The sequence below is a fragment of the Heliconius melpomene genome, chromosome 6, assembly GCF_056956725.1.
Source record: "Heliconius melpomene rosina isolate 202511_hmr_F chromosome 6, ASM5695672v1, whole genome shotgun sequence".
NCBI classification, from domain to species: Eukaryota; Metazoa; Arthropoda; class Insecta; order Lepidoptera; family Nymphalidae; genus Heliconius; species Heliconius melpomene.
This window is the reverse complement of record NC_140394.1, coordinates 5,845,841-5,977,285: the sequence shown is the minus strand read 5'-3', so window position 1 is coordinate 5,977,285 and position 131,445 is coordinate 5,845,841. Positions and strand designations below refer to the sequence as shown.

The following is a 131,445-nucleotide window of genomic DNA, read 5'->3' as shown; positions in this document are numbered from 1 at the left end:
CCCCTTGAGCTTGGGCGGTATTCTGCGGTCGCAGACCACACCAGTGACCTCCCGCCATTTGGCCCAGGCAGCGCTTATCCGGCCATGGACATCGTGGTCGATGCCTCCAGACTCGTGCATAACGGATCCAAGGTACCTGAACTTCTCCGACTTAACGGCTGGCTCAGGACCTATAAGGATGGTGCTCGAGTCCCGGCTCCCGCAGGCCATGTACTCTGTCTTCGACACATTTAGTTTAAGACCGCCGTTCTCAAGCGTACCCTTCCAGAGGTTCACTTTACGCTCCAGCGTCAGTCGGTTCTCGGCAATGAGTGCTATGTCGTCGGCATACATCATCAGCCATGGAGGCTGGTCCTGGATGTGAGCCGAGACAGTATCGAGCACTACATTGAATAAGAACGGACTAAGAGCCGAGCCCTGGTGAACCCCCACTGTAATCGGGAAGGGTCTAGTGTCGCCAACAGCAGTCCTAACCATAGAAGCGGAATCGTGGTACATGCCCCTGATAATCTCAATATAGGCCTCAGGGATCCCTTTGGATCGCAATGCCCACCAGATACACTGACGAGGCACACAGTCAAAGGCCTTCTGCAGATCTAAAAAGGCCACGTGCAGAGCTCTCCTTTTTTCCCTGTATGCCTCCATCAAAGTTCTGAGGGCGAAAATGGCGTCCATGGTGCCCGTTCCTGGCTGAAATCCATATTGAGACTCAGAGACAGTACACTCTCGGCGGAGCCTGAGGTCGATCATGCGCTCGAAGAGCTTCATGGTATGACTCATAAGCTTAATGCCCCTATAACTACCACAATCTTGAACACTGCCCCTTCCCTTGTAAATAGGGGTAATAAAGCTAAGCCGCCACTGATGCGGCATCTTACCAGTGTTCAAGATATGGTTAAAAAGGTCAGTAAGCATGAGCACACCAAGAGAGCCCAACGATTTCCACGCTTCGATCGGAATGTCGTCAGGTCCCACCGCTTTTCCATTCTTCATGCGTCGAAGGCAATTACGTGTTTCGTCTAGGGTTATTAAACATATGTTTACATATATACATATTTTAACTAAAGTATCATTTATTCATCAACAATATGGACCATCCATTAATTAAAACGCAGCCATTAGTCATACATACATGGCATGTTAAAATTACATGAAAATACATTATACGAGCTTTTAACCATAGCTTTGAGATTTTGATGGTAAAATTAACTGGAAACTTTATTCTCATACGAAAATACATCATGTTTATAAAAATTGACATTAGTTACGTTGCATTTGGTCGGTAATTAATATTTATAAATCATAATATAATATTTAAGAGGCTATTGTAATGCAATATGTTATATATGTTGGTTGTAGGTTCAATGTCTACTTGGGGAGAGAATTATTCTCATTTCTCCGGTCGGATATTAGATAGTAGAGCGTAGAGATCCGCTATACACATTGGTTATAATTCGGATGAAAAGTGGACAGCGGAGTGTTTTGGCACTAAGTTTTTTCTTCCTGGCCTGAAGTTGAAAAATAAATAAATTATGTAATAATTGATTTTATATGTGTATTCTTTTTATTGCATAAAATTTCTTGCGAAAATATACAATAGGGGGGCTTATCGTTAAAAAACATTACGTTAACATACAATTATGCTACGAAAATGTTTATTAAACCTATTAAACACAACGTTTCTATACAAATATGTCATAAGCATATAAATGATTTATGACTCGCTGTGAATACATGGCTTATAGTCGGAAACAAAAGGAATATGAGATTATTTAAATATACATAATTGTAGTTATACACGTATCTTTTTGATATTTGTGGGTTCGACATTCAATCGGAAAGTATCTTTTTTAGGGTTCCATATCTCAAAAGAAAAAAAAGAACCCCTATAGTTCTCACTTTGTTGACCGTCTGTCGGTCTGTCAATACCATTTATCTCAAGACAAGATCGTGTGGAGGTATCAAGCTTAAATTAATTATAAATAACTAAGTTTTGTTTGAAATACACCAGATAATCAAAATCTACAATATCATGAACTTACAATTATGAAATTTAGCACGAAATGAGAACTCACAATAAAAAAACATGTATATTACATAATATTTATATATTTGAACGTAGATTTAAACCTACGCTACTTAGAAACCGCTCAAGCGTTCTTTCTAATAAGCCATACGTTCTCATTAAGCTATGTCCAAATTCTTATACGTTTATATCAACTTTTTTTGCTGGTGCAAACCCCACTACGTTCATATTTTTATACATTTTCTAAATAAGTATTAATAACGTTAAAGCCAGTGCACTTTTAATAAGAACAGTGTACTTTGAAGAATAATTAACTTACTGCATCATCCTTTTAGCAGTAGCACATAGTGTACACTAAAAGGACGATGATGGTATATCTTAAAACATCATACACGTTCTAACACTGAAAACGTGTAAATTATGCACTTCCAAACACGTCACGGTGGATAGACTAACATGTTTTAGAGAGGCGGAGAGGCGGCAGTGTACTCGTAGCTTGATTTTAGGGGAGAGCACTCGACGCCATTACGATTCATTAGGACGCGCCCAGGCGGGTACAATTCCAGTGCGATACTCCATTCTAGCTCCCTTTAGTCCCTTAACGATGAAAGTTCTTTCATAATTTTGGTTTATAAGTCCCTTTTCGTTACTTAAATGTAAATTGTGTTATCTTTCTTATTTTAAATTTGTAATTAAGATGTATTAAAGTATATAAAGAATATGTACTTTAATATATCTTCGTTAAAAAATTTAAATAAGAAAGATGGGTTAAGCTAAATGAGCACGTCAGCAAAGTTTTTATCACCATTTTAATAAGTAATATATATATGAAAATATATGAAATATATATTTTATTATATCTATATAATATTACTTATTAAAATGGTGATAAAAACTTTGCTGACGTGCTCATTTAGCCTAACGCTGTTGTGTAAAGTTTTAACGCCTTTTGCACATTATGCTTTTAGGTTCATATTTTATATGTTCCTCCTCATGATTTTCACAACTTTATAACGAATTAAAACACATTTCCGTCATAATTTTCTCCTTAGTAATATATTATCAGGATAGCTTATTGGTTACATGCGTATATACAGGGTGGAATTGTCAGCGCCACTTTAAATGAAACCACAGTTTTAACTACTCTATAAAAGCCTAATATAATTCGGAAAAAAAATAATTCTCAAAAATGAAAAAGTTTTTTTTTCAAACAAAATAAATAATAAAATTATCGTTTTAAAATAAAACGCCATTTGTAAAGTATAACATAGGCACGCACACACTTACCTGTCAAAGCGGCAACGTCGCATACATATGTGTGCGTGACACGAAATACAGGTATGGATAAAAATCGTCCAAACCGTTGAGGTACCTTGATTATTTTTTTTAATTCTGGGTTTGAAATATTTTACCCTATATGCAGTTTCAGTAAAAGAAGCGCTGCCTCTTCCACCCTGTAAATGAAATAGATTTTAAGTTTTTTACTATACATTTTTCAGACATCTAATAATAAATATTAACGAAAATCTACAAAAAAAGATACTTTTTATTACTTTTGATAAATTGTATCAGGTTAGAGTATACCATTCTTAAGTGCCAAAAACTCCTGTCTCCACATCTTTTGTGGCTGGCTGTCAAATCCAATAGTTTGCTCCTAACTTTAGGTACTTCCGATGTGAAGGTAAATCTGGAAAGGTAATGCTATGGTGATGACACTAGCATCTCATGTGTGACAAAGTTTATTCATATTCAATCCATCGTATAATATGTATCTAGATCGGTTTTGGGAAATTAATTTAGTCTTAAATTTTATAAAAAATGTTAATGATAATTTCGCTTTCTTATTATTATAACTTCATACACTAATGACAAATGGACCTTATGCATAGGAACAAGTTGTGTCACTGCATTTTCGACAGGTTGTGAGTTCGATTTTGTTTATTTTCCTCGTTCTGATAACGAGGTAAAGGGCGCTGTTAATTACTCAACACGCGATGCTTCCAATTCGGCGGAAAGTAGGGAACGGAGTGTCTTAACAATTTTCCTACCTAGAGTCTGCGGTATACAGCGTGAACCTAAGACATTACTTAAAAGTAGACTTAAATGGCTATATAGACACAATTCGTATCGTATTTGTTTTAAGTGTTTATGATTTTCACTTTAATAAAAAAATATTAAAAAAAGAAACTAGTGACGATTCACTAAGTTAATGATTAATCCTATTACGTAAAAAACTATAAAACTCGAATATTCTGGTATTTTTATAGAACCATTATTCATATTAAATCGACTTTTGAAGTTCTAATTTCTGGCTAATTATTCACAGCAACGGCGGTTTTGTTTGGGTATTAAAATAACGCATCGGTTGCACATACAATAAATATTCACTAGCTCATAAATATCAATTCTCAAATTTAATAATTTATCAATATCTGGTGCTTGCGTTATTAAATTTATTTGATGGTTTATATTGGAATTAGTTTGAATTAAAAAATATATTTGTTGTTGTGGACTATTAAAAGGAAACTTTTGTTTTTTCTGGTTCTTCTAGGAAATTCTGAAAATTAAAATTTTAAACAAAAAACAACTACTTAGATGCGAGGTGGATATTTCCATCGAGGGTTTCGTACCAACTTCAGGAAGTACAACTAATAAAAGTTGACACGCTTAACTTTTCAGCCATATTTCAGTCATTTTGTATGAAAGGATCTACAAATAGAAGTTTGTAATTATTTTTTTCTATTAAATATCTATAAAATTTCAAATTTTTCCTATTACAGTAAAATCAATGCATAAATACTTGTATCTTTTGATTACGTTGACTTAGATATTTGATTTTTTCTCTGTTTCTAGGAACCTTAAACCTGAATATTTAATATAAATTTCAGCTTGATACCTCTACGCGGTCTTGACATACATGGCCTTGACAGACGGAGAGATAGACAACATAGTGATAAAGGTTCTGTTTTACTCCTTTTGCGGTACCCTAAAAATAAAATAAACCTAACAACAAACAAAAAATATAATATTTTTAAAAAATATTATGATTCATATCGTTAAGCAAAGTCAACTGAGCGGTTTAACCGTAACTGGCTTTTTGCTGCTCCCCATACAGGGTACGGTTAGGTCAGGAAATAAAAACTGAATGTAGTACGCTACAACGCGCACATGTGACGTGTTTCACATTCAAATAACTTTAGTAATATACGGCCGCTAGTATATTTTCCTTGCATTATTCGGCAGAGTTTTGTACTTGTTCAAAAGATTTTGTAATGTATGTAGATGACGGATTTTACTAAAACATATGTATTTACGTTTTATTTATGAGAATTTAAATTTGTTTAAAAAATGCCTCTTTATTATGAACATTTTTTTCAGCTTCACACTGTATTCCGCTTGTATCGCATCTGTAGACATTGTGTGTTGAGTGACGGAACTCTACGCCACGTTTAGCCTTGATGTGTGATTCGTGTGTTGTCCTGTCTTATAGGTATAGAAAATTTGTTGTAAGTAAAATGTGTGTACCAAGAGTAAATAAGATAATTAGAAAAACCGTATTTAAAATTAAAATTCTTTATATAATATTACTATCAATTTATGATATAAAAGCGAAGAAAAGGATTTATTACAATATATTGCTGCCATTATTGACAAAACTCGTACGATTCTACCAATTTTATATGAAATGGTATCAATTGTATATATATGGCAATGAAAATAACATTCTGCTATAAATTGTTAAAAATGTGAGCTGCTTGAGGGCTCCCTTAGGACATATAACGTTAACAAATTGCCGCAATTTCCAATGTGTAACGTATTTCGATGGCAATTTTCTCGGTGATATGATGCTTCAGTGCCTTTAGCGAGACGCTTGCTTTACATTACTTTTCCATACCTCACGGCTGTTATTGTCGGTTATCCTTTTATGAGTTAAGACTGCCAAAATACATGTATACATAGTAAAATATATAATATTATTTATTTTAATAATATCATATGTTTAATTATTAATTAAAATAGAAAACGAGGATTTGATATTATTTTCGTGGTGTCGTCGTCGTTGTCGTCGGGGCGCAGTGGCAAGCGTGTGAGTGGATTCGATTCGCACTCGGTAAAATGAAAAGAAGCTAAAAGTTTTAAATGATAGCACTTCAAGTTAACTTTCAAGATAATATTTCTATAAAGATATTTAAAAAAGGAAAAGTACAACGGAATGTTTTTAGAACGAATACAAATGCGCTCTTCAAAGATTTTTTATCTCCAACGGAGGTTAAATAAAAGGAAAATGGGGTGAACATTTCATTTTCATTACAGTGAAACACAATTCGCGGTCATTATTCACTTTGAGACCTGCCCCGCCCAGGCTTGCTCCCGTCACTGACGGACGCGGGTTTACTTACCTCTTATTATGAAACTTATGGGTTTGTAATATAAATTAACATATATACTTAAAATTAAGTATGGGTGGAGTAATACATATAATAAGAGTATTTTACATGTTAGTTTCATAAAATTAAAAAAAAATAGGGTTCCGTATCTCAAAAGGGAAAAACGAAACCCTTATAGGACAGTCCGTGTGCCAAAATCATTTATCTCAAGATCGCGTGGAGATATCGAGCTGAAAGAATATGAAATATTTAAATTTACGGCACTGAAGTTAAATTATGAAATTAAGCAAGCAAGTAAAAACGTACGGAACAAATTAGGGAAAATATCTGAAAAAATGGAAATTTCTATTGTAGATAAAAACAATTATAATTGTATTTTATTTTATGCAAAATGACTGCATACGTCCGCGAAACTAAGTTTGCCAACTTTCATCAATAATTGCGTACCGAAATTCTGAAATTGGTGCGGAAACCTCGACCGGCGAGACTGACTCGCACTTGACTGGTTTTTTTTCATTAATAAATACGTACAATAATATAAGCTAATAAAATAATTAATTATTAAAGTAATAAGGCTAACATAGATCATTAGTATAAAAATATATACGAAACAATGACCTCCATGACGACTCGTTTAGAATACTATCGGTATCTAATACTAACATAGAAAATAGTACAAGAACAATTACAGCGGTGTAAACGATTATTGTCCGTTTGTTCAAGTAATAAAAACACTAGTTACAGTTCTTAACGATCTATTTACTTTTACATCTCAAGCTGTTGGGAATAGTAAGTGCGTATATTAAATAAGTATTTGGTGAAGTCGATTGTGGAATTAGGTAAATTAGTATTCTGAGATTTTGAATCTGTGTTTTTCATTTCTGGCGTTCGTTGAGGCAAAGCAAGGCGTTGAGTCCCGCCACTCAACATGCAATACCTTCAGAATTCGGCAGAAATTGGGGTCTAGTAAATATTTAGTTTAGTACTAAAATAACGTTATAATATGACATAATATTTCGACAATACGTAGAAAGAAGACTATTAACAAAATTAATAACCTAAAACAACTGATTCACAAACAGACATCAAAGTTTAACGAAGAAGATGTAGAGGTAAAACTTTACCTGCCTTTGATTACTCATCGTCGTGTCAAAAAATAAATTATCACGCTAAACTTATTAAAGGCACTTCAACTTGACTGAAAGAAATCATCGAGGCACCATAAAAAGTTAAATTGCCTAAGTTCGAATTCAGGTAGCTCGGTAACTCCATTTTCTTTTTTTTTATTAGAACGCACTTTATAGCATATTAATGTAAAGGGATTTTTTTATATAAAATACTAGTGGACCCGAACGCGGCTACGCCCGCTTTAACTATAAGAATATTTATTAAATATATGAAATTATTTACAGTTTTCAATAGAGAGATGCGTTAAGCAAGCTTATTTTGGGTGACGTTTTCAACAACAAATTTTGCAAATGGTTGCTTAGCAACGACGGTTCTTATTAACATGGCGGAATAAATTGTATGTCAAATTAATAAATATTTTAATATATTGGTATATATCGAAAATATTACAAATATGAGAAAAAAAAGTATCCTATGTTCATCCCGGGACCCTCAAGTATCTCTATATGAGTATTTTATCACAATTAAATTAGCGGTTTGGCCCTGATTGCGTAAAAGACAGACAGACAGTTACTTTAGAATTTATAATATAGGTATGGATATGTTATTTGTATTATAGTAATTATTAATCAAATATTTTTTAGTTTTAAAACCTATTTTAGAGACATTGTGTATTGCTCAGGGGCTTCATTGCATGCAAATAATTCCGTCACACAATTATATTTAAATAACAATAAAGACAAAATAATAATGTAATAATTACCAAAAAAGTTATAGAACAATATTCTTTGACCTATAAGAATATTCTTCACAGCGAGGTTATTGATTGATGCCACAGCTACAAATAGCAATGGGGCAACATTCGTTGCGCATTGATGAGAATTTAGCGAGTTGGCGAAAAACAGAATGTAAGGGAAGTTGCTAATCAATCTTAGCGAATAATTGGTATTAATCCTCGATGAAAGCTTATAATGTTTGTACTTTATTATAATAGTATATATCGGATTTATTTTTACGCATTACTTATATAAGAAAAGGATATCATAGAATTATGTATTCTATCGATGTAGAATGGGGCTCACTCTAGGGACCGATGTCCCTCGAGTGAGCCCTCTGGATACTTAAGTAATAGTTGGATGTCGTGTAGGCTACACAGGCTATGAGACCCAATGGACTGACAACCGAGGATGTTAAAGATCGTGCAAAGTGAAGTTGTAGTCAGACCCTGGCAAAAATATTGGGAATAATGCTAGAAAGAAGAAATTATTAGAAAATATTTTCTGCTAATATCTCATTCCAATAAGGTATCAAATTATGAATGCTTTGAAAACGGAGTGAAGACTGAATATTTAACGTGAATATCTGTCTGCTAGTTCAGCCGAGAGAGAAATGAAAATCGACTATTGCATTTGCTCGACGTATACCTAATCACAATTTTTGTAATAAAATTGAGTATTTTTCATAGGACTAGATTTTCTGTGTGTATCATGAAAAACAATATCTAAAAGATTTTAATTCGAAATACAAAATAATAATTTAATTTATCTTCATTTATATTTATATTCAATTCTATAGAATCAAGTGATATACGTAAAATCTAAACATATTTTTTAAAAAGTTTTAAGTTGAAATTATATGTATATTTAGACAAAAAACACATTGATTTTCTGATACCAGCTTAAAGAAATCTTTTGTTTTTGCTTCAAACTCCATTGGAAAATGATTTATTTTGTACACCGAGTAAATGTCAGTTAAAATTCAATACGTTAGGATGGACGACCAATTTCCATGTGCCGAGCGCCGGGAAATGAAAAGCCAGTCGATAAATTATCAGATGCACGCATTTTAGATACTTGATTCTCAGAGGCTTACTGCAACTCCTTTGACTGTTTTTACCTACTCATATTATGAATGTGAAAGATGTGAGGGTGGTTTTTGGTTTTGTTCCAAAAACGACTGAACGGTTTTAGGTAAAACTTTTCAGTAATATAGCTTATAGCTTAAAATAACAAATAGACTACAATTTATGTAAATGTTTTGTGCAATTTTTAAATAATTAGTTTAAGCGGGCAATGCCGTGTTTGGACTGCTAGTATATTAAATAATATATAAGTAAATATTTTAAATGAAAATTTCAATGATTTTCAATAAATAAAGTAATATTAATTGACACACATGATAAATATATGAAGGGTATTCACACGATCAATTTTATTATAAAGTTGTCGCTATATTTCATTTTAACGTATAACCATACACCGATAAATCTGTCTACTGACATCAGTTATACGATATTGGTAGGAGGCTGTATAATACGAGTATATACATTGCACACTGCATTCTATTATACACCTAGAGATGTATAATATATACTGTAATAGTGATGAAGCTATGCTAATTTTGATTGATTTGTATAATATTACGTGGGATATTAAGATGACTTAATTATTACTTAAGTTATTATATCGATATATTACATAGGTATTTATTGTGTACATTCTTAAATAAGTATTAAAAGAGCTGAGTATATTTAAGGACGTAGTATCGATTTTATTAAATTAATTTTATTACAATTTAAAGTTTTTTTTTGGTTTATAAAATTAAGGCAAATAATCATTATTTATTAAATAAACACAATATTTTACCAGAATCTTTTAAAAGATTCCTATATAAATTACATAAATTTTTGTCTGTTTAAATACCTCCATTATTATGCAGATGGCATCACGCTGAACCCTTTTATCCGTAACGACTATGTCCCTAAACTCTGTGGATCCAAAAAGTTATAATTCATTCATATTTCATTTCACTTAGAATCTTAAGATTTTATTTTATTTTTACTTTATTTAAAAGGAAATAATGTCCTATGTTTGTAAAACTATGAATTGTTTTATATCTAAAAACTATGCTGAGGAAGTCATTTTTATAATTTTATAGAAATTAAATGGCAAATGAATATAGATGGAAAGACAAAATTTTATCAAGACTTTTGAAATGCTTACATACATACATAAAATCAGCTCTGATATTCACGTCATACAACTGAAACCCTTTTACTACATTAATTGGGTTAACTACTCAAAGTTCATACCGATCTCGAACAGATTGGTTATGATATCTCAATTTAGCGACTGAAAGGATGTCGACATCGTGCACTGAATATGTGCCTTAATGGAAAGTGTTTTCTAATAACAAAAGTTTAGTCTTTACTTAATAAAAAAAACCATGTATTAAGAATTAGTTAAAAATTAATTAAAATATTTTCATCTAGCTAAAATATTTTTTACTAAAATTTTCAAATGAAGTAAGTAAAGTAAAGCTTAAGCTATGAATTCGTTCGTTCATTCTTATAACAACGTTAACGTCAACGTAAGAGATTTTTTCAAATGACCTAGTTAAGCTTTGGCATACGTTAATAAATTGCTTTGCGTATAATATACCTATAATAAGTATATTCATTTTTTTTCTTTAAGTTGTATCCCCCATGCAGCATGGTATAAATTCGTTCGTTAGGAACAGAGAAGCATTGTTTTAAGACACTCCGCTCTCCACTTTTCACCTAATTCTGGAGGCTTTGCGTGTTGAATGGCGGAACTATTCCGCGAACTAAGTAAGCGAAGAAATTGAAGAAAACATTTAAAAAAAAGATTTAATCGAGTGGGAGTCAAACCCACAACCTGTCGCGTTTACAGCCACACCCTTAAGCCCCTGAGCCATGACTGGCCTCTTTCTCACATACAATAATCTTACTAAATTTATTAAATTAGCTTATGCTCACAAAGCGCTTTAACGAAACAAACTTTTCGTTAACGTATAGTTCTTTGAAGCGAGTGAAATTTTCAGCTTGAATGGTCACGAAAATAAAAAGACCAAAAGGTTCCCGCGTTGCACAGGCTAACCACATGCGCTGTACAAATTTAAAATATACACCTAATTTAAAAAAGCTTTAAATAGCTAAGTAACGCAATCTAAAAATAAAGGCCTTAAAAATTGCCTCGCTATGCTTTTAATATTACATTTAAAATTATACGTAACTACGACAGGATATGTTTTTTTAATTGCTTATATTTTGTTTTAGGCTGTTAATTAAAAAAATAGTGGAAAATAAGCTCAGCATTTGAAATGCCTTACCATGTATTCCAATTAGCATCTAATGTGAATTCACAGCATTTAATTTTACATATAACCAGCCCCAGTCTTCTTCTTCTTCTTCTTCCTTGAATTCCGGTTATTACCAGGGTCTGCCTTCCTACTCAACCTACTCCACTTTGTACGGTATCATATTTAACCAAAACACCTAATACTGATGAAAAACAAGCTGATGAAATATGTTTTGTTCTATTCCAACAATATGTTTGGACAAATTTGCTATAGTTCATTGATGGATACACTGTCACAAATAACAAAGAACAAAGGTTCTATTATAATTGATGAGCATTTGGTGAGTTTGCGCAAAACCGAATGGTAAGGCGGCCAGGGATCTTATAATTAGCAGTGATCAATCGTTTTGAACGAGTTGATGACAAATTGACGCAATTTTTGTTACAAGGTGGTATATATACGAGTATTTATTTTTTCAGAAAATTATAGGGCCCGTAGATATGAGTATATAGTTTAAATTTCCATTCGATATCTCTAAGCGTTCCTGAGAGAAAGGAGAAAGGTGCGGAACCCTAAAAAGATACTATATTAGAAAATATGTTATGTTAAGTATCACGGCATTGGTTTTAAATTAACTAATTATGGTAAATGAATGTCTTAGCATTGGATTGACAGCAAAAACAATGGCGTTTTTTTTTTTTAAATCAAATTTAAAAAATATGAATCTCTTTGTCCCACACTCGATGAATATTAAACGACACAATTATGCAAGACCGAATACGTGCTAGGAGTTCGATGAGATTCACATGCTTTACTTGTGCTCTATTAATTTCATTTTAAGAGAATAATCGAGTCTATAATATGAGGTCGTTGTGCCCCAGTGGCACAAACATGTGACTGTAAGCACATGAGTAGGTAGTGGGTACATTCTCGGGATGTAATATTTAATATATTCAATTCCTCGCACTGGTAACGAGGCAAAATATACTATTTAAGTGAGAATAGCAATTGTAGAGGCAAATGACGTAAGCAGAATTAATATGTAACGGGAGTTAGACCTAATGAATTAGCTTTTTATTTGCAAGTTTTATATTTATAATTCAATTTAAAAATATAAACCATAACATTAATATTAAATACTTTTACTTATGAATATCACTGTTTGGTGGTAAAACTTTAAAAGCCGGAGTCATTTAATTATTATTCCTATTAAGCAACATGCAACATAATTGAGTTAATTAATAATGACAATATATTGTTATAAGGTGTGCAACACATACATATATTTATACATAATAACTAAAGAGTAACTTAATGATATATGTGAAGAAAATTCAGATATTACAATCTTAAAAAGAGCTTTAAAAAAACTATATTTAAGCTTAATAAAAAAAAGTGAACTAATTCTCGAGATCGATGATAAAAAATAATCTTTTGCAGTGTGTAGGCATATACATACAAATTAGATTGTTATTGTATGATAAGCCTATTCACCCATTAGCTAAACAAAGAGAAGCATAATTGGAAGGTGAAGGAACATAACTGCGGTGTCAAGAATTGATATGCACCGAGGTCAGCCGTGCGTGAGCATAGAGCGAATAAACTCAACCATTATATCAAGCTGATAGCATATCCTCGGTAGGAAGAACAGATATACTCCTAAAATTACCTCACCACACCAGAGGGCAAGATCAGTCAGCCAGCTCATTTTATAAGTATTCAGGCCAATTTTGGCTGTAGTTTGTTATAATAATTATATCCAGTTGATGTACAAACGTAACCTAGTCTAACCGGGATCCGTGATGGACTACTGCAAAGTATATGAAACGTCGTCCAAAACGTATAATACTAAATGTACGCGATTATTCCAGTTAAAGGGCTTAATTTAAAACGTAAAAGTTTTAATAATCCATATGAAATTATTAGTAACTAACTACATTATGTTGTATAATCTAGAACCGACTACAGTCAGCTAAGTGATTATTCAAATCTCATTAACATTAACTTATATAATCAATCATGAGTGAGCTGGTTAGAGATAGGATTGATATACTTCTAATTTTCGTAAAACCTTTATATAAACTATCTGTATGTTTACAATAATTTTGCTTATGAAAATGTTATATCTGTATGTATGTTAGTGCTCGTCACACACTTTTATGTCTCTTTATAGATGGGGTAATGGCACCAGTAAACGACACTCTAAAGAAATAGTCACATGTATTAAAAAAATATATAAAGTTTTATAACAATATTAATGAGAAAAATAATGAAATACATTTTAAGTTATGAATATGTAATTTTTAGCGATACCTAATAACAATAATACCGAGAATGAATTAAAAATATGCTTAATAAATGCAGATATTTTTTATTAAAGCAACCCGGCTCTAGTGTTTATTACTATTTTTCAATTCACAATTTTGAAGAAAAATATATATATATATATATTACAATCAATATATATATATATTACAATCAATATATATATATATTACATTGGTAATGAGGCAAAGCGCGGCGTTGAATTCCGTCACTCAACATGCAATGCCTCCAAAATTCAGCTGTAACATGCTTAAATCGCTTTCCTATGATATAAGCATTTGCACGTTACTGCAACCATTTACCAGGTGTAAATCACCTGGTTAGTGCCAGTTAAAATATAAAATTGCCAGTTCGCAGGTCTTGCACAAAATCGCTGTTCTGGTTAAGATAAGGTGGCATTGGGAAATGAGGTACATCATTCAATGTGGCCTCACGTCTTCACTTGTAGCCTCGGAAACCAGTGCACAATTGGCACCAGCTGAAAGCTATTAAATATAGAAATGAAATTTATAATTTCAAATGGTATGAAGAAAAATTTTGTTATTAATAAAATTATTTAAATTTACACATTTAAATACGAAAATTTATTCAAGATAATGGAATATAATAGAAGAAAATACAGAAAAACCTAGCATATTTTTCCAATGGTATTGTGTAGAAATAGTCCGCTTTAAAGAAAGGTTGACGTGGTAGATAGCGGCCACTACTGTAGCAGTTTGAAGCACAGTACCGGATGCAGGAAGTGGATGTGACGTTTGCTGCACAATAGCTCTAGAAACAACTACAAGCAACACAAAGGCTTTGTATCTTTGTACCTTACGTAGCTTAATTAAAATATTCATGTATTTAAGGTTCCATCTGGCTTGAGGATGTCGAGTTTATTTGTTTTGGGTAAATATTTTTGGTAGAAACTTAAAATAAATATATTTTTATACTAAAATATTTAACTCATGCAATGTTATATCACATCCAATCAGGGAATACATGGAAGTTATATAAGGAAATAAATATTGATCGCCTTAATAACATAATAGAACCAAAAATAATATTTTGTAAAATATTGTCTGTTTGTCTGTGTGTTTGTTCAGAAACGACTTAACCGATTTATTTGCAATTTTCACTATTGTACTATGGCAAGCTATTCTTAACATTGAGTAATTGCTTTATTATTATTGAATAGAAAACGAAAGTTTTGCAGATTAGTAAATTTATAATTATGTAATTCAGGCAAGCGAAGCCGCGAGTACATGCTATATCTAATTACGAAAACCAATTTACGTAATTAGACATTGGCGAATATTTCACAGAACACTTGAACATACGAATCCGCGAATTTGTTTTTCGTATACAAAGATATACTCGGGAAAAAGTATTGTGTTATATAAAGTATTTGTTTGTAGACTGAATATTTTTTGCCATTCTATACACTTCGCGTACAACGGAGTAGAATTTGTTTGTAAGCTGAATGGCGCAGGAAATAAAAACTGTATGTTGAACGTTGCACCGCGCCCATGGCACGTGTCGCGCATACGAATAGCTCTGAAAATACACAACAATATTGCTACATTTGCCTCGCATTAGATATAGCCGAGTTCTATATTTATTTATTGAGACGATCGCACTTGTGTACTACCACAAGCATAGCAAGTATACTATATTTTTCAAAACAACCTTAGGTTTAGAACGACTCGTGTATTTATTGTCTCCATTATTTCTTCCATTGATTGAATATTTATCAGAATTCTGTATATGAAAAAGATTTTTCAAATAATTTAATATCTTTTGCAGTTCAAATTTATTATTTATTTATTTTAAGTAAGCTTTCTATTGATTAAACAGAAACAAGCACATATATATGTCTCGTTTATATCTATTTGAAATAGGAGTATGAATATATATTCATGTGATATTTGAATTCGCAAAATAAAGTAAATATACAGTTAGATGTGGACAAACCAGCTGTGCCACTAAAAAGTTGCATTGCCAAAACGATGTCACTGCTTACTGCGTCATCATAGCGCCAGTCGCCACTGTATCATATTTGTAGGCAACAATATTATACAAAAAATCTCTCCTAAAATACTTGATATTGTTCTATAGAATACATATAAACAATTCTTTTTTAGCTTGACCATATATTAAGCATGATAGAACCTAGTAACAGTCCATTTGCATCATTCTAATTACCGGATATCGTGATATTGCGTATTGAGTTACGGAACTCAACGCCGCAATCAGGAAACAGATATTTTTCCCCCTAGTGGTAACCGAAATACACGACCCTTCAATTACAGACAAATACTGTCCCACCTCTTCGCGATGTACTCAAATAACCTCATTTTATTTATCATCTTTACCAACTTACTATGTAATAATTACAAGTCGTGTCAATAACAACATTTTTTTAATTGGACTGAGCTGCAGAGAAGCCTCCAATATTGTTTGAATAACTTGGTCGTTATGCGAGTAACTGGACATTTATAAATATTTGGACATCGTCCAATTTATACTCTATAATGTCTTTGACGGATGAAACGTATATGCGCACGGCCAAGGGATATCACTTGAGGAAGTGAAATATTTTTTTACGTTTATTCCTCCATTTCTTCGCTTTGGTGTCGAGGCAAACCGCGGCGTTGAGTTTTGCCCCTCAACACGCAATACCTCCAGAATTCAGCAGGAAGTGGGGAACGGAGTGTCTTAACACAAGGTTTCCTCTGCCTACCCTGATGTGTGCGTGAAGCGTGAAGCTGATAAAAAAATAGATGAATGTTTTATTATATATCAATAAATGCAATATTTTATTTTTATTAGTTTAGAAAATGTTAAAAAAACAGTGCCTAGTCGCATACTAGAGGACTCAAAAATAAAAGCAGTTTATACAAAAACCCGTTTAAAGCGTGAGTGAACGAAAAGCTTCTATGGGATAAATGGTTTTAGTAAATTGCTGTATTTTTGAATGTTTTCAGTCTTTGCACTTCACTATCCTTTACGCTTAAAATTTACTATAAGACTTACCTAAACAAAGTTCTTTTATTTTAGCCATTTTGAATAGAATAAAAAGAAGTTTAAAAGGGTGTTAGAAAAAAATACACAAGTGTGTGACTGCAAGCGCGACTGGTTGTGGGTTCGATCCCACCTGAGAAAATTAAATATTTAATTGAAAAATTTTCATTTCTACACTCTGGTGTTGAAACAATTCAAGTCAAGTCTGCTGAATTAGACGGAAAATGGGGAACGGAGTGTCTTAACTAGTTTAACTAACCATTTATAAGGATATTTAATTTTTAATTCATTTAATTATAAAGATTGTCTAAACCAGCAAGGGCTATAATTTTCGTCCATATCTACATAATATATTGGCATGAAATAATCTATTATCACCTATAAAATATACACCATCGTAGCTGCTTCATACATTTTACAATTTACATAAAGAAAAATTGATCACGAACGGTGACAGAAAGATTATACGATATACCTAGACACATAAAGCAATGGCTGTAAAGGATCAAAAGATTGACCCAATTTGGTTGGACGCATTGTATCCATCAATACGGGTGAATTGTAAGCATGGCACGATAACTTTAAAAAATACATTTATTATCGTCCCATGAAAGTCAAATGTAAATCTATACTAATATAATAAAGCGGAAGAGTTTGTTTGTTTGTTTGTTTGTTTGTTTGTTTGTTTGTTTGTTTGTTTGTTTGAACGCTAAGATCTCTGGATCTACTGGACCGATTTACTTTGTTTTTTTTTTGTATGAAAGCTGCATTCTTCAGAAGTGCTATAGGCTATATAATATTACATTACGCATATATAGTAATAAATTAAAATACTTTCTAATTTGACATGCAATTTATTCTGCCATGTTAATAACAACCGTCGTCGCTACGCGACCGCGTTCGTTACCGCGTCATTTTGATATTCATCCTTATGAAAATAAATATAATAGTCACTTTTAGCATTTCATCTAGATTGAAATTGTATTTCTATAGAAATTATATTCTTATATTTCAAGCAGGCGTAGCCGCGTCCGGTTCCGCTAGTAATACATATTTTCAACTTTAAAAAAATATGGAGAGAATTCCAGAATGGTTTTGTGGATTTATTCTAGCAGCGTTGAGATCTGGTTATCAACACACAATATTTCTGACAATACAACTGAAAATAGACAACAAAATGTCTCAATGTTAAATTCTTTCTGTCTAAGGCAGACATTAGTAAGGTTATGCGTATAAAGTTGAGGGTAGACAGGTGTAGGGTTTTGCGGTATAGAGCTGTTGAAAAACAAATGATGAACAGCATCATGTATCAAATTATTCCATTCTAATCAGGTATTCGAAAAATAATAAATTCATAAATTCTGTATTAGTTAAGTATTATGTTAGCAATATAAAAACAATATATAATTAATTCAAATAAATATGTTTCATAATTAAATCTAAGAGTCTCAGATCGCGCGTGATTGTCACACTAATAAGATTTAATTTGATGATAATATAATTAATCAAATAATTATATATAATTGGAATTCAATGCTCGAAAGGTCACATTTACTAGTCTGAAAGGCTTACGTATGGATACTTATATATGGATATATAGTATTTATCTATATTATCTATATTTGTTAAAATTGAATCAATTTCAAACAAATATCAAACGTAACATAAAAGTAATTTACATTTTAAGGGCTTCGACTCTAAGAATAAGAAAAAATAACAAATGAATTTATTGCTCATTAAAGAACGAAATATCTAGATTTTTCTTTTGTTTTAAATTTTATGATATTTATTAAAATTACTAGGAGACTTCTATTTCATACAAAATGGATCAAAATTATGGTTTACTCGTCCCTTTGTTTTGTTCTGTTCTAAAACTCTTAAAAAAGATCGTTTAAAAAATACTGTTATGTTTTAACACATTTGATGACATAGACATTTCTTATATATGTCGTTTAATTTATTTTTGCTATTAGGGATAAGTACTTTTAAGGAGCTTAAGCTTACCTTCATATTTCTCTTTAAAAATAAATAGTATTATTTCTTCGTACATAATGCCAATATAACATAAGAGTATATCGCTGAAAAAAATCAGAATTCCATTTATTTGAATATACAGAATTTCTTGGTCGGTATATTTTGGAGAAACTGTGCTTTATCCGATTACGTATATTGGATGCTATATTGAACTACAGATTTACTTTTGATTCTAAAAAGGTTTTTAGAGGCCGCAAGATGTATATCATATTTTTATATATTTATAAAAAAATATAAGTCACTTAAGTATTTCTTATGAAAATATTATTAATAATGGCTTTATTCTGACTAAAATCTTAGGCAGTGTTAGCAGCTTTTAAATCAGAATAGAAATTAAATATATTTAATATTAATATCATACAAACACCTAATTAATGTAATATGTACGGAAACATTTGTATCTACATTATTTAAAAACTTAAAAATCTTATTTTAGATCGGTATAATAACAATATAATAATTAATACCAATGATTAAATAGATTAAAGTATTAAGATATTAGATAAAATTTACCAAAATATAAGATTTAAAATATATACAGTTAATAGACAATTCTAAAATAACAAAAAGATGAAGAAAGATGTTTGCGCTACAATTTTATTATGCAAACCATCTTTTTGTCTCAAGTTAATGACTTTGTTCGAAGTCCTGAAGCGTATCGTATTATTAATCCTTTTACTTTCTACTAAAATAAACACTTTTGTAAAGAAATACTTATTTTAATATTTATTAAATAAATTTAAAATATTTATTTTATATGAAACCAACGCAAGCTTAACACCGTCGGGGTTTGTTTACTTGAATGTTGTTGCCGTTTTAATTACTTTTATGTTTTACGTTATAACGTCCTGGAAGCTTACATTACTCCTTATTGTGGATATTTAACGTTCTAAGCTTTAGTAGCGCCTGATAGCTAATTCACGCAATTCTCCTAAGATGAAACTTTTATTAAGGTCAGATTATGCGAATGTTATTATATTAAATGATAAAACTTTTTTTTCCTAGTCCTATTATCATAAAAAAATACCTGGTAGACGAGACTTGACCGCCCTTAAATTAGCTGTAGATATAAGTATGGGTTCTATCCCCATTCTAGGCAATTAAATAATTATTTAAATTTATACTATCATTTCTTTGCTCTGGTGTCGAGGTAAAACGCGGTGTTGAGTTTCGCCACTCAACTCGCAACGCCTCTAGAATTTGGTGGAAAATAGAGAATGGATTGCCTTAATAGTAGGTTCCCTCTGCTTTTCTCGAAGCTGATTTTATTTATTTTATATAGTTTAAGAATAATATTTTTATACAGGCAAAACAAATTGAAAATTTTTATTATATTTTTTAAGTGCTTAGACGGTTTCGTTAGAGGGTGCTTAAGAGTCGGTTTCTTCGTAGTCACAGCATAGTTGAAGAAAATAATTCTCAAGGAAGACAGGAGTTGCGGTGAATTCAATTGCGACAGAAAAAAGTGGTATATTTTTTTTCTGAAAAACTAGTTCATGCAACTTACTTCTAACTTTCACATTTCTAATATATACATACAGCTTCGAATATTGTTATCTGTGGCAGACCTACATATATTTTTATGAGCAAGATGGATTTTTCCCTCTTTTCTTCTCTTTTTCCGGTTATTTCCGGAAATAAAAAAAAACTACTAAAACAACACACAACACTACGTGTTTAAATTATAAGATAAAAAAATTATTATATAAATTTCGATAACATAAATAATAACCTAAATCTTCAAATCTATACTATAAACATGTAAAGTAAATATTGATATAAAAATCTTATTACAGGTGTTATATCGCCAGCTAATATTGAACTTAAATATTGATTGCTAAAACAATCAAGATTCCTGCACCAGCTTCCGAGGTCGACCAGTCACGAGCCAATAATCCATTTTACAATAATTACGGCTTATTTAACAGCAGGTAAAGCATGTTTTTTGCTATTTAATTTATATGCCCTTATGGATTCGCATTGAAAACTCAAATACAAATCAATCAGCCTATATATGCCTTGCTATACGAGGTTAAATATAACAATTTCTTGTTTTAATGTTAGTATAGTAAGTAAAAAGAAATAAATATGTATTATATTTGTCTGAAAATATTTTTTTTTAATATTAACAAGTAAATTTCTTAAATAATTAGCACTAAACTATATTATTACTAGCGACCCTCTTGCGGGTTGTTTAGAAGAAGAAGAGTTGGGTGGTTTAGAAGAAGAAGAGTTAGAAAGTTCAGACAGACACGAAAAGCGACTTTTTTTTTCTTTTTTTTATTTTATTATTGATAGGCAAGCATTTGTCCTTGCAAGATATAGGATTATAATCAGCCTATAGCCGTTTATTTAGCACAATATATTTTTATTCCAAGATAGCGGATTTAAACATAAATAGAGTGAAAATATCTGCATTTCCTAAGCAAATTGTACCGAATTTAAGCTCATGGTATTGCTTATTAATTATTTTATGAAATGCTAAAGATATCTTTTATCAGATTTTGTTAAGAAACTTTTCGAAGCTTATTTCGTATGCTTAGTTTTAAGTAGTGTTGCCCAAATTCAGTCTTGGTCTTGCAGTCTTGGTCTTGTTCTTGCGTTTTTGCAAGACCAAGACCAAGAACAAGACCGCGTATTTTTAGCAAGACCAAGACCAAGACTGACCGTGCAAGATTTGAGCAAGAACAAGACATAGCCTGCAAGGCTCTTGCGTCTTGCAGCTAGGACTTAGCGCTATTTCACTGAGTAGTTAGGTGTAACAGTTCGGTGTATAGGTAAGTACGCTTAGGAATTCTATGAGACGCAAAAAACTGTAGCAAAGAATATGAAAAACTGGACCTATCTATTAAAATCAAACTGAGTGCATGCATAGTTATGTTTTAACCATCGGCACTTTGATAACGCGGCATCAAAGGTTTTGTACTTACTTCTCAAAGAAATTTGCCGCTTTTCGGAAGTACATGGTTATGATACACGCGCCGGCGGCTTCTTTTGAAATCTAAAACAATCGTTGCCGCCACGCCGAAATCATAACATTTGACACTATTTGATTGCCGCCATAGGGCGTAGGCGTAGGTATACTCATGCAAAATAATTTCGAATTTTAAGAGTACCTACAGGCGCGGTAGAAAGCAAGGAAACGTACTAATAAATAAAGGAATTATTTTAATTCCAGTCATTTCCAATTGAGCTGTGCTTCGAGTCTAACTTAATAATTGTTTTTACTAATTCTCGTTGTTTTCTAAAAACGTATCACGTGTACAATTTAATATGAGTGACGAAGATTCAAATTATTCTAGTCCGAGTAACGAGAGTTTGAGTCACAGATCTAAAAGACCCAAAAGCAAATTTGAGGAGTTTTTCGAAATAATTCATGCATCCCAAACTGCCTTCTGTAAATTGTGCCAACATAAAAAGATTGAAATAAAAATGAAAAACAGAAACACTTCAGGCTTAAGGAAACATCTAATATCTTTCCACAAAAAGGAATCAGAAATATTTCTTCCTGTTAAACCAAAATTAAGTGGAGATATCACAAGCTTTTTAGTAACCGCTGGAAGAAGTGGACAGGTAAGAATATTTTTTTAACAGTTAAAAGAATTATAACTCTGCGTAGCTATTCATGCGATACTTTCAAAAACGCCATTAACTTACGTAAGTATTTTTGAGTTAGTGGTGTTTTCATCTAGGGGTGCTATCTATTAAGTATGTAATTATCGTCTTAAATATTTTTTATAAACACCCATATTTTCATTTAATCGGCCAGTAACAACTAAGTACTTTATTTTGGTAAATTACAGTACAGTGCAACCTTAATATAACAAATATCGATTTAACGATTTTCTCGATTTAACAACAACAAACCTCCTCCTCTTATACGCTCAAACCTAGTATGTTTTAAATAATAACACAAGATTTATTGTTTTGGTTCAGTCGGAAAACAGCAGTGACAACATCACGACAGCTACAGTTGATTGGGTGGTGAAAAAATATCTTCCCTTCTCATTTTTCGATGACGAAGCTACACAAGTATATTTTCGACGTATTTGCCCTAATATGGTGTTTCCTAAAAGGTCTACACTTAGAAGGAAAGTCAAAGAGCGATTTGAAGAGCTCCAATTGAATTTCAAGGAACGACTTCAACAATTATCATCTAAAATGTCTTTTACCATTGATGGGTGGACGTCAATTGCTGGTAGGAGTTACTACGGGGTTACTATTCATTATATAGACAACGAATGGAAGTATCAATCTGTAGTTCTTGATTTTATACCATCACGCGGTCGACATACTGGGGAAGATATTGCAACGATTTTCCATGAATGTTTATTGGAATATGGCATAATTGATAAAATACAAGGTATCACGGTCGACAACGCAACTGCAAATACCAAATTTATGTATGAACTGGGCAAACAGCTGCCGCCACACTTTGATTCAGACAATCAACATTTCCGGTGCTTTGCTCACATTTTAAACCTTGGTGTACAAGATTTATTAAAGACCTTAGCATTACACTATGAGTCTGACACTAACCAAATATTGCTGACTCGCGTACATCTGTAACAAAGTTACGCAGTATTTCCAGTAAAATAAAAAGAAGTGAGATAGTGAAGAAGAAGTTTCAGTCTGCTTGTGAAGCAGCTGGCGTGCCATCAAATCTAAATGCCATTCTTGACTGTCCAACGAGATGGAATTCCACACATGATATGATTGGATTTGGTTTAAAAGTGAGAGCGGGCATTGAAATATTGTGCAGTTCTGTCACCGAATTAAATGATTTTCAAATCACAGCTAATGAATGGCAGGTACTCGAAAAATTACATAAATTTCTAATAAACTTTAAACTTTTAAGTACAAAACTTGGTGGAGACAAATATGTTACATTACCGCTAGCCATTGTATCATTCAATCTCTTGCTAGATAAAATTGAATCTATGGTAAAACAGTTAGATGAGAAACCTAATCGATCTGAAGTGGATGAAAGGCTCATTCTAGCTTTCCAAGCAGCTCGAGACAAAATGCTTAAACATTACAAGAAGAGCAACTGGATTTATTGTACTTCTTTAATTTTAGACCCAAGGCATAAGGCTCAGACTTTTGACCTGACAATGTGGGGGAATTCAATGAACTTTATGAAGAATATAAAAGTCTACACTCACTGAACAAATCTCTGGAATTACCAGAAAAAGAAAATAAAGTATGTGATGAAGATGAAGACGTAATAGACTTTGATAAACTCTATGAATGTCCCTCGACGTCATCTGGATCTTGTCTTCAAGGCTTAGTGATAGACGAGTTGGAGGAGTACCTGAGAAAACCAAGAACTGCCAGCTCGGAAGACATTTTAGATTGGTGGAGGACGCATGAGACAGAGTATCCGATTTTATCGAAAATGGCCCGTGATTTTCTCTCAATACCTGCAACTTCAGTACCTGCTGAGAGGTTATTTTCTAAAGCATCATTAGTAATTAGAAAACATAGAAATAGGTTAAATGATGAGTCAGCCAGATGGTTACTTTGTATTAATAGTTGGTCAAAAAAATTGATATAAAGTATCATAACCTAATGATAAAGCTGTTGATTAGTGTTGTATTTTATTTTTTGTTCAAATAAATGATAAATCGTACAAATCTTTTATTAAATTTCTTATAAGTTGAGGGTTCAATCTCTTTCTAGACAGATAAGTATTGTTCTTTAAAATACAGTCAAGTTATTGTAATTAATTTGTTTTTTTACATGTTTTAGCAAATGTAAGCTTATAAATCATAAATGTTTATTAAGAAACAGTTACTTCCATGGAAAACGACATATAGGTCAGTTGATTTTTCGAATTTCTTATCAAATCTTAAGTTATTTATTAATCTGCTTGATCTTTACTATGGCTATGTTAATTAAAGCTCACAATGTTCCAATTCTAATACGTTTTTTAAGATTTAAAGTAAACTTTAATAAATAGTAATAGACTAATAGGTAATTGCAAGACTTGCAAGACTCTTGCTGCAACACCAAGACCAAGACCAAGACTGGGAGCGCAAGACCAAGACCAAGACCAAGACCAGGTGTATTGGCGCAAGACCAAGACCAAGACTGGCTAAGTCTCGTCTTGTTCTTGCATTTGGGTAACACTAGTTTTAAGCTGTTACTCTCAAACTGCGTTTGTCATTTTATCGAAATACGTCGATAGTTTTATATACATAAATGTAATTTGTACATATCTGATAATAATTGAGTAAATTAGTAAAAATATTTTGCCTTGAAAGGTAAAAGTAAAATGAATATGTTAACAGACTCTGACCACATTCTATTCGTTTCCTTGTTTTCTAGACTTATACTACAATGTTATAATTTATTAAATTCTTTAGAGCTTTTTATTTTTATTTGCAATGTACTTAGCAAACATCTCTTGATTGCTAAAATGTATTACTTTGCATTGTTAACATTAATTTAAAAGTCATGGATTCACATTCGTTTGAAATTCTTACACTGTCAAGAAGTAAAAATATGATATTTGGAGCGGCCCACTGTTTCATATATGAGACTAAGATGATTTTTACACTACTTAACTAGAAAGCGTCTATAAAGAATTAAGTTTCTTAATAAAGTGTAAACCTGTCACTTTTCTCAAAATCACTAGGAAGAGGCGAACGAACGTTTAAATAAACACCAGCTATTAAAAATGTCTACATAATAGACATAATCATATTATTAAATATAAAAATCTTATATTTTAATAGTAAAAAAAATATTTAAAAAATAAACAAAAAAGCAGAAATAGAATGCAAAAAAAAGCAATACTTAAGAATAAATTCTTCTATACAAATCTTTAAGAAAAAATCTAAAAAGCTGAAAGCCTAAAGCCTCAGCTTGTACAAAACCTCAACCTTGCCTCATCGCGGTACATTCAACTATTCGCCCACTCAAAATATTTGTATACGTACCGGGAAACTTACTAATTGCTGTCACATTCATCTTGGTTTCAAGTTGTTGTGTTTAAATTAGTTGTTTTGGTGTTATTCAACACCGTCAGTGTTCACAACCAGCACAATTGGAACTCACTTGGAAGCGAACCCGCACTACTGACGCATATTATTTATACTGTCTCACAATAATCTATTGTCAAGTACCGTCGGAACTACCCACCAAATTGAATGAAAAACGATATCATACAAGTAATTTCAGTCATTATTGTCTAACATATATTTATTTTTTACATTTTTTTGTTATACAAGACAAATTAGGGGTCGAAAATTTATCAAATTATTTATTTTGTTAAATAAATGTTTCCCTGGTTTAGTTATAAAGTTAAAAGATATCACATGTCTCAAAAGATCATATTTAATTTTCATTTATTAAGACTTAAATTATCTAAATTATATTTTATTAGTCTCTCCAAATATGTTTTTAATAATTTAGAAAGATTAATATAAAAATTATAAGAACTATGGATAAAAAATAAAAGAACATTAAAACAGAAACAAATTTAATAAATTAAATCTACTATTTATAATTAAACAATAAATTACTTAGTAGTATTGGTTTAAATTAGATCTATTATTGGGCAGAAGTCGTTATAAATCATTATATTTATAAGAAGGCAGTTTTATATAATTGAAATTAACTCGATTCGTTCTTACAATTTCGGCGTAATTGATAGCTGATAATTTAGGTTTTCTTGTTTTTTCTGGACTTTTAAAGTCAACGTGGAAAAGTCCAAATTTGACACTGTGAAAGAGAAATTAACAAAATTAATTACAACATACCTTTATTGATAATAATATTGATATTATTTATTATTATTGGTATGTTACTCCAAAAGCAAGCAGGCAAAACCGGGACAAGACATTATAGCACTTTACGTGTTTCAAGGTTTCATGCACATTTGGTGACTTCGGCAGTCTTCTCTTATTATAATTAGTATTAAGAAGAAGAAGAAGAAGAGAAATAGTTCATGATGGTTGTTTTTTTTATACATTTATGGGAATACACGAAACCAGTAAATACGAACATACAATATTTTGAACATACGAATATTGTACTGATTGGAGAACCGAAAAAATGTAAGGCTTTTATATTTTTCATTGTTAAGATACAACTTCGATATAAGATTTGAGTGTATCCGTTAAAAGCAATATCATGTGCCTTTGTTGCAGGACTGCATGAGGCAAAATAGCAAATTGTTTTTTATCTATAGTTTTATATTATTCTATAACATAGTCAAATCTTTAATTACGAAAAAAAATTGAGAAAAAAAATAAATTGGGGGTCATATTCTATAAAACATATTTTCCATTCTTTCGTAAGTAAGGTAATGTGGGGTACATTACCTTACTTACGTTTTTATATAAGAATCAAATAATTCAAGTATTTACCTATATCCATCATTCCATTCGAAATCATCCATAAGTGTCCAAGCAAAATAGCCCTCTATATTACATTTGTCTTCATGTATCGCTAACAGAAGTTGGTAGAGATATTTATTATAATAGGACACTCGAACGTAATCGTTTAATCCCCCAAAATCTGAGACTCCGTTTTCGGTTACGATTATTGGTATTTTGGTTCCGTAGTTCTTAGTAATCCAATTAAGAAGTCTTCTGAAGCCCGGCGGGTATACCTAAAAATTTAATAAATGTAAATTTAAAAATTAAGCTTAGTAAAATAACACTAGAAGATGAACACAAAATATTAATCAAAACTCAAAGCATTGTATGTTATGTATTATATATTATAATTTATTAACAAACTAACAAAATCAATATGAAAATGTAGTATTTCTATAACTAATTGTGTTTATGGTTTAAAAAACCATACCACAAATTAATGAAAAAAATATAAGACACGAGTTACCATTAAAGTACTAAATTATTTATGTTTTTTTAATTATAACAGGCACGTTATGTTATACAGTAAATTATCTATAATCCATGGAAAATAAATATGCGGATGTATAAACTAATGACTAATAATTGCGATTAAAATCATTGAAAACAATACACTGATTGAACCATAAAACTCGTTTAAGACAAGTTCAATATCAATGACATTGGCGAACACTTTATAATATCGGTATTTCTTACGCATAATAATGTAACGTATAAAAAACCTCTAGATACCGCCGTTAAGGAATTTTTTATAACTATTTACTCCAGTCGTAGCGCAATGGTTGTGGGTTCGAAATCTTTATTGAAATTTATATTTCCATTTCTTCGCTTTGGTATAGAGGCAAAAAGCGGCGTTGAGTTCCGCCAATCAACCCGCAATGCCTCCAGAATTCAGTGGAAATTGGGAACGAAGTGTCTTTCCACTAGGTTCCCTCTGCCTACCCTTTTGTGTGGCGGGTTACAGCGTTAAGCTGATTTGATTTAATTTAATTCCATAAGTACTTATAAAGCTAAAAAAATACTAAATATAAAAACATAATTATTATAATATTTATTTATTTGTATTTTGAACGTCATATGTACGTACATTGGTAAAAAGTTAAATATTTACGATAAAAAATATCATACAAGTATGTGAGCTCAAAATTGGCTAATTGATAAGGGTCAATCAAGCAGGCAATTATCGGACGATAATAAATTAATTTTTAACAAAAACAAAAACCGACTTCTAACAACGAACTAAAAAGTGAAAAATAATTATATAAAGATTTTATAATTTTGAAGTCGGTGCCAAGTAAAACAAACAGGCTTAGTAATTAGATATTGTAGTAAGGTCGTTGTAGCATTAGTTTGACACCGACTTCAAAATTATAAAATCTTTATATAATTATTTTTCACTTTTTAGTTCGTTGTTAGAAGTCGGTTTTTGTTTTTGTTAAAAAATAATTTATTTTACGATTTTTAGTGATGGGTAGATCTTAAAATGATGCTTCTTGAACGAGTGGTGATGGTGGTGGTAGTGGTTGTCAACGAGTGGTTGTGATTGTTCTATGTAAAACTTCATTTAATTAGCTATTATTTTTGTGCAAAGTTACATTTTGGTATATTGACAAGAACAAACATAAAAAGTATTCGGGTGAATTCGGAATCTCCCTTTTTTGAAGTTGGTTGAAAATGAGAACATCCTCTTTTTTGAGATTGGTTGAAAAGAAATGCAACGATCAGGAATCTCACTTCTGACATCAATTTAACAAGTTTTTGCTTGTAACTATTACAGTATAATTAATTTTTGACCAAAAAAAACGAACTTTCTCAATTTTCTCCGGATTCCATAATCGAAACCTAACCAAACTTTCACCAAATTATCCTTGAAGTGTATCCTTTCAAATAAAAAAAGAATCATCAAAATCGGTTGGCGCGACATTGAGTTATTCGGCTATTAGTCGCGCACATGCAAATTGCAAATTTAAGACTTATGTGATTTTCTCATGGATACCATTGTCAGACATGGACCAAAAAAAAATGGGACCATTCGGGAAGCTATACCTTTCAAATAAAAAAAAAATTATCAAAATCGGTCCACCCAGTTAAAAGTTATGAGGTAACAAACATAAAAAAAAAAAAAATAATAATAATAAAAAAAAAAAAAAAAAAAAAACAGTCGAATTGATAACCTCCTTTTCTTACAGAAGTCGGTTGAAAATAAAATATCTTCTGACAATTAATTGCCATTTTGATATATATTCTTCTATCTTTGATATATTATAAGCATATACGTACGTACATACGTATAAGCATATATATAGTACCTAACGCTTATTAAATAGTACGGTCAACAAATCGTGGCCGTCCTAAAGTTAGCTATAGATAACTGCGTAGATATGGTTTTAGGATTTTGTCTTACTTTTGATTATTTTCTTGCCGAGTGAACGTTGCGCAAAAATTCAGAAACCTAACATAACTTCACAGCGGCCAAGACTTGTTGATCGTACTGTATATTAAAATGGCCCAATGAAGCGTACTCTATACACGTCTATGCACATCGGAAATATATAGTTTTAATTTTCATTCTAGCAGGTGGTTTATAATGATCATGTATTATATAAAAGCTATTTATTTATACAGTTCAATTAATTGCAATAAGAAAAAAAACCGTAGCGTTTGGCCCTCTGTTTTCTCTGATTACCCCGCTAGGGATAAAGCGTGAAGTTACGAGTAAGTTAAGTTTAAGTTAAAAAATTAAAACAATTAATATTCAGTTCCAATTACATTATGTTTAAAGCTATGTTAGTTTTTTGTTGAAATTCTACTCAATAAAATTCAAGGCTAGCCAAGAGATTTGATGATATATTTTAAAAAAATTTTTTAACGTAAATGAAATATACGATTCCAAATTCCATATTAACTTCCGATACGCGTGCGTATTTTAATGATTTCCTTGAATTTTTGATATTTCTGTAGAGGTCTTATTTTTATCTCGTTTACCAATTAATCCAGATTGCATAAAAATATTAAATTTAATATAAAATATAATTAGCATATATTTTAAAATATCTTATTTTATATGTTCCGGTAAGATAAGCTTTGTGACATTAAATTTCGCTATTCCACACGCAAAAAACGTTATATCTTTATTATATCTCTATAGTGCGTAAATGAAAAAAATGTGAAACTAAAGATTTTTTTGGTTTATTCAACTTTACACGTACTAGATTTGAAAAAATATGAAATATATTCATAATTTTCTAACTGTAATATAATGTTGTTGACTTTATACATACCGATAGCCATTCAGCTCCAGGAATCGGCCATTTCGGATGCTGTTCAATTTTCACGCCTGCGTCGTGCTCCAACGAGGGCACGTGCCAGCCAGGTTCCATCGATGACGGAGACATCAAATATGTTGTGTAATGGTTTAGTCCAAAGAAATCTGAACTACCACGAACCATTTCAATCTAAAAAATATATAAATAACATAAAAAAATATATAAATAATATAAATAACATTACAATAAAAAGAATTGAATTGAAATTGATAAATGAGATAATATTATCATCTTCATTATTAAACGTAAAAAAATATTCTGTACAATAAATACTTATTTATAAAATATTATAGCAGAACAAAGTTTAAAATGGCAGAATACTAATTCCAAACTATGAAAATCAAAATTATTTGTATGCAGTGAACACGTTTTCTGGTTTCAGTACACCCGCCCGTCCCTATTTCAGTTTAAATATTCATGAAACGACTAGCGCATTCATATTTTCAATGTTGATAGAGTTGTCGTATTTTGAAATTTTGTAGTTTATATTGTTAATGTTATACTATAATCTTTTTTGAAATTATTTGCTCATTTATTGATAATGTTTATGCTTCAATTACTTTTAACTTATATTTATACTTACTTCCTCGGGAGTGAAAACTGGTAAACGTGACCTCGGGTATCCTTGATGTAAGCTAAGATTATCTATTCTTTCTCTAACCAGATCGGGATAGTTTCCTTTTTTCGAATATATCGGATGGGCGTATAACGCTAGCTGTATTAAGAAACACAAAAAATCATATAAATATTATTCCCTATTATTTAAAAGTGAGACTAATTTGAAAGTTTTGTTAAATAACATATAAATAAACTTACATGCATTTGTAAATATCGCTCTGCAGCTTCATGGTCTTCTTTTTTTTTATCATCTTTCGGCTCCGCCCAAAAAGCGTCTAAAGTTATTCCAACTCTACCTGAAATATATTTTTTTTTTAATAAAATTTACATATATGTTGGAGAATTCAAATAAATTTTGACAATAAAATCTTTACACTTATCGGCAAATTTAAACTCGAAAAAAATATAATTCTGTAAAAAAAATTAAAAACCTTTTTGTTTCTCTCTAAATTCTTTATTGTATAAATGATAAGCTCGGGCGTGACCCAAGAGCATGTAATGCGAACATAAATATTCTGCAATACCATGTGCGTTCACTGCAGGAACAAACAGGTCACTGCCATAACCCTGTAACATACATAGAATGATTTTAAAATAAGAAAAAATATATATATTTTTATCTCTATACTGACTAATTATCTTTGCTTTACTATTTACAAGATTATAAACCGCAAACTAGGTTTCAAGACTAGTTAATAATTTACTCGACTTTATCAGCAGACGTCCCCGGAGTTCAATTAGAAATTATTGCAACGTTGCAAGATATTATTTTAGTGACTCAAAGGATTAATCTTCCAAAGCTTACAAACTTGATAGCACGATATTGGATTGGGAATTTACCGCATACTGCGGCTAATATATTGTAATAACAGTTTAAATTTAAGCTTATACAACTTAAATGTGTGTATTTATTAATATTATTGAAATAATATGATAAGTTTTGATTTTATACAGTAACTTTGGGCATTTTAATTGTGTAAAATTTTCTAGTAGTTTATACTTAAATATTTAGATTTATTAATTGATTTACAAGTGAAGATGTACCAGATAAGCCTTGTTATATATTTTTGAATGAAATACTTGATTTCTATCAAAACTTATACAGTACCTTTATACAGTATACCTTTTCTTTTCTTTTTCTATCATTTTAAAATTTTCAAGTTTATGCAAAAATATATATGAAGAAACTCACGTTAGTACAATGTTGATGTAGCTCATTCATAGTTGTCCAAATCTTTATTATGTCACCATACAACTTGAAGACTACTCTCGCGTAATCTTCAAAGTAATCTACCATTTTTGGATTACTCCACCCGCCTAGGTCCATTAGGGGTGTCGGCAAGTCCCAGTGGTAGAGCGTGACTACTGGCGTAATGTTTACTCTCAACAGCTCTTCGAAAAGCTTTCGATAGTATTTGACACCTTCCTTATTTATATAATTGTCTGTTCCGTAAGGCAATATCCTGTTAAAACAAAAATTAATTACTGTTTATGTAACAACTGCAAGAACAACTAAAATGTATTTCTAAATGGCTAAATTAAAATTTATTATAGATTGCATTTTTTTACAGATTAATATGATACCACCACGCTCACTCTGTCTTAATACTAGGTTCCCTCCGCCTACCCCGCAGTGTGCGGGATAACTAATTATAAATTTAATAAAGTGAGTAAAATTTCACAAATAGAGTATCATTATAATTTTATATTCATATAATTCTTTACAATAACCATAAAAGGTAGCAGTTATGCTATAGCATTTATGTAAGTAAATGCAATTATTTTAGTATTCTGGGAAAACCAGTTTTTATATGCATAGTTAATTATTAATAACAATACGTGGAAATTAAACTCTACTTTGTAAATTGTTTCTTATTGTAACAGCTGGTTAAATAATGCTATAAATATGTGATATGGAAAAAAAATGTAAGGAATGTCGATAATATTAAAATTGTTATTCATATAATATTAATATCTCCAACAGAATGAGTTCTCTCAACACGCAATGCCTCCAGAATTCGGCAAAAAGTGGGGAACGGAGTGTCCTAACACTAGGTTCCCTCTGCCTACCCTGCAGTGTGTGGGATACGAAAACCTGATTTAATTTATAGAATGAGCTAAATTATTATTATTACAATACTATTGCAGGACCGGACGAAGTGGCGAGCATTGGGGGAGGCTTATGTCCAGCAGTGGACCTTAAAAGGCTGATGGATGGATGGATGGACCATACTATTTACGTAAGATCGACAAAATTTATATTATTAAATTCTTATAATTGAATTAAACATTCTAAATGCAAATCATACTCAAAATATTCTAGATATAAAGCAAAGCTACAGTTGAACAAGAAATTTAATTTTGTTAAATCACTGAAATAAACATAGAAATCGGACGAGGTTATTAGGCGATATTGTTATGCGGGCCGAGTAGCCAGGAAACTCGAGTAACATTTACAAATCCAAGAAGTCCTGTTTTGTAAATAGGAAAAAGGCTTTTACTTGGTATTGTGTAGCGTAAACGATAGAGGCTATTGTATTCTTTGTTGCATATAGGTACTCGTATTGGAGTGACCGAGTTTTAAAACGTTTTTAGTATTGCCAATAATATTTTCTATTTATTTTAGAGAGATTTTTTTAGAGACAAACATGTATATATGGTTGTAATATAAATTTTAAATTTAACTTTTCATATATGGTGAATATATGATAATAAAGCTTATTAATAACTAGCAGACCCGCGAACTTCGTATCGCCTAACAGTCGATTCTTTTTTTTTTAATATGTATTCTGCTATTTGCGACACCGAGTCAGCTAGTAAGATAAAAAAAATAAAGAATGTTGATAAGTTAACAGTTATATAATGTCAAAAAAAAACTTAAATCACTTTAAATTCTAATAATAATATCCATTAAAAATGACAATAAAAATAACAATTTCCGATATCTTATTATGATACCTACTTATTATATTTTATTTTTACTTATAAACAAAAATATTTCGAATATTTGTACACATTTGTTACCTATAATTCTAAACAAAAACAATATTTAACATAATTAAACTCACCTCGGCCACGACAATGACAGACGGTAGTATTTAACTCCGAGAGACTGTACCATAATGACATCCTCCTTATATCGATGGTAGGAATCAGCGGCAACGTCTCCGTTAGAGCCATCTACGGTGAATTTTGGATGTTTATGTAAATAAGTGTCCCACATACTTTCTCCTTTTCCTGTGAATTAATTAAAAGAGTGTAATTTGTATATTATTCAAGAATTTCAATGTCAATTTAAAAACCTGATGCAATATTATAATAATATTGTATAATAGTAAACTGTATTGAAGTGTTTATATTAAAATTTTCTTAGTTATATTAGTTTTTGTTTTTGCAATTATTGTTTAATTACTGCAAACATAAAAACTTAAAACACTAAGTACAATAAATAAATTGGCGTTTCGTGTTTTACATTTAAAATATATTATTATATGTTTAGAATACATATCTAAAGTTTCATTTGTACGGAAAGTGCAAGACAGTGATCATTAACAATATAAATTTGTATAAATATTTCATTTCCTCGAGTGGAAATCGAACCTACAACCAGTCGCGGTTACAGTTTCACACTTGAGCCCCTGCGCCACGACTGGCCTCATAATATTAGATGCGTCTAAGTACATTACACTAAATCTACAAGTGAGGATTATCAATTAGATTAACGTAAAGCGATCTTCATAATTATAAATATTAAGTACATATAATACAATCATATAATAAACAATATTTACTGCGTGCTATTTTCAATATTTGACGTGCTAACATTGAATTTGGGGCCAGTCGTGGCGCAGAGGCACAAGTGTGCGACTATAAAGGCAACAGGTTGTGGATTCGATTTTGCATTCGAAGAAATGAAATATTTAATTTTTTTTTTAATTTCACGAGAATTTGGCAAAAAGTGTGAAACAATATCTTAACACTACGTTTCCAGGTTCCCTCTGCTTACTCTGATCTGTGTGGAATTTGTTTGGAATTGAATTTTGTAATTTAATTATATTACACAAGTCTTAGTAAGTTAAAATGACCTCAAAGTTGGACTGCTGTGAAGATCTTAATATGCAAAGTTAAAACTTCGCGCTCCTAATAGTTTTGAACATTAGTTAAAGCCCGATGTAAAGCAGGAACTAATTTGAATACTTTTAATTGCTTGTTCTTTCGCGAATAAAATAAAACCTCGTTAGACGACGACAATGAAAATAAAAGTATTCGATTCGGATGTGTCCTAGATTCTGAATAAACTGAAATCCTAAATTTAAATGGTAACCAGAAGTAGTAGTTTTTTCTTTTAAAAATATCTCATTATATAACTGACTAGTGGACCCGGACGCGGCTACGCCTGCTTTAATTATAAGAATATTTATTAAATATTATATAATATATTTATTTTTATAAGGATGAATATCAAAATATAAGTTCATTTTGGGTGACGTTTTCTTAAAACAACAAAGACACTTTGCAAACCGGTGCTTAGCAACGACGGTTGTTATTAACATGGCAGAATAAATTGCATGTCAAATTAGAAAGTATTTTAATTTATTAGTGTATGTGTAATGTAATATTATATAACCTATAGCACTTCTGAAGAATGCAGCTTTCATACAAAACAAAAACAAAGTAAATCGATCCAGTAGATCCAGAGATCTTAGCGTTCAAACAAACAAACAAACAAACTCTTCCGCTTTATTATATTAGTATAGATTAAAAAATTACATAAGAGTATGACTGTATCGCGACGGTTGTGGGTTCGATCCCCACTAGAGGAAATGGAATATTTATTTACATTTATATTTTCATTTCTTCGTTCTGGTGTTGAGGCAGAGCGGCGTTAAATTCCGCCACTCAACGTCTCACTGCGCCACGACTGCCTTAATAAATATATTTTTATCATACAATCGGTCATTCACCCTAAGAAAGTACACAATACAGCGCTCGCTATCGCTTTTTTTTTGTTTCGGTCGTTCTTTATCCAAAAAAAAAAAAAACAAATTATTCGTAACACTTGAATTTTCAAAACAAGTTTAACTTTCTTGTTTTTTTCCACATTCTTATATATTTTATATATATATAAGATCTATTTTATATAATAACAGTATGTATATTTATGACTCAAGTTCAGAAATTAATTAGGTATTTTTTATTGCAGATAAATAACCAACTACTTCGACTAATATCATTTAGTAACTAGATAACTTCACAATAATAATTTAGTCTGACGTTATTATTGAAAAAGATATGATTATAATATATATGAGTATTATTTATACCTAAAAAAGATAATATTTTAATAGAAAACAATCGACAATTAAATTCCAAATTTGAATATAACTTCCTAGTCTAGTGTTAAGACACTCCGTTCCCATTTAGACACTTCTGTTCCCTGACCTGAAGCCACGCTCAACCTGTCACGTTTACAGTAGCTTGTGCCCTTGAGCCACACCTGGCCTCCTGTACCGTACAGAAATTGGATGTCTCGAGCTTTTTCTGAATTTCAGGCTTATCTTAGCCAGAGCCTTTTTATCTGATACCTCACTTGAACTAGCGACTTATACCAAATTTTGCCAACCTTTTAAGACTATTATTTTTGAGGATTTAATCACAACATTGGAAGTGAGATTAACTGAGTACATGGTTTGAATTTCAACTCGACATCTCCAAGTGTTACTGAGATGACTGACAACAGAGTGGTCTTATAAGGGTTCCTTTTTTCCTTAAAAAACACGGAACCCTAAAATTACGAAACTTATATAAGCCATGCTCTCTCAAATCTTATATAAACCACTTCATGTATATGTATGACAATTTTATATCAAGCTTATTAGTATTTACATTTACCTCGGCATTATATTAAAAAAAACAAGCACTAGGTACAAAGAATTTACTTGTAAATTTTCCTTCCATATATTTAAGAGGAAAAAATCATATTTACTCTGTGAGGAATAATCGATATTGCATCTGTAGCCATAAATAATAACTCATTCGATAGTAGGTACAAACATATGAAATAATAAACAAAAATCAAATTATTTCTGTCGTATTTCGCTCTGATGTCGAGGCAGTGCGACGTTCAGTTTCGCGAATCAACACGCAATTCTTCCAAAACTCATTGGAAAGTTGAAAGGGGAGCAGAGTTTCTTAACACTAGGCTCTCTCTGCCCACCCTGATATACGAGGATGCAGGGTAAAGTTTAAAAATATATGTATATATGTCCACAGATAAGCCACTTACCATCTTCATTCCAACCGCCTTCAATTTGAAATGCAGCCGTCGCCACCCCAAACATAAAATCATTTGGAAACGTGTAGTTGCTCAACCCATTACTGTTTACAAACGCGTTCACTCCTTTTGTTAAACACAAAAAGCTGAAAATAACATAAAATTTCATAAAATTTCATAAAAAAAATATGACATTTAAAAAAAATTCTATCAAAAGGTTCCATCAAAAGTCAAGGTATTTCTTACTTAAATGAAATAATCTTTAATGATATGCTAATACCCTGTATATAATGTCTTATCGTTAAATTGTGTCACGGATTAGCATCTACACATGGTTCTAAACAAATAATTTATTCTAGTTTTAATACAACTTTATTATGATTGCTTCAGATAAATACAAGAATATATAAAAATAGATATTATGATAAAGATAATATGTAAAAAAAATAAAAAATATGTAAACAAACGATAACTCTATAAAGTCGTAATAACAAACTTGGTATCACTTAAATATCTCTGACATTAACACAAAAAAATAATAACAAAAATGATAAATTATTAGTAAAAACAAGACATCACACTTATAACTTGTTATTATAAAATATATATTTACTGCAAAAAAAAAATATTAATTAGATTTTTTTGTTATTTTATTTTACCTGAAGCACGCTAAAATAACAGCACTATGGGCGACTCGACTCCGGCTCTGCATTTTGCTAACTAAAATATGGTACTGGCAATATGACAACTAAATATATAATAATAAATATAACCTTTACACGGAACAACCTTCCACTTAGGGTTTCCCATTATAATATATCACACATGATAAACGTATACTTCCTAATCAGAAAACATTTATATTAACAATTTTCATTTCCTTCCTACAGGAAATAGATTAAAGTTAGATGAAATCATAATTATCGCAAATAACTAGCTAAAATGATGGTGATTGATGAGGTTTTCGTGGTGTGGGGGCACTAGTGTGTGACTGTGAACGTGACGGTTTTGGGTTCAATTCCCACTCCGGGGAAAGAAATAATTAATATTTTAGTTTCTGAGCTCTGGTAACGAGGCAAAGTAAGGTGTTAAGTTTCCCTTCCAACATGCAATGCCTCGAGAATAAGGTGCAAAATGTTGAACGGGACTGTTTTAAGGGCAAACGGAGCTTAAGGCACTTCGATATCCCACACTAGGTATCCAGATTACCTCTGCCTAGCCTAAAGCTAAAAAAGCTGTATTATATATTTAAATTTATGAAAATATATTATTAGTTACTTGACTGTTACATTACAAAAGAAATGAAGATATTTTTAGAAGAGAAGAAATAAAGAGGTCCTAGTGTCCGATACAATATTCCAAAGAGTAGAGTCAAATCTATGCAATGTTAGCAAGGAAAAGAACCTAGCCTTGTATATTTGTGCCGCGAATGTATGAAATATTGAACAAGTAGAAAGCTTTTGATATATTAAAATATTGTCTTAACCTTTTTTATTTAATAAAGTAATATTTAATTGTAACATAAGTACAATATAATAAAAATTAAAAATCTTAAAATAAATAAAATCTTTTAAGCCCTAACATAGCCATATATAGTCTTAGATTTTATTACGCCTATCTAATAATACTGCAATTCTAATTGCAATAAAAATTAAATTCTTCTAACGTTAAAAATCATCGATTAAAAATTTAATCTCTGATTTTTCCAAAGGTGGTTTTTTTTATATTCAATATGAACTTTTCTTTTACGTTTAAAAAGTGCACTGATATATTATATACCTAAGAAGCTTGATATTTAATTTCTAGTACATCAATATGCCACTTTTCAGTATATTTAGGATCCGTCAAATAAATTTATACAAAAATTTCCATACATATATACAAAACCAAATACATATATAGATATTTTAACATATAGATATACATTATAAATATTAATTTGCTTTGCCAAATAATATTTTTTCACTTCAAGGATTTTTGTATAAATAGATATAAATTCCACATCTGTGTTTCCTAATGGGCTCAATGTACAAAATATGTAAAATATTATTAATTACTATAATCAAGCTATTGTAATTATTAATTTTAATCAAGTCTACTAATAATATAAACAGTAATAAATTCCAAAACTTTGCCACTGAGATTAGTTAAATATAGGTACTTTAAATATTGATACACTTTCATTTTCTTATTTTTTATATTAAATCAGCTTCACGCTGTATCCCGCACATAGCAAAGGGAACCTACTGTTAAGATACTCCGTTCCCCACTTTCCGCCGAATTCTGGAGGCCTCGCGTGTTTAGTGGCGGAACTCAACGCCTCGACAACAGATCGAAGAAATGGAAATATATTTCGAGCTAAGAAATGAAAATGGAAATTCGGCAGAAAATGGGGAACGGAGTGTCTTAACACTGGGTTCTCTCTGCCTACCCTGCTGTGAGACGCAAAAAAAAGACAAAGGTAGAGGTTATATGCAAATCAAAACATGTGACCATTAAAACTGAAAACGCTATCTTACAATTTCAAAATAAAGTTTAATCAAAACAATGTAAAAATGCCTCCATCTTCCGTAATAAACAATTAATTATTGATTAGAATAATTGATAATTTTTACCTATAACAATGTGCGTAATTCCTTAATAATTATAATAATATATAGGAAAAGATAGTAAATTGTGTAGGCGTGATGCAAATAACTAATAATTAGAATTAAAATTGATGTAAACAATACAACTATTACACTATAAAACCAGTTTAAGACAAGTTCAATATCAATGACGTTTAGCTTAGTTACTTAGTAAATAATGTGCGTAAAAAGATTAAATAGATATTGGTCTTGAGTAAATTACTAAATTGTAAGTAATCATTAAGTTATAAATATGTTATGGTATATATATTGTATGGGTACGTACATACAATATACTCGTACATCAATATCTATCTATCTATCTAATCTATCTATCTATCTATCTATCTATCTATCTATCTATACAACCTTGACTTGAGTGTCATATAAATTTGTACATAACCAAATAGAGAAATAATTTAAAAGATATAGGTATACCATAAAAACAAATACCATATTGGACCGGTTAATATTTCTTACATTTTGCGCAGGTGTATTAACTAGGTAAGTATGTAGACTCATACGTAGATATATGTGAACACAAAATTGGCAAAGCCATTTTTAATGCGATCCTAATAAATATAAACTATTTAATACTAATTAAATATATTAATATTTTTTTCCCTTATTAAAAAAATATATGCATAGGTTTTTACTATAAAATATAGGTACTGTGGTGGCGCAATGAGGCATGCATTCTACAGCCATTGCTTATAATACCGGAAGCTAATTTCAATTTCAGTTCATGCAGGCTGTTTATAATTGCTACATATTATGTTAAAACTATTTATTGGTGCAGTTTAATAAATAATGTTAATTAATTGAAAATTAGAGAAGAAATGAAAACATTTAATATTCAATTAATTTTTTTCATATTTAAGGCTACGCTAGTTTTTATCGAAATAGTAGTAGATAGATATCTATAGAAGGCTCAACTTTATATAAGATCTCGTTTCTTAAATCTAATAACTAGAAATTCAATAAGTTAAGTTAAGTTAATAAAATGTTAATCGAACCCACATCAGTCGCATTTACGTTAATTAGGTGTGCGCTGCACCAGGACAGCGTGAAATAAAATAAAATAATGTAATACTCCAAATTCGAACTGTACTTCCGATATACTTTAATAATTTCCTTGTATTTTTGATGTTTCGGTAGAACTTTTATTTTTATCTCATTTACTTATGAATTGCATTAAAAATAAAAAATATGATATTCAATTATTATTATATTTCCGAGACTTTAAACATTCATCCGGATATGTAAGCTCTATCGTGACACCTTGGGGAAATGTAACTATATATGAACTCAGACTAGTTGTTTAATTGTTGCATAAGTGCTCGTATTTTTCGATTGCGTTGACTTGGAAACTTAATTTATTTCTGTTTTTGACGGGATTTGAATATTTGATATTTCCAATCGATTTCGAGATAAATTGTCTTGATAGATGGACAGACAAGCTATAAAATGATCCTATAAGGGTTTCGTTTATTTTCCTTTTGGTACATAACCCTAAAAATGAACTTTCGGCACAAAACACATGTATTTATTAATTAATGTTATAGTAAATATACAGGCATAAATGCCAGGAAACTAATTTCAAACTATGACTGTCAAAATTATTTGTATACAGTCAACACGTTCACTGGTTTCAGTACAGCCGCTAAAGCTTCTCTACTTATTTTAAATATTCATGAAACGACTAGCGCATTCATATTTTCAATGTTGATAGAGTTGTCGTATTTTGAGATTTTGTAGTTTATGTTGTTAATTCTATACTTTAACCTCTTTACAAAACATTTGTTCATTTAATATGTATTATGCACACAATAGAAGTTTACAGATTGTATTATAATCCATAATATCAATATACCTTTTTATTATTAGTATACCGTATTTACTTATATTTCAAACATTAATTCGCTCTGGTGTCGAGGCAAAGAGTGGCGTTAGGTTCCGCCACTCAACATGCAATGCCTTTAGCGGAATGGGGGAAGGTTCCCTCTTCCTACCCTGCTGTGTGCGGGATACAGCGATAATATTTTCTTGGGAATAATATTAGAAATTGCTTAGATATTTAGTACCAGACGCCTAGCATGATTTTATCTCCCTGCCAGACACATCCAAACCCTAATAAATGCTAGAGCCTACGTATATAATATAACAAACTTACCACAATAACAGCTTATTAATTACGGATTAATTATTTTTAATAAACTATGTAAGAAATCTGGTATTTGCTCTTAAAATGTTCGTAGGCGCTTATAGCTTACTAGCGAACACGCGCAGCTTCCCCTGCTTATTTGGACTCTTAGGAGTGAATTCTAATAAACCATGAAACACGTAATCAATAATATATTTTTAAGAGTCTAAATTTCAAATTTTATAAAAATCAATGGCGATTTAAAGATTTTTCCATACAAACTTTCAACCCCTATTTCATCCCTTTAGGGTTACTACTATCAGTGGTTACGTTAAAAACATTATTTTGTTGCACCTTGTTTACCTAACAACTGCCAAAGTAAGCACTGAAATGTCTCGCGTATAGCCTTGGCGTATTTTTATCGTGTTTTGACCCACCATAGGGGATTTGAAGTTTCAAAGTTTTTATTAGTGGGTTTCAGGTGTTAAAATATTTCCAATCATCTTGTTTATCGGATGTAGGATATTTTCTATTTAAAAAGAGTTCCATGAAATGAAATGAAAAAAAATAAAGAAAAATTATAACAATAACATAAAAACAACATAGTAAAGCTACTAACTACATTAATAACGCTTGCTGAAAACCGCTTATTTTTATTTTTATGGAATATAACTACTAAGGAAGCAAGAAATAAAAGGCATTATTTATTTTCATTTATTTTACTCGATATTTCTTTTTACATTTGTAAGATAGTGTACTACGTAGTGTTTGTACTAGATTTATAATATTAGGTTAACATATTTGGTTTGATAGCAAAAATAGCCAAGGTAAATTCTTAGGCTTAATTAAATCTAAATTGAATACAGAACTTGGCACGCATTTGTGTAAATCTCGATTATTTGTCGGGGAAAACGAGAACGATTTACTTAATATTGAACTTGGCTCTCATTTTACATTTATATTTTGGTGGGATATTAATATTAGTGTAACTAACACTTATTCTTGAACTTCATTAGTAGTTTTTATATAATCGAAATTAATTCGTTTCGATTTTACAATTTCAGCATAGTTGATAGCTGATAATTTAGGTTTTCTTGTTTTTTCTGGACTTTCAAAGTCGACATGGAAAAGTCCAAATTTGACACTAAAAGAGAATATCATTATTAGGAAATAAGAATACACGCTTATTGACATTATTTTCGAAAATATATGTATGTATGTAACAAGCATTACCTCGGAAACGGAAGTTTTAATACTAGGTTCCCTCTGATACTACGATGTATTATATCATGATGCACTTTAGTATGTTAGTTTTCTTATTAGACGTCTATATTACTTTTGTAATTCCACCGGGCAGAATTCTTACATGACAAAATTGTTATAAACTTGTACCCTACTCAGAATACCCAGAACTTAAAGTTGTAATTTATTCATGTAATCAGAGGAACATAGGGGAATAAGTACCTTCATTTTTTTTTCAGAAACAAAATGAAAAACCCTTACCTATATCCATCCTTCCATTCAAAATCATCCATAAGTGTCCAAGCAAAATAGCCCTCTATATTACATTTGTCTTCATGTATCGCTAACAGAAGTTGGTAGAGATATTTATTGAAATAAGACACTCGAACGTAATCGTTTAATCCCCCAAAATCTGATACTCCGTTCTCAGTTACAATGATTGGTATTTTTGTTCCATAGGTTTTAGTAATCCAATTAAGAAGTTTTCTGAAACCCGGCGGATATACCTAAACATAAAAATAACAATAATTTAAATACAAACAAAGTAAGAAGATGAAAAAACTGTTGTGATGTTACATATTGTGTTCAAGGTTTTCAGTAAATACTTATACTTAAAAAAATAAAATAACTAAGAAATTTTCTATATATATATTTCCTATATATGTCCAAATTTCACGTTTCTACCATCAACAGTTACGGATGTGCGGGCGTCGAGACCTCATTCTGTGGGAACTGATTCTCAATGATTGCTAAAGCTCAATAGAGTAATTTTTTTATTTAAATTTTATATTTGTTACACATAATAGTATAAGAAAAGTATCGACTCGTATACGTTATGGTTTGCGTTAAACTGTTTTTAATTATTTAAGCCTTCTGCTAATATAGCCATATCAAGAAATATCGCTACTAATCTACTGTGTTTTTATTCGAAAAAAATATCGTATTTAAAAGAATAATATTTGTTTATTTTATATCTATCTAGGCGGCAAACGCGAGTTTTGTCCGTAAACCCTGATTTCGAGGGAAATTCTGAATAAAAAGAAATATTATATGGCTCTTCTCTTCTGTTTTTTTGAAGATAGCAAAAATTGTAGAAGACTAACCAGGACAAACAGGAAGACACAAAGAGGAAGACATATATTTCTTTAAATCGTTAACTTGTGATTGAGTATCGTGTAAATAAATTATATTCACTTCAAAACCCATAGTCAGTTTTGAAACCACAGACAGACATTTGTATACAATATTGCTAATTTTATACATACCGATATCCATTCAGCTGCTGGAATTGGCCATTGCGGGTTCTGTTCCATTTTCACGCCTGTGTCGTGCGCTAACGACGGCACGTGCCAGCCGGGTTCCATTGATGATGGAGACATCAAATATGTTGTGTAATGGTTTATTCCAAAGAAATCTGAACTACCGCGAACCATTTCAATCTAAAATAAATATAAAACGTAACTGGCTTCTCCACTAGGTATACAATGTTAAGCTAAAAATAATATAACAATATATATAAGCATTTGCATAGGCAATTAATATCAATTAACTAATATAATAAACGTAAAAAATATCTACTATCCGCGACATTAATAGAAGAAGGAGTAAATATACGACATTTTTAAAAGCTTTTTATTTAACTTGCAATGTATGTATGTGGGTTCGGGTGAAATCTTAGAGCTCAATTTTGAAGTAGATATCGTCAACCGATTGAGCTGAAATTTTGTATACACGTTTACTTTGGATGACAATGCACGATAAAATATGTGACGTCATTCTAAATGTAATATGGCGGACCATGCAAGATGGCGGAATTGTTATTTATAATGTACTTCTACAATATGGATATCAAATGAAAGGACTCGTTGAGAGCAACTCGAAAAATAATGTGATGTCACTCTAAATCCCATAAGGAGGATATTGAAGATAGCCGAGTATCTATTTGGTCTACTTCTACAATATAGATATTAAATGAAATGGGTCGTTGACCGTAACTCTAAAAATAATGTGACGTTATACTAAATCCAATATGGCGGACCATCCAGGATGGCGGAATAGTTATTTTTCATGCACTTGTATATTACGGGTATCAAATGAAAGGGCTTCTTAAGAGCAACTTGAAAAATGATGTGACGTCATTCTATATCTAATAAGGCGGACCATCCAAGATGGCGGAATAGTTATATTTAATGCACTTCTATAATATGGGTATCAAATGAAAGGGCTTCTTGAGAGCAACTTGGGAAATAATGTGACGTCATTCTAAATCCAATATGGGGGACCATCCAAGATGAACGAATAGTTATTATTTTTGCAATTCTGCAATATGGATATCAAATGAAAGGGCTCATTGAGAGCAACTCGAAAAATAATCTAACGTCATTCTAAATCCAATATGGCAGACCATCCAAGATAGCCGAATAGTTAATTTTAGTCTACTTCTACAATATGGATATCTATTGAAAGGGCTCGTTGAGAGTAACTCGAAAAATGTGACGTTTTTCTAAATTCAATATGGCGGAACGTCTAAGATGGCGGAATAGTTATTATTTATGCACATCTGCAATACGGGTATCAAATGAAAGGGCCTGCCGAGAATAATTAGAAAAATAATATGACATCTAGTGTGAGAAACTTTCTTCCTCCTGGCTTAATCCCGGCTATTGCCAGGGTCTGGCTCCCTACTCAACCTACTCCACTTTGCGCGGTCTTTTGAGTCCTCGGTGGTTAGACCATTGGCTCTCATATCCGGCATCACAACATCCAACCAGCGCTTCCTTGGGCGTCCAGGAGGTCTCACTCCAGGAACTGATATAGCAAGGCACTTGCATCCGACATAGTTCTTAGACCGGCGCGTAACGTGGCCAAACCATCTCAGGCGGCGCTCTTGGAGCCCATACGCTACGTCACGGACCCCAAGACTACCTCGAACGAATGTGTTGCGTATGCGGTCAGACCGCGTTACGCCGCACATCCACCTCAGCATCTTCATTTCCGTGACGTGAAGCTCCTGAGTGTACCGAGATAGTGCTGGCCAACATTCGCTGCCGTATAAAAGAACCGGTCGTATGATGCTCTTGTATATCAGGCCCTTGAGCTTGGCGATTTTCTTCGGTCACAGACCACACCAGTGACCTCCCACCATTTGGCCCAGGCAGCACTTATCCGGCCATGGACATCGTGATCGATGCCTCCAGAGTCGTGCATAACGGATCCAAGGTACCTGAACTTTTCTGACTTAACGGCTGGCTCAGGACCTATAGGGATCGTGCTCGAGTCCGGGCTCCCGCAGGCCATGTACTCGGTCTTCGACACATTTAGTTTAAGACCGCCGTTCTCAAGCGTACCCTTCCAGAGGTTCACTTTACGCTCCAGCGTCAGTCGGTTCTCGTCAATGAGTGCTATGTCGTCGGCATACATCATCAGCCATGGAGGCTGCATTGAATAAGAACGGACTAAGAGTCGAGCCCTGGTGAACCCCCATTGTAATCGGGAAGGGTCTAGTGTCGCCAATAGCATTCCTAACCATAGAAGAGGAATCGAGGTACATGTCTCTAGTGTGAGAAACCTAGCCAGTGGTAACTAAAAAGTAAAAAATAAATTATAAGCAAAAAATCATTTTTAGAAAAAGCTTTTATTTAAACGCTTTAAAAAGGAGAAAATAAAATTTCTCTTTTAAATTTTAACTATCAACTCATAGCCTCATTGTACACAATTTATATGATCACTTGTCGCGTTAATCAATATTTAATTAAATTGAAACTTTAAAAATTAAAACTTAGCACATTTTACATAATTAAATTAGCACTAGTTTAGTTACACAAGTAAATCGGGCGACAAGCTTTTATGATCATATAAATTGTGTACAATGAGGCTATGAGTTGATAGTTAAAATTTAAAAGAGAAATTTTATTTTCTCCTTTTTAAAGCGTTTAAATAAAAGCTTTTTCTAAAAATGATTTTTTGCTTATAATTTATTATTAATAGGTACAAGGGGTGAATTTTACCAATTTCATATCGTAACGACTTAAATCTATTTATTGGTGAAAAGAGTTGAGAGATATGAGAAGAGTATACTTACTTCCTCGGGAGTGAAAACTGGTAAACGTGATCTCGGATATCCTTGATGTAAGCTAAAATTATCTATTCTTTCTCGAACTAGATCTGGATAATTTCCTTCTGCTGAGTAAATCGGATGGGCGTATAACCCTAGCTGTATAAAGAAACATATAAACTTCCACATATAATAATTTCTTACATATATTATTTTTAAAGATAACTTTTCAAAATTTTGTAGTAATAAAGGATTGTTAATTCACATGTAAATATTATATACTTACATGCATTTGCAAATATCGCTCTGCAGCTTCTTGGTCTTGTTTCTTATTTCCATCTTTTGGCTCCGCCCAATATGAATCTAACGTTATTCCAACTCTGCCTAAAATTTTAAAATTTGTTAATCTTAATATTAATATAAATAACCTCCTACAAAATATTAAAAAAATAATTAATTAAAGACAGAGTTGGGGAATAGAAAAGCTTTTTATAAAATTTTAAAAAAACGTAAATTCTACTGAACTGAGAAAAATCAAGAACATAAACATATTAAATACCTTTTTGTTTCTCTCTAAATTCTTTATTATATAAATGATAAACTCGGGCGTGCCCCAAGAGCATGTAATGCGTACATAAGTATTCAGCAATACCATGGAAGTTTATTGCAGGGACAAAGTAATCACCGCCATAACCCTGGAAAATAATATGATTTTAATATAATGATACTCTATGTATAATGTAAATTTAAAAACAAATTGTCAGATAATTTTTAATTTTCCAATTTGTTCTTCACACGACACATAATTTCGTTACGAATATCCATTAAGCATTCTTGGGTATTGTACAACAAATACGAAAGCACATTTTTTTTTTCACGCTATATCCCGCACATTATGTGTTGAGTGGTGGCACCAATCATCAGCACACAATGCCTCTACTATTTGGAAAATGGAAAACGGAAGTGTTTAATAGGAACGGAGTATCTTAAGACGAGGCTCCCTCTGCCTACCCTGTTGTATACGAAATATAGTGTCGAGCTAAAAAAATATTTTACATATCAATTTGAGTTAATAAGTTATGAGTAGGAATTTATTTGATAAATTTATTTCATTGACCACAAGTTTCATGGTTTATTATAATTCGCCCCTTAAACGAAAAATAAGTTCATAAATATATTTCATTAATATTCGTATAGTTCAAGCGGGCGAAGCCGCCCGAATCCGCTAGTATTATATATACGAGTATGTACAGAATTGATATACATAATATGAGAATAAACTTACGCTACTACAATGTTGATGCGGTTCATTCATAGTTGTCCAAGTCTTTACAACATCACCATACAACTTAAAGACCACTCTCGCGTAGTCTTCAAAGTAATCTACCATTTTTGGATTACTCCACCCCCCCAGGTCCATTAGGGATGTCGGCAAGTCCCAGTGGTAGAGCGTGACTACGGGCGTAATGTTGACTCTTAACAGCTCTTCGAAAAGGTTACGATAGTATTTGACACCTTTTTCATTTATGTAATTGTCAGATCCGTAAGGCAATATCCTGTTAAAACAATATTTAAATTTTAGTTTTTGCTTACAAAACTGCCAACGTTGTGACGTAGCATTTACGAAGTAAGCTTTTCCAAGTAAAATACTTCATTTACATTATAATCAATATAAATAATGTAAATGAAGCAATTTGCGTCTACGCATTTGCGTACCAAGAAATATTTATAAATTTCAAAGAGCTATTTTATCACACATTAATAAATCTATAATTACGAATTTTATTAAGAATTGGTATTTTTTTGTATACAGAAACTAATTTATATATAAAAATATCATTTTGCAAGAGTGAATGCTATTTATAAAATATATTTTTTTTTTCCACACTTGGGAGATAGAAATCTAGAAACTATTTAGACTATCTAGACTTATTTAGAAATCGTATAAAAATCGATAGTAGCGAGATTTGTAATGAGTATTTTTAGTCGAAACGGCCAGAAACTTTTAACATGGTGCTCAATAGAACCAGCTAAACTGTTAAAAGTTTGAGTAGTAGCACTCTACTACTTGAGTTGAGTTGAACTTGAGTTTAACAATAAAAAATATGCGTTAAATTAAGATCCTTCTTCGTTTATTTTATTGGTTAAAAATACAACAGAAAAAAATAAAATATTGATAATCATATGAGATGAACAAAGATAAGATAAACACTATCAATAAATTATAGGTACAAGTAACGTAAAGGTTGCTTATTTTTTTTTTGGGGAATATTTATATTGTTATAGCTTTGAGATTTAGAAAAAGTCCATTTACTGAATGATTTAGTCACAGTGGGTAGTAAATAGATATTCAAAAATAATTATTAAATTGACAATTCGTCAAAAATATAATCTTTTAAACTATAATCTGTAGATGATTAAAAAGAATATGTAAAATTTTAAGTATCTTATTTATTTAGTTGTTTTTTTTAAATGAGTCATTTATTTTAAAAGACTAACTAGCCTGAACGTCATTGTAATTTAAACAGATCTAAAGGTGGGCGCTTATGTTTCATAGGTTACTTTTAAGTTTTTATGACAAGTATTAAATCATCAGTCGTGCTCGGAAAGCCATAAACTAAGAAATTCACTGAACTGAACAAAACTTACAAAAACTTATGTAGTGTTTATTTTTACTTACTAGGGTTTTAGTCTATTGCGAATAAGACGTTATTTTCAGTATATCTAATTCAAATTGATAAAGCTCACCTCGGCCACGACAGTGACAAGCGATAGTATTTAACTCCGAGAGACTTCACTATTATGACATCCTTCTTATATCGATGATAAGAATCAGCGGCAACGTCTCCGTTAGAGCCATCTACAGTGAATTCTGGATGTTTATGTAAATAAGTATCCCACATATTTTCACCTTTTCCTGTAAATTTATGAAAAATATAATATGTTTAATGTATATTATTCAGGAACTAGCAGCCGACTCGCAGCTTCACACGCTTAAACTATTATGTTATTTAACATTATTGAGGGAAAATTGATTGACTATTTTACTACGGCTTCTCTAATATTGACCAAACACACGTAACATGAGTCAAAATGACTCACTTGCAAAACGTTTACATATCTTTCTTTACAACTTTTTTGGGTCAAAATTACCCTCCCTTGTTTATTTCAATCAATTTTTGAATATAACAGTTATATTAATTTACTTTCCCAAGAAATTAAAATCACAGTTAGTGGTAAAACATATTACACTTTTTTAATTGAAAGTTAATAATCTATATATATAAAAGGACTTGTCCTCACTGACTGAGGTAAGACGCACGCACAGCCGTAACCGCTGATGATAGAAACGTGAAATTTAGACAGATATTTTCTTTCGTTATCTGGACATCCACTAAGAAGGGATTTTGAAAAATTTTAATCCTAAAGGGGTGAAATAGGGGCTTAAAGTTTGTATGGAAAAATTTTTAAATCGGCACCGATTTTTATAAAATTAGAAATTTAGATTTTTAAAAGTATTTAATTGAACACGTGTTTCATCGTTTTCTAGAATTCTCCCCCTAAGGGTGCAAATAAGGGGTTGAAAGTTTGTATGGAAAAATCTTTAAGTGGCCACCGATTTTTATAAAATTTAAAAGTTAGACTCTTAAAAGTATTTAATTGAACACATATTTCATGGTTTTCTAGAATTATCCTCCTAAGGGTGCAAATAAGGGGTTGAAAGTGTGTATGGACAAATTCTTAAATCGCCACCGATTTTTATGAAATTAGAAATTTAGACTCTTAAAAATACTTAATTGAACATGTGTTACATGGTTTTCTAGAATTCACCCCCTAAGGGTGTAAATAAGGGGTTGAAAGTTTGTATGGAAAAATTTTTAAATCGCCACCGATTTTTATAAAATTTTAAATTTAGACTCTTAAAAATATTTCTTTGAACACATGTTTCATGGGTTATTAGAATTCTAAAAAATACGCAAGCGAAGCTGCGCGCGTCCGCTAGTAATTACATAATTGTAAAGATCTTTTTATTTCAGTTACGTCTCTAAATATACTAAAATGTTGCTTCTAGTAAAAATATATCAAGTACATTTTTATCACAAAATAAAATACTTAAGAAAGAAAAACAATAGGGTGTAATCGCTATTTTTGTTTAGATGGCCGTTTCTTATCCCCAAAAAGCATAAATTATTCGTAACGCTCCAATATTAAAGACAAGTGCCACTTTCTTAATTTTTAACATTCTTATATTTCAAATTTTATTAATAGAAATAAAATACAATACCACGAAAAATTCAAAAGGTTTTATTTTTCTTTAAAAAATAAGAAAAGTGTTTCGGTATAGTTTTCAGAATCTTTCAACTAATAAGCAAATTTTACATTGAATCTCATTTAATTACGCTTGTCTTGAATAATTGAACAAGTGTTTCATCTTAGGTAGGCCTTGTTATTGGTCCAACGGCCGGATCCTTTAGAAAGAGGTCTTCGTTTGTACAGGGCTAATTTCCGATAGCATAATAATTCAATTGTGTTTGATAATTTCCCAATACCATAAGTTCCCAATACCATAAGTTCTTTAGATTCTATACAGATTCTATATTTCATATAAGCACAAGTAATTGACAATTATCGACACATTTGTTTTTTTTTTAATGTCACCCTATATCCCGCACACAACAGGGTAAGCTGAGGGAACCTAGTGTCAAGGCACTCTGTTCTAGCGAATGCCTCCAGAATTACGCGTAAAGCGGTTTTACGCGTAATTCTGGAGGCATTGCGTGTAGAGTGCTGGAACTAAACTAACTAAGCGAAGAAAATGGAAATATTGAATATTTAAGTTCCTCGAGTGAGAATCGAATCCGCAACAGTCACTTTATTTATCGATACTAAACTATACGCTAATTCTGACATATAACATAATCACTTTCATCCTCCATTTTATTTGAACACGGAAAATGAAAGTCATATTTTATCAAAGTAAGCCAATTATATAGCGTTAAAGTACATTGTATTGTTCACTATTATCTTTACAACAGCTGTTTACATTAAGTCTATGTTATGAAATGCTATTTTTTATTGTTGATTGTTTAACTAATTTTGTTATGAAAAAAAGAAATTTCTTATTTCAATAAATGGTGCCTCTAAACATTTTTTCTCCTATTTATGTACAGATATCCACAACAATTATTCTTATCTAAAATATGTTTATATTGATTTACTTTATATTTTAAGAAAAAAGCTATCCTCTGAAAAATAATTATGACAAAAACCCAGACTAATAACAACATAAGGATTTCCAAAACAACACCGAATTTTTTTTCGTATTAAATCAGCAAGAAACATCCCACCGAAAATGTTTATTCTATTTTATTACAAGATGATTGTATTCTGCCCATACAATCCGTCTCGCTCGATAATTAGGTGTCGATTACTGGGCTACGATGTTGAAAAATGGAGACTCTCCATTGACTCTATTTTTCTCTCGCCTGAATAACATAAGATAGACGCAAATTTAATCTAAGGATTTTTCTTACTATTTTTTATTTTATTCCCGAGTGACTAATACGCAAAAGTTCAGAAATCCTATGTTCAGTGAGGCCACGACTCGTCGACCATACTATATACTGTTATACGTTATATACAAAATTATTAATTTTAAGTCTTAAAAAGATTGAATAATGTATTTGTCCATTTTAGGGAAAATTCATGAATTTCGTAAAATCTATTCTTATTATTAAAATCTCTTATTCTTTCAAAATTTTAACTTTTGAATTATATTTTAGTTCATAGACTTACCATCTTCATTCCAACCGCCTTCAATTTGAAACGCAGCCGTCGCCACCCCAAACATAAAATCATTCGGAAACGTGTAGTTGCTCACCTCATTACTACTAACGAACGAGCTCACTCCTTTTGTTATACATAATAAACTGAAAAAGATATAAAATTATGTGTAACATTTTAACTCGTAATATAAAAAATGTTTATTTTGTTTAAAACGTACAAATTTCTTTAATATTTACGGGCCTTTACTTTATGGTAGTGTTAAGATATTTTAAACTTAAATAAGATCATTATAATTAATAATAGTTTTGTATGCATTATCGCTTATCGATAAATTTTGAATAAATAATTTATTTTAGATGGAGATTTAATACAACAAGAACATTTATTCATAAGTATGCCTATTAATAATTAAAGTTAAAATATAAAAAAGTAAGCATGTATAATAATTATAAAATCACAATTCACTTATTATAATTTTAACATTTCTTACATAAATAAAAAATAATAAATAAAAAATAGTTGTTTAATAATATCACACATTAATAACGTGTTATTATAAAACTTTATACTGAGAAAATAAACGTTTTTTTATTTTATTTTACCTGAAATAAGCTATAATAGCAACACTATAGACGACTCTACTCCGGCTCTGCATTTTGAAAACTAAAATACAGCACCTGTCTATGAGACAACTTAATATATAATAATAATTGTAATTTTACGCAAAACAACCTTCCACTTAGGGAATCTCATTATGATTTACTCCTAATATATTTTTGCTTCACGATGTATCGCGCATATAGGGTAGGTATATCTCTTAGAGTAGACAGAGGGAATCTAGTGCTAAGATACTCCGTTACCGTTGAGGCGCTTCTGTTTACCATTTTCACCAAATTCTGGAAAAAATTATCCTCTCATTTGAGGCTAATAACAGTTCCCCAAAACAAGAGAGGTTGGAATTTCTTTAGGCAGTTAATGCTCTATTAGATCGTGGCTAATATTTGACTTACTTAATATCTCTATCTATTGTTCTTACGGCTGGTTGATTTTTTTGAAATTAAGACATTAAAAAACGTGACAAATAAATCGAATATAAGTAAGAAATAGTGACGAATATTTCGTTATAAAATAAACTAGAAGTAAAAAACCGTAAAATTTGTGACGTCAAAACGATTATTCTCTGACAAAACAATATCTATTCTATTTATATATCATTCCTGTGCTCCCAGCTTCTTGGGCCAATTTTAAAGATTGTTGTTGTTCTTTGTTTAAGATGTTCTTATTAGTGCTGAACTAGCACGTAGGTCAGCACTAATCATTGCGTCAACATCACGTAAATTTAAAGATCCCTTCAAGTAAGGATATAATTTGCAATTCACATAGACATATGTCACGCTTCACACTTATGTCACGATGATTACAATTAAAATAAATAGCATATTTTAAGCGTAACTGTGCTAAGAAAATAACAAAAAACGTTAAATGAATAGACAGACAAATATTATGTATCTACATCGGTATACACAACGTAATATAAAATAATCATAATTTTAAAATTTCTAGGCATATTGTATAGCAACCTTGAACAAAAATAAATACTGGATGCGTGTTATCTTAAAAATTGTTGACCAAATGAGTTAATTAAAAAACGAAGGCTTATAAAATTAATATAAATTTCTTATCGTTTTAAAAATCCGGCAAACTATGCAATTAGTATTTTGATAGTTGCCGGTCTCTAGTAGAAGTCATTTGCAAAACTTGTATAGGATTGAATTTGAATAAATTTCTTGTTCACAATTATCGATTAGATATGAATAAAATTCATATACGGAAGTAATAATTATAATTATATATTTACGTAATTTTTACCCTTTATTTACATAAAAGGTATTTATAGATACAGGCCGAGGTTAGGTCGTCGTTGCGCAGAGGCACAAGGTGTGACTGTAACGCGACGGTTATGGGTTCGATTCCCCCTCAAGGGAATGAATAATAATTATTATTTTTTTTATTTCTTTGCTCTGGCAACAAAGCAAAAGCTAGGTCTTGAGTTCCTCCATTCAACGCGCATACCTTTCTTTCCCTTTGCCTACCCTGTTCTATGTGGGATACAGCGTATTAAAAATACTAAAATCTTTTCGCAGTTTTTTTGTATTTTTTTTTTATTTGGTTACAATAAAATTATATTCAATAACGGAAATTATTTTAATTATACAAACATTTTTTCTCGTAAGTAAATAAAAATAACAGAAGTTACTTGATGTAACTGAAAAAACATTAAATATTTCAATTTCTAGTGTCTCGTTTATAACAATTATGTTTCAAGGCTCAGAGTTTTAAACACAAAGACATTTTAAAACCGCACATGAATCAATAATGTCATAATGTAACAATTTATACATATAAATATAATTGAAATGTCTGTCTGTGATTAGAAATTATTGAGATTTACAAGCGAATATAGATAGCTATTTACACGATACTAAAAGTTTGTTTGTCTGTCTTTCTATTTGTTTGTGAGGGTTAATCTCTGGAACAGCTAAACATTTTTATAAAATTATTACATTTTTATCTATTTGAGATGATGATTATCTAATTATTCATGAATTATGCAGCAGTGGCGCAGAGGAACTGTAAACGTGACAGATGTGGGTTCGGTTCCCACTCTAGGAAATTAAATACACAATATTTTCATTTCCTGACTCTGGTAACAAGGCAAAGCGCGCTTCCAAAATTAAAAAAAAAATATATAAAAGAAAATAAAATATATCTGAAATTAAATCAAATCAGTTTCACGGCAGAGGGAACCGTAGTGTTATAACACTCTGTTCCGCACGTTCCACCGAATTCTGGAGGCATTGCGACACCGGAGCGAAGAAATGTAAATATAAATTTATAAAAATATTTAATTTCCTCGAGTCGGGATCGAACCCATAATCAGTCGATTTTGCAGCACACTTTGTGTCTGCACCACGATTGGGTAAAATATATAGGACTATCGTTATTGAAAGAATTATTTTTGGGTCACTTAAACCAGGTGTATAATATTAGAATAATAAAGACATAAATTACAGAATGGTAAAGGCGGGTGTTTGTGACTCGCCCCCGTGTGAAACAGGTATAAATCAAAGAGGGGGAGTTCAAATAATGATTTATATTAACTCTTCCTTTTATTTACTTGAATTGGGTTAATAATGGAGTTCCAGTTTGCGTAGAAAATTTAATAAGGTATGTCCGCTAATTGTGACATTGATAGATTCTAATCTGAAATATTTGCTGTCGTATTACATAGAGTTCATTACTTTATGCTTGACTTAGTAATGTTGTTATAATGTTTTCAAATAGAATAAGATGTAACGTCATAGGAAAGAACACATTTGGTGAAAAATTGCATACTTTTACGAATTATAAATTAATTTTTAACAAAAAGAAAAACCGACTTCTAACAACGTACTAAAAAGTGAAAAATAATTATATAAAAATTTTATAATTTTGAAGTCGGTGTCAAACTAATGCTACAACACCCTTACTACAATATTTAATTACTAAGCCTGTTTGTTTTACTTGGCACCGACTTCAAAATTATAAAATCTTTATATAATTATTTTTCACTTTTTAGTTCGTTGTTAGAAGTCGGTTTTTCTTTTTATTAAAAATTAATTTATTTTACAATTTTTAGTGATGGGTAGATCTTAAAATGATGCTTCTTGAACGAGTGGTGATGGTGGTGGTAGTGGTTGTCAACGAGAGGTTGTGATTGTTCTATGTAAAACTTCATTTGATTAGCTATTATTTTTGTGCAAAGTTACATTTTGGTATATTGACAAGAACATACATAAAAAGTATTCGGGTGAATTCGGAATCTCCCTTTTTTGAAATTGGTTGAAAATGAGAACATCCTCTTTTTTGAGATTGGTTGAAAAGAAATGCAACGGTCAGGAATCTCACTTCTGACATCAATTTAAAAAGTTTTTGCTTGTAACTAACTATTAGAGTAAAATCCAATTTTTACCAAAAAAAACAAACTTTCTCAATTTTCTCCGGATTCCATAATCGAAACCTAACTAAACTTTCACCAAATTATCCTTGAAGTGTATCCTTTCAAATAAAAAAGAATCATCAAAATCGGTTGGCGCGACATTGAGTTATTCGTCTATTTGTCGCGCACATGCCTAATGCAAATTTAAGACTTATGTGATTTTCTCATAGATATCATTGTCAGACATGGACCAAAAAAAAATGGGACTATTCGGGAAGCTTCACCTTTCAAACAAAAAAAAAATTTCAAAATCGGTTCACCCAGTCAAAAGTTATGAGGTAACAAACATAAAAAAAAAAAATACAGTCGAATTGATAACCTCCTTTTCTTACAGAAGTCGGTTAAAAATGAATTATTATCACTGAATTATCATTATTTTGCATAATACAAAGAATTTTACTTAAAATAAATAATTGAAAATTATTTTTTCCATTTAGTAACATTTATTTGTACTCGTAAATCAACACACAACTACAAAAATCGACAAATAGAGGCACACTTAAGGCAATTTGAAAAGACAATGTTCATAATATATTATATGGATTAGCTAGGAACAATAAAACAATACTAGTTCTGTTCTTTAATTATGACGTTTCGAGCGTGACAGTTGAGGACGTAATCACTTCACTAATGTCACGCTTAATGGAGAACAGCACACGAAGAAGGCTGTATTACGGGTACGGTACTAAATGATAAGAGCAAAATATAATATTTTATAAATAAAATTTAAACATTTGACATCATATTTAGATTTTAAATATTGAACATTGATAAACAACATAATTATTAAGTCGGAATTGTTTTAAAAAGAAACTAATTTTTTCTTTTTTTACATATAAATGATTACATAGAAGAATTTCGCGGAAAGTATGGAGCGGAGATTCTTAACACTGCCTACTCTGCTACGCGCAGGGTAAAGCGAGAACCTGAACAAAAAATATATAGAGACATGTGTGAAAATATGAGAATGTCATATATTTTTTTAAAAGTTTTATCCAGGAGTAAATGAGGGTAGTACAATAATTTTACCGTAAAAATAGTTCCATAATAGAAACTTAGTCTTGGCAACTATCCAAAACCATTAATTACCAACTTTTGATGACTTCGAATAACACACGCTTTATAACTTGCTGGACATTTTCAATTAAAAGTAATTGTTTTTTTTTTCAAATATATATGTATTTTCAAGATAAAATTATATAGATAACAAGTAACAATGTTTGTATGTATATCTAGTGTTAAGAAACTGGGTTTCCCACTTTCCCTCCTCTGTCTACCATACTGTGTGCGGGATACAGCGTGAAGCTGATTTTATTTGATTTTAGTTTTCCCCGACTGGGAGTTGAACCGACAACCGTCGTGAATATTTTTTTAACTAAATATCCATTGGAGATTTAGATAAAAAAATATTTTTATTTAGCTCGTAAAGGATTACTTTCTTTAAAAGCGTATTGCAGCTAAATCTAAATCGGTACAGTTTTCTTATACATTACTGATTTAAAAGAATTAAAGCTTAATCTTATTATTTTTATCCTAACTGACTGTACTATAGGAATGAACTTCACAATTTTCCTTTGAAAGCTTTCAAAACGCTTTATTTTGCTAATGAAATTTACTTGTAAGCTTCTATCTTATCTTCAAGCCACAATATTTGATTTGAAGACCTAAGATTGGACAGGCAAGGCAAACTTTGTGTTGAATATTATCTATCAAAGGCGTCGAAATTTTATACAATATCCCAAAAAATGCTAAATAATGAAATTGTATATTAGCACAAACGTGCGACTGTAAACGCGTTGGCTGTGGGTTCGATTCCCATTTTCATTTCCTTGCTCTGATAAGATAAGAGTTTAGCTACGCAATGCCTCGAGGATCCGGCGAAAAGTTTCCATTTTCACTTTCACGGAATGAGAGTGATTTAACGAGAAAGGAGAATCTTAACAATAGATTCCTAGATTCTCTCTGCCTACACTGCCATGTGCGGGATACAGCGTAAACCTAAAACAAAGAAAAAAAAAACTTTTATAAAATTAATATAATACTTCTATTTATAGATAGATATAATATTATTAAGCAAATGTTATATTTTCTTAATAATTAATAATAAAGTGTATGAAAAGTCCAAATATTTATAATTGTGTACTTTATAAAATAAAAAAAAGATAAGTTTCCTATAAAATTCAATAAGGTTTGCAGAGATTATTCCGGGATAAAAATGAGTAAATGTTGAAAAATCGGATATAAAAGTCAGTGATGTTTCAGGAAGCATTATAAATTCCAATCTTGCACTTTAGCCCGGCAGTGATGCAGATGGGTGGGAATATCGCAGAGATTTGCATCGGTTGCAAAATTGAGTTATGATAATCCAACTATTAGTCATATTTTTCTTTTAAAAAGAGTATTTTTTTTTTTTTTACAAAGATTATATAATTATTTGATAGTAATTCTAATACGAATGATTACTTTGAATCTCATATGTACTACAGCGCTACTAAAAATAAAAATCTATAAAACATACTTTATTAAGATTTATTAAGTTTAAAATATTTTTTTATAATGCTAAATGTTGTATTAAAATTCATAAATACCACCCGATCCTTTTTTTAAAATTTAAATTAACATAAGACGCCACTCCTGGCGTCTTATGGTAATTTAGGTATGTAGGTTTGTAGGTAGGTAGGTAGGTTTGGGTATAGGCGTGTGAATATAAACGTGTCAGATTGTGGATTCGACTCTCATTTGAAAAAATCAAATATTTAATATTTTGATTCTTCCGGTCTGGTATCGAGGCAGTGTGACGTTGAATTCCACCACTCAACACGCAATGCCTTCAGAGTTCGGCGAAAAGTGAGTAACAGAAGTGGGGAACAGAAGTGTCTTAATAGTAACGGAGCGTAAGACACAGGTTTCCAGCCTACCTTGCCATGTGCGGAATTCAGAGTGAAACAAAAAAAAAATACTATCTTCATATGCATATTCCAGCGTTTTATATTTCCATTACATGATTATTACGCTAAAACATGTAGTCTATCAAAGAAAAAGAAGAAACATGTAACGATAATAAAAGTGAAAAAGATAGAGTACGTACGTTCCGTATAAAAAAACAAAGAACAAATATCGCTTAGCTAAGTTGCAGATTTATATCGCAGTACTACATCACTCGTCTTCCGGAAATAAACTTGTCGGGAAACAGCGCACCGAGTTAGCAATTCACGCTATATTTATGACGGTACAACCTACATCGATTTAGCGTTTTAAAATGTGCTGACTTCTGTTCTGTTTGTGTTAATATGTTCTTAATATTTTGTTTAATAAAGTTTATGTATTATTTTATATAGATTGTAGGTGTCAAAAATCAAATTTATTTACTGTATTTTACATTTCTGTAAAATTTGATGCTTTCAAGGTTTTTTGTTGTTGGCACAATGCTTTTAATATGCAATTTGTAATATCGACTCTACATGGACGGCGAGAAGAATTTAAATTAAGTTCTAATTTATTCTCTAAACTTATAACCTAGAAACCCTAGCAAGCAAGCAGTGTTTTAAATCGTTGTTAAGATATCCATTAGGTAACAAGTATGTAAATGTCCACTTCAAGGTTGACCCAACAAATGAATCGTGCTGCGCCTTGGTATATCTTACTTTATTTGTGGAAAAAAGTGTTATCACTCAAATCAGCCTCTTTGGGTCCATTGCCGGATATAGGCCTCCCCCAGGGTGCACCAGAGCTTCCGATGTTCCGCCTTTCGCCCAACCCATTGCCATTTCAACGTACTAATTCTGCTAGCGACGTCGGTAATTCCGGTAATTTTCCGGATAACCTCATTATTATTAGAAAGTATTAAGTTTAGAGAAACATTTGAAATAACAACACATTTGAATCAAACATCATAAAGGAGTGAAGACAAACTTGCACGTTCAAATACAGTTACATTTCCGGATTCGCTGGCGAAGCTGTGCAACAATATCCTAAGTTATTTAGCAGTGCTACTAGATCACTGTCATCTGGCTAAACAGTTACAATGAATGATAGACACGAAGTGCCTTCATAGTATTAATTTGCTCTAAGATATTCATATCATACAAAATAAATTGCAATATTATATGTTTTATTCGAATAAAAAACCTGTTAAGTGCGAGTCGGTCTCGCTCATTGAGACTTCCGTAACAATTTCAAGATTGTGGGAAGTATATTTAATAGGAATTAACAAACTTAAATTTGCGGATATATACACTCATTTTGTATGAAAATAACTAAAAATATAAGTTTATAATATTTTTTAAAGTAGTCATTTTGCCCCAGCACCATGACTGGCACCATATTCTATTTCTCCATAATATAATAATTTTATTTTTATTTTTTTGATGATGATTATAAATGAAAAAGCTGTTGATATCTAAATGATTTTTTTTCACTTAATATCTTTAAAACAATGCTTAATTTTAGTCTATAATAGGGCAAGTTGGAGGGGGTTTAGTGATATTACGTTATTATTTATGAATGCATATTCCTCAATTATATTATTTAAATTAATATTATAGGATTTACATATGAATGTTATAGCAAAGTAGTAATGCTAAAAAATATTTTTATATTTTTACCAGGCTTTTGGAGGAATTTTGCACCAGGAAGCTGTGTGTGTTTTCCTGCTTCCGGCCCTATTCAATGAGATTTCCATATATACCTACATATATGTGTTCATTCATTTCATAATACCAATACAAACCATGTACGCCACGCAGCTTATTACTTTTACTTTCTTTTTTTCTCATTGCCTTATATTTATTTAAAAAAATGAATATACGAAATTTATTATTATGTACTTTTATAAAACGAACTTTCAATAGGTTAATATTATCAGCATTATTGACTCTTTCAATAACCTTGCCCTAACGATAATCACATTAACTTAGAAGAACAATTTCCCCACAGAGCCATGTGCTTTCAACGATCATAATATCATCGGAACAAAATTGCTAAGATCCTTGTGAAAGTTGGGTTAAATATCTTGGTTATCCTGTGAATTGTAAAAAGAGTGATTTTTATAAGATTTTATACATCGATTACACTTTATGGCTATAAACGTATAAAAAAAATTGGCTTCACGCTGTATCCCGCATACATGAGGGTAGGCAAAGGAAACATAGTGCTAAGACACTCTGTTCCCCATTTCTTTCACATTCATCAGAATTCTGAGGGCATTGCGTTTGTCTCGATAAAAGAGTAAAGAAATGAAAATATAAATTTAAGTAAATAATTAATTTCCTCGAGTAAGGATCGCACCTACAACCCGTCGCATACACTAGTGCCGCTAGTCCATCATTTCGTATTCAGTTTTTGTTCCATTTAAGGTAGTAAACAATAAATGATTTATTTAATAATTTAATAAATATTATGGAAATGATAGTTTTAATTTTAATTAGCTTTTAGCGAATTTAAGTCGACAAACGATATTTAACTATTATCATATAAATGGTGAATTAAACAATGCTTCCTACAATGACAAATTAATAGATTTGTACTGTTTGAACAGTTAATGAATTTGCCCGTTTGAGTAATCATACCGTTTGTTTACATTGAGTCTAAGACAATCATCAAAATTAAATATTTTGACAGCAGATTAGAGGTATATGACAAACTAATAGCCAAAACCAAAAAAACAACCACATAGGATAAAATTTATAAAGAGTAAAATAAAAAAAAACAGTTAGGTGTGAGTCGGGCGCGCCCACTGAGGGTCCCGTACCAATTTTAGGATTAATTAATAACTACTAAATTTATTTCAAGTGAACCTACAACTAAAATAAAAACTGAAGAATTTAAATTTACAGATATTAGATATTTTCTGAAGGTATTTCTTGTGATGGCTAATTATTATTCCTATTCTTGTCTATTTCAATATAAACAATTCTACATATATTCGCACAAAATGCGATTTCTTTTTCATCTCAGTATTTATTTCTGATTCTTGATTGACCTTTTTATTTAAATTAATAAAAAAAATTATAATACAGAACCAAAATAAATAATATAATTTGCATACAACAGAAGATATTTCACATAATTAAATATTCGTTTGTAACCATTGGCTTCTATATATTCCTTTTATGACGTTTGAGTTACCGTATCATAAGCTGTATGAAATGGCACGTGGCCTAAAAATGTTGCCCCATAAAACCTTTTATAGCACACAAAGTGTTGTCAAAGTGTTGTCAAGCACACTTGTGTCATTTATTGCGATGTCATGCCGGGACACTTTGAACTGACTCCATAGGATTACAATTTAATAATAACACTAATACTAGCTTTTGTAAGCTAATTATAATGGTTTATGTTTTATATAGAATAAATAAAGATAAGGTAAATAAAAAAAAGAAAACAAAATTTCAAAAGCTTTATCATCAATGAAAAATAAAATACATTTATAGCACAAAAGTCCATTATTTCGTTATTTAAAACTTATTACAAAATAAATTACTGCCACGAATCAAAACAACGGAAGGGTGGTTGAAATGGCCTAATTAAGAGATAATTAACAAAAAACCTTTTTAAAACATATAAAGTGAAAACCCGCTTCCTCTTAATTGTGTAACTGTAGGGTTTAATTATGAAACATCGGGATAAGGCACAGTGTTTCGCATGCGTGAAGCATTCTGTATTCGGAAAATTCAGTTTCATCTCAGATCGTTGGCAGGAGGGACGTCCCTCTGGCGGCGAGTGTCGCGGTCGTAAAGTACACGTAAATTTTATAGCTAGTACTAAAATAGTGTTTGAAAGTGCAGTGCTATATTATTCATAGTATAAAAGTGCGGAACGAATTGATGTAAAATTTTAAGATATTACAGTATTCGCTCTTAATTTTTTTATTATAATTTTTTAGAATATAAATTTAATTTTATGTGAAATATTCTATTTAAATATACTTCTTTCTATAAGCCAATAGCATGTTTCTAGATTAAAAATACAAGAGCAAGGTACATAAGGTACAAACATGAGTCGTAACGTTTTATTGCGATTCAAGCCTCCGTTGTAGCGTTCATTGGGCCATGTGATTCTCATAAATATTCACCATGTATGAAAGTGTTTAACTTTCATGTATAATTTTATATGATGGAAAGTACTATATAACTTTTAAAAAAGGAAATCTGGAATATATAACTATAAAAAGCTTTAATAAGTAAAAAAAGATTTTTATAACATATTATAATCAGCTTCACGCTATATCACGCATTTAACAGGGTAAGTAGAGGGAACCTAGTAAGACCTTAAGACTCTCCGTTCTCCGCTTTCCACAATTTTCTCCGAGGCATTGCGTGTTGAGTGGCGGTGAATTTATAACCGTGCTTTTGCCTTGATGTGAGAATGAAGAAATGAAAATATTAATAAATTATAATTCGTTCCCCAGAATGAGGACTGAACCCACAACCGTCATGTTCTTGTACTCCTGCGCCATAATGGTGCATATTATATATTTTTACTCGACCTATTTATTCGACTCTACGATTAGCAAATATATTTTGGTATTGCAATCATTTTCATAACAATTTAAAGGCTTTACTGTTAGATGGTAAGAGAAAAACAATACAAAACAATATGTATTACACATCCAATTCAGATAACTCGAAATGTCAGGATACTGATATTACAATAAGAATATACGGAGACTGTCCTTTGATATCTATACCTTTGATTCTCGTCTCGTTTGATTCTTGCTGTTTGACGATGCTAGATGCTCTCAATTTAATTAAATAGGCATTGATATGATTTACATACATATATATGTATGTATGTTTATATCATTGTTGTAAATATTGCATAATTATACTTACGCAGCAGGGTAGGTAGTGCTAAGACACTCTGATCTCTATTCTCCGCTGAATTCGGCATTGCGTGTTGAGTGGCGGAACTCAACACCGTGCTTTATTTCGACAACAAGGCGAAGAAATTAAAATATTAATCGGAATCTTTACACAATCTTTACAGAGCGACTTTTACAGTCACACGTACATTAAAATATTGGTATATTTTATAGGTATGTATATCTAAATACACACAAACATTTTTATTTAAATAAGACACACATTTTAAATAAGAACTCAAAGAGTAAATATTTCAGTACTTATATTTCATAAATAATTCCACATAATATTCAAGTTCAGAAGCTATCCTTTCATCTTAAATTAGTAATTTGTGTAGGCTTATTAGAATAATTTATTCCAATCAGAATAAATTAAACGCGAATTCCGAATGTTTGTAAGTTATAGAAATATTTCAGTACCTACCGTAACAAAATTACTTCATAAGTTCCCAATCCAATAAATTTTATTATGATCTCTTGGTTTTATTCTTTAACTTCATGCATGACGCATGAGGCCAGTTGTGGCATAGGGCCACAAGCGTTTGACTGGAAACGCGGCAGGTTGTAGGTTCGATTCCCACTCGAGGTTAAGCGTGCCGTTGGGATCCGCCACCCAACACGCATTGCCGCCATAAACCGGCGGAGAGTGGACAGAAGAATGTCTTATCTCTAGGCACTCTCTGCCTACCCTGCTATACTTCGGGATAAAGCGTATAAACTTCGGCATCCTACTACATTTTATTAATCTACTTGAAATTAAATTTTCACAAACATGGAAATTTTACGAAGCAGCGTGTTATTAAATTAACAATTGAAATTTAAATGATTTCGACCGGGTCATTGATTATTCCAAAGGTGTAAATCCAATAACTGCTTCTGGACCTGCTTTATTTGTATCACATTTCTCAAATGCTTTTAATTGAAAATGGTTTCCTCAGATTATGATAATTTTAATTAACCGTCATTGCGCAGAGGCACAAGCCTGTGACTGTAAATCGATAGGTTGTGAGTTCAATTTCCACTCGAAGAAATATAATATTTAATAATTTCATTTCATTCTAATGTAGATGCAAAGCGTGGCGTTGATTTCCACCACTCAACAAGCAATACCTCCAGAAATCGATGGAAAGTGGGTAGTAGAGTGTTAGAACACTAGGCTCCCTCTTCGTAATACAGTGTAAAGATGAAAAAAATGCCATACTGTCGTAAAAATAGCTGTACTAGTACCTATATAACCTTTACGTATTCAGTTGTTTTTGTTTTATTATATTAATATAATTCATTATATCATTATATTATAATAATACGAGGATGGATGGATTTATACATTTTAAACGTTGGATTTTCTTTTGAAAATAATCATCAAAGACATTTAACAGTACAAAACATTTTAAAATTAAATACTTAAATAATTATTTAGATTATAAATGAAATAAAAGTAGTATAAAAATACATATTAATTATACATTACTATCCTCTTTAAAAGTCTATAATGATAATTTATGTATATATTTTTTAGATCTCACAATTCATTGAAAAGCCCGAGCATATTAAAATACTACATCATAAAATGAATATTTAAGCATCTAAAAGCAGTTTGTTAATCTAAGCAAAGAGTAAATAACGATCTCGCTTCAATAGAATTATAAAAATTGTTATATATTCGAGAAACTGGTTTCGCTTTTCACAGCACTAATGCCTAGTTTTAATTAAAAGCTATACAAGAATCACTTATAAGTTTGGAAGTACCTCGTTAACCCGGATCAAAATTTGAACCAATTTTGTCATTAATATTTTAATTTACTAAAGTTATCTGTCTATCTCTTTACCATGTTTTAATTAAAAGTTAGTGACTCCAACACTGTGATGGGTGGATTCTATGAAGTATGAAATAGATTGGATTATTAGCTTTGGCTATCTTTTTCTTATGTTCTACAATAAATTTCAAACTTTTAAACTTCTTGATAAATGGATATATTATTATGTAAGTAAATAATACTTCTTATGTACGATTTTTGTGTAAAAACTTTTCATTACTTGAAACCAGTTAGATTAAATGATTTCTTAGGGGTGGATTATGGGTAAGATAGAGGAGGTTCCCTTTCCACTTTACGTAGGAGACATGTGAATATAACAATTTTTTTTATTATATTTGAAGTAACAGCATTATCAAGATGAAAGAGTATAAATGTATTAGGGGAAAATTTGAATTCTTAAAAAATATTGGTTAAGGGAGAAGATTAAGCTAAAAGCAATTTAATTCTTCAATTTTAGCGCGCTCTAACGTTATCCGGCCATTAAACGTTAAAGTTTGTTCGCAACTGACCAAAATCTTACCCTGCAGTTTAAATTACATGCAAACTTGCAAAGTTATCTTAAGTTTCAAGATTTTGAACGGAAAACTAACACAATATAATTGTATCCAATTCTCAATTATATTTTAAGCTTCTAATTAAGTTTTGTGTATTATAAAAGTTTTTTCATTCGTAGCCTGAAAGGTTCAACAAAAATTTTTATAGGTTTAGTGAAACTTAAATATTTTAACTAAATTATTATTAAAAACTAAATAAAGTTAAGGTTAAGTGCGAGTCGGACTCACCGAGGGTTCCGTATCAATTTCAAGTTTGTAGATCAGGAAGTAGATACAACTTATAGAAGTTGACAAACTTATGTATGCACTCATTTTGTATGAAATCAACTACAAATATAACTTTGTAATTTTTTTTTTTTAAATATATAAAAACACTTTTGGGGACCTTTATTTGTATTGTAAATTCTCACTTTGTGCCAAATTTTATTACTGTGGGTCCACGGGATGTATCCTATAGATTTTGATTACGCAGAGAATCTAATACAAAATGCACCAGAATTGATGCATAAGTGCATTAACGAGTATCTTTTGAATGCGTTGACTAAGAAGCTTGATAATTTCTTTGTTTCAAGTAACCATACACTTGAATATTTGATATTAATTTCAGGTTGATACCTCCAAGCAATCTAGAGATAAATGGTCTTGACATACAGATAGACGGACTCCAAAGTAATCCGGATAAAATCATAATAAGGGTTCTGTTTTTAGCTTTTGAGGTACGGAACCCTAAAAATACCTCATAAAAGATTGAATTATAAAATAAAGTGAATAAACTACACATACATCGATCTAAAAGTGCAGACATTTTCAAGTCAATGCGGATTTAATATTCTTTTATTACAAGCTACCTTTCCACTTTCAAAAACATAATACCTTTTGAACCAATAACTCGCAATACTGTTAGTATTAATTTATACTCCAGGGACAAATTTGAACGATCGTTTGTAACGAAATAATATTTTTTTCACGAGTTCTTTCATTTTAAGCACTGCTATCGATATGACGGGGTAACAATTTATAGGGGCCATTAATCATTTTATAGAGACGCCTGTGACATTTATACCTTCGGAACTTTACCATTCCTAAAATAAGATTTAATTTCTAGCTCTGTTTTTTGAGATATTTTCCTAGTTATTTTCATACAATTTTCGTATATTATGATCTAAATGTTATATTTATTACGGTCTAGGACTTTTATAAAAAAAAAACAATGGGGAATTAAAATCCAAATATAATGTGTACATAGAACAACTATAATGTGGAAGTGTCAGTGAAATGTGATAGTGGTGATGAACACAGTATGAGCACGTGGATGGCGCTGTTCGGGCTAGTGTGGCTGCTGCGGGTACGCGGGTCTTTATGCGGGTGCACAGCTTGCAAGCATGCTCGCCTGGAAACACAGGATGTCAGATGTAGAAGAAATTCCAGAGCTTCGAGCTCACAGTGCCTCGAGGAGCAAGCAACGAGCACGGAGTGTCCTAGCCCTGATGAACGGGCCCCGTTTGATGTCATCGCGTTACAACAGTACACCCGCGACGCCACTGTGCAAACTGACTTCGATGATGATGATTTAGAGGATTTAGACAAAATAGAATTGCAAATCAAAGAAGAATGTAAGTTATTCATTTTTACTTTTTTAATCTATTTATTTAGTGTTCGATTTGAACTGGAAGTAAAGTAACGGTGTTGCCGTAATTACCTCAATAGTTAGTTTAGTTATACATTAAGTAGTATGAGAACAGTCGCGACAGGTTGATGGATTCCCACCCAAAGAATTAAATATTCAATATATTCATTTAGTCTCTCTGGTGTCGAGGCAAAGCGCGGCGTGTAGTTCTGCTACTCAACACGCAATGCCTCAAGTATTTGGCGGAAAGAAAGAAGCAGAGGGAGTGATTTACACTAGGCTCTCTCTGCTTACGCTAATGCAGAAAAAAAAAGACTTGTATGTATTAAATAGTCGTTATAAGGTCAACTGTGAAATATAAACAAAAACAAGCGTTTTGTAAATTTATCAATGAATTAAAAAGCTTTCAATTTTCAATAGCTATATTACCTTAAGCCTTTCAATTTTAGATGAGATAAAATTGGTTGTACGCAAATATAATTTCTAATTGATTAAAAAGAGTTGGCTCCAGTTCAAAATATTTAAAATTGATATTTATATATAAGACTAAATCATTTATATATATAAGAATAAGTCCATGTATATCTGTACATAGAAAGTAGATAGGAAAATCTACTATAAGGGCTATTTATCTATGCAATAGACCCCATAACCATTTTATTTTTGTTTGTTCGTTTTATTGTGCGGTTATAAACGCTAATCTCAGTAACGACTTATTTATACCGCCGATTTAAAAACTATTTTATTGAATTGGTTGAATCTTTTGTTTACAATGTCTTGAAACTGTAATGTTATTATATTACGAAACTAATGCAGGTGAGCACATAAATAATTGTATAGGCTGTAATTGTATTCAAGCAGACGAAGCCGCGAGCGGGTCGCTAACTTTTAACGAGATAAAAATGATATTTTGATTAGTTTTGTCTTTTACCATTTTAAAGTAAATCTTTATAAATGTTTTGAACTTAATCACACTTGGGGACTTATCTTTTACAATGAACTCTACTATAAATTTTAAAAAAGCTTTTACTATTGATCAATAACATCTTTTTTGTTGGGGGGATTATGGAAAATAATTATTTTACAGCTTTTATAAAAGCTTTGTAACATTTACAAATCATTATTTACTCAGACTTAGAATCACATTCTCTTTGGACCGTTGCGTTGGTTTAATTAAACCGAATACCGAAGAAGAACAAATATAGCAAGTTTAAGTATTTAAAATATTTTAATCTTGAATCGAGGCCTACGGGAACATCAAAGTGAACTGTTGTATAATTTCTTGTTCATAATATGTAAATTTTGTACCGTGCTTTGAAAGCTTATCACCACAAACGTCGAAGCTTTCCTTTATATATTGGGTTACTTAATACAATTACAATTATGTGTTAAATATTGCATTCAATAGAATAGATGAGTCAGAGGCAATGTCATGGTAGGCTTCAGTGGTATGACTGTAAGCACGACAGGTTGTGGGTTCGATTCTCACTTGTAACGAGGCGAAGCGCGGCATTGAGTTCCACCAGAATTCGGGGGGAAGTGGGAACGAAGGTGTCTTAATGGGAACAGAGTGTCTTGTTAGTGCTAGGGGTCCTTTATTCTTAATTCTTATGCTATCCGTCCGGTCCGGTGTCCAAATTAAAATCACAATAAAATCAAGTTACAGTCAGGGCTAAAATTAATCTTTTCTATTTTTCAGATAGTTATTCTCTATAAAACAATGTAATTATATCTAAATTAAAATAAAATCTATTAATTATTCGATTGAAGATATGTATGTTTGTGTATATTAATCTTGAAACCCAATTTGGTTGAAATGACTTGCTTTTGTCTCTTGTTAACAAACTTCACAATGAAAACAATTTATAAGCTTATTTATATTTTATTGTAAACGACAACTTTAATTAAAAAACCTTCCTCAATATACGTATATCTAATATAACATATTATAGACCTATATGTAGACGAAGGGAACCTAGTGTTAACCTCTGTTTCCCATACACTATAAAGTATAATACAGTGCTTTTAAAACTAATTAGCTGATACCTAGAAATTTTAACCAGTATTCTTTAGCTATTTCATTTTTGTTATAGACATTCGTATATAGAGCATATAATAATAGTATTATCAGACCTCGCTCGTAGCTTAATGTAGCTTGTAAGTATTGAAAACAATCCGCATTTCATTTTACCTTTCCATATTTATATTTGCCTCCATATGGTACAAACAATTGAAAACAAACATGGGAAACAATCGATTCGAATTTACATACTCGAACTAACGTTTTTCATATTCAGTGAACAGTTTATCCTAAACTAGCGGTCCAATCGCGGTTTCACCCGCGTGAACTATGTTATTATTAATTTCTGTCTCCATGACTACGTCCTAGTGACGTCTATGCAAAATTTGAAACTCCTAGCATTTGTAGTAACGAAGTTTCATACAAACTTTCGACCCTAAAAACAACCCCTTAGAAGTCGAATATTGCAAATTCCCGTCTTAGCGAGCACCTACGTCCTATAACTAACTCCTATGCAAAATTTGAGATTCCTAGCACATGTAGTTTCTGAGATTTCGTGATGAGTGAGTGACCTTTCAATTTTATATATATAGATAATTCTATCGGCTTTTTATGCATACGTAAAAGAAATATTCTAGCCTAGAGTTACGGACTCAAGTTGAATTAAAATAAAATAAAAAAAGCTAGCGCTCTGAAGACAGTACTATATTTCCCTAGAGGAAGTAAGACTGACCGATAGATATTGATCTTTAGAACAGAAAGAATATATATAAGAGCTATTTGAATTTTGTTTTAACTTATACTTAGAAAGATCATTTGGGAATAATGTGATGTTTTACTTCGTTTATATATAAAGAACGTAGTGGACATGTTTTTGTCTTTCAATATCAAATACCTAGAGGTTTCTTTTCTTTGCTTTGAAATCTACAATCGAAATCTACTTTGAAAGGAAACACTAGTTACACATCAGATTAAGTATGTCTGAAAGTACGGAATTTTGTATAAATATATAACTTAACAGACTGATAACTTATCAAGAATATTGTCAATTTTTGCCAAATTCTTTCTAAGTATATATACAAAAATATGTTTTTTACCAGGAAATCATGGGGCCGTAGATCTGAGTATGTGATTTTTTTTTTCTTTTTTCCTTAAAAAGTACGGAACCCTAAAAATATATATAAAAAAACATGGCAAAATTCAATGAAAATATATTGTTTTTTGTTATATAAATCAATATTTACAAACTACCTTCTAAAACAACAAGATATTCCGTTTTGTGACATCGTTTTTTATTTGCAGCGAACGTTAGCAACTACGAGAGCGGGCGTGAACCATCGACGCTAAGTCCGGAAATAGGGCAGAAAGTCACAGGAAGCTTCCAGGTACTGTAATACTGTCACTTATTTACTGAATGTACCATTTTGGTAAAAATATACATGATAGGAAACTCGAAGCACTGTTTTAGTTCGATAATTAATGTAATAGATAATGTCAGTTGATTTAAAGTTATGTTTTTATTAAAAAAATAAATAATAAATGTTTAGACCTTAAAAAAGCTATATTGGTCGCTTTAAAATCAATTTCAATATTTTTTTCATTTTTATTTGTTATATTCACGCTGTATCCCGCATATATAGGGGTAGGCAGAGGGACCCTAATGTGAAAACATTGCAAGAAACTAAAGATATTATTCAAATATTATGATATTCTGCGTGATGATATAATGAACATGAAAATGACAAATAAATTACAATTATAAAATACAAATAAAAAGCCACTAATTAGTGACGCAACTGTATATTCATATAGGTTAGTCGAGATATAATAGTTCAAAAAATTTCAAGAACAATGACATTATTGAAAATTTCACAATTAATGATGTGTGCCATTATAATTATTTCAAAGTACGTGATTTACCTAGTTCATTCGCTAATTATGTCAACGGGTAACGTACCCAGTACGCCAGTGATGATCGATAAAAACCAATCTAGAGGAAAATAGTTGGTCTATTTTTATTAAAATAATTGAGTCAAGTATTTTATTAAATGTATAGTATTAAAAGCATAACGTAGTAAAAATGTGTAAAGGAAATGTACAATGCAGTTAACATTTTTACATTACCAGTGGTCGTGGGTTCGATTATCTCTCGAAGAAATAAAATATTTAATATCTCTCTCATTTCCTCGCTCTGGTAACGAGGCAAAACGCGGCGTTATGTTCCACCACTCAACACCTAAGGACTAAAGAACAAAAAACATTCTTATATTACTTTACCAACATGTTTAGTATTAGTTAGATTAACTTGAATAAAAAAATAAACGAATTTCCAATTTATATATTTTTCTATACTAAAAAAGCTGATTTTACTTAAAATTTTGATATACCTTAAAAAAATTACGTAAAATTGATATTCTACAAGACCGAACTGTAAACATATGAACTAATTACAATACCAATTCATTATTCCTCTAACAGTATCTAATGCAGCACAGTACATCAAATCCGGATGAGGTGTGGGAAACGACAGATGTTGCTCTTGAACGAGGAGTTAACGGCCTAGGTCTTAGTATAGCAGGTAGTGAGAGTGGTGGAGACATCAGCATAACTAGAATAGCATCTAGCGGAGCTGCCAATGCTGATGGACGCTTACAAACTGGAGATATACTTTTGCAGGTAAACATATTTCTTGTCATAAATTATTATTCAAAACTCGAAGGAAAATTAGAGAATGGAGTCATAACTCTATTTTTAACTGTCTCTCCACATATGCAGGAAATACATTAAAGACATAGTCTTGGGTGCAAGATTATGCAAGATTTAATATCACTGTTTCTATTTGAATGGAAGTAAATAGGATTTTTTTTAATTCTTGTGGAATTTAATAGTATTTTGGAATATTACGCTCTTGATATTGTGTTCAAAACGTTAGACTGTAAAATTGTATCTATATATCAAATTATAAATATGTCAATACAAAAAAAAAAGGTTTAATTAAATACGTATTTTTACCATTACCTGTATTTTTATATTTATCTGATATATATAAGTTTTATACTTTGTACCATTTAATTTCAAATAATGTAAAAATATTAAACTGAAAAGAAGAATCAATGACTTGCAATGAGCTACCGACATAAATATTAATAAGCTTTTTCTCGTAGTTTAAATGCCGCTATAAAACTCTCTTAAGTCAAATTTCAAAACTTTCTCACTGACGCGGTAAGAAATTTTGCAGGAAATTTTACGCTTTATTTTACTACTTAAACATTTTCAGACAAACTTTAAAAATTATACGCATTTATGAGTTGTTGTCTAACAATGAGGCTTATGCAAATGGTGCCAGATAATTATACCGAGCCATTAAGTACGCCTACCTTTTCGTAACTTTCAGATTTGTTCTTCTTTTTTTATAGTTTCACGCCGCGTGTAGCAGAGTAGGTAGGAGGCTAGTGTTAAGGCACTCCGCTCCCTAATTTCTTACCTTCAGAATTCGGCGGAAAGTGGAAAACGGAAGTGTCTTTATAGGGACGGAGTGTCCAAAAACTAACTTCTCTCTGTTTGCGAAATACAGCCTGAAGCTGAAAAAAAAAAACAGAATTATTTGCGCTTCTTGTTATTTAAAAAGAACCTTTAAGAAAAATGTTAAATACTACAACTGTATCTATCATCATAGACAAAGAGAATGCATTTAAACACCATTCGTAGGCAATCATTAATCAGCTTCCGTCGCAATCTGATCTGTCCTTTGTATAAAGAAGTTAAACTATTCGCTTAAACTGATTTGGCGAATATCCAAGACCTTTTTCAAAACCGTACAGCAAAATTAGCTTAATTTGTTTGCTACGGTCTGTGAAGGCGTTTCTCAAACTTAATTTGTATTAAAAAGTTTGTTTCGAACTAGTTTTGTATAAATTATAGTCACTTATGTTCGTTCTTTTAATTAACTACGCTTACGTCTTGCTCATTTCTATTATTACTTTATTAGGTCAACGATACCTCGGTGGAGGGCGCCCCACATTCAATTGCCGTTGACGCATTACAAAAGGCTGGGAACGTCGTAAGATTAGTTAGTATTAGAAACAGAATTAACTATGATACTCTTGATGTAGTAAAATAATAATTTGAAACATTTTTAAAATATGAATGTAAAAAAAAAATCAAAATCTATTTTCTTATTAGTTCTTATAATGTAAAATTTTATGTTAATATACTGATTTGTTTATAATCAAAAATATTTTAAGCTTTAAATTCTGTTTAACAGAGAGTTAGAAGAGCTCGTAGACCAATGGTTGTAACGCTATGTCGAGGGGCGCGAGGTTTAGGCTTAGGCATCGCCGGCGGAGCTGACGACGCCGCGGGAGGAGAAGGCATTTTTATATCACACATCGCCATCGGGGGAGCTGCTCATCATGATGGCAGATTAAAATTAGGGGATAAAATATTAGCTGTTAGAGATATTAATGTAAGTATCTTTAAATATCTTCTTAAGTTCGCTTAAACTTAATGCTTCTTCTTTCTCTGCTGTTTTCTGTAATTCTTGTGTAAAAATGAAACAAACATCCATCCTCATAAATTTTCACATTTAGAATATTAGTATAGAATTTCATACTTGTATATATTGGATTTTATTATTTATTATAAAACATAACAATTTTAGAGAGAATATAACTCGTTTCATTATAATTAATTGTTCTAGTTATTCACATTAATTTGAATTAGTAAAGGATATTTTGGCTGACACAAAACTTTACCCCGATTTATAGTCATGCCAAGGGATTGTTGGAATGAGAATTGGGCGTATATTCGTGCGAATCGATTAAATCAGTCGAGTGCACTCAGGAGGAAACGTTACAAGTACACGTAGCTAGCGCACACGTGTTGTTTGAACGTTAATTAACGGAAGGAATGTTATATGTGTATCGATTTTTCCTAATAAACATCGATGTTTAATTAATATATTTTAATATTGTTTTAATCTCGCTTTGGATAGTTTCACTCTTTTCTACTATTATTTTAATATACAATATTTAACGATTATTTTGTATTTTCGTTTTAATTTTATGTTTTCCTTTCTACATTATATTATAGAATGTGAATATGACAAAAAAATATATCAAAATGTCTTTTATAAAGAAATTTTGTATTCAGGGAATTGAAACCCCATTAATAGGGGTGACTCACGCAATGGCTGTAGCTGCATTGCGAAGTACAGGCGACCACGTGACCCTCGTAGTATTACCAGCTGCTGGATCTATTCCACCAGTCGCCCGCACTGCGCCATTATATTCAAGTAAGTACCCATTAATATATGCCATATTTGAATTATATTTAATCAATTATATAACTAGTACAATTTTGGACATTTCAGTTTTCATAATAAATTCGAGTTAATTCGTAAGTGACTTATAAATATTAAGAAAACTCGGCAATGGTTTACTTATAGTCAGTTTTTTAAAAGATATCATTTTGACGTTTAAAACAAATTGGTTATTCAGAAACGTATGTGAGTTTTTACAGAAAGTGGATGTGCACTTGACGGATTTGAACGTGTTAATAAAAGAGCTTTTAAAACTGTATATCGATTTTGCTCAAATAAAGCGCCCTTTCGAGTTGTAGCCATGCAAAACTGGTGAAACGAAAATGCATTGAAATATTCGTTTTCTTTATTTACCTTGTTACGGATGTTTTAGATTTGTAAATTTTAAAAAACTGCAAGTTGGTCTCTTTATCCATCTTCCAAGGGTTTTGTACCATTTTCATATTTGTAGGTCAACAGAAACGCGACATATCTATAGAAAAGTAGTCTAATGTAATGGTACGATAGACTAGGACACTATATAGGAACACTATACACTTAATGTATACATCTAAGGTTTCTGTATTATATGTTTCTGTACAAGCAAAATTTATTATGACACGAAAATTAATGTCAGCCGCTATGTGAACACTGTGTCCAAGTGTCTTGTGTAATTGAAAAGTTTTCGAACAAGTTTGACATTTTGAATACAGCGCACCGCGCACTATAAACGTATTATATTATCAACAACTTGTGAGTGAACAATTCGGACAAAATTTCCGTACACTTTCAAATAGACACTACTCAAACACAACGAAATCCGAACGTAAAGAGAAACAGTATCTACAGTAATGTCTGACATCTACGTATGTTGGAATTTCTGTCTTATTATATTATTCTTTTGCGTGTAACTTTTACTTTTACCAGTTGTAGATCTACAGGAAGTATCTTATGCGTTTTGATTGCACAGTAAATTACATATATCGTTCATATATTTCGATTGCGTTGATTTAAAAGCTAAATTGTTTTCTGTACTCCAAAGGATCGTAAAGCTAGATATTTGATATTAATTTTAGCTTTTGGTCTTTGACATACAGATAGACGAACAACAAGGTTATCCTATAATTTTCTTCCTTTTGTGGTAGCGAATTCCGAAATGCAAAAATATTATACAAAAATACAACAATGTCATATGTAAATGAGAATTATAAAATTGGCTTTCGATGTTGATCGAATACTAATTAATTTCATTCGTTTCATATCGATTTGTATCATCGTATTGTTGTGTAATATTCATGTATTTTATATGTAAACCTTTTTATTGAATGTAATTGTTTTTTATGATGATATAATTGATATTACTATTATAATAAATAGATTATTATTACTACTTCTTTTCTAATCAGAGTGTAAAAATACCATTATTATTAATATAAATATATCTTCGGGTTCAAAAGGACGAGAAAAGAAATGTCGAATGAATTTTAAAACAATATTATACATATTTCAACATAAAGCAATATTGTAATCTATATAAAAATCATCATAGAATATTATTATTTTAAAATCTTCTATTTTCACAAGGGCAACTTAAAATAATATATTTGCAGCGAGAACTCAAGCGACGTCGTGCTCGACGCTTCACGACCTTTCAGAAGAGGAGCTCAATAAAATACCAAGGTATTTTTATAATGCAACTCACGTTTTGTTGCAACGGAATGTATATTGGCACCTATTCAATATATATATGTATTCTTAGTTTAAATCCTAATTGTATACTGTTACTCATAAAATATACAAAATATACAATATGACGCTATTATCACATATTTATTACATTGTCTTGAATAAGTTGCTATTATCTATATATATAAAAGGACTTGTCCTCACTGACTGAGGTAAGACCCACGCACAGCCGTAACCGCTGATGGTAGTAACGTTAAATTTGGACAAAAGTTTACTTTCGTAATCTGGACATCCACTAAGAAGGGATTTTGAAAATTTTAAACCCTAAAGGGGTTAAATAGGGTTTCAAAGTTTGTATGGAAAAAAATTTAAATCGGCACCGATTTTTATAAAATTTGAAATTTAGATTTTTAAATGTATTTAATTGAATACGTGTTTCATCGTTTTCTAGAATTCTCTCTCTAAGGGTGCCAATAAGGGGTTGAAAGTTTGTATGGAAAAATCTTTGAATCGCCACCGATTTTCATAAAATTCGAAACTTAGACTCTTAAAAATATTTCATTGGACACATGTTTCGTGGTTTATTTTAATTCATCTCCTAGAGGTGCAAATAAGGGGCAAAAGTTCGTATCGAAAAGTCTCTAAATCGCCACTGATTTTTATAAGATTTGAAATTGAGACTCTTAAAAATATTTCATTGAACACGTGTTTCATGCTTTATTAGAATTTACCCCTAAGGGTATTATTACCTTATTACCCGCAGGCGAAGCTGCGCGCGTCCGCTAGTTAGTGATAATGATATAAATAAAATGATAAACTAATAATAGCAATATTGTATCAAGACTATTTACTTTTACCATTAGGTATAGTAGAAACTTGATTATCCGGCCCCCAGTTATACGGATTCGCGATTATCCGGACCATCAACCGCGATAATTATTTTATACAAGTTACTTACTACAATGAAACGTAAGAAAATTTATGTGTACGTAAATCTTTAATAGACATATAACAATTTTGGTTTTCTACATACATTTGGTTATCCGGATTTTCGATTATCCGAATGACTTACGACAAGAATTACTCCGGTTAATCGATTTTCTACTGTATTTAAAAATATAAACAATTAAAAATAAAACAAAATTTAAATACTACTGTAATTTTAATGGTAGCGAAATTAAATCTACATATTACATTGGAAGTAAAAATATTAATTAATTTATGTTATAAAATGAGCTAGCGTAATATTACGCAGAATGAATATGTCCATAGAATGAATAAATGGAGATGAGGACGCGATGTCTAGACTCTTTTGTAATCAACGAAACTGGAAAGTAAGTAAGAAAAACATTTATGTTAGCTGCATCATTACACACGTACCTACTCTCGTACTATGTTTTTATTGTTAGATTTAGTATTTCGAGCATTTTTATGCGGGATAGAGCTTCACGCTGTATCCCGCATATAGCAACGTAAGCAGAGGTGATCTGGTGGTTAGTTCCACTGTCCGCCAAATTTTCGTAGCATGGCCTGTTGAGTGGCAGAACTTAATTCCGCGCTTCTACTTATTACTAATGCAAAAATGAAAATATGAATAAATAATAATTCATTCCCCCGAGTGAGAATCGAACTCACAACCATCACACTTGTGCCACTGTCGCCGCGACGACCTCACTGTACTTTTGAGTTGAATGTATAAAAGTATTGCAAAAAAAAACATAATTGAACCGCAACCCATTGTTTATTTTTATTACTTGCATTTCGCATTCAATGTTAGTTTCGCTTTTGTTATATGGTTCACAATTGATCCGTTATCAGAGCATAATTGGATGCAAATGTAACAAGCGCCTACAATTAACGTAATGTGTTGTATTGAAAGTATTTAATTAATGTATTGTGTTGAGGCCTTACTGGCGCAGGAGCACAGGAGTGTGACTGTAACGCGACGGTTCTGGGTTCCACTCTAGCGCCAAGGAAAAAGCCCATATATAGTTTCGAAAAAATCGACGGAAAGTACGGAACAGAGTGTCTAAACACTAGGCTTCCTTTGCTTACTCTCATATACACGGGATACAGCTGATTGATTAATCAATGTATTATTCTTATGCAGATGTGTGCGCATGGTTCGTCTGGTACGGACGGGTTCGAGATTAGGAATGGACATTGTCGGCGGGTTGGGTGGCGAAGTAGAGGGGAGTAATGGTGGGGACGAGGATACTTGTGGAGTATTCGTGTCCGGAGTATCTTCTGAAGGGGCAGCGTATGGACTTTTACATAGGGGTGACAGAATATTAAGTGTTGATGGAAGGGATCTCACTCGAGCGACACACGAACAAGCAGCAGCGGCTTTAAAGGTATTGATAAAAGAAAAATTGTTTTATTTATTACAAATGATATAAATAGGTGATAACTTAACTTTGAGGCAAGTCGTGGCGCAGAGCAAAGTGTGACTATAAACGCGACACGTTGTGGGTTTGATTCCTACTCGAGGAAATTAAATATTTAATATTTCCATTTTCTTCGCTCTGCTGTCTTAACACTAGGTTTTCTCTGCCTACTCTGTTAAATATGGGATATAGTGTGCCACTAAAAAAAATTAAATATCTATTTTTTTTCTTTGAACATTATTTGGAATTCAAAATAGATAAATTTCAAATTCTCTTACAAACAACAATTTAGAAGTGTATAAACCACTATTTCAAATATTTTTAAAATCAAAAGTATGTTTTCCACTGAAATGAACTTAAATGCTAAACTATCTATGTTTCACGTTTCACTGCTGTTATTTTAGTTTGCTACCTTTTGATTTGATTGACATGCGTTGATTGGAACGCAAATATTAATTCTTTCAAAAAATACTCGCTACGATTCAATTTACAGAAGAACCAATTATTTCAACTGTATTAAACGTCAGTTTGTCCTATAAACTGTGGCTTGCCAATATTGAAGCAATTATTGTCAATGATTATTTATTAAATAAAACGTGCATTTCCCATATAAAATATAATGATTATTTTTATATTATACTAATATTAAGAATAAAATAAATGCTACATTCGAATATTTAACAGAGTTTAAGGACTAAAGGCCTTAATAGTTTTTACGTAAATGGAATATATTTTAGACCAACGTTATATAAAAGAAAATAAGGTTTATCTCGTAAAACCTAATAACGTGGACACAGCTGTGTAGATTGCCTGTTTTATTATATCTTCTCAGCATAATGGTGTAGTGGGCTAGTGGGCTATTTAACTTACATCGCCCACTTGATTCGATTATGGACAAAACTCGCTAAATCATTGCGATCTATATCAGGATAAAATTCATGGTTATTTATTTGAGCTTCACGCTATATCTTGCATTTAGCAGGTAGGTAGAAGAAGAATAGTAAGTAATATATTTTTGACATAGAGTTTTGTTTTGTTAGTATTCTGGAGGTGCAGTAACTATAGCTGCACAATATCAGCCAGAGCACTATGAACGTCTGCGGGCAAAGATCCGGGCGATTAACGCAGCCGCCATGTCACCTCATGCTCATGCACGTATACCCACACACATACCAGTACGTCCTGATGTCCACGCCGTATATCCGAGGTAAGGGAATATTACAAATTTCTATGTAATTGATTTGGTCATAATTTAATATTAGGTAGAGATAGTCGCCTAGGAGATAGTCGCCTGCTTGTTTTAGCCTTGGAATATTTTCTTGTACGAAATATATGTTCGACAATTCCCACATAGTATTTAATTAAATACATAATATTATTATTATTAAAATAAATATTTTAAATTTACAAGGAATATAGCGTTTATTAACAATGGTGGAATGACGAGGTGCAGGAGGTGACTCGTGAAAAGAAGGCTGCCTTTAAGAAGTGGCAGGAATCCAACTCTCCTGAAGACAGACTGGAGTACACAGTAGCTAAACGTGCCTGTAAAAGAGCTGTAGCCAGAGCCCACAGTGAAAGTTTGTCACCATTGTATGATAAACTTGAAACTGTGGAGGGGCAGAAGCTCATTTACAAACTGGCACGTTCCCGGGATAAAGTGACGCAAGATATCGCAAAATGTCTTTGCGTCAAAGATTCCCAGGGCACGCTGCTCTGTAGTCATGCCTCTGTGAAGGAGAGGTGGAGAAGCTACTTCCAGGAGTTGCTAAATACTCAGCACCCATGCAGTCTTCATCACGACCCACTGCCTAACCTCGGACTTATTGCCCCAATAACCCTTGACGAAACACGTAATTGCCTTCGACGCATGAAGAACGGAAAAGCGGTGGGACCTGACGACATTCCGATCGAAGCGTGGAAATCGTTGGGCTCTCTTGGTGTGCTCATGCTTACTGACCTTTTTAACCACATCTTGAACACTGGTAAGATGCCGCATCAGTGGCGGCTTAGCTTTATTACCCCTATTTACAAGGGAAGGGGCAGTGTTCAAGATTGTGGTAGTTATAGGGGCATTAAGCTTATGAGTCATACCATGAAGCTCTTCGAGCGCATGATCGACCTCAGGCTCCGCTGAGAGTGTACTATCTCTGAGTCTCAATATGGATTTCAGCCAGGATCGGGCACCATGGACGCCATTTTCGCCCTCAGAACTTTGATGGAGGCATACAGGGAAAAAAGGAGAGCTCTGCATGTGGCCTTTTTAGACCTGCAGAAGGCCTTTGACTATGTGCCTCGTCAGTGTATCTGGTGGGCATTGCAATCCAAAGGGATCCCTGAGGCCTATATTGAGATTATCAGAGACATGTACCACGATTCCGCTTCTATGGTTAGGACTGCTGTTGGCGACACTAGACCCTTCCCGATTACAGTGGGGGTTCACCAGGGCTCGGCTCTTAGTCCGTTCTTATTCAATGTAGTGCTCGATACTGTCTCGGCTCACATCCAGGACCAGCCTCCATGGCTGATGATGTATGCCGATGACATAGCACTCATTGCCGAGAACCGACTGACGCTGGAGCGTAAAGTGAACCTCTGGAAGGGAACGCTTGAGAACGGCGGTCTTAAACTAAATGTGTCGAAGACAGAGTACATGGCCTGCGGGAGCCGGGACTCGAGCACCATCCTTATAGGTCCTGAGCCAGCCGTTAAGTCGGAGAAGTTCAGGTACCTTGGATCCGTTATGCACGAGTCTGGAGGCATCGATCACGATGTCCAAGGGCGGATAAGCGCTGCCTGGGCCAAATGACGGGAGGTCACTGGTGTGGTCTGCGACCGCAGAATACCGCCCAAGCTCAAGGGGCTGATATACAAGAGCATCATCCGACCGGTTCTTTTATACGGCAGCGAATGTTGGCCGGCACTATCCCGGCACACTCAGGAGCTTCACGTCACGGAAATGAAGATGCTGAGGTGGATGTGCGGCGTGACGCGGTCTGACCGCATACGCAACACATTCATTCGAGGTAGTCTTGGGGTCCGTGACGTAGCGGATAAGCTCCAAGAGCGTCGTCTGAGATGGTTTGGCCACGTTACACGCCGGCCTAAGAACTATGTCGGATGCAAGTGCCTTGCTATATCAGTCCTTGGAGTCAGACCTCCTGGACGCCCAAGGAAGCGCTGGCTGGATGTCGTGATGCAGGACATGAGAGCCAATGGTCTAACCACCGAGGACGCAAAAGACCGTGCAAAGTGGAGTAGGTTGAGTAGGAGGGCAGACCCTGGCAATAGCCGGGATTAATGCCAGGAGGAAGAAGATAGCGTTTAATAACAAGCAATATAAATAAAAATATTTTTGAGCTACGAGAATTTTAATCTTCTTTAAGTTCGCGTGATAGATAAAAATACATTTCGGTTTTACTTAAGGTAAATATATATAAGAATAGACTATATTCTTATATGAGTCAAAAACAATTAAAATTGTATATGGTTTAAAAAATAAGGCTACAATGGCAAAAATAAACAAAATTCGTTATATTCTTAGCAGGAAAAAGTTTTCCTCAGTATGTTTTGAAACCCCCATGAAAAATGTACAGTCAGCACCATGTTACCTTACCCGTAAATATGAATAGTAAACAATTTTCCAGCTCTATGCCCAACTGACGGAACAATATTTATAATGGCAACACCGTATATTACATAGTGTTTTTATGTTTTTAATAATAAGGAAAAAACGTTTTTATTATAGTCTTAGTACAAATAGTGTATAAAAGCATAAATTTTAATAAAGAGAAAAATAAATCATAATAATAATTGTCAATTTTAACGCAATTTAAATTTTAAAAATATATTTTAAAAAGGAATTATTAATAATATTAATAATTATTATTGTTACAGGTAGCAGTAAAGTGGCTGTGAAATAGCATATTCTCTTTTAGTAACGTAGGTGGACGTAAAATATGGATTTATTGTATATTGTAACAGTTTCTATTTCACAGCGTTTGTACCTACTATTATAAATCAACATTTTACTACGAAACTTGTATAGATAGTAAATCTTAATCAAAAATGTGCTTTTTAAATAATATTTTTACCTAACTGTGTTTTTTTTTTGTTCTTTTTAAATTCCTCTCTTTTCATCAGTTATTGCGGTATATGTATCTAAATATATGTATATACTAAAGAGCTTTCCTCATATTTCTGGATCAATTGGGGGTCGTAATTCTTTTAGCATTTAGTATGTAGATACTACATGTTGCATTTTTGAAATAAACAAAATTCTTGAGAGAGGTGTAAATTTATCACAATGATATATTTAGATTATGCCGAGACTTCTAAGAAAACTGTAACCTAAATGTATGTTGAAATTTATTTATTAATTTATTTATTTTTGTAATTGATAAATTTTAAAATTTAGTACAAGTGAAAGCAAGAGCACCAGAGTTGTTTTCAGAAATAAACCTTTTGGGGCTTAGTAGTAATTTTAGTTAAGGGTTATTTTTTATTAACTTTATTATTAAAATATAAAAAAAACGTATTTATAAAATGGTGGACTCAGCTTATTTAAGGAAGAACAAAAAAATATTAGAAAAAAGACAATGACCTAAATAAGTATAAGCTGACCACGTTTTAAATGAAGAATTAAGTTTATTAAATGAAATACGACCACTTTAAACATAGGTATAAACTGACGAAAACAAAATAATTAACTCCAAATTTTTAAAATATCAACCGCACGAATTCTATAAGGTGTAATTTACATTAATTACACTCTTTAAAATTATTAGTTTTAAGAATACCTATGTATCATTGATTGACTCATTGTATTGATAAAGTTTTTGAACTGTGATACTAAAAATAAATGTAATAATTATTATTATTGACACTGTGAAGTTAAATATACATGAATATTAATAAATGGTATTTATTTTTCCACTTCCTTAACGTAATTTGTATAAAGTTCATATTATTAAATAAAATTACCTTTACAAATATATACATGGTGTTAAAAAAAACTAAAAACGTCATCAAAACTATATCTATAAGCACAAACTTAAGTAAAAACTAAAACGTAGAAATGTTTATATTTATTTCAAAATAAATGTAATTAAAGAAAAATTAACGTAATGATTGATATACCAATTGACAACATAAAATCCCTTATATTTGCAGATATAGTAGAATTAACAAGTCCTTCTTGCTTGATGTCAGTAGTTCAGAAATCTACAGCAGTGCTTTACAAAAATGTCGATAAAAATTATGAAAACTAGGAAAGTACTACTTTCTACCTATATGCTTAATAATGATAAAAATATAGTTTAAAATACATTTTTTTTAAATATTTATTAATTTTATATTTTTTATGTAATAAGTAAAAAAACAAGTAAATTATTTAATCTTATAAGTCCATGGTCAAAGCGAGTAATTCAATAACTTTAGTATAAAGAAACGCAACCAGCGTTGAGTGCACTTTGATTATTGGTTACTTCAAACAACATTTGAATACTTTTATATATATTTTCCTTTTGATATAAAATGTTGTATTTTAAAACCAGCAACTTAAAATTTTCAAGTAAACATTTTATTGTTTATTGGAAGTTCCATCTCAAAAATTCCATCGCTAAGTTTCTTGTGCATATTTTAGTGCAGTTTTAGATATAAAAGCAAACTTAAGAAAATTTTGATAGAACAAAGATATTTTTTTAAAACTATAACTTAAGCTTAACTCACGCTTTATTCAATAAAACTTTTAACGTTTGACGTCGTTTCACCTCATAGTCTAATATTAGTTTCGGAAAATGATTTTACCAAACATATGGCTCCCATAATACGTTTCTTATGTATAATAGGAGAAAAGTGAGAACCTTTAACCACGTCAAGGCTTAACGAATAGAAAAAATATACCACTCCACTCTACAGTTTAACGGAAAGTGAAGAACGGAAGTATCTTAATGGATGTCTTAACACTAGGTTTCCAGGTTCTCTTTGCCTACCCAGCTATGTGCACTTAAAAAAACATCAAAATCTAAATATAGAGAAATTATTGTAATTTAATATTTAAATTTTAAAAACAAAATATTATAATGAATTAATATTTTTTAAACCTACCTATGTTTGAACAATAACTGTTATAACATTCTCTATGAATATTCAAATTTTAAATATTAAAATACACGCATACAGGCGAATAATATCTCTTTTGAGATTATTTTAATCTTTTAATTCACTGCAGATGAATTATGTGAATGGAAATATAATGTTCAAAGAAAATAATATAAGTACTTTAATAAATTAAAGTTACTGCATAAGTATTTTTCTATTAATTAATATGTAGCTTTGCAGTATGCACTTATGCAGTAGATCACTGCGCAAATTTTAAAACGTTCTCTTTCATTCTACAGGGTAAATGTAATTGATTTTTAGCGTCGTTATTTTGAGGCTTATTTTCATGTTATAAAAAAAATCAATGCTTTATAATTTTTTTTACCTATATATTATTATTTTTTCAAGTATACAATTTTATTATTTTATTAATTATTTACTTGAGGCTAATCGTGGCGTAGGGTTCAAGCGTGTGACTATAAACGCGATGGATGTGGGTTCGATTCCCACTCAAGGCAATGAAATATTTAATATTTTTATTCAATCTTCGATCAACATGAAATGCATGAATTTGGCGAAAAATTATAAACTGAGTGTTATTACTAGGTTTCTCCTGTGCCTGCCCTGCTATCGTGAAAATAAAAAAAAAACATTATTTAACAGTGGTATAATATATATATTTTCTGATATAGTACCAAATGAATACATGTAAAAACAACGCAGCCTACGACAATTGTGACATCCAGATGAGAAGCATTCATCTCGCAATACGGCCGTCATTAATCTGGCTAATTGATCGTATATACAATTTATAGTTTTCATCAATAGTGCTAACAAAGTCATAAAATTCTCAGCTGGCATCCATTACAGTTACACCCTCTGTGCGTACTGGTATTCATTTCATAAATACAGGGAGTTGCAAATCAAATTTTATGAAAATGTTAGTTTCAGAATTGTTATTATTGTTCTATTGTGTTAGAAATGTAATCCGAGTACATTTAGCGTATAGAGATATTTACATATGCTAATATTACATTGTAACTGTACTACTGTTTGTTACTTCTTATTGTATAACTAACTTTGTTATGCTAAGCTTTACTTTTTCTTTTTTATTTTCTTTTTCTTTTGTTTTGCTAAGCTTTCCTTTTTTCTAAAGAATATTTTAATCAATTGCAATTATTATTGTAATATGTATTTTAGTAAAATAGAGGCCATTGTGATACAACTTTTCTTGCTTACACTCTATGAGTGTTTGTACAAAGTTACCTACAAAATTCGTCATTCGTCTTCTAGAATGTGCCTTCTTTATTAATATAAAAATACGAGGAACAATTGACATGAATTTCACTTTTAGAAAACTTCACAAATTTTATAAAAAGTTAATAATTTTTATTAAATGGTCCTTAATATTAAGATAAATCTTAAAGGAAACTTTCGCCTCATTAGTAGATATTTTATGGAAACTTTTACAAAAACTTCCTTCTCGCCGGAAGTAATTTAGTTTCTCGGAACTTAGATTATATATTAGTTTTATCTAACTTTAGTATATCTTTGATTATTGTATTAAGCTTTTTCTGTAAACACCTAGTGTACTTAAAAAATATCTACTAGGTCATTTTTTTCTACCCTCTAGACTGATCACCAGGTAAAATTTATTCAATAAATATAAACCAAAAAATTTGCACCCCTTTTACGAAAATTGTGTTAACGGAGAAGTATGAAAATTGGCACAGTTATAGTTTTTATAGAGAACAATTTTGTAGGTATAAAGTGACATATACGAACACGTTGCTATGGCAACGCGTATATGCGTCGATTGGTTTTCAAGAAGGTACTTATTTTTAAAAATATGTATACGTAAGCTTTCTAGAACATTACAAAAGACACGGATACTTTTATTGCAGTAAAATAAAACTATACTTTATTCTAACAGCGTTCATCTCAGCCTGGCTGTTAACAATATAAAATAGCTGCTTGAATTTTTCTACGTCAGGCATAACATGAAACATTTTTTTATTTTATTGTACATATTTTCTATACCTTCAGAAATGTTGTTACCTTCATTATATAGTTTCTTTTTGAATTGCTATTAAATATACATAGCTGTTATTTATATCTTGCAATGCCTCTGGAATTCAGCAGGAAGTGGGAAATGGAATGTCTTAACACTAGGATCCCTCTGCCTACCCTGCTGTGCACGGGATTCACCGTGAAGCTGAGCTAGAGTTATATCTTGTTATATTTTTTAAATTTTGTAATTTCAAATAAGAATTCAGAAACAGCAAGAGAATTGTGTCCTAATTTAATATACAATACAAAATATAAAAAATATATATATAAATAGTTAATGGAGCTTTATAGCGCCACAGTCTTACATACGAATAGAAGATAACTGTCTAATATAATTTGACAAAGGTTAGGAATACCGTTGGAAAAAAATATAAAAAGAAACGTTCATTTATATTAAGTATTTTTAGTTTGGTATTACAAGCGACCTATTTCATGTATTTCCTTTATATTATAATTTCTTCAGAATTTTTATTTTTTACAAATTGATTTGTAACGACACCCATGACTATAAAACAAACATAAATTAACTGCACCATAACAACGACCTAAATTTAACATTAACTTGCTAATTTTATGTACAACAGGTAGCTTTACGTTTATGAGACTCCATAGCATGTCCATATAATATGCATATGCATATATGCAGGTATATACCTGGTATCATATGAACGCAGTCTCAGACTTGAAACTTTATGAAGCGCTTCGAAGCGTACATTGTCCATTGTGTTAACAGCACAAGTACTAGAGAATTTTGTGCACACGTTGTGTGTTCTCTGCACTAGTGTAAAATGTTATGTTTACATTTTTTTTTCACATTCACGCTCGATCACGCATATAGCAAGGTAGGCAGAGGGAACCTCGTGTTAAGACACTCCGTTACCCACTTTCCACCAAACTTTGGAAGCATTGCGTGTTGAATGGCGGAACTGAACGCCGCGATTTTGAAATCTAACAACCCACAACTTTATCTTTATAATATATTCTTAATGTTAACAGAAAAATAAATTAACTCAAAAAGAGCATGCAAAAAATGTAACGACTTTGATAAAGCAACTCAAGTTGTCATTATTTATGTACGTAACCGTAATGTCGGTTTGTAATTTTGAGTGATGATTAATTTCTGATGTAAGTGGATTTTCATAATACAATTAGCGGTCTCAGAATGTTGTTTATAATATGAGTTTTGCGTTGCCTTTTAATAATATTAATTATCTTATATAATAAATATTGACTATTTTAATTATCTGAGTCTTGTTACTTATAGACTTTTTTTCATCTAGAAATTTTACATGTAGAATTTTTTTATTTACAATTGTAATAGTTTTCTATTGAATTCATTCAGTACAGAATGTGTTTTTGTGACTACATTATTTTATCACCATTTAAATAGAAAAAAATATGTCCAATATGGTACCAAGTATCAACTATCAATAATAGCCATAATACAAGTATAAATAAAAAAAAACAATCAAGGGCGAGTCAAACCTGCCTAAAATTCTATATTAATTTCATGATTGAAGGTCACAACGGTAACGAAACTATAAAGATAAACAAACTTACTTTTGCGGGCGGGTCTACGTAGTTTGTATGAAATTAATTATAAATATAAGTTTGTTATAGTTATTTGTTATATATCTATGAATAATACCTATAAATTTCCAGTTTACGAATTTTTAAATTCTCATTTCTTGCCAAAATTCATAATTTAGGTCAACTCTATAAGGTTTTGATAACGCGGCATTTTTTATACAAAATGTGAGTAAAATGAACAATAAACACTCGTTTCTTTTGATTGTGTTATTTTAGAATCTTATTCTTCTATGGGATTGCACACCGGAATATTTGGTATTATTTTTAGCTTGATGGCTCGACGTGATCTTAAGAACATGGTTTTGACAAACAGACAGACGCACAACATTGTGCTGCATAAGGGTTCTGTTTATTTTTCTATATATCATATAAAATTACTTTATTTTTATATTTTTACGGCAAGAATGAAAAAAAGTAAATGCAAGCATAAAACATAGCCTAAAGCTATAACCGAAAAGGTCACTGGTGCCAATTCCAGAACAAAAATAAATATATAGACAGCTCGGCTGCAATACTTACCAAAAATAACATTCCCGCTTCATTATTAGCTCTTTATGTAACAAAAGTTTCCATGTTAAAACAACCACAAAATATTATATTGTATTATTGCAAATAGCCCAAGATCCCAGGGCCCCCAGACTTGCATCATTTTAAACATGAAATTTTGAGGAATAATAGTCTAATATATAGTTAAGACAGTAAAATAAAAGTTGTAATAAAATTTCGGTATTCTGCATATATCAGAGTAGGCAGCTGGAACCTGGAAATCTAGTGTTAACACACTCCGAAAAAATGAAAATATTAAATATTTCATTTCCTCAAGTGAGAATCGAACTCACAACCTATAGTACAGTCACACCACTGTGCCACTACTCCACGATTGGCCTTAATCCTAATCCACATATATAAAATATATGATAAATAAATTAATCTCACATACATCAAGCGCTCTTCTGTATATATAGACATTGTTGATTAAAGGGAATAAAGTCGTATCTACCAAATATGTGTAGCAATGACTGGAGTTTTCCTTTATTTAATTAAGACTTTATATTTACATTAGCGAGAACACAGATTACATTAACCGAGGAGGCAGAGCTATTGTCGTAAGATAATATATTTTGAGTTAATTATGATAAAATATTGCAGGAACTTTCAGCTTGCTAAGTTATGGGAGAAATTCGGAATTTATAATTTATATTTGTATCTATTATTATAATATTTTGTTAATATTGTATAATTTTTATATTCTTAAAAACGATTTCAGAGTATAGCAAAATACTTTTAGTATTATTTCAATTTCATAAAATTTCCTTCTTATTTCACGTTAGTTTTCTTAGAAAGTAAATTTATTATAATATACTTCAAATATATAAACGGAATAATATATTAAAATTATTCCAAAACATCAAAAACACATATTATATATATTAGAAGCACATGTTACCGGAAGTATCCTCCTTGAACTAATAACGCTGCTAGAATGACGAAGTTGTATTTTGCTTAGTTTCCGTTACGTGCGAACTTCCTGTTTACTTTATGCATCATTGCTCGTAGACTATTTATGAAAAATCCGAAATCTGACTTTCTGCTCTAGTGAAGCTATTTCTTTTGTTACTTATTGTATAAACATACGTTTGAAGCACGTATAATAATTAAAATTAACAACCGGTTAAGTACGAGTCGGACTTGCCTGCCGAGGCTTCCGTATCAATTCAAGATTGTACGTCAACGGGAACTTCCACTTATAAAAATTCACAAACTTAAGTTTGCACATGCCGTATCTTTTGATTGTGTTAACTTTGAAGCTTGAGGCTTCTGTGCTTCAAGGGACCATAGACCTGAAATAAATCCAGGTTGATATTTCCATGCGCTCTCGAGATAAATGGTTTTAACGGACGGACAGAACAACCTACAAATTGTAATCCTATAACCGGGTACCTGTTTGAAGTGGGGAACCTTAAAAAACTCTTAAAGATTCTTCTTTATTAATAACATAGATGACAATTATCTTAAGAGATTGACCAAAGTACTAAGCTGAATAGAACTTACAGATAAACAAACATGAAAATTAAAATCCCCATAAACAATATTTACATTAGAAATATACTTCAAATCTAATGGTAAATATATATTTAGGTAACACAGTTTAGCGTAGTTTGAAATGAATCAAATAGTTCCAAACAAAACTCCGGAATCGTTCAAACTATACACATATATCATCCGTTTCCCATAAGTTTACAAAGTCGTAGTAAATCGGCTGAACTTAATACTTAATAAAAAGTTTGAGGAACAGACGCCACCATATCTTGTAAATATTATATAAGTGTTTGTTATAAAAAGCTATAAGTATCAAAGCATTTATCTCGAGGCTAAACCATTTATATTTATTATCTATAGTTTGTTTCTTTTAATAAAAAAAAATATATTAAAATTTTTAATCTTCATCACAGGTTCAAAACAATAAATAACACTTATATGCAACTCGATATTGCTTACCCATCTAACATTGTCGTCTACACAGATGTAATTAAATGTAAAATATTTTACTATAGCTAATATTTCAAGATTTGGAATCCATAATTTTTGTAAAAATGCTTATAAAACATATATATTTTAAATAATTTTAAATATTCGTTTCTTTTATTATTAAAGGCTTTATTCAAATTTTCATTTGATGGCACTAACAGAGATGTTTATTATGTATATATATTATGAATGTATATAGCATCAACAAGCTTACATATACTACCTAGCTAGCCATACCTTCAGTACTCGATAATATCCCTAGAGGTACTACATTACGCGAACGCACGTTCGGACCGAATCTATAGGATTAAATGCACATTTCTTTTGGTTATACAGAATCTAAGATAAATAAGAGAATTTTGCCACTAATGGAATAGGTTGTTACATATAAATTGCATTGTTCCCTCTATTTTCGACCAGTAGTTCCAGAGATCTTAGCGTTTAAACAAACAAACTCTTCCGCTTTATTATATTAGTATAGATGTAACATCTCCTTAACCAACCAACAAGATCCAATTCTAAGGTAATAAACAGATATCGGCAAAGTAATTCGAAATATGGTATGATAATGATATAAAATTAAAAAAACCTAAAAGATTCGCGTAAAGTTTTCAATAACCTGTTATTGAAGAAAAGTTTAAAATAGATTCGAAAATAAATTTACATAATACCAAAAGTTAGTTCTCCCCGAGAACTTTAAAAGTGCATGATGCGAAGTCACGAGAAACTTGCTTGAATGGAATGCAATACATCACGGTTGTTTGTCTACCATAAATTCTGAAGTGGAAAACATTTTCTTAGCATACAAATTTTTAATGAATTTACGATGTGTTTGCGAAGTAATAATATATATATTTTTTAATATACCACATATACCATATACGATGTGGAAGAATTATCCTCTTACTTCTATTTTTATATGATAGGGTAGAAACTATGAAAACAAAATAAATACTTACGCATTATAAAATAGAGTCCTGCTAAAGAGTAATTAATATCAGATTGTACCACGCGAGCTATTGGAATATCTACGCCATGAAATGTTAACCCGTTCGTTGGTTTCACATTCATGTAGAACTATCATGTTTTCAGGTCAATTGCTGGAGGTGGATTTAATGTTCTGAACATGCCAGTAAATCTAAGTATTGAATCATCAGTAAGCATACAATAGCCTGTCCGTCCACCCTTGAGGCCAGTCGTGGCGCAGAGGCACTAGTCGGTGACTGTAAATACGTCTGGTTGTGGGTTCGTTCCCCACTCGAGGAAATATTTATTTAAATTTATATTTTCATTTATTCGCTTTGGTATCCAGGCAAAGCGTGGCGTTGAGTTTCGCCACTCAAACGCATTATCTCCAGAATTCGGCAGAAAGTGAGGAACGGAGTGTTTTTACACTAGTGTAAAAGTAAACAAAATATTAAAAAAATATGTTTTTGACATAATATTATTATGTTTGTATGTATTATAAAGCTTATGATGGCATGACTCACTTATCTAAAAATAAGAAATATTTATCTACAGCGAATATTTATCTAATTAATACATTAGGTTGCTATATTAAATGTAAATAATATTACTAGGTACTCACTCGTATATGATTCGTAAACATTCTGCCATAATACATTAACCTCTTGTCAACGACAACCCAAGTGTGAAATTAAAGTTTATTTTGCGCGGAGCTGGGCTAGTTGTGGCTTCGGTTGACAGCAGATATTTAATACTATTTTATTTATATTCATTTTAACTTTATATAGTAATTTATGGGAATATCATATAAAATAAAAAATAATAATTTAATTTCAAATTAATGTATACAATACTATTATACAGTGGCTTACATGCGGCTTCGCCCGCTTAAACATATTGTTATATTATAGCCAAACTACATAAATTATAATAAATATTAACAATAAATTAATTTTTAACAAAAACAAAAACCGACTTCTAACAACGAACTTGGCACCTTTTTAGTTCGTTGTTAGAAGTCGGTTTTTGTTTTTGTTAAAAATTAATTTATTTTACGATTTTTAGTGATGGGTAGATCTTAAAATGATGCTTCTTGAACGAGTGGTGATGGTGGTGGTAGTGGTTGTCAACGAGTGGTTGTGATTGTTCTATGTAAAACTTCATTTAATTAACTATTATTTTTGTGCAAAGTTACATTTTGGTATATTGACAAGAACAAACATAAAAAGTATTCGGGTGAATTCGGAATCTCCCTTTTTTGAAGTTGGTTGAAAATGAGAACATCCTCTTTTTTGAGATTGGTTGAAAAGAAATGCAACGATCAGGAATCACAAATCACAAATCTTCTGACATCAATTTAAAAAGTTTTTGCTTGTAACTATTACAGTATAATTAATTTTTGACCAAAAAAAACAAACTTTCTCAATTTTCTCCGGATTCCATAATCGAAACCTAACCAAACTTTCACCAAATTATCCTTGAAGTGTATCCTTTCAAATAAAAAAAGAATCATCAAAATCGGTTGGCGCGACATTGAGTTATTCGGCTATTAGTCGCGCACATTCATAATGCAAATTTAAGACTTATGTGATTTTCTCATGGATACCATTGTCAGACATGGACCAAAAAAAAATGGGACCATTCGGGAAGCTATACCTTTCAAATAAAAAAAAATTATCAAAATCGGTCCACCCAGTTAAAAGTTATGAGGTAACAAACATAAAAAAAAAAAAAATTAAAAAAAAAAAATACAGTCGAATTGATAACCTCCTTTTCTTACAGAAGTCGGTTAAAAAGCAGTTAAGTATGAGTTGGTCTCATGCCCACGAAGGTTCCCGTACCAATTTTAGTTCAACGGGATGCACAACTTATTTACTTATTTTGTAATTTATATTTTTTAATATCTATAAACTTTCACTTTTCAGATTGTGTCCTTTATTTGCGTCCTATAAGTTTTAATTAGGCCGCAAATTTCATATAAAATTCTGCATATATATAACAAAAAGAAGTAATGAAAATAAGTGATGGAGAAAATTATTCATGCGAGTACATCAGTCTCCTCTTTAATTTGAGTAGACAACGAGAAGAACATAATTAATGTTCTAAATTCAAAACAATATGTACAGATTTGATAGGCGCTTACAATTGTATGATAATATGATGGTTCACGGCGTTCATCTATGTTGGACATCACGGGCAACGCTTTCAACAATTTTACAACGATAACGTTTGCTAGGCTGAACAACGGGAGCTATCGCCTATGAATAACCAAATGTGTTGAGATAAATATATCCCTGGTATTTATAGATTCTGGGTTGGATTTTTTTATACATTTGACTTTTTAAACATATTTAGTATACTAGTAATATATGTTTTTAATTCGTGCTGTATACTATCATAGCGGAAATTTAGTGTTGAGACATTGTGTGTGTAGTGTTGAGACACTGTGTTCCCAACTTTCCGCCGAAATTTGTAGACATTCTCTGAAATTCAGGCCGAATAGAGAATCGAGTGTTCCAGATACTTCACTAGATTATTTCTTCTCTATAAAGGTATCCTAATCGTATGACCTGAATATTTGATATTAATTTCAGCTCAATACCTCCACGGGATCTTGAGATACATGGCTTTGACAGACGGACAGACAGACTTACTCATAGATGGACAACAAATATATACTAATGTTGTTTTCCTAACTAAAATGATATATCGTTTCTTATAAGTTGGTGCTATTGTCGAAAGTTCATTAATAAACTATCGAAAAAAACGCTATCGTAATTTCATATTATGATAACTGGACTGGATATATATGCATATATTTTTTATATTATTATCTAGGTCAAATACTTTCATATATAAATATTTATATATATTTTTACAATAATAAAGATTACTATAGTGACATATTTTATTAACTACTGTACAAATTAATCTTTAATTTCTTCGAGTCAGAGAGATTTCAAGGATCTACACTACAATCAGTTCAAAAATAAAATATCGTTTCAAATTATGTTTGATTGTGGCTTTTTCTTTTGTTCTAAATTTAAAAAAATGATACAACGTACAATAATGTATAAATACAAATATTTTTCGAGATTATCAAGGCCGTCGTCGTGGCTCAGGGGCGCAAACTTGCGTCCATAAACGCGTGTCTATGAACGCTATGTCGTGGCTCATGGGTTCGATTGCCACTCAAAATGATTTATTTATTATATTTCTCCGCTCTGATAGTAAAATAAAAAGCAAAGCAAAAAAAGTAAAACAGCATTGTATTCCGCCATTCAACCGACAATCTTAAAAATTAGGTGGAGAATGGCAATTGAAGTGCCTTAACGAAAGGTTCTCTCTGCCTACTCTGTTACATAACAAAGTAGGCAGAGGGACCTATCGGTTGACTCGTATATACGAGATACAACACAATCCAACTATAATATACAGAAAAAAATATATTAATCACAAAATGGAAATTGAAATGTACCTTGTCGACCACAAGGCCACGTGCATAGCAAAGCCACATTTATCTCAAGATATATGGCAATAGATCTCTGACAGTCTAAACGTGCATGTCGCTCGTCCAACCTCTGCAGGGACTGCACGTGCCGATAGCGAACGTCCGGACTCTAGACATTTAAACCATTACTAGAACATTTTTGCTTGTTCTACAACTTTGCAGAAGAACTAAGGTAAAACCTTATATCTTACCTGACTGCCAAGGAAGGTTATTTTTTTGGTATTTGTTTATTTACAAATTTCTTTATTACTTCAGATCTTGTATACTGCTGAATCAATTTTTACAATTAAGGTATCGTTATTTTCATGGACTAAACAATATTTGGCGCCAACAAAAGAGACATTCATCAGTACCAATCGAGTGAGACATCAAAATACAGATGTTTTTACGTAGGTTATAAAAATATAGGCCTATGTGGGGCCAGTCGTGGAGCAGTGACACAAAGTGTGCTGCAAAATCGATTGGTTGTAGGTTTAATCCCCACTTGAGGAACGAAAATATTTATCTAAATTTATATTTTCATTTCTTCGTTCTAGTTAGGTTCCAGGTTCCAGGCGTTAAGTTCCGCCGATCAACACGCAATGTCTCGAAAATTGGGCGGAAAGTGAAATGAAGTGTGTTTGCCAGATATAGCGTAAAGATATTATTCCAAAATGTAAAAAAATATATATGATTTAACAAATAAAATAAATATATTTAACAATAGGCCACTTATTGTAAAAATCATCACTAATTTAAATTTTCATAAAGAAATTTCAATTTTTTACGCCAGATAAAACAATCTAGAACGTATATCCTCGTCAATAACAAGCCATGTGTAAAATTAAATAGTCGTTTTGCTTTGTTTCTCACAATGTTGACATGATTGAAGCCGCGACAGACAGCGGATATTCGATGTCGGTTAAATTACTTCTCTTTTCATGATTTACTCATCCAGTTCTTTTATGTGTTTTTATAATAATAAGTTATTTACGTTTAGTTTAGGAACTGACTGTTGCGAACTATTGATTTTTAATCTTAAAATTAATTTGGGGGGGTTAGAATTTTTTTTTAGCTTCGCACTAATCCCTGATGACAGAAAGAGCCTAGTGTTAAGATACTCCGTTCCCCACTTTCCGCCGAATTCTAATATTTCAAATATTTCATTTCCTCGAGTGGGAGTCGAACCTACTACCTCGTCAAGTTTAGAGTCACACGACGACATCGTTAGAATTTAAATATATTTTTTACTAAACTGTTATCGAATTCTCAAAACTCACATTTAATTCTTAACTTATTCTTGAATTTCCAAATAAACCCCTGGTTACGTCTAGAAAAGTAATTTTCAACAAGTTTTATTTCGATTTTAATATACAATTGGGAAACTTTGCTAGCAACCCTCGCAAACGTCACTTAAGAATTTATGACACTATTATTTCTCCCGGAGACTGACTGAAGAAAAGTGACAAGAGGAAATGTGAATGTTTTATGCCTTTGTGCAGATGCTTCTGACGTTTGATTTTAGTAACATGCCTAGCCTACTGTGAAGAATATAAACTTTATTAAATTATAAGTACTAAAACCTCCTAAGTAATATAAAAAGGGGTTAAAATATAAAATGTAATTAACGTGACATTTTATTTTTTAAGTGTGCATAAATTTATAATCTTTAGAGACTGGTCATGGTGCAAAGGCTTGTGCCTTGGCTGCTGCGTGACACTGTAAACGCAACAGGTTGTAGGTTTGATTCCCACTCAAGGAATCAAATATTTAATATTTTCATTTCTTCGTTTTGGTAACGAGTCAAAACGCAGCGTTGAGTTCCGCCACTGATAACGAAAAGGCTCCAGAATTTCGCGGAAAATGGGAAGGTTAGGTTAGGTGTTGGCACAGGTTCCTCGCCCTGCTATATATGCGATATAGTGTGAAGCCTAAAAAATAATTAATTCATTTTATTATGAACATTATTTTCAGAATGGTTATTTTTTTCTTTTCTGGTCTATATTGTAAATGTAGCACTTTAACTTAATTAGTAAAGCTGCTTTAAACAGGCGTCCACAGGTAAATCTTACATATTATATAAGGAGGCTCTACTTCGTTCACAATGACATTTATCCTAAACGTAATCCGTTAAGTGCCTAACAAAGAGCGAATACTTGCTCATCGACTTAAACCATTTTACATATATACGCTTTATTCAAAATAGCTTTTTAAGTCGACTAAAGCCACATAAAAGCTTTGCAATACCAACATTGATTTAATTTTAAATTGATATTTCTGTTTTATATTTATAAAGAAATATACATACTCGATAACTAACTATAACGAATTTCTATCATTTGCAAGTTATTTTTAGGGTTCTGTGCGTACCATTTGGAAGTTATTTATGGGATTACTTTATTATCCGTCTGTCCTTCCGTCTAATTACTATCTTGAGATCACAAGGAGCTAACGGTAACTAGCTGACTTTAATATCAAATATACAGGTTTACAGTCCCTTGGAGCCATATAATGTTATTCGTAATATTTTTGCTGCATTTTGTATGTAACTCCCGAGGACTTTCAGTTATGAAATTATCCAAGAAGTGAGAACATACTATACAAATAAATAAAAAAATTATAGAAATATAAAAAAAATCATTATAAACTTATATTTGTAGCTCATTTCAAACTACGTTCATAATATGTTTTTCCGATTGACCTACAATTCCGAAATTGGTACGGAACCCTCGGTGGAAGCATGCAACTCATATTTGGCTCATTTTTTTTATTTTACTCACTATTCACTACTCTACTCTCTCTCTTCACTTCACTACACCACTACTCTCTACTCCGGACGTATACGAAAACGCTGGAAAACATTAAGAACCATTAATCTTAAATACACTTTCAGTTTCATCTCTTAATTCAGCGAAAGCACAGTTAAGAGCCTAAATAAATTGCTCAGGCAATTTGCTCCAAGGCAATGCAAATAATAGGAAAGATTATCACGCCTCTTGAAAAACAGCGAGAAGAGCCCTAAAGAGTTATTCATATAGAAGCAATCGCTTATTTCCCGGGAGTGACTCAAATCTGTCTTAGTAGAGATTTGCAGATATTTCTTTAAGGATCTCGCGAAAAATTCTCATTGTTTAGAAATGTATTGTTTGAGAAAGAAAAGGATTTTCGGCAGTGTCCCTACGTCGGCAACATATTTTCGAATGTGCTTACGTTTTTTTATTTAGCCCGTCGTCTATTTAGAATACATTGGGCTGAAAATTTGCATAGAGTCGTTCGTATACATCTGATTTACATAAAAAATGTATTTACCGAGAAATATATTTAGGTAGCTACAAATTATTTTTTTGGATTCGGATTAGGCTAATAAAAAATATATTTTTACAGCATATGTGGGTAAAAAAAATTCAAAGAGACTAAAAAGGGAATTAGATATCCAAACATAGATGACTTTAATAACCAATAGTGCTAATTACTAATTCATATAATATTATGAAGCTTAAACAGTTTTCATAAAAATGGTAAAAATGCCGTGCTAAATGCAATATGGTGGTTATCATTGAACAGCGGGACAACGTGTAACTGCGATGGTAGCGGGTTCAATCCCCAGGTTCGATTTTTTTTTTATTGTTGATAGGCAAGCATTTGTCCGCTATCTCACCTCTCATCTCATCGATTACAGCGTGACTTTGATTTTCATCACTTACTCGTAACATAAATGTATTGAAATAAATAAACGAAAGAATAAGCTTAAAACAAAAACATAGTTTTACTAACTAAATAGTGATGATACATTTTATTATAGCAGAACGAACCGTAAGCCTGGAAATAAGAAGTTATCTCTGGACTAGAATACTTATATACATATGGACGTTGGGCGCGCACTGTAAATAACACACGATACAAAAGGTTCATCAGATAAAAGCCACTTCAGCTCGATTTTGGCTTATTTATTGGACATTCAGGTCTTATCGTTTCATGACGTTGATAATATTATATAAAATATACAGGATATTCATAAAGTTTTGTGTCAATAAATAATTTTGTGCAAATTTAAGTTATATTATTAACAATATTTTGGAGAATAACTTCTATCCTACATTATTAAAAATCTAAATGTGTCAATCGGTTGTGAGGCATACTTTAGTTCAATTTGTGTATTCTAATTTAGTTAATTTTTGATCGAATTCAAGAAATTAAAATTCCATTTTCTCTTAGGAAAATCTAAGAATTTATTTTTCCTATTCGGGAAAGATATCTATACCTAAGATGCTGTCCCATTGCGCCTACATTACGTCTATTTATTTAAGTATGCAAATTTGAAAATATAAACCATACAACCCACCATATGAGGGAAATGCATTAAGAAAAAATTAAAAATAAATTAAATTATTAAATATATTTCCAAAAAAAATGCCAGTCAGGCGCAGGAGCTGAAGCATGTGACTGTAAACACGACAGATATTGGGTTTGATTCTCACTCACGGAAATTAAATATTTAATATTATCATTTCTTCGCTCTGTTATCGAGGCAAAGCACAGCGTTGAGTTCCACCACAGCACACGGCGGAGTGTCTAGGTTAGACTCTCTCTGTCTTTTTATGCTAGTTTGCTCATTAATTTACTTTACATGCACATTATATAAAAAAAGGTTGCCAAATAGATCTTTAAATAGTGAAGAGCTTAAGAAGCATCTTAACACAATAAGCTAACAAAATGTGCTTGTAAAAGCATATGAAAGGGCCATTTCTTTGTCCGCGAGCGAATGCGCTGTTGAACACGTTCGTGATAGTGACGTACTGAATCTTGTCATAATACAACGAATAGAGCTTTATGATTGAAATTAGGTTAAGGTTTTTTTATATTGTGGAAATTTATGGGTCACTAATTTTGTTTGTAGGCTTACAAAACCCAATCTTGTATTAAAATCCATTTTTTTTTGAAAGAGACGTCGAATCGATGTCGTCGTTTTTTTTTGGAAACACGAGGTCGTGTTTCGGTGCAGGACGGCCGAACTGTAAGACAATTGTCAGTGTGAGGGTATTTTACAGAAAATAAAATAATAATACCCACATAATTATTTATAAAAGAGGAAGGGAACGGCTGTAAAAAGTGACATTTTTGATGGATTGAGTCAGTACGTCGTTATTCTGCCTCTCGTAAGGTGTGACGGTGTTCAAAATGTGAAGAAGTGAATGTGAAGTATTTAAAATCAGTGTCATTGTTGAAACTATGCGTTTTAAAAAGTGTATAAGTGTGCATAAGTGTAAAGTGTTGTATAGAAACAGTGTTAAGTGTGCGGTGTAAAGTGGACGAAACGTGTATATGTGAAAGAAGAACAATAACTTATGGTTATTAAGTGTTTTCTTATACTTCATCCTGACATCGTAACACTTGGTAAGTAAACTCATTTTTGTCTTTATTTTGTTAACTTACTTTTAGGTGTCACTCATTATATAAAAATTTTTGCGTTCAGCGATTTTAAACTAAGAGGCTAACTGTTTCATAACATCATAAACAATTTCTCAGAAACCGAGCGAAGAGTTATTTGTAACAAGAAATCTTATATTTCCCGAGAGTAAATCTTAAATCTATTTTAGCTGGTTTCACAGACATATAAACAGTACTTGGTAGTTAATATACTCCTAAAAATAGATTTTTTATAACAATAAAATAGATTTTTTGCAACATTGAATATAGCATGGAAACTAATAGAAAAGAAATAGAACCGATCAAACTAATAAAGCTATAAATAGGTACATATTTATCGACATCGATAAGTATAGTAATATTCTATGTAAACATGCCAAATTTAAGTGCTATTTTTATTCTACATGTATAAAAATAATGATTAGTAAGAAGCCGTACAAAATTATTATAAAATACTTAACAGGATATAAAGCATACTATCATATAAATATTATATAATTCCGGTACAAATTACAATTAGGGAAGAGAGCTTCGGTAATCTTCATTTGTGCGGTACAGAGACAGCATTAACGTGAATGTAGAAGCGCCTTAAATTAAGGAAATCTTATTACAAAATTCCGACGTGTGTCGCTGCCTAAAAGCCGGCACGAGGGATCCATGTCGGGCCTAATGAACGTGCTCAAAATTTATAACACCTTCCACCTTTTAGTTACTTTGTAAGAAATAAATTAAACCTCAAATGCGCTTACTCTAATGCTCTGTAATTTTTCTCGGAAAAAAATACGTTTGTGCACGACATTCTTTTTGTGCGAACGTTTTTTTGGATACTTGGCGAAATATTATCGGAGCAATTTTATTTCAGGAAATTCCAACCAATGCTTTTACAATTTACTCTTGTCTGGTGATTTACTTGATTTAATTTTAAAGAAGATTTAGTAATGGAAATTTAATATAAAGGTCAAAATTAAACTTAATTTTTGACCTTTAATTTTAACTTAATATAAAAAATTATGGAATAGCATAAATTTTAGAAATAAATTAAATATTTATCCAATAATTAAATTCAATTTAAAATAATAATTTAAGTATCAAGTAATATTTGTAATATGGAACGAGTATTAATCAGCACAATTTTTTTCTATTAAGCCGCTACGTTATAATATGTTGATCGTTATCTATTAAGTACCTAATATGAATATTATTTCTTAAATAAATAATATATTTGTATCAGAAATTTCAATGCTGTGAAATATACTTACAAAAGTACCTCATTTAAATTAACAAAAGACGTATAGATCTTTTATTTAAAAGTTGCCGACTTAACTGTCTGCGACTGACGTCGTTTAACTTTTACTAATATACTGACGTGGTAGACCACGAGACACCTTTTCAACAACAAATATTTTTAAAGAATTAATTAATAGAGATATTTTATTTATATTGATTATATTTCTAGAGTAATTATTATGTTATTTTTTTATTTAAATAAAGAAAAAATGTGCAATTTCAAAATAAAACAGCATTTATTGACTTTACATAAATCACTTTATTAATCTCTTCTTTAACATTAATGACATGGTACATATATTTATAAAAACGTTATAATATATAATATAATAATATTATATTATTATATTATATATAAATATAATATAACGTTATAGTTATAATATAATTAAAATTAACTTATTTACAAACACGTTTTTACAAGTTTTACATCCTATAGTAAAGAAGTAAGTAGAAGAGAAGAAAGTCCAAGTAACATAAAGATGTTTACATCAAACACTGTTCCTGATCCAGATATACTTCGGATCCATGTTGTGTAATTAGATATCCTCGTATAAACTTCTGGGAAAATTGTTATATTGCAACCGAGTGAGTGTGATAGCACACCTGTGAATGTGTTGCTACATACTAGGGCATTTCCGCCGTCGCCCTAAACATAGAAAATATTATTTCTATATTATTAACTAATTAATGGCGTCTAATATTTTAGTTTAAAAATAGTTATGTTTTTCCCTAAAAACAAAAAACTTAGAAAAACTTTAAACAGGTATGATCCCCACTCGAGGAAGTGTTTATATTTCCATTTTTTTCGCTCTGGTGTCGAGGCGAAGTGCAGCGTTGAGTTCTGCCACTCAACACGCAATGCCTCCAGAACTCGATAGAAAGTGGGGAACGGAGTGTCTTAACACTAGGTTTCCTCTGCCTACCCTACTGTTTGCAGGATACAGCGTGAAGCTAATCAGGTGTGTTTTTCATATAAATAGATATTTGTTAATTGAACAGAATGTAGTAATTATGTTTTTATTAATATTCATGTAAATAATTGTGGAAAAGCTCACCATGCAACTAGAGGTAAAATTTTGATAAGGTACAGCGCAGATCATGGACGACGCGACCGTCATAGATGGGTGTAAGCTAATATATAATGCATTACATTGATTTTGATTGTATATATGTTTGCTTCCATATCTTAATTGAACGGTAGCCTGAAAGAAAAACGAATGAATATGATAATAATTACTAGGCTTAAAAATAAACTATTTAAAAATATACTTAGTAAATAAATATTGAGAATTATTATTACCGTAGCATTTGGAATACTTCCTCCCCATCCTGCAATAGTGCATACAGAAAAATCGGCAGGAGCAAAGTTTTGTGACGGCAACGATAAAGGTTTCACAACGCTAGCAGCATATGGGGATGACAACTATAAAAGAACGGCATATACATAGTACTTAATTGAGAATTATCATAAGAAAATGCATATTTTTTATTTATTATCTAGATGAAAATTCTTGTACCAGTGCCGAGAGCAATTTTATTCGTCGTTTCAGCTCATGTAGCTTGTGTGTGATATTTTAAGTTAAATTATTTTGTTTTTTTTTTGTAAACATAAAAATTATCTATGTAAAAAATAAATTGTAAAATGAATAAAATATTGTTTATTCAGTTAATTAAAATTGGGTCATTTTAGTTGCAACAGTAGTTTCAGGTCAAGAGGTGAAACGGTTTGAGTACATTTTATTTTTTATATTTATCTGTTACATGTTATTCTCAAGGATTGTCTAGTATGAATTATTATTACAAAATATGCTGACATTATAAAAATACTTTATTATAATAAAAATTAAAAATGAAAACATATTCTACTAGCAACCCGCTGGCCCGCTTGAACTACACTATTATTTATTTACTAATCTAAATTACTTTCACGACACGCTTTTACTAATAACATTATCATTTAAAAAACTTTTAGTAAGTAAAGTTTGAGCCGAATCAATAATATAGTCTAACAATATACTTTATATTGATTTATTTTTTAATAATATTTTCACATGTAAAGAAAAAGAAAAATATGTCACACGAGTAGCGTACCTACCTTATCAGTTATTTATTAAAATACTGTAGACGTATTTAAAATTTATAGAATGTAAAATGCAGGCTAAGTCGCTAGAGTACTAAAATCCCGTAGCTTACAACGTTTGTGTTCACTGGTACTATTAAAATTTAGTAACTTTATACGACACTGGCAAAGAATAGTGTTTTTATGAGCGTACTTTACGTGTATACATTTTATTCCACCAGCATACATTCGAGACATTTCAAGACATTGCGAGGTGAGTGGTAGAACTAAATGCCGCCGTGTAATTTATATAGACAATAATAAATTTTAGTTTTAACTTATTTTCTTAATCTTTACTGTCATGGAATGCATGAAATATAATTTTAATCCAATCGTCAATTAGGTGCGCCATTTAAAAACTTATGAAAATAAAAATCAGCTTCACTGTAGCCGCACGCAGCCGGGTAGGCAGAGAAAACTCTGTTCCCTACTTTCTGCCATATATATCAAGGCATTTCGTGTTGATTGGCAACGCCAAACTTTTAACCTTGGTGGTATACCACCAATATGAAAGAAATGAAGAAATAAAAATATTAATGAGTAATAATTCATTCCATACTGGGAATCAAACGCACAACCGTCCCGTTATAGTAAATCTTGTGCCGCTACGACGACGGCGCAAGCAGTATGCGGCGGCCCTTTGATATAGGTGGGGTAGTGCATGTAGATAAAAAAGATAAGATATAAGATAATGATATGTACAAACATGATAACATAAATTTGAATACATGAATCAATTTTGATAAAGAATAGTACTGGATGTGACTCACATCCATTTTATCAAAATTATTTAAGCATGACACAATACATTAAGTATTTAAGTCATTGTTTTATTTATTATTCGATATATTTTTATAAGTATTATTTAAAGAAATAAAATTTTGAAGAAACAAGCTGAAAATAATATGGAAAATATTTTTCATTTCTGTTTATTACTAACAATAATTTAAATTTAAATATATGTATGTATATATAAATTCGAGTACTTACTGTAATTATAGCAATATCAGCATTTACGGGCATTACATTTGGCCTATATTCCGGATGAACCGTTATATTTCCAATGGTCCTAATCCGTTCCACAGTATCGTTGGTAAGGAAATTCGCACCAGCGAACACTCGATATTGAGAGTAGCTTATGAGCACAGAAGCGCTGCAACAAATTGACTCTTAAATGCTTCATTCGAACAATTCAAGATAATAATGGGTGAATGTGAAAGAACAATAGCTTCACTATAAATATAAAATGTCTATATTATATTGCTGAAAATTGGAAAATATATGTTTAAGGCCAACGTGCTGTCAATTTATTTTAATTAATGAAACTATACTATATACTATAATATTTTTTATCTCCACTCAATTCTCACCTTAGTATTAATTGTTTGGAACCCAAAAGCCTATTTTGTTTATACGTTTTTCTGGGTAGATCAAACTCTCTTTCATATTAAAGAGTAAATTAATATCTGCTTATTTGTACAATATTGTAATCAAATTAAGAGGAAAACTTTAATAATAAAATTTCACTGAAAATTAATTATTACTAAACGCTTAATTACTGAGGTAAAATTTATTAACATGAACAAAATTTTACCAAAGCAGTAATACGATTATCTAGTTCACATAGTGGATATGTTCTAAATATCATGTACCATACATAATAATGCGTATAATATTGGAATAATCCAATGTATGTAGATAAATCAATAATCAGCATCACGCTGTAGCTCTCACACAGGAGAATAGGCAGAGAGAACCCAGTGCTAAAACACTCCGTCCCACATTCTCCGCTTGAGCCGAATTGAGCTGCAGAACTCAATGTCACGTTTTGCTTCGACACCAGAGCGAAGAAATATTTTTTTTTTTAATTAAATACTTAATTTCCTCAAGTGGATCGAACCCACGACCTCGATGTATATAGATTATGTAAACTAACCCGCCGACTATTTGATCATATAGAGAGCTAGCCGAAGTGACGACATGCTGTAATGAGATTAGCGCGCCACCACACCTATGACCTCTAGTCTCGGCTTGTACTGACTGCCCAGTAAATTGTATGGAAACCTGTGAACATATTTTTTAATTTTATATTTTTTTATATCTAACTATTGTAATTATATATTTATAATAGTTAGATGTTAATAATAGTCTAGTGTTAAGACACTACCTTCCTCATTTTCCGTCGAAGGTAAAAGAAACATGCGTGTTTGGTGGCGGAACCGAATGCCTTTTTAATCTTAAAATACGTAGCTTCAATCTTTTTAATTTTAAAGTATTTTTCTTTATAAAATTGATATGTACGATAAAAGTTAAAAATTTAATGATAAAATAATTCTAAGAAACACTTTTATGATAAAATCAATGTATCTATAATGTTTTCAAGACTTAGAGTGAAATATTATTATTATTTATATTTCTTTATATAACAATATTTTCTATGCAAAAAAATGAAATGACAAAAAAAAGACTTACCGCATACGGAAATTGGTCCTGTGTTGCAATGTGTCCATCCAATATTCTATTAAACTGCTCTCCAGCCGCTGTGTGTGCACCTGCCAATTACGATAGCAATCAATCTTTGCGTGAAAGGGTGAAAATGATAAAACCAAGATATAATAAAAAACTGACTAAAAATTATTACTATATTTTTGTAGTTATGTTAAGCATAAATAAAATCATAATTAATATTTATTAATTGTTAAGAGTAGTGGTGGTGGTAGGTGGTGGAGGCGCCATTAGTAAAAGTATGTGACTGTAGGCGCGATGGTTGTCGGTTCGATTACGAACGAGGGAATGAATTATAATTTATTTATGTTTAACACACAATGAAGTGATGCTAAAAAAAGAAAGAAAGTTATACATATATTTAAAACATATTTTTCACAAGAAAAGTAATATTAAAGTACTTAAAGTAATATTCATAACACCAATTCTGAAATTCTTATGACATAATTTTTCAGTTAAACACAAGTATTTTCAAAATAAAAAAATATATAAAATTAAAGATATAAACAAAATAAATAAATTACTTGCTAAACAGAGTGCAGCCATAAATCCACATAAAAATCCCGTCGGCACCATTGTTATTCAAACACATGGGTTATCCGTTAACAAAAATTAATATATGTTCATTTTAAAATGTTTACAATGTATTTATATTATTTCCACACTCAAATCATAATCTTATCGATACTGTTTTTACTTAGTAGGTGAAACGTAATATTTTTTATGGTAAAAATGAGTCAGGAAATTATATTTTTAAAAGCATATTACTGTTTACTTTTATTGCTTAATGTTGTACATAATTAGTTAATTATGAACTTATTTGTACAATGTATAACAACTGTAGATTATCATCAATATGGATATGTTTATTAGAATCTATATATATAAAATCGAAAGGTCACTCACTCATCACGAAATCTTAGAAACTACTTGTGCTAGGAATTTCAAATTTTGCATAGGAGTTATTTACAGGACGTAGGTGCTCGCTAAGACGGGAATTTGCAATATTCGATTTCGAAGGGGTTGTTTTTGGGGTCGAAAGTTTGTATGAAACTTCGTTACTACAAATGCTAGGAGTCTCAAATTTTGCATAGACGTCACTAGGACGTAGTCATGGAGACAGATATTAATAATAACATAGTTCACGCGGGTGAAACCGCGAGCGGGCCGCTAGTAATTTTATATACGTAAGTAAACGTCTGTTGTGTATTTAAGTATTAAAATTTAAATTTATATTGTGCAATAATTATTATTTTTTCATTTTCTAATAATATCTGGAAAAGGAAGTCGTAGAGCTGCGGTGACATATTTCATAGATCATAATAAAAACAATTGCCTTGTAACCAGAGCGAAGAAATTAAAATATTAATACACAATAATTAATTCCCCTGACTAGGAATACAATTCACAACCACTCGCTTGAGCCTCTACGCCAAGAGGAGCACAGAAAAGGAAATAATTATATATTTCTATAAACTTTTTTAGTAATTTCCGGTAAAATTTGCACCCATTCTTTCCTTTCAAGATGGCGGAGAGTGGTCGCAGCAGTTTCTTAAGTTTTCGCCATCGTTTTCCGTTTTCCATTGTTAATTTATTCCATTCCACAATGGATCAGATCAAAAGCCATGACGGCTTCAGAACAATTATATTCAACCTATTTAAATGATGAATCATTTTAACCTCAACATTTCATTATCAAACCAATGAATTGAATTATTTTCATTGAAACATGAGTAATAAAATTACTTAGAAATCAAATTATTTAGCGTAATCTTTAATATCTTTATGACTTTGAGTTCAACCATTTTGAATACTACTTGTTAATAACAAATAGTAACAACATTTAAAAGTATAGCAACGAGATATAATATAGATTTTTTATCAGCTTCACGCTCCTGGGACAGGCAGAGAGGTAAGCAGAGAGCCTAGTGTTAAGACACTCCTTTCACTTTACGTGTAGAGGACGGAACGGACGTGTCTTAATAGGAACGGAGTGTCTTATCACTAGATTGCCTGCCCTGTAAGCAAATTCAGCCTGGTTATTTTCAAGATACAGCGTAAAGCTAAAAAAAAGAAAAAATAATAACAGCAATAATTATATTTTCAAACATAGCTAACGATATATCTACCTAAAGAAATAACTTACTATGTTATAATAATTGAAAGAGGACGTGCTCTTAATTACATCAATTGATGTAGCATAATATATGAGATTTTTATAAGAGATGGGAAGCCAGAGGCCACATTACACTTAATAGCTCGGCAAGCCGGCGCCCAGGAAATTTTTGTTACGCTACATGATAAAGCCCCGGTAGAGCGCACATAAAAGTTAACTACACAGAAGTGGAAGTAAAAACTGTGGCTAATTTATCTTTTTAAATATCTTTGTTAATATAATGTTCTATTTTTACTATGTCAAAGTTTTAGAAACTAAACTAAAGCCCTACTCTAGGAAGTGGAATATTTATTTACGTTTATATTTCCATTTCTTCGCTCTGGTGTCGAGACAAAGGGCGGCGTTGAGTTCTGCTACTCAACACGCAATCCTCCAGAATAGTGGAACAGAACAGAACAGAAGTGAGGAACGGAGTGTCTTAACACTAGGTTCCCTCTGCCTACCCTACTGTGTGCGGGATACAGCGTGAAGCTGGTCATGGAGAGTATCGGTATTTAATATATTTCAGTAGTCACTTTAGATAAGAAAGGTACTTATTAACTACCTGAGGGCCTGTATTTAAAAATCGCTCTCAAGTCTGAAGTCGATCTTAGACTATACGATAAATAAATATGGCACTAACTTCGTACTCCGTACACACGTACGATACATTAATCATGTAGCCACGTCATACTATGGCTCCCGTTTATTAAAAAATGCATAGAGAAGGATAAATTTATAATAATAAAACTAGATGTTTTTAAAATGTTTACAAATTTTTTAATTCAGTAAAATCCTTTTGGAAATCCCTGCCATTATTTAATATTCACGTTCTTTTTTCGTTGTTATACAATGTTGATAAATAAATAAATAAAAGGAGAAACTATTGTATTTTTAAATTAATTATATACTTTTAGTTTTTATTACGATGCCTGGAAGTACATATGTACTAATTATTTACAAGTAGATACAAGTATTTCTATGAATCTAATTGGATTATATTATAGTTTCAATTTCTATTCAAAATAATGAATAGGAAACGAGGAAGCAGGAAGTGATGATGAAGAAATAACATTTTGTTTTTTTTTCTTATTTTGCCATAATATTTGAGAAACAAAATTAGATATAGCAATGTATATAAAAATATAATAGAAAATGCCCAATATATCGACACTGTAATACTGAAAACAAAGTTGTAGAAATCGAGTCTCTAAATAAGTACAGAAGGTTTACGACGGTTGTATATATTTAAATTAGCTCGCTCTTTGCGTTGTCAGTCCGCGAAATGCGTAAATTTACTTGGCTCTTAATTTATTATATTGAAAGCCATAGTAAATATTTAGAAATTGAGGTCTATTTTATTTACATAATAAAGATATAATAAATATTTTTCTTTATTTTGTTTCAGTATTTTCATACAATTATTGATCGTATGAAAGTAGTTTATGTTGCAGTTGTAGTTTAAGTTCATTCCAAGTACGCTGATAAAATTTGTCGAAAAGGTCTATGACCCCATATTTTTTCTTATTATTTATTTCTGTTAAGATTTAAAAAAAATATTATATTAAATCAACTTCACGCTGTATCCCGGGCATGGCAGAGTAGGCAGAGAGAATCTAGTGTACAGACACTCCTAGTATTTCGTTTCCTCGAGTGGGGATCGAATCCACAACCGTCGCTTTTACCACTATTTCTATTAATTTAACATTATTAATGTATATTTTATATAATTTTAAACGAAGTAAAGGACAACTGTGTGAACGTATTTTGTTTAACATGAAAGATTACTCTAGTTAAGCGACTTAGCCAGAGTTTCCATCGTCGTCGGTGGGCACACGACAAATTAGATTACTGTCAGTAAACATTAATTAACTTAAAATCACTGCCTCGGGCTAAAGTCTTATTGGCTGTTGATTTTCCTTTAAGTATTAACACTTTGTTTATTATTTAGCCTTTTAAGTTAGACTATATTACCTTTCGTTACACTTCCATATTGCTTGTTGCTTTTTTTTTATTATTATTATTTTACAATGTGATATATTTTGTAAAATTATTAAATAAATAAAAAAATATCTATGTAACTATTTAGTTAATTATTTTACATATTTCGTGTAAATACCTGCTACAAATAATTCCTTTTTAAAACAAAATACTAATTCAGATGTATAATTTACACCAAAGTTTATTATTTTTTCAATAAATATATTATATTCTGAATATTTTGTTTATAATAAGAAAAATGTACCTTTTATTAGACTATTCATAAAAAAAATATATTAAAGTTGTTCATCCATACCTATATTATAAATTCGAAAGTAACTCCGTCTGTCTGTCTGTCTATCTGTCTTTTACGCAATCAGGGCCAAACCGCTAATTTAATTGTGATAAAATACTCATATAGAGATACTTGAGGGTCTCGGGATGAACATAGGATACTTTTCTTTTTTTCATTTTCGATATGCACCAATATATTAAAATACTTATTAATTTGGCATGCAATTTAAATTTATTCCGCCATGTTAATAACAACGTCGTTGCAACGATTTGCAAAGTTTGTTGTTAGAAAACGTCACCCAAAATGAGCTTGCTTAAGGCATCTCTCTATTGAAAACTGAAAATAATTTCATAAATATATTTAATAAATATTCGTATAGTTCAAGCGGCGGGCGTAGCCGCGTTCGGGTCCACTAGTAATCTATATATATAAAAGGACTTGTCCTCACTGACTGAGGTAAGACGCACGCACAGCCGTAACCGGTGTGCGTAGAAACGTGAAATTTGGACAAATGTTTACTTTCGTAATCTGGCCATCCATTAAGAAGGGATTTTGAAAAATTTTAATCCTAAAGGGGGGAAATAGGGGTTGAAAGTTTGTATGGATTTTTTTTTAAATCGCCACCGATTTTTATAAAATTTGAAATTCAGACTCTTAAAAATATATCATTAAACATGTGTTTCGTGGTTTATTATAATTCATCCCTAAATAAGCGAGCGAAGCTGCGCGCGTCCGCTAGTATTTATACAATTTAGTTGATTAATATTTCTTATAGAGACATAATATGTACAAAGACATCAATCAATGACAGTATAATTAATGATATTTGCTACATTATCTTCTTCAGAATAAACTCCTGCTCGTTTCGCTCGCTGTAGTAATAAAAAAAACTTTTTGAAGTAACGGAAGCACTCAAGACAGTACTTCTTAATACACGATATTCTTGTTTTCTCTATCCTAATAAATATAAATCTAAAAATTTTGTCCACGCCAAAAACTATGAACGAATTTAAGTAGTATATAGTATAGAAGTATAGCTTATTACTATATCAGAATACCACATAGACTACAATTTGTGTAAGAATTTTGTAGAGATTGGCTATAAATTAAAAACTAGACCTAAGCAGGCGAAGCCGCGTTAGGGTCGCTAGTTTAATATAATAGAAAAAGATATTTTGAAAAATTTTATCTAAACCTTAACGTGAAATTATGAAACGTTACCGACCGAAATAATCGATAGAACCTACTAAATTTCACTTCCGGTATATAAATCAATATAGAGGAAGGAATGTTAATTCTGTACATAAAAGATTTAAGAAAAATATTAATTGAATCTATTAATATTTTAAAGGTAACATAAGAAAAAAGACTGAAGTCCTCAACTGGCTCAGTAATTATAGTTGCTATCAGATCACTTTTGGGGATGAAATTGTTGACTATCTAGGTAGAACAGCTTACCTGCCACATCCAGCTTTGATCTACCCTACATATGAATATATAATATACATAATTCCAGTGACTAAAATGTAAACATATCATAGTGTAAATAGACCAAATTAGAAACATCTGGTGTTGTACTAACTCCCCAACGCTGGCTTAATTTACATCATGGATCACTTATCACAGTAATTAATTGAATATCGCTTACGCACATATATAGGTATGATATGAACACCATAACTGAAAATTAACCATTTCCACTTAGTGAGACTAATATTGGAATTAGTGATTATGCTTTAGTACTTACTACTAATTTAAATTAAGGCCTAGTTTGAAACTAAAAACTAGAAAAGTTATGATTTTTTCTATTAAATATGCTTATTTTCCTCTCTAACGCCAAAAACTGAAACAAAAAAGAACTTAAAATACTTCCATATGAAGCCTGCTTGTGTGGCCTAAAAAGTTAGGCATGCCTAAAGTTTTTATTTTAGATACGTAACAAAAACTACTACAAACAAAAACTCGCATATGAATGTATATTTAGCAGCAACAAAACGCTTAATTCATCTCCCATATATATACTCGTAGAGTGGTAGGCTATTTGAAAGTAAGCTAGTGAGAAATCATTTCTTTCTTTACTTTTAGCATTCAGAAATAAGTAAAATGTCTTATGTAAAACTAGTTAGAAACTAATAGTATTTAATGAAATATATATATCTATACTAATATATACTTTTATATTAATTTATACTAATTTATACTAATTTATACTAGTTTATACTATTTATACTTTTATACTATTTATACTAATATAATAAAGCGGAAGAGTTTGTTTGTTTGTTTGAACGTTAAGATCTCTGGATCTACTGGTCCGATTTACTTTGTTTTTGTTTTGTATGAAAGCTGCATTCTTCAGAAGTGCTATAGGCTATATAATATAACATTACACATATAAACTAATATATTTTAAAGTACTTTCTAATTTGACATTCAATTTATTCTGCCATGTTAATAACAACCGTCGTCGCTACGCAACCATTACCGCGACATTTTGATATTCATCCTTATGAAAATAAATATAATAGTCACTTTTAACATTTTATCTAGATTGAAATTATAGTTTAGTGTATAACATTCTAATAAATAAATAAGGAGATGTCACTGATTCGAAATGACCTAGCCTTCGGGCGGCATAGTATGAGTATGACCGACGCGAAAATATTCTTATAGTTCAAGCAGGCGTAGCCGCGTCCGGGTCCACTAGTTTTTTATAAAAAAAGACAAGGCAAACGCAACGCAAGGGGTGAGCTTACGGGTGTAACACCAGAGGAACTACGCGTGCGTTGCCAGCCTTTGAGGTAGAAATAGACGTGCTTTATGATGATACCCAAGTCTTCAAGTCAAGATAAGCGCCATTTCGGTCTAATTTTGAACTATAATTTATTATTACTAGCGGGTTTTTTTTTCAGCTGATTTTTTATATGATATGGTGGTTAATGTCTCCTCACTCACCTACCCTCCATACTAATTATGCAAATCACGTATCTTAGACTTCCTATACTACATACTATATTTAGTTTATCAAAAGAGTTGAGTAAATATTCAACCTATTCGAAAATAACAGCGTACCATTTTTTGTCCTACCTGTCGTAATAGATAGCGTACACAAGTTTGATTGGCATCGGTTGCGCCCAATTGAACGCGCCTAGACCATTTAGATCCATCATGCGTCGTTTGTCGTCTAAATTTTATAAAAAGTTGGCAGTTCATCTAAATTTCTGTGTTAGTGTTGAAGCAAATGATTTCTTCGATGACTTCGATGTAAGTTAACGTCGTTAAGTTAACAAAAAAATTGTAAGAGAAATAGTGATTTCTTATTATAACAAAAATATTATATTTTCACTAGACTAGTCGTTTATTTCCTCAGAGAAGTCGATCACTCCTCTCTGTATTTCATAAGGGTATATGATGTATATAACGACGAGCTCTTCACTTGACATGACTATTTTAAGGAATAAGTGGGTGGCTAGGGTCGACACAAATACCGATGTCTGCATTACTGCGGTCTCATTCGTTTGACGAAGGTAAAACCCGACTTTCTGGCTATCCGAAGGCTGATAGCCTCTGAATGGTGCCATTGTTTATTCGTATATATAACAACATTTATAATATAACAATAATCTACCTTATTTGCTTTCTCAAGAACGAAATTCTAAAAGTAAATTGAGTTACGTCGTCGTTTTTGTTTATATAATGGTGTTAATTATTGTATGATCGTTGAAGTTGTATTTACTTTGGTCGAAATCAAATTCATACTATACTAATATAGATGTACGTTGAGTTAGAGAATGAGAGAGAGAGAGAGAGTACATAAAAGAAATTTAAAAAATGTCCCTTTTACTTAAATTGCTATTTGTTAGTTGCGAGGTCTAATGCGTTATTGTAATTTTTAATAGTAGTTTGTATATATGTATAATTTTAAATATTATTATAGTCAAGGATCGAACTAAGTGGAAAATTAATTTAAACGACTACATATTTGCCAATTCAAAAACCAAAAAAATTACCATTATTGTGTAATATCGTAACAATTTTCTAATATATTTATATGAATCAAAACGCGTTTTATTACAGACTTCGTTAGGCATAAAACAGATAGATGATTTATCTAAAAATGTATCCGCTTACAAAGATATTGTTGTTCCAATTTGTCGGGATTCTGTCAATGTACCATGTTTTCCTTGTATATAAAAGAAAAAATATGATACAAAAGTTACGTAAATCATACTCTATACTTACACTGTAGATACAAAGTTGTAAAGTATTTTTTTATCAATATTAATATAATTCATATTTGCATTTTACAAGTATACTCGTATGAGAATAATACAATACAAGAAAAAAATATTACATCAGTTACTAAATGAAATTTGAACTTGTACCTGTTTCCTGAAAATGAAATGTTTGACATAAACGAATAGCTTGTTTTTTTTTTAAATATAATTTTACCAAAATTTATTCTTTCTTTACCGTTTTTATTAAATAAAAGGGAAATGTATTATATATAGTACATTTGCAATTCAAACGTCAATAATGGCTGTTTTCGTGATACTTCGGTCTCTATGAATATTGTATGGACTATAATAATCGTATTTTTGTGATATTACACATAGGTCTGCTTAAATATGGTGTACAAGATGGACGGCTATGGCGTTCGAGGAGTCTTTTAACCCAATTCAATTTGGTTGCGAGCCAAGCGCTTATCTGCGGTTATACTTATAATATTGACAATTTTCCTATACTTACTATATTTAAGCTTAATCGAAATAAACAGAAAGTAAAAGATATAATATAATGACATTTTTTTGCAGCTTCACGATCACGATCCCACATGTAGTATTCAGCAGGGTAGGCAGAGAGAACCTAATGATAAGACACTACGCTTCCCATTTTCCGCCGAATTCTAGAGGTATTATCTGTTGAGAGGTGGAGCTCAACGCCGCGCTTTACTTCGTCACCCTCTTGTAACGAGACAGAGAAATAAAAAATATTAAATATTTTAATATAATGAGATGTTTAGCGTTTTTAGTGTTAGTGTTTTCTGTCTACCTGTTAAGGTAATAAGGTAATTAATATAGATGATAAAGTAAATTTAATAAAAAATATTTAAATTTATTAGCTTGCCTCGTGATGCACACAGTGGTTCCGGTCTTTATAATTGTGAAGATAGCGTTTTTGCACCGTTACATAGGGGACTTTCCGTGGACTTACAATTATGAAATTAGCAAGAAGTGAGAACTTATAAATTGTACTTTTCTTTGATATACTATCCTGAATTTTGGTACGGAACCCTCGGTATGCAAATCCGACTCGAATTTTTAATAATTTATTACAATTTTTATGAATGTTTTTTATAACAAATATATTTCAAACCTACATTACTTTTCAAGATTGATAAGTCTATGGTATAATATGAAGACTACAATGAGGATAATATAAAAACTTTGGTTCTGTAAATAACTTGTTATTGAAAAGCAATTAACGAAGCCGTAGAAAACATGAAATTTCTGCTTTGTTCATTCATATTTTAATGGAAAAAGTTACGCAATAATGTCCGTCTGAGATTTTTTGACAGAAAGCTTTGTATAAAAATCTACAATTCTATTTACAAGTTAAAAATAAAGGGTTTAAAATCATTAATTATTTTATTTAAAACTAGTGGCCCCCACGTGACTTCGCCCGCTTTTACAACATTATTAATAACTTTTTCATCTCAATTACTTCCGTAAAACAACTCTTTATATCGACATAACTTTTTTTGTCATTTGTGTGTGTGTAAGTGAAGCTTGCGATCATCCAATAGTGAAAACTGTATTTATATGGGTTCAGCCGATTCTAAGATTAACGTGAACAAACGCATAGGCAAACAAAAAACAGATATTTCATTTTGTCATAATTCTCTTATAATAAATAAATACATACTATTTTGAACAACTTTACAATTTTGGGAGAACTTTTATAAAATAAATACACAACGAGTACAAGTACATATGTATTTCTTAAGAAACATTTAGATAAGAGTACGACATAATCAAAACATAAACATATAAAAACAAAGTTGGCGTTGTTTCTCAAGCTCAGTCAAACGATATCTCTCGGGAGAAGGCAGCCAGAGCTTAGTTGTTTATGTCAGACTTGCAGTGGACAAGACGTGTACTGTGATAAGGGTTCGCGGGATGAGAGAGTTATTACATTTGTAAGTTGCTATTACAATGACGTCACTGGTCATTCTCGGTTAGTCAATATAAAAATTAAAAATACTATTTATTTTCTATTGCTTTAATTTACTATTCTGATTTGGTCTACATTAATTGTTTTATTTTCTATTCTAATAATAATAATAATAAATGCTTTATTCAGTAATTAAATGTTACATATACACTCTAATTTCGTTAGAATATGGAAAAAACAAGACAACAATTTAGTAGAGGTGAGCGATGGCAGCCGTACTAGTGTAAACTGTGTCACAGCTGCGAGCATCTTTGCCCCTAAGACACTATTTCGATGACAAAAGTGAGAATACTCATCAATTAGGTACATATTATTATGTCGACATAAGCAAAAATAAAGCGATATAACAAAAGGTTTAAATTAATTATATCTAATATATCATACATATATAATCTATAACTATATACTAGTTCAATTTACTATTGTTTTATTTAATTTCATAATCCAGAGAGAAACCAGGTGTAGTGTAGAGGCTTGGTTCGACTCGAGGGAATAAAATATTTAATATTTTCATTTCCGTCCCCGACGAGGCTAAGTGCGGCAGTGAGTTTGACCACTCAACTTAAAATGACAAAAATCCGACGGAAAGTGGAGAACGGAGTGGTTCAACATTAGAGTCCTTGTGCCTACTCTGTTATTATTGGAACTTGTTTTAATAGGAACTATAAAAGTGAATGGTAAGAGAGGTAGAGGGAGACCTCGGTTGACCTTCGAATACACATTATTGAAAATACTGGAGGAAGGTCTCGTAAAAAGCAAGACGACCCCCGGAGATTGATGACAATGGACGAAAGAGACCATATGCAGAGACCGTAGCGCTTGGCGAGTTTTTTTTTCTGACTACCCCGCTTGAGATATAGCGTAAACATCCTTTCCATTTCATTAATTTTCCAATTTCAATGACAAAAGGGTAAAGATTCGTCCTGATTTTGGACTACATTCCTCTACTCTACTCCGCTAATGTTAATATAAAGTATATTTTCGTTACGTTAAATTTGTTTTACCAGGGCTGGCTAAACCCAGGGTGAAAATAAATTTCGATTCCCAATATACGATATATTCCAAATGAACGAAAATCAGATAGCGATACGATGTATCAATAGGTTACTCCTATACCTAAATACATTACTGTAAAATATAAGAAATCTATGGAAATATTAAAGAAAATAATGAAACAATAAAATAAATTATATTATAGTACATTCAAAATAAGTCATTAACTTTCAAATTAATAAAGATAATTTCATAAACGTTTTAAGCAATATTATAAATATACCACTTAGACTCATTCATTTTGTCATTAATCAAAGTCACAGGGTCAAGCTGCGTAAGCAGAAGGAACTAAGGGAAGAATAAATTCTTTAATGTATTTCCGAATAAAATGACCACTTTATTTTTTTGTTAGTATAATTTCGTACTTAATTAAGGATTCTTCTATTAATTGAATAGAATTATGTATGATTTAGTTGAGGCCGCCACGGCGCAGCGGCACAAGGGTGTGTCTGTAACGCCATGGTTGTGGGTTCGATTCCCACTCAGGGAAGTAAAATATTTATTTACGTTTATATTTCCATTTCTTCGCTCTGGTGTCGAGGCAAAGCGTGGAGTTGAGTTACGCCACTCAACACGCAAAGCCTACGGAATAGGGCGGAAAGTAGATAACAGAATTATCTTAATGGGAACGGACTGTTTTAACACTAGTTTTCCAGGTTTCCTCTGCCTACTTGCGGCAGAGGCCTAAATCTGATTTCCTCTGCCTAATTTACTAATTATTTTCAGGAAACATCGTATCGTAATAGCAAAAAATAAATAAAAGAAAATACAATAAACAGAAATTTCCCCACAACATCGCTTTTCGTACTTAATTTACATCCATAAGCCAGCAAAACACCTACTCGTTAACTGGAAAACAGGCTTGACGTGTGAAAACCTGGGTCAAATTCAAAGACTCTTTCATCATGATCAAACAAGGCTCATGATATAAATTGTACTTGTATCTCTGCCGGAGGGAAATCATTTACGACGCGGAAACGTTAAAATGTCAGCTGAAATTACGTCTTTAGAGGCAATTGTAGAGTTAAGGACTTGATGAATTTACTTGTTTGTAAAGGTTGTTTATGTAGGTAAATGTGATTTGGATGGCAAATTTATTTATAGTGAATGATTGTATTTGTATTCATAATATTCGAATGTTCTTAATTTTTAGGGTTCTGTACCTTGAAACGAAAAAACGGAGGCCTTTGTAGTCCGTCTGTCGGTCAGTCTAGAGTATTTACCTCAACGAAATTGATTCAGAACCCTCGATATGCTAGTCCAACTCGCACTTGATCGGTTTGTGGTTTTGTCTTTGCTACCTTCTTGTTCTTCTCGTGTGTAAGAAGCGTACATTTATAAGTAATATAACATTTTTAAATTATATAACATTATATTTATAAGGAAAGTAATTTACAAATTGTAATCTTACATTGAATTCCCTTAAGATCGGTGATATCTCTAATTCAACCACTCTGCTGTATTAAACCATATAGTCTCGCAGGGATTATTCTAACACATATGTAACATAATTTTATATCTAGTATGTATAATTAAAGTTTTATATATTTTATTAAAAATGACATTAAATTAAATCAGCTTCATGCTGTTTCCTGCACACTACAGGGTAGGCAGAGGGAACCTAGTGTTAAGATACTCCTTTCCCCACTTTCTGCCGAATTCTGGTGGCAAAGCGTGTCGAGTTGCGGAACACAACGTCGCGCTATGACAGTGACGCCACGATTGGCCTCTATATATTTTATTACTTAAATTATTTGGAAATTGAGCTAATTCACTTTAAATATTATATGACTACCCCCAAAACTTTCCATTATACAACCATTGCAATACAACCAATGGAGAAAATAGTGCAACCTTATTGTTTATGTACTTATAGTATGGTTTTAAAATATATTTAAATATCCTCCTTTTTAAAGTGTATCAATTTAATTATTTGAATTGATTTTAATTAGTTAAATTAATTATTTGAATCTATGTCTCTCTACAAAATACTACACTTTTTACGCTACTAACATTTCCAGAAAATTGCAATTGAATGAAGCCTGCAAACCCTTACCTACAATATCTATAAAAAAATGCAAAAGCATTTTATTAAAGGAAATTTATTTAATAGGATAACGAAACACGAACAAGAAAAAACAAAGGAAGGATCGAATATTTATTAACTTTTTTACTTTATAATGAACTTTTAATGCTATGTTGAATATTTTGTTGTAGTACGCAATCGGTGCGGTAGTATGGCTCAAAGTTAAAAATATAAATATTTAAAAAATAATAATAAAAAAATTAAATCAGCTTCACGCTGTTGTGCTTCCGCGAGTGGCGGAGCTCAACGCCGCCCTTTGCCTCGACACCAAAATATAATCATTAATTGTAATATAATCATTACTTCGATAATATAATGATTAATTGATTAATGATTATAAATCATTTTATTTTACCAGCTATAAGTAAGTAAAAAATATGGATATACTTACTTATATTATATCTGAAAGTAATAAACTAATGGGTGATGCTGGGACTTTCATCTTTTCATAAGAGCAGAGAATGGATGGTTATTTATAAAATGGAAAAAAATCATGTAATAAAGTTGCATTGTGTAGTCTACTGTAGCATTTATATAAAAAAGTCGTTTTTCTTATGTAGTGAATTGCAAAAGTTTTGATTATAAATATAAAAAACATCAGCTTCACTTTTTTATCCACAATCCAGGTTACGCAAGAGAAACCTAGGGTTAAACCCTTCGTTCTCTATTTTGTGACGAATATTCAGTACATTGAAAGGACAAGGCAAGCCTGCGTTCGGATCACCTGATGGTAAGTCATCACCGCCGCCAATGACCCCGTGTAACACCAGAGGGGGCCTTAAGATGGAGATAGACGCTTTTTGAAGGTTTCCATGTCATTTCGACCTGGAAACACCACACTTCCGTGGCGCGTGGAAGGAAGTTTCTACGAAACCGCAGTATTGGAATGCCATGTATCCAGGTGGTGTGGATAGTCCTTTAGCTTGGGACGTTATATCCCTATGCGGTTAAAAAAATCGGCGGCAGGTAAAATAGGTCATACAGTTCTTTAGAACTCCAGTTTTATTAGTGGGGAACGGAGTGGGTTAACATTACTACATGCCGTATTAAACGTCAAGCTGTTTATACAGCTAGTTTTATTTTCAATCAAAATTAAATAAACAATAAAGTGAACCTTAAAATAATATTCAATTTAACACATGACACGTATCACGGAAACTGAATGAAGCTTTTGAGTAATTTCAGTTTTCTAGGCCAACGCTCTCAGCGTAGAGCATTCTTCCACAATACTGTCGCAGTTCTTCACACATCATTCACAAATGTCATATATGTATAATAATATGCATAAATAGTGCAATAATTTATCAATTATATAACGTAGTCTTAATCGACGTATTAGGATAATAAACTTATAATGTATTTTCAATGACTTAAAACTCCTGAAGTTTGTACCACGTTTGTTTAAAATTACAAACTAATTAAAAGTTTCCTACACTTCTTCGCAATTCCAGTAAAGGAAGGTAATCTTTAAAGCAATTTTAAGGGTTGCTAGTGTTTTAATCTATTTCTGTCAGTTGAAATATTATATTTTGTTCTGTTATCTTCTTTATTATCAGCTTCACGCTGCCCGCACACAGCAGTGTAGGCAGAGGAAACCTAGGGCTAAGACATTCTGTTCCCCACTTTCTCAAGAATTCTGGAGGTATTGTGTGTTGAGTGTCAGAACTCAACGCCGCGCTTCGCCTCGACACCAGAGTTAAGAAATGAAAATATATAAAATAAATATTTATTATAAATATTTCACTTCCTCGAGTGGGGATCGAACCCACTACCTGACGATTTTGCAGCACACTTTGTGCCCTTGCATCATGTTTGCCGTCATTTCAGATAGAAAATGTATAATTTTATTTTATTCACAAAAATGCTTTGACTTATCTTTTACAAAAATGTTGTAAAAGCTGAGAGTAATCATTACCTTTGACATTCGATACGAGAGCAAGGCTTGTCTTCGTCATAATAAATCACCAAAAGCATGTAAATTAAATATTTTTGCTCAAAAAGTATATTTTACTACTAGTAATAATAATATACATATAAAAATATATTTACAGAATCATAATGCAGCTTTTTTTTCTTAGTTAGAGGTATAACACTGAAATTATTATTGTATAGGAATTTTATATCAAGGACCATGGGTAACATGGTAAGGTTTTACGTACATAGTTTATGGGATTGTTATATTCTATATTTAAGTCCCCGGCGACGACGAAAATTTATAAAGGGATTTCGACGGTGCTACTCAATCTTGAATCATATTAAATATTAAACTATAATTATTATCTGTAAACGTTATAATTATTTGAATTTACAAGTATAAAAAAATATTAAACAAAATCTACGCTATTATTTTCAAACAAAAAGTGCATACTGTAATGCAGCTAAATTAAATTAGAGTATATTATATAACAATCTAAATATATATGCAATCGCAGATACATGTTTATATACACAATTATTAATGAAAATCTAAATCGCATTATTTAAAAAGAAATTATGATTACATACAAATGTTAAAATAGTTTTTAGATCACACTAACCTTGTGACTTTTACTGCAGTTTTAGTTAAAAATGCAAAAGATAACATAAGATAAATTAAGAAATTTACTAAACGCATCGAGTTTCAGAGATGCCGTACAATTTATCTGATAAAGAATGATTAATGTTTTAAAAGAAAAATGATTTTTATTAGAACTGAATGGAGCTTCCAAGAGGAATTCAGATAAAAGTATTCGAAAATTCTACTGTAAGAAGCGCTACAATTGCAAAACATTTCATTTATTTGAATTTAAAGTTCTTCAGTTCTGTCATATTTATAACAAAGAGTTGCTTATTGAAAATTAATAGATTAATCTAATTGTATATTTATTACAATTAAAGGAAATTTCGTTATTTCTTTCTTCGTTTGGGTAACAAATATGATGTTTCTAATTCGAGTGAAAAGCTGTAGATAGAAGCTAAAACAAAAACACCAATTTATATACATGTCATAAATATGATAATAATATAATAGTAAGGTTGGTTTTTTTATATTTTTAAATGTTTTTTTTTTTTCATAATAATTTATATTTAAAAATGTAAAATTGATTCACTAATTTAATAAAAGTATATTTTCTAATAGTAAGGTATCTGAGTATTATTCATTACAACAGTTGATTATTGTAAGCCGCGCTAGTTCAGAGTCAACAACAGTTATTCAAGATATAGTATGGCGACAACTGTAGAGTAAATAATATACAAAGTTATATGTTGACTATATATCTCTTTAATAAAATATATATGTATGTAATTTGGATATTTTGTTTTATTTTCCAGCTTACGTCGTAGTTTCATTATGGAAAAATTAAATTAAATTCATTCATTTCATTATCATATGAATGTGTGCTTACGTGAGCACAGATAACACATTTTATTGTTTTTTTTTGGGGAGAAGGTAGAGAACGGAGTGTCTTGACACCAGGTGTACATGCTGTCAGTTATAAATGGAAATTCAGCGTACACGGTCCATGCTAGGTAGAATTTGAATATTTTATAATATTATTAAATAGTTAAAAAGTATTAACTTAAATATAATTATTAGTATCAAACACCATAAGACGCATTCATATAATTTATTAAATAAGATTGTTGGTTGGTTGAAGACCGGAGATATTAAAATTTATTCAGGCTCTCATTTTCCCAAGCAAAATGAAGATAAACTTTGTAACAAAGGCATTTAGATCAAATTAAATTTATATTAGGCTCCTTGTTGAAGCTAATAAATTAAAAGTAGCACCGATAGAAATTGTAAGATACCTGACTGTGAGCTTTTAGTATACCATAAACTTAAAATCTATACCAATATAATAAAGCGGAAGAGTTTGTTAGTTTGTTTGTTTGTTTGAACGCTAAGATCTCTGGATCTACTGGTCCGATTTACTATGTTTTTGATTTGTATGAAAGCTGCATTCTTCAGAAGTGCTATAGGCTATATAACATTACATTACACATATATACTAATAAATTTAAATACTTTCTAATTTGACATGCAATTTATTCCGCCATGTTAATAACAACCGTCGTTGCTAAGCAACGGTTTGCAAAGTTTGATTGTTGTTTTAAGAAAACGTCACCCAAAATGAACTTATATTTTGATATTCATCCAATAATTTCATAAATATATTTAATAAATATTCTTATAGTTCAAGCAGGCCTAGCCGCGTCCGGGTCCACTAGTAGAGTAATATTTTAGAAGAATATAACATTAACGCGTTAACAGTGTGCTAACTACAATCGGATTCAGGGATTTAACTAGGTGCGCAATATGAGCACCCCTGTGTTGTTTTTTTAATTTATTATTTACATTTATTATTGTTGTATGAGCAGTCATATCTCGGGACCGAGAAGGTAAAAACCTTGGTTAGCTTTGAATGAGAGTTTAAACTTGTATACAATCCCAAGTTAATTCATTCAAAGGGTTGTTTGTGGTCAAAGTGCAAACAGTCCAATATTCTTTGTTTAGAATAAAGCATTGTTTATTTATTAAACTCATTTTGTATTCCCACCTGTAATAAAATGAAAGAGAAAACCGAAAACAAATGTAGACTGGCCTAAATGTTTGTCAAGTAGAAACTGTATATTATGTTGAATTTTGAGAACTATAAAAACATTTTACAGTTATTTGTATCTAGAATCTAGAAAATATCTAGAAAAGACTAAAATCTAACAGCTCTGCTATTTTAATAAATCTCTAAGACCTAATACATTCGATATTACTAACTTGTTATTTAAAAATTTATATCTTTACTAATTTACTAATGTGAGAGGAGTTGATAAGAATAATATAGCCAATACTCTGTTACTTAAGTAACTATAAAGATTTTCACAATATTCTCATGTAAATATGTTAAGTTATTTATATTGTCATTCTTCAAAAATAAAATTACATAAAAAAAATATAATAATAAGTTGATTAAGCATTTCAAGTCTAAATGAATGCAGAAGTGTACAGTATTAGTCCTGCCAGTACTACTCGCACAAATTGTTATCTGGACGAGAGCCAAAAAATTATCGCATACAATACGGCAAAGTCCATGGCAAGCAAAAATTAACAGAGAAAGAAGCACTAGTCAGTGGATTATAGTAATTGACGCCTTTGTGACTTAGCAGAGACACGATGACTGATTGGCAACGACGAGTGTAGGTTTAAAACCTCACAAAGTCAATTTGATTAGGCGTTAGACAATGTAGTGTAGGTAGAGGGTGTTAAGTTAGTGTTAAAACACTCCGTTCCCCATTTTCCGTCAAATTCTAGAGGCATTGCGTATCTTTTGTTGGCTTTACGCCACGATCAGGCTCAATTTGTTTATTATATGTATTTAGGTACATTTCTTTAGATTAATAGCTCCAGTCATGGTGCAGCCGTACAAATTTTTTCTTTAGAAAAATGAAAAATATGATTTTGAAAGTTTCTTTAAATATAATTTAATACCTACAGTTTCTACTTAAGCTGAAAAATATACTTATTTGTTTCAATAACTCTAACACCATAAAGACTATATCATTCCTATATTGTAAATATATACATACAATTTCCTTAATAAAAACATAAGTATTTTCTGCGATTGAACCTACATATATCGTAATATTTGGATCAGGCGAATACCATTTATTTTTATTAGGGGCCTATATCAGCATACAAATGTCTCAGAAAAGTAATGAGGTGCGCTTGACTAGAGGATGAAAAGTAAGAGGAGAAAATCCTCCTATTTTTGCTAGCTTATTTTTAACGACCTAAATTCATGTGTCATAATGCGGCATTTTACTATTAAATATTTAGTAATTGATCACTATTAAATTATTAGATAAATAATAATTTGCCATACAATAAAAAAACGTATTGCATTTAATTGTCACTTATTTGACTTTTGGTGTTATTTATTATTTGATCACAAAAATTGGAAGATAACCATAGAGTTTCTCATTATAAAAAGTAATTAAAAACACTCAATACTTGGAAAACCTACCCAACTGAAGTAACTAGAACTTGAATTAAGTCGATCTACCGCTATTAGGGTCGTTTTGAGAAGACCCTATCTGTTTAAACTGGCTTCTTACGTTGTTAGCTTAGGACATTCATGGTGTAGCTACTTAATTAACGAACGGAGGCGGCGATCTTTTGATCGAGCTTATCCTATACCTGTTTTAACTATATTGTTTTAGTTGGTAATATTAATTTGGTTGGTTATTTTAAAGTGTATTGCTTAATGCTTAAATATAAATAAGCTTTTATATACTACTTTAAATTGTAATACTTTAAAAATGAATGTTTTTTTTTTAGAAGTATATTTTAAAAAGTATTAATATGTATCCAAATAATATCTTAGTAATAGGTATAGGAAGCATGTTCATTTTTAAGACATAAAACTCATTATATACAAAAATATTTTTTATCGAAAAGTCATAATCAAAGAACAGCAACTGTAAATATTTAAAAGTTTAAAATCTATGATTCTATGCATAATTTTTACACTAATAAAAATCACATATAATAAATAGTATATATTTCAAAATATATTATAATAGTATTTACAAAAAAAATAACTTACGATTAGGTATAGTATAAATCATGTTCACAAAGAATACAGGCAAAAACAGAAGCTGCGTTTTTTCATAGAATCGAATATCAATTTTAGGGCAAAAAACAAACCACCACATTAAAAATTAGTCGAGGTATTTATTTTAATAAAATCTTAACACTTTTCATCAACAAGTACCTACAGCGAACAGAATAAAATTAATATCAATAAATAAAACTATTATATTACCAATTAAAAACTCAATTCTGAAGTTATTTGATATTTAATGAAAACTTATTATAATTAACCGTTATTCTTTTGGAAGCTAAATGTCATATCTTTTCATTTTTTATTAAAAAAATCTATTTAATTTAAATGAAAACCTCTCCGACAGTCCGTTTATGAAAACGAATCAATTTTTACGGTTATTCAGATTGGTGATAAGCTGGCGCCTTAAAAATTCATTCGGGTAGAGTCGAAACTCTTGGAGTAACTGTATGTTTAATTAAATTTGGACTCAATGGATTCATTAGCGAGATCATCAATTTAGCCCTTACACTAACGCAGTGATGGCATTTGACGATAATATCTTTTACATCGTTCCGTGACTTCCTTAGTAGATCGTAATATGTAATTAAAATACGAATATCTTGATATATATAAGGCGTTTTATATTTGTTTATTTTAAGCATACACAAAAAGGAAAATAGTAATGGCAGTTTTCCGAAACCATAATACATGTAAATAAGAGTCTAAAAAAGTAAAAAGAAATAAACACTACTTTACCTGTATCTAGTATGTAAAAGCTTATGTATTAGTCAATATAAAATACTAGCGGCCCGCTCGCGGTTTCACCCATGTTATTATTAATTTCTGTCTCCATGACTACGTCCTAGTGACGTCTATGCAAAATTTGAGACTCATAGCATTTGTAGTAACAAAGTTTCATACAAACTTTCGACCCCAAAAACAACCCCTGAGAAGTCGAATATTGCAAATTCCCGTCTTAGCGAGCACCTACGTCCTATAAATAACTCCTTTGCAAAATTTGAGAGTCCTAGCACATGTAGTTTCTGAGATTTCGTGATGAGTGGGTGACCTTTCGATTTTATATATATAGAAAATTTGTTCACTTTTCCTGTCTTACCACGTAACTATAGCAGCGTAAACATCCAATTAAGCAAAAGTCATTTGATATATTTTCTCAATTCGCCCCCAAAATAAAAATTACTTTGCTATTCCACCATCACACCACGGCCTGAGGCCAGAGGGCACATGATAGGAAAATTCAATGAAGCGTTTTCGTAATTTCGGTTTTCCGGGCTGGCGCGCCACGTAATCGACCAACCGATGGCGGGTCTCCGTACACTTATACATACGAATATATCCTTACCGATCTCGTTAATGCCATCTTAACATCAAAGTATGAGAACACGTGGGCTGTAATAGGCAATGGGCTATATTGAATACAGCCCAGCCCATATTGCTGTTTTATTTTTTATTTTGGTTGTTTAATTTGAGTTTCTAGTAATTGAATGTTGATTAAATTTATAATTTAATTATATTAAATAATAATTAAATTTAATTTGCTTCTTATGTATAAATATATTATATTCTACCTAATTTTTGTATATTAGGCGGGAAAAAAATATGACTAATTCTTAGAGAGCTATATTTGTTTTCAATTTTTAGTTGCTTTATCCACTTTCTGTAATATCTATCGTGTAAACGATACTTTTCTAATTCTCTATTTGAAAGTAATATATTGAAAAATCATACGATATACTGTTCGTATTTATATCATTTTAATTTAAGTGAATAAAAATTTAAATATCGCTTTTCGGTTATTACTTGAGAGCGGCTGGATGGTCAGGTTTTCTTTTTGCATGTAAGAAAATTTTTGAAAAATGCACAGGGAGAATTGAACTTTTCATGATAATTAAGTATAAAAAACTCTATACAGTACTTTCTAATTTGCATTACAGCACAATCGAATCGAATTGATTGTATTTTATATATGATAAATTTAAATATAATATTTGTTATCAAAATGTTTGGGTTATTTTCTTAAAAACAAACTCACACAGAATACATTATGTATTTTGCTTATTTTTCTGCATACTTCAAAAATTTATTGGAAAGAGGGTGAATTTGATTGTAATTTTATGGTAACTTTTAACTGATTTTTCAGGATCCATATTAAGTGTTTCCTTTCATAACTTCGAATATAATTCTTCTTTAATGAAA

The 131,445-nt window shown here is 31.2% G+C and overlaps 4 protein-coding genes across 5 annotated transcripts; 1 reads left to right on the top strand and 3 right to left on the bottom strand.

The window, feature by feature from the left end:
• Positions 1–26,477: 26,477 nt before the first annotated feature.
• LOC146538220 (myrosinase 1-like) lies at positions 26,478–38,361 on the bottom strand. Its single transcript, XM_085186256.1, has 10 exons — positions 38,273–38,361; positions 37,626–37,759; positions 34,408–34,576; positions 32,532–32,802; positions 31,771–31,906; positions 31,538–31,635; positions 31,305–31,436; positions 30,677–30,850; positions 27,384–27,628; positions 26,478–26,736 (listed from the first exon to the last, which is right to left on the bottom strand). Exons 1-10 carry the CDS (start codon positions 38,323–38,325, stop codon positions 26,583–26,585), a joined length of 1,566 nt encoding a protein of 521 aa, XP_085042382.1. The 5' UTR covers positions 38,326–38,361; the 3' UTR covers positions 26,478–26,582.
• A 4,749-nt stretch (positions 38,362–43,110) lies between these two features.
• Positions 43,111–54,210, bottom strand: LOC146538219 (myrosinase 1-like). The gene is made up of 10 exons (XM_085186257.1): positions 54,069–54,210; positions 53,476–53,609; positions 50,428–50,596; positions 48,965–49,235; positions 48,239–48,374; positions 47,966–48,063; positions 47,707–47,838; positions 44,891–45,064; positions 43,887–44,131; positions 43,111–43,527 (listed from the first exon to the last, which is right to left on the bottom strand). Exons 1-10 carry the CDS (start codon positions 54,119–54,121, stop codon positions 43,380–43,382), a joined length of 1,560 nt encoding a protein of 519 aa, XP_085042383.1. The 5' UTR covers positions 54,122–54,210; the 3' UTR covers positions 43,111–43,379.
• Positions 54,211–64,182: 9,972 nt separating this feature from the next.
• On the top strand, positions 64,183–85,674 carry LOC146538218 (disks large homolog 1-like). 2 transcript variants are annotated; one of them, XM_085186254.1, is made up of 11 exons: positions 64,183–64,331; positions 68,927–69,350; positions 72,687–72,769; positions 73,863–74,060; positions 75,373–75,453; positions 75,649–75,849; positions 76,536–76,677; positions 78,294–78,363; positions 80,480–80,723; positions 81,797–81,963; positions 84,654–85,674. In XM_085186254.1, the coding sequence occupies exons 2-11, from the start codon at positions 69,038–69,040 to the stop codon at positions 84,655–84,657; spliced, it is 1,503 nt and encodes a 500-aa protein (XP_085042380.1). In that variant the 5' UTR covers positions 64,183–64,331; positions 68,927–69,037; the 3' UTR covers positions 84,658–85,674. The 2 variants fall into 2 exon arrangements, with proteins under 2 accessions (XP_085042380.1, XP_085042381.1); XM_085186255.1 differs by lacking the exon at positions 84,654–85,674 and having other exon boundaries at positions 64,198–64,331; positions 81,797–81,967.
• An 18,778-nt stretch (positions 85,675–104,452) lies between these two features.
• Positions 104,453–109,525, bottom strand: LOC146538217 (trypsin beta-like). Its single transcript, XM_085186209.1, has 7 exons — positions 109,369–109,525; positions 108,812–108,891; positions 108,276–108,403; positions 107,330–107,492; positions 105,521–105,643; positions 105,276–105,422; positions 104,453–104,866 (listed from the first exon to the last, which is right to left on the bottom strand). The coding sequence occupies exons 1-7, from the start codon at positions 109,418–109,420 to the stop codon at positions 104,651–104,653; spliced, it is 909 nt and encodes a 302-aa protein (XP_085042335.1). The 5' UTR covers positions 109,421–109,525; the 3' UTR covers positions 104,453–104,650.
• Between the last annotated feature and the right edge of the window lie 21,920 nt (positions 109,526–131,445).

Coding starts and splice junctions, on each gene's coding strand:
- LOC146538218 (XM_085186254.1), top strand. CDS start 69,038: ATGAGCACGTGGATGGCGCTGTTCGGGCTAGTGTGGCTGCTGCGGGTA. Junction 72,770..73,862: donor AAGTCACAGGAAGCTTCCAG/GTACTGTAATAC, acceptor TTCCTCTAACAG/TATCTAATGCAGCACAGTAC. Junction 80,724..81,796: donor AAGCAGCAGCGGCTTTAAAG/GTATTGATAAAA, acceptor TTGTTTTGTTAG/TATTCTGGAGGTGCAGTAAC.
- LOC146538220 (XM_085186256.1), bottom strand. CDS start 38,325: ATGCAGAGCCGGAGTCGAGTCGCCCATAGTGCTGTTATTTTAGCGTGC. Junction 31,636..31,770: donor ATTTAGAGAGAAACAAAAAG/GTTTTTAATTTT, acceptor AATATATTTCAG/GTAGAGTTGGAATAACTTTA. Junction 30,851..31,304: donor CAGTTTTCACTCCCGAGGAA/GTAAGTATAAAT, acceptor TATATTTTTTAG/ATTGAAATGGTTCGTGGTAG.
- LOC146538219 (XM_085186257.1), bottom strand. CDS start 54,121: ATGCAGAGCCGGAGTAGAGTCGTCTATAGTGTTGCTATTATAGCTTAT. Junction 49,236..50,427: donor TTGTCACTGTCGTGGCCGAG/GTGAGCTTTATC, acceptor TTGTTTTAACAG/GATATTGCCTTACGGATCTG. Junction 47,839..47,965: donor AGCGATATTTGCAAATGCAT/GTAAGTATATAA, acceptor TTCTTTATACAG/CTAGGGTTATACGCCCATCC.
- LOC146538217 (XM_085186209.1), bottom strand. CDS start 109,420: ATGGTGCCGACGGGATTTTTATGTGGATTTATGGCTGCACTCTGTTTA. Junction 108,404..108,811: donor AGGACCAATTTCCGTATGCG/GTAAGTCTTTTT, acceptor ATATGTTCACAG/GTTTCCATACAATTTACTGG. Junction 107,493..108,275: donor TATGATCAAATAGTCGGCGG/GTTAGTTTACAT, acceptor AATTTGTTGCAG/CGCTTCTGTGCTCATAAGCT.